Source organism: Hylobates moloch, unplaced genomic scaffold (assembly GCF_009828535.3).
Source record: "Hylobates moloch isolate HMO894 unplaced genomic scaffold, HMol_V3 SCAFFOLD_16, whole genome shotgun sequence".
NCBI classification, from domain to species: Eukaryota; Metazoa; Chordata; class Mammalia; order Primates; family Hylobatidae; genus Hylobates; species Hylobates moloch.
The window spans coordinates 75,943,117-76,087,295 of NW_026652291.1; the positions used below are offsets into that span (position 1 = coordinate 75,943,117).

A 144,179-nucleotide genomic window follows, 5' to 3' on the forward strand; every position below is an offset into this window, starting at 1 on the left:
CAGAAATAAGGGACAATATACGCTAATGTATAAGTCATCTAACACATGGAAAAACATTTCATTGATTATTTGAAATGAAATTACAATTTTCTTTCCAGGGAGTGTTTTGGGAAGATAATTGATTAAATTCCGTGTGCTTCTCTCCCCGCAGGTACCTGAGTGGTAGGTTAGTTCTAACTTTGTACAATCATGAGCAAGCGCTATTTTTAGTACAAGTTACTGCTCCATAAGTCATATTTATCCCTAGTCTATCAGCAGGTATGTAACCTACATACTATTGCATATAACATTATTGAATGGTAATATCCCTGAGGTATTTTTCTAGCCACAACTGCCAAAAAATACTTACTGATGTTACGCAAGATGTTATAAAGTTGTGCAAAGGAGTGTCCATGTTTGGCTCAGACTCCAGGCAAGTAGGGCATTTCTTCACTAGAACACCCTTCCTGTGGCTACAGGCCACAAAAAATCCCCAAACTGCAGAGTGGACACAGCAGGCAGAAAGAACACGAACACACAACACTGCAGAGAGCTGTAGCAGTGTCTCATTATTTTTATTCACAAGAATAGTAGACAGATGGCCTCATCTAGCATTTTGGAGACAAGCATGACCTTTCATTAGAATCCGTTGATAAGGATTCAGCTCTTAAGATCTCTCTCTCTCTCTCTCTCTCTCTCTCTGTCTCTCACTCTTTCTCTCTCTCTCTTTCTTCACGGGCTCTCACTCTGCTACCCAGGCTGGAGTGCAGTGGCATGATCATAGCTCCCTTCGGTTTTAAACACATGGGTTAAATCGATCTCCCACCTCAGCCTCCCAAGTAGCTGAGACAACAGGCATGCACCACCATTCCTGGCTCAGCTCCTAAGGTTTATTTGGGGGCAGATTGTAAGTAAATCCTGTGAGTAAGAATAAAGGTCTGGGTAAGAACCGTATATCCCAGAGCCAACACTGTGGGGCAAGCATTGAGTGGGTGGGGCCTAGGAGAAACTCCTCACGTGCTGGGGGAAGAATACATCAGAGAACAGAACCATTCCCAAGACATGCTGATTAGCAAGTATCCCTGAGAGAAGAACCAGAGAATGACAATGGAATTCTCCACGTGTGTATCATTTATATTTTTTTGTGGATAAATGTATAACAAGTGGCTTGGACTAAGATGCCAAGATAACAGATAGCAAATTCCAAGTGAGCTATAAGATAGATTACCATGGAGAAAAGCAGATGAGGTGGTGCATATTTCCACCTAGCACCGGACCTGGCCATCGTTAAACGGGGTTATGTCTACGGCTTACAGTGACCTTTAAGTCTATTAGATAAAAGTGACCCAAAATCAGTCTGCTAGAGTCTTAAGCAAGTAGTTGGGGAGACTGGAGACTATATACATTGAGCAAGTTTAAAGGAACAGTTGGAGAAAAAAATACAATAGTTTTCATAATTTTAGCCCGTGATCCCTGCTCCTTCAATGCACTATTTAAAAGAGTGTGGAGTGAGTTACAGGTAACTCCATTACTTATTGATATTAAGGCCTTATGGCCTCAGAAACCTATACATTAGTAATCTGGCTGGATATTGTTAGAAAGACACCTAAATCGGGTGAACTTTATCCATCCTGAGTGGACGGATAAGGTAACATAGTGCATCTTCTGGAATCTGTCCCAATGGGGCACCCATCTCACTTATTATTTGTTTTCTCAATATTTAATCCCTATTCTTTGCAACACAGATCAAAAAGCAAATCCTCATGGTCACTGTGATCTTTGTTTCATTAGTTAAGTTTCAGTCATCTCAAATAATGGAAACTTATTATACCAAATGAACACGTTTGGGAGTAAGGGTGAAAGAATTCCAAAAATGGCCATGTTTCAAGATGCAGGGCAGTCTAGAAACTATCACCCAGCAGAGTTAATGAACCTTCATCCTAATGTTCCACCATCAGTACACCTCTTCCGCCCCTTGTTTGTTCTTAGTCAATTTTTCTTTCATTACAGAATGGCTGCTGCTATCTGAGTCTTTCAACTTTTCAAGGAAGAGAGTATAGTAAGTCTAGTTAATTATCATTATTCTTACTAAGGAAACTTTTTCCTTTCAAGTCATTTCATAGGTTCAGCAACCAGTCTATGGATTAGGTGCCTTTGGGAAACTTGATTCCACCCCTTTGCTTAAGGAAGAGACAGAAGCTGGCTGCTTAGTCCAGCAGAGAGATGCAAGCAGGAGGATGTGGACTTGCTGATTGACATGACTAGTATACTAATGTTAAGAATTAGGGTTTTCTACTCTGTACAGATAACTTTGGACTTTATTAATTAACAGATCTTATCTGCTATGGGAACAGATCCAAATTTAACGTATAGCATAGCTACATTATTATTAAACATATTTTGTGATCACATCCTTCTTAATAAATAAAAGTAAGCTCTGGACATGTTTAAACATGTTTCTATTTGACAATCACAGCTTCGATAATCTATTTAATAATAAGAAATCTCCGAATCACTCCACAGAGCTATTGCTTTGTGGAAGGTCTTGCAGAAAGGTGAGGATTTTTAACCCAGTTAGTTTCCTTCAACAGATACAGGCAGATTCTTCAGTGTTACAGATAGCTAATGATACCGACTTAAAACCAAAAGGTGCAGATGGGGAAGCAGATGTAGCTGTCACTGTATATATAGGCTGAGTACGCACAGCAGGTGCACTGAATGTTCTTTCCAAAGAACCTGCAGTAATAAAACATTAGCTCCCTGAAACCGTGCTGGACTTTAGACTCCAAATGGAAAATAATCATTAGAGTCATTTACAACAAGCCATGTCAGAAGTGTGTATGGCACTCAATAAGTAAATATAATTCAAAAGGCCCAATGTAAATATCAAGAAGATAAGAAGAGTCACCACATAACAAACACAAAAATAGAAGTCTGTTGGTCCAAAGTCTGCTCAGAGACTGTCACATTTACTTCTCTAACTCCAGGCAGAGCGATGTCTATCTACACTGTAATAGTCATCTAATCAATTAACAAACATACCTAATTAAGAACATTGCATAACATGCCTTGGCAATGTCTTCTATGGTCCTAAAAAGTGGGAGATATCTTCCTTAAAATAATTAAAGACTTTTTTTATTTTTGAGATGGAGTCTTACTCTGTCGCCCAGGCTAGAGTGCAGTGGTGCGATCTCAGCTCAGTGCAACCTCCGCCTCCCAGGTTCAAGCAATTCTCCTGCCTCAGCCTCCTGAGGAGCTGGGGTTACAGGCATGCGCCACCACGCCCAGCTAATTTTTGTATTTTTGGTAGAGACAAGGTTTCACCACGTTCGCCAGGCTGGTCTCGAACTCCTGACCTCAAACAATCCACACGCCTCGGCCTCCCAAAGTGCTAGGATTACACTTTGGGAGTAAACTGAGCCACCGTGCCTGGCCGAAAGATAATTATTAATCAATCCATTTCACAATTTATTACTCAGAATCTTATTTTCTCAACATCCCTATTAAATTAAGAACCTAACTCTGGGTTTTCATCAAAACCCTGAATTTAAAGATAACATTCTCTTCAGTTACATGATATTGTACTACCATTAATATTTCAGCAAGCTAATGGCCTTTTTAATAGAAATACTTCCTTGCTGAAAACGATATACTTGATAAATCAATAGGCTTAACGTTCTCATTAGAAATCGAATTTTAGAATTAAACATTGCAGGAGACCATACAGGATGGCATAATCTGTGCTGACTCTGTGCTCCCTAACTACCTTATTAGTATTTAGTAAATAACTGAAGAAGAGCAATTTCATCTATTCTCATAACTTCAGCTATTATTCTATGCTTATGGCTTCCAAAACTGAGTCTCCTGAGTCCAAAATGCACATTTCCAAGTGACCGCTGGACTTCTTCCTGTGGGAGTCCCAAAACAAGACAGTGCTGCTCTTAGCTGACATTGCCATTTAAATTGTGGTCTGCCACAGCAGCAGCACTGGTAACACCTGAGAGCTTGTTAGAATGCAAAACCTCAGACCTACTCGATGGAAATCTGCATTTTATCATTATTCCTTGAGGATTCATGTTTAAGTTTGAGAAGCACTGCTCTGTGATTCTTTCATCTCTTCTTTACAAATGTTTTCAAACATGCAGAATACTTAACCTATTAGCATCTCACAAGGATTTGATAAAGATTAATTTTAAAACCTCTGCAGATTTGCTTTTAAATTGCCTTGAAGAAAAGGCTCTAAGACACTAAATAAAGTGAAATGTGATCCTTCTTTATTGGAGGCTCTTTATTCGGTATACTTATCACTTCAAAGTGACACCTTTACTTCTACTCATAAGTAATCCTCAGATTTGTTTTTCTTAGAAAAAGTTCTAATCTCTAAAAAAATTGTCGATTTTGTCGATTTTCCTATTTTGCCAAAACAAACAGTGCAGTCCCCAGAACAGGTTAAATGTACACACAGGATCATTCTGTGGATGCCTCACCCTGTACCCCGTTAAGGCAGTTGAGCAAAATCTTGACCAGAAGAGAAAACAGCAGCTTCCCCAGCATAGCAGGCCACACTTTCCATAGGAAACAGACTCATAACACCAAGCTCTACAATGTGCTTTTCTCCACTTCAATACACAGTTATTGCAGTTGGAAAATACACAGTTCTGTGGAGAGTGTGTCCACGATGTCCTACTTGGGAGCATTCTTCTAATCGGCAAACACCTGCTACATAACTGTCTACCCACTTTCTTTTAATGACAGTATCAAAGACTGCCAGATGGCCTTTTAGGTGAAAGCTAATAGCCCCTCAGGTTGTGTTATTGTGTAAAATGGAGTTAAGTATTTCCCCATAAAATTCTGGTCAAAGTTTACTTTGGTATGTCATATACAAATCCTTCCTAACTCAGCAACATTCTTTTCTCTAAAGGTAAAAGTCACTCACAGCAGTCAGCAACTTACAGCTGTGTTGTTTGACTTATCACTGAAAGTATTTTACAGAGGTCAGGTGACCAACAGTGATACTGTGGAGGGATTCTTGAATGAATTGGGTAAAGAGATAGGACCTAACAACTTCAATGGACCCTTTTAACTCCCAAAGTCCAGTTTCCCAACCTGTATTAATGAGTGGTGAATGTATGATTGTTACATCAAGTCTCACTTGAAATTCATTAGAGGAAAAGTAGATGGATCTTGATCATTAAATAACAAAGCAATTATGCATCTTAATTGGCCTGGGCAAAAAACTTTGAATAATTTTTAAGATTAACGTAAAAAAAAAACACATGTATTTTACGCTTATCAGAAGAATTGATATTCAATTTTCTTCTTAGCTTTAGAAATGGATTAATACTTTCAAACTATCACTTTTTTGCTTTTATGAACGTCTCCATTGATTCGTTTTGTTCATCTCATTAAAATTCCGATTTTAAGCCAGGCACGGTGGCTTGCACCTGTAATCCTGGCTATTCAGAAGGCTAAGACAGAAGGATCACTTCAGGCCAGGAGATTGAGACCAGCCTGAGCAATACAGCGAGACCCTGTCTCTAAAAAAAAAAAAAAAAAAAAAAAACACAGAAAAAGAAAAATTCTGACTTTATCATTATCTCCTTTCCCTTTCTTTCTTTACATTTATTTCTTCTCCTTTGCTGTTTTCTTGGGTTGAATGCAAGATTTACTTCTTTTCAATTCTTACTCCAGTTGCATTTAAAACAACTTATTTCTGTGTAATAATCGCTTTTCCTTACAAATTTTGGCATATTTTTACTGTTCAGTTCTAAACGTATTATCATTTTCATTGAAATTTCTCAACTCACGAGTAAATCAAACCTGATTGATTGGTTTCCTAACGGTTTAACAAGGATAGAGCAGTAGGTTTGAATTGTATTATCACCCCATGCCAGCAATTATAAACAAATGCAGTAATACTCCAACCTGAAAAAACTTTTATTGGTCTACGATCTATACAATTGCTGTAGTTACTCCCTGAGTTTTAATAATGTGTGTGTAACCGTCTGATTGGTATATTTTTATAAGTTATCTTTCAATAAATATTGTGTTCTACATGGAACTTAATTCAGAGAACCCCCAGTTATATAATGTGGCCTGAACATACATGGATACCCTTACATTTAGAAGGTAAGTTAGTAACAATTTTTGAATAATTTCCTCTCAGAGTTGCAGTTTGTGTCTTGAATATCTATGGCACTACATTTTTTTTGAACTGTTGTTTAAAACTAAAGGACTAACCAAAAAAACATATCATTCCACCAGTGGTGCAATTTAAGTTTTTCCCACTGTGAAGTTTTAGATAAGATTAATCGGAGACCAAAATATTTGCAAACAGTAAAAATCAGGCTTGAACAATGTAAAATACTGAGCTTTAAAATTGCTCCTTGAAAATTAGTACACAGAAAATGTAGAAAAAGGTAGACAATAACAAAATGTAAGAAAATACACACATAGAAAAAAAAAAACGAAGTCTCAAAGAAAAGCAACAGAAGATGCTGGTCAATATGATCCATAGGTAGGGAAGAAAAAAAATCAAAAATATTTGGTAATGTAACTTCACTGTTGCATATCTTAATATTATTCTGTTCACTAGATAATAATACATTAAACCTAGAACAGCAGTTGTTTCAATAGATAAACAAAGGAGGAAGAATGAACAGAAGAAAGGAGACTTAATTTCATTCATAAACAATTAAAAAGCAAACAAGAAAAATAGAAACATCTGTAGAATAACTTGATAAAATCCTCAAGATGAATGCAAGTCAAGCATTTGAAGAGCACAAAAAGTACATATGCATGTATACTGGATGCATGGGAAATGACAATAAAAAGGTAAAATGGATGTCAGAAAGGAAATAATATGGCTGGGCGAGGTGTCTCATGCCCTGTAATCCCAGCACTTTGGAAGGCCGAGGCAGGAGGATTTCTTGAGGCCAAGAGTTCAAAACCAACCTAACATAGGGACACCTCATCTCTATTTTTATTAATTTAATAAAAGGTAAAGAAAAGAAATAATCCTAATTCATCAGCAGTTTAAAAATAACTGAAAAATACCATGTTCATTTAAAATAAAAGGAAGTGCAATAAGCCATGGAATTTAATTTGTAACAGCCAGTAAAGAATGCATTTGCTTTTGACACTATATAGATACCAAATACCACACTTAAATTTAATGCTTGGGTACAACTAGAACCCCTCTCCAATACACCTTTTCAACAGTGTCTTTTATACCATTTTTCTAGGAGAGAACTGTGGTATGATCTGATATATGCTATACAATGTTACCAGGCCAAAGTGTCTGGACTTTATCGGGAGGGCAAAAGGAAATGACTGAATCAGACCTGTATTCAGAAATAGCATTCTTGTTGCAGTCTGGAAAGTGAATTGAAAAGAGGAATAGAGAAAAGGAGACTGGAGAAAGTAGGCTAGTTAGGAGGCTGTTTCACCCAACCACGTGAAATATAATGAAGGGAGAATAGCAGTAGGATAGAGAACTGGAAACAGATTACAGAAATACTAGAGAGGTGGAATTTGTACGACATGGTTACCAAAGATACTGAGGAGAGTAAGAATTGAAAATGATTCTTTGGTTTCTGGCCTGAGCTGGACAACTAAGTACACTCACTAGATGCAGTCTCCGAGTCTGGCGATATGAGAGGGAAGTCTATCGATTGGGGAACTAAATAGAGAAATGTCAGCTCAGTTTTCGAATCTGCCAATAAAAGAATAAATTTATCCTGTTACACCAAAATATCTGTGTACATAGATGATGTCTAAGATCATTTTTAGAGATTGTGCCAATAGAGCTAGTAGGTTTAAAAATGAATTCCAAAATAGTTCTGGATAATATACCAAAGCCTCTCAGTGCTGCTAATAATTTAGCAAATATTCTTTATCTGTCCTGCTGTATTAGTCTGTTTTCACACTGCTATAAAGAACTACCTGAAACTGGATAATTTATGGAGAACAGAGGTTTAATCGACTCACAGTTCCACAGGTTTAACAGGAAGCATGACTGGGAGGCCTCAGGAAACTTACAGTCACGGCAGAAGATGAAGGGGAAGCAAGCACGTCTTACCACGGCAGAGCAGGAGAGCGAGTGAGCAAAGGGGGAAGTGCCACACACTTTTAAACAACCAGATCTCACGAGAACTCAATATTATGAGAACAGCAAGGGGGAAATCTGCCCCGATGATCCAGTCACCTCCCACCAGGACCCTCCTCCATTTGACATGAGATTTGGGCAGGGACACAAATCCAAACCATATCATCTACATTCTTTAAAAGGGTGCTGTGGTCTAAATGTTTGATTCCCTCAAAGTTCCTATGTTGAAACCTAATCTCCAGTATACATTTAAGAGGTGGTGAAAAGGGAAAAGCTCCCTTATCCCCCTGGCAGGGTGTACGATGGGGGTGTGGCTGGCTTCTTCAGTTTCCCAATGCTCAAACCTCAAGGAGGAGCATGCAGACAGGCAGGCTGTGAGGCTCCGACCTCACAGCAGTGTTTAGGGGTGAATGTTCACAGCTGAGGCCCAGCGTGTGTTACAGTACGGTCTTTCACTTTAGGCACCTGTAGGCAGCTTGTGTCAGCTCAATTAGACCCCCTGCCTTATCTCAAGGACAGAGGGCTTTCTGTATCCCAGGGTTTCTTACCTTGGTGTAGGGGAAGAATTGGATCCCAAGTGGGCTTGGAGAATGGGTGCAAGGTTTTATTGAGTGGAAGTTCTCAGCAGATGGATGGGGAGCCAGAAGGGAGATGGAGTGGGAAGGTGGTTTTCCCCTGGAGTCAGGCAGCTCAGCAGCCCGGGCCCTCCTCTGGCCGCCCCAACCAAACTCCGTGTCGTTCCACTGGTTGGCCTGCCAGGGTCTACTGGAGTCTCCCGGTGTGCTCTTCTGCCGGCATGCCCCTCTTGACGTCCTGTTGCTTTTGTGTTTTTCCGCCAGTGCATTCCTCTTGATGTCCAGCTGCATGTGTGTGCCTGCTAGGGTCTTGGGGTTTTTATAAGCACAGGATGGGGGTATGGTGGGCCAGGGTGGTCTTGGGAAGTGCAACATTTGGGCAGGAATACCAGTCTTCACCTAGGTCTGTGGGCACAGGCCTGAGGGTGAAGCCCTAGCCAAAGACCATGCCCTTCCCTTCCTAGCACTTCTCTGCCTCCCTCCCGGATCAGTGGGGCCTTTAAGAAGTGATTACAGCATGAGGGGTACACCCTCATGAATGGGATTAGTGCTTTTACAAAAGGTGCCTGTGGAAGCTTGTTCACCTCCCTCTTTCCAGCACGTGAAGACGCATAGAAGGTGCCACCTACAAAGCACAGAGCCATCACCACACACCAACTCTATGGTGCACCTTGATTGTGTACTTCCCAGCCTTCAGAACTGTGAGAAATAAATTTCCATTGTTTATAAATTACCCAGTCTCTTGTATTTTGTTCTAGTAGCACAAAAGAACTAAGACAGGGCTAAGCATTCAACAGTCTATGTAAGTAGATAATAATTTAGAAATAGACGCATTAGACACAAAAATGATCCCAGGTGATTGCTATTAAATGGTAAACTAAAAGGGTATATTTGTTCATCCTTATCCCTAAATTCAGCTGTAATTGATTTAGAAGTAGAGGACAGTTTAGGGCTAAGTACCAAGACAAGAAACAATGGCACAACACTTAAGAACATAACTTAAGAGGCCAAGCAAATTAAACAGGTGTCATCATTACAATGTCTTTCCTCAATTCAAAATCCGTGAACTTCGCTGGGCGCAGTGGCTCACACCTGTAATCCTAGCACTTTGAGAGGCTGAGGCAGGTGGATCGCTTGAGGTCAGGAGTTCAAGACCAGCCTGGCCAATACGGTGAAACCCTATCTCTACTAAAAATACAAAACTTAGCTGGGTGTGGTGGCAGGCGCCTATAATCCCAGCTACTCGGGAGGCTGAGGTAGAATAGCTTGAATCCAGAAGGTGGAGGCTGCAGTGAGCCGAGATGGTGCCACTGCACTCCAGCCTGGGCAACAGAACAAGACTCTGTCTTGAACAACAACAAAAAACTACATGAACTTCTATCTCTCTTTTTAAAAACACACTAGCCTTACAACAAAAATGAGTAACTATTGGGACTGATAAAAATAGTCTAAAATTGACTGTGGTGATGTGGTTACATAACTTCACAAAAATACTCAAAACTATTGAATTATGCATTTTAAGTGGGTGAAGTGTATGATGTGTGAATTGTATCTTAAAGTTGTTATTTTTTAAATGAGTAGTTTTTAAATCTAATGATTTTAAATACTCTAATATTACATTAGGCTTCTCAGGTTTTACTAGATTTCAAAATAGTCAGAAAAACAGTGAAAAGTATATTTTATTGGCATTTAGGCCTAGCGTAGTTCAATTCAAATAAAATATAACAAAGCAACTTATTTAAGCTAATTGAACATAACATATAAACAATCGTTTCTTAAGTTCATATGATTGTGTTCATGCAAGTACAATCATTAAAACTGTCCTCCTAAGCATATATCATAGCACCACCTTTTATTTGCAGTACTTGATATGTAAATTTCATTGTCAAAACATATCTGGCTTTATCAATGTAAACATATTTGCTACAAGTAAACTTTAAAGGTAAAAGCGAATACTAATGAATAAATCAAAATAGAACTGAGCATCACATGATATAATTAAGCAAACATTATATAATACTGTTTCAATAAGAACCACAACTTAATACATTTCACAAAAAGGAAGGAAAAACAAAAAGTAATGTGTAAACTGCCAAAATAGTGTTAAAATACTGAAGGATACAATGTAAAATTTACCTCAGAAAAACAAAGGGAAAAGAACAAAACCATGCTGTGAAAACTAAATTTGGTTTAGTAGTTACAACAGTCATTTTACTGCAAAGACTTACTAAAATGCACTCCAACAAAACGATTTATTTTCTATCTTCCCTTTTAAAAAAACTATTGGGTTTAGTCACATAAGTTGGGTAGTTTGTGGAAATTTCACATTTATTGTCCGCTGCGGGACTGTTACCCAAAAAAACCTTTCATCTCTAAACTATCTTTCCAAATAACCAAAAACATTATCATCATGAAAATTACCATTATAAAATCAAATAATTCCTAAACAAATCATAAAAATAAATCTGTCTTAACCTAGTAAGCACAGGAAAAGTATACATATAAGTGCTGAAAATTACAGAAAAATATTCAATGAATAAGCAAAAATGTTCACATTTATCATTACTATTGTTTTTTCGCTTTCTGGCTAAAATTAAGGAACAAGTTTTTAAAAGGTGAGCAAGGAAATTCAGTGCCACTTTGGGTCTGTCTGCAATATACAAATGAGTTACATCTGTAGTACAAGGCAGACTCTATTTTTATTAAACATAATTAAGTTATAAAGACTTCAAATTTCTAGAACCAGTTATAACACTGTGGTAAGCAAAATAAATTTGTTCTTATTGCTCTCATTATAATTCCAGCTTAATCTACAAATGTGAACATTTTCCATATGTTGTCTCAAACCATATTGATACAAAAAATATAGAGCAATATCTGTTGGTTTCCACAGATAAATGGAAAAAGGAAAAAATGAAATTTGAATATTATTTCATCTTCTTAAGTGTCTTTAACATGTTTAGCACTTCAAGCAGCACTGGACACAGCAAGTTTCTTCAAGTGATCCATAAATACTTGTAAACTAACATCATCTGTAAGAATAGGTGCTCCAGACTCCTAGAGGAAAAAAAGATTATTTGTTATGATTAAAATATAGGGTGATATCATGGAATTTATACACAAATGTTTAAAATAGACAAGGAAATCATTTGAAATAGAACAATGTCTATGGTCCTATTAAACAAAAAGAATCTAACTGGCCTCCATCCCTGGTTCCTGGGAGGGAGACTCTACATCCTTAGAATTCCCTGATAATAAGAGTGTTTTTATTCATAGGCTGATGGGATCACACAGGAGTTTATGCTATGAGATGAGATGAATCAGGATGGCCGCTAGTCACCACAAAGAGTAACAGTGTAATTAGAGGCTTGGGGCTTTAAAAGAAAGCCTGACCTCCAGACCCTTTCTCCCTAGCATTTTAAGAGAAATCCCAGCTGGAAAGAAGCAAACTCATAATATCATTTTTTACACAAACTATGCTTCTCAAGTTTTCAGGTCATTTTAATTGATTTCTATAGGTTCCAAGTCATTAACAAGAGTTAGGGAAAATTCCTATTTTCCATTTTAATAAAAACTGTGTTGACAGAATGATCTTGGTAACACAGTCCATTAACAATGAAATTTTACTTCAGCAAGAGAAGGTATTTCTAGAAGATTTTTAATCTGAATTTTAAATTTTTCTGCTTATACTCAAGTTCTTATTAATTATAAATATTCAAAGTCCAAAACAGGGAAATTAAGTAATTTCAGCAAATTAATGGCAAATGTGAGATGAGAACTTACAGCTCCTGTGATTCTAGTCTGGCATAGCCACAAATATGCCATAACCTCTCCTGAATAAAGGGAAATAAATTTTATCATATGTTTATTCAAAAGAACTTGAAAGATCTGATAATGAAGGGAGGCAATCCCTTACTGGGATTAAGGGCATAGAGTCTGGAGCCAGAATGCCTAGGCTCAAATTCTGGCTCTGCCACTTCCTACCCATATGACTCAAGAAGTTACTTAAACTATGTCTTAGTTTCCCCATGTGTAAAACAAGGACAATAACAGGACCTATCTTACACAAGTTGTTGTAATGATTAAATGAGTTAAATTCTATAAAGGAACAGAACAGTACCTAGTACACACAGTAACATACAACATGTTTTAGCTATTTTTATTGTTCCTCCTGTTCAAAAATCTGTAACAATGAAATACTTTATTGTATATGCATAGCTAACACAGAGAAGCACAAGTCTCAAAACTGTAACCTAAACCAGTAACAACCTCATGGCTCTTACTTTTTTCTTCCTGTAACTATGCCTGATTTTATTTTTATTTTACAATGTTTTCCATCTCAAGTCACCCAATCTCAGAGCCATTTCTCCTAGTCAAGACAAAATATATGGACTTCCTAATTTATATACCACAGAGCTCCTGCTTGAAATGATAAATACCAATGCTCAACTCGATTTTATAAAAAATTAGCAGTTAGCTGATCTCAGCTTCTCAAATGGACCCTTTTTCTATTTAAAAATATATCCAGGATTAGGCAGAAAGGTACAAGCTTTACATTACTTAGTATATGAGGCACTACCGCAACACAGGCCTCCAGCACCGTCACAGAAGTGTTGCAGTGGTGCCCTCTTACGGCCGTTCATGGATAATACTTATCATAGGGTCCTTGATTTCTGACCCCCAAAAAAATCCTGTAAGCTATTAGAGTCCATTAATTTTTAGTAAAATTCTTGGTTACTGTTATTTCCCTTAAATGCAATCATCAAATTAACTTGATTAAAAATTCAGAGTCTGGAGTTAGACAGACCTTGGTTAAAATCTAGACCCTGCCACAGTTTAGCTACATGATCTTGCATAAAATACTTAATCTATATAAGCCTCAATTTTCTCTCATGAAATATAGGATTACTAGTATCCACCTTAAAAAAGTTAATTAAATGAGAGTACACTAAAAGCATAGTGACTAAAACATAGTAGATTCAATTTATTAGATATTATGATTATTGAAATATTAACATCATTACTCATAAAAATCTTAAGAAAGACCTGAGCACTCTTATTTATGCCTGTAATGCCCCTACTTCCAGGCAGTAACAATTACACTTCAGAGTTTAAAGTAGGTTTCCTTTCCCATGTTAAATATAAGAAGTGACTTTTTTCCACTGATAATAGTGAAAACTAATAGCTAACATTTACTGAGGATTACTGTCCATTTCAAGCACATTTTATTAAACTCTATAGACAAGGAAGTGAAAACAAAGAGAAGTCAAGTAACTTGCAGAGTCTGCATTTTCCATTACCAGCCTTCCACCCTTCCAAGATTACTTTTTATAACCTCCCCACCTTTTAGAACTTTTGGACCTGGGATCCAATTTATTTATCTATATTACAAAAATGCTTAACTCCTAGCCACCTCCACAGATTTCCAATATTCTAATCTCTGCTCTCTCCTGTCCAGATCTATTGTATTCAATATATGCTATGTTTAAGGTCCTATGGAAAGTCAAAAATGAAAATGACAGTTATTGCCTCAAGTAATTAATAATCTAACAGGAGCAATGCCATAAAAAATGGAGGTGGAAAAAGGGACGACAGGACAGGGATATTACATAAATTCAATCATGCAATTGCAGGACGGTGCTATTGGTTTGAATATCTGTCCCTTCCAAAACTCATTTTGAAAATCCCCAATGTGGCAGTATAAAGGTGGGGCCTTTAAGAGGTGACTGGGTCATAAGGGTTCCGCCCTCATGAAACAATTAAAATCTATTCATGGATATTCCCAGGCACAGTGGCTCACACCAGTAATCCCAGCACTTTGGGAGGCCGAGGTGGGCAGATCATGAGATCAGAAGATCAAGACCATCCTGGCCAACATGGTGAAACTCCGTCTCTACTACAAATACAAAAAAAATTAGCTGAGTATGGTGGTGTGCGCCTGTAGTCCCAGATAATCGGGAGGCTGAGGCAGGAGAATCGCTTGAATCCAGGAGGCGGAGGGTGCAGCAAGTCGAGATCGCGTCACTACACTCCAGCCTGGCAACAGAGCAAGACTCTGTCTCAAAAAAAAATTATGGAAGCATGCTCTAGATATTTTTAGTAAATAAAATAGGCCCTCACCACTGCTGCAAAAGTCTTTTAATCTTCAGTTGATTTTCGTATTCTTTAGAAGTGTTTTTAATCTTTTCTAGTTTTTTTGGCCCTTAACTCCAGCATTTTTCACTCCTAAAGAATCTCATATTATTGAAAAGAAACAGGCAATTATCCAATGTGAGTTTTCACTCCACCTAAAAAACTTGTCTTCACCCTTCTTACCTTTTACTTTTGCAGAAATTAAGTGTCCTGCCTCCTTACCAATGCTTAACCTCCATATCCTGCTTATGATCATATTGTCTCCTGAGGATCTTAAGTATCTGTTCTTTTGTGTCTTTCCTATGCTTGGTCTCCATGTAAGTTCTATGCCCTTACCGTAATAACAATCATCTGCCTATCCTACTGCTCATCCTCAGGTTAAATTTGCAAAAGAATCATTTATACTTTCGACCTCCGCTTCTTTGCCACCCACTAATTCCTTATAAATTTATCTTCTTACTCAACCACCATACTAAAGCCGCTTACAGAAGGCCACGAATAACCTCCAAGCACCTTTTCTCACTCTGTATCCCCCTTCAACTGTCTGCGGCATGTCAGTTTGTTACCTCCTTCTTCTTCCTTCTATAAAGTCACCTTTTATGACACACTATTCTTTTCATTCTGCCTCTCTGATAATTCACTAAACACTCCTACCACTTGCACTCCCTTGAAGTTTTTGTCTCATCTCTCCTTTACCTCTTTACTCTCTCTTCAGACAAGCATTTACTGTGACGACTTTAAGTATCACCTTTCTCATTCTTGCCCTGACCATCAAACCCAAATTGCCAACAGCCCACTCAACATGGCCATAATCAATATGGTCATCTTATTGTGGCTCAATAAGGCCTTCTAGATAGTACCTCAAACTCAGTGTCTAAACCAAACAATTTCTCTCCACTCTCCCATTTATTGACACATGTTTTCCTAGTCACTCAGGCTCAAAACCCCAAAATACCCTGTTTCCCCTCATCTGTTTTTTAAAAATTCAAGACTACATTAAAGTTGAGAGAGAAGTACAATAAACACCCATATAGCATACCTACATTGACTGACTGTTAACATTTTGCCACGTATGCTTTATGTTTCTACATTATTTTTCCTTTTTTCTTCTTTTTGTCAAATAACTTCTGGAAGTTGAAGCCATCATGACATTTTATCCCTAAATACTTCAGGATGTATCTCCTAAGATCAAGAAGAATCTCCTATATAACCACACCATTATCACCCTCAAGAAATTTAATAATTCTGTACTAGTTATCTGATATATGATCTATATTCAAATCTCACAAATTATCCCAATTATGTTCTTTATAGCTATTCTCTCCCTCTAATCCAGGATCCAATCAGAATTCAGATTTTGTGCATAGTTGCCATGCCCTGGAATAATTACTTTCCTGCAAATTCTAATCAAGTCCTATTGAGTCTACTTTTGAAATATCTCCCAAATCTATTCCTTTCACCATCTTGCCTTTACTCCCTCTCACTTGGATTATTTTCATAAATATACTTTCAACCTACAAACTGCTTCCATTTAATCTTAAGATTCAACTATACTAAGACTCAAATCTGCCCCTCTGTCCACCTTCAATGACTCTCCATTACTTACCAAATAAATACTCAACTTCTCACTCCTCAACCTGACATTCAAGATCCTCCACAATTTAGTTGTACAACACATTTCCGTTTTATGTTCTTCTAGTCAGCTCTACATGTAGTCTTTTATCTTAGCCCATACTATTCTCTACCTAGAGTTCCCTTCCTCATGCAATTTCCAATTACTGAAATAACCATTTTTTAAATGAAATGTTTCTTTTTTCTGAGCTCTCTTCTGATTACACACCCTCTTCCTGCTACCACCATGTGACCTCTTTCCGTCTTCCTCTTCTAACCTTTGTAATACTTTATAGCTTTTTAAGACCAAATATCCCATTCTGCCTTGTAATTTACTTAGGTATGTATCTTATCTCTAATATTAGACTACAAGCTCTTCAAAGGCATGGGTAATAACTGCACCCTAAAGAGCCAATACAAAGTCCTAAACACACTGGACACTCAATAAATGTTGATATGTTATACCAAGAGGTTAATACTTTTTTTTTTTAAGAGATGGAGTCTTGCTATGTTGCCCAGGCTGGTCTCAAACTCCTGGCCTCAAGTGATCCTCCTGCCTCAGCATCTTGAGCAGCTGGGATTACAGGCATGAGCCACCACACCTAGCAGGACTTTTACCAAATTAAACTATATCAATAATGATTTGCAGGGTTCCTGCCCCTCCTGCTCTACTACGATCCCTGGCCTCTCTTGGCTCATTGTGGCCTTTTGTGGTTCACAACCTAGCATTAAACTTGAGTCACCACTTCCTATCTTATACACTTTATTGCTTTTTGTCTCAAGGGTATAGTGCTAAACTTGGAATCTATTTGATAGGATCACTTTTTTCCTATGGTGTCACCAAATATTAATTCTGTTTTCTACTCTCATTTTTATATTACTTTTCCAATAGAAATCATTACTAAATACACAGGAAAAAAATGTAGCTTTCACTAAAATAACAAATAACAAATACACAAAGAAATAATTTCCAAGACCCGCTATTTAAACTTACCTGCCCCCAGGCATACATATTATTATGAGTCTGTGAAGGGTTGACTTTTGAAAGGAGGAAACGGGCCTTGAAAGCAAGGAAGAAATAACATTATCCATCAAAAATGGTTTCAGTCAATATCAGCTGAATAATTATAGCATGCAAAATCAATTTTATTTAGTATATGTTGGTAAAATTAATTTTATTAATTTTTAAAAGATTAAACTTTGAAATGTATAGGTCACTATGTGTTACAAATAAATAATAAATGCACCTCTTCTCTCCAAATCATACATCCAAAATAACAAATACATTGTTGAGTCCAAAACTCAGCATATAAAAATTATGTGTGCAACAATTATGACAAGGTTAGTGTGAAATTACTAAACAGTCGGTCAGAAGCTCAAAATCCCAAATAACGATAAAAACGAAAGCCATGAAAATCTGTATGTTCTTTTGCTTAAAATAATGACCCTTAAGCTTTCTTAAACCACAGGTGATTCTATGAGACAAGTGATCCAACATTTCATCCTTCTACCCACTATGGCTTATCATCATGAAAATAATAACCAGAATAAAAGAGGAAAATGGTAATACACATAGTGAGACATCAATGAAAGAACCAGTTAGATTTTTAATTCATAATGGAAGCACATAGACAGTAACATCTTTCAAAATTTAGTATCATACAAAATCTTTTTCTACTCTCTAAGGAATCAGTTTAACCTAACAGTGAAGAGCACTGGCCCTGGAGTACCAGGACTCAAATCCCACTCCTGTATTTACTGTGTTCCCTTGGCCATAAGTAACCTAGATCTCAGTTTTATTATCTGTTAAATGAAAATAACACTAGAATTCTTATGGGGATCAAATGAGATAAGGCATGCAGAAGTACTTTGCAAATTCTCAATATGAAATAACTTATATAAATACAGTAAAACTAATAGTAATTACCATTTCTGAGTAACAGTTACTGATATTTGCTACCTATTTTATAATACTGTACTAGGCACTAGGGAATACAAAGCATAGTCCATGCCTTCAAAGAGCATGTAAAACAAATTAATAACAACTTATAATTAATTATAACTCTTATAAGAATTACAAAAGAGAAGTAAGAAGTATTTTATGAGAGTATGTTAAGGAACCTAACTTAGCCTTCTGAAGGTCTCAAAGCAACTGTGTATGTATGTATATGTATCTAATGTATATGTATCCTCAAAAATCCTAAAAACCACAAAACCTTTTCATAATACCACAGTGTTTTCCTATTACATAAAATTTTATTTTCTAGAAAATTGGAATGATAGAATGAAGACAATGAAAAAATGTAAGTTACCACAAATGTCATATTCATAGACTTTTAACAATAAATAAACGGCTTTAAGAATATTACTTTCCAAGCTGCTCACATTTTCTTGTTCAACCAAAGCTAGTATACCACCACAATGCCATCCTGGCCCTGTTCAGGAAGCTAGGCTAGAGACAGAAGATGATGGAAAGTGCCAGGTTTAGGCAACTAGTCAATAATCTTACTGCTTTGCTCTCAAAAGCTAATGCAAAAAGTAAGCACCGATACCTTCCCCTCCTATCTCCTTACCTTTCTGTCTGCTTTATGAAGCAATCTATTAAAATCAGAAGGCAAGTAGGTACACCTCACTGCAAACCTAACAACAAACAAACACACAAACAAATTAACACTACTTACCTGGCTGCCTCCATGTTCAGTGTCAATGTATCTTGGCATTGGAAATCTGGAGTGAAGAATTTCCTGTGCATCATCCACTGGGGCTTGCAGAAGGTGGCGGAAATTTTCATATTCAGGCATGTCCTGGTATCCTGACTTCCGCCACTGTGCTATGGTCTGATTTTAAAACAATTAAAGAAATTACTTTAAATTTCTTGCCCATCCAAAAATCTTGAGATTTTTCCAAAGAAAATAATCTTTAGAAACTAAAAAAATTATAGACCATTATTCCATTTATCTCAATTTTTTAAAAGTTATAATTTCAGTGAGAAAATATTCTTCATAAATGTAAAATTAGAATATTTCTTCTCCTTTAAAAGTAAAATGAAAGAATACTTACATAAGTCAGAAAATTTTTAAAACACTATGCTTATCAAATGAATGTTAGCTAAAAGCTATCTACCTAAGCTTATGATATGTGAAAGCATTTGAATCAATCCATAGGTAAGTGGCTCTAAAAACCATGTAATTAAATCATCTAAAAACTTATGCCTGGTTTATTTTCTAAGTTAGCTGAATCAGTCAACACATTCTTTTATAGCTTTATACCTCTGTATAAAACAATCATGTGCATTTCTGATTTCTCCTTTAACAAGCTACTTGAAAAAGTAAAAATCACCATAAAACAAACAAAAAGCAAAAAAAAAAGCCCTGTCAGTATTAAAGTTTTGTTTTTTTTTTTAACAAAGGCAAGAAGTTAAAACAGGTATTGTTCTTAACAAGTAAAGGCCATCAGAAACTGGTATCAATTAAAAATAATTTACAATAATAATAATTAAATCTTTTAAAAGTCCTGGGTAGGTCGGGCGCGATGGCTCACGCCTATAATCCCAGCACTTCGGGAGGCCGAGGCGGGCGGATCACCTGAGGTCAGGAGTTTGAGACCAGCCTGGCCAACATGGTGAAAACGTGTCTCTACTAAAATGCAGAAATTAACTGGGCATGGTGGCGTGCGCCTGTAATCCCAGCTACCCAGGAGGCTGAGGCAGGAGAATCGCTGGAACCCGGGAGGCAGAGGCTGCAGTGAGCCAAGATAGCGCCACTGCACTCCAGCCTGGGCGAAAGAGAAAGACTGAGTCTTAAAAAAAAAAAAAAAAGTCCTGGGTAGTACTACTTCAAAAAATATTTTGAGTAATGTCTTTACTATTACAGTACAAATCTTTTTTAAAAATTTTTTTGTAGAGACGGGTCTCACTATGATGCCCAGGTTAGTCCTGAACTCTTGGGCTCAAGTAATCCTCCTGCCTTGGCTTCCCAAAGTGCTGGAATTAGAGACGTGAGCCACCACACCCAGCCACAGTGTAAATCTAAAATCATTTACAATCAAAGCAACTGAAAAAATAAATCTGCAGAAGTTACTAAAACATTAGACTGTAAGTTTGAGAGCAGATCTGTGAAAAAAGAACACATCTATACCTTCCAAAGAATCCAGAGGAAGCACTTAACAATTGGCTGAATGAGTAACTGCAGGAATGAATCAAGGTCTGCTAAATACCTGGATTAAAGTTTAATAGCTACTAAAATCTTCTGCTCTCTGTAATCATTTACCATTCCAATTAAGCGAAGTTACAAATTTTAATTCATGTATGCTTTAAATGAGTTTTCAAGATCATGTAGAACACTTAATAATAACTTATAATGATTGCACAACATAAAACGAAAGCCTGCCCACTGACAAAGGCTGACTTTTCCCCTCTTAATGTTTTCAGGTAAAACCCAGAAGTGCCATTTGTCTATACAGTCAGTGTTCTTACTTTCACAGCACTATGCTTTGTGCAAAATCCAATTGTGTGTGGACAAATGAATAAAATAACCACATGTGGGTCAACTGCAGTTGAAGCCTAAAACCTTATAGTAGGCAGCATCACATTTTACTATTTTATAAAAATGGAAATCAAAGTTTATCATAGATGAAACACTACCCATACAATAAGACGTAAGAAAACCTTTCTAAGTAAAAAGACTTTACATGCAAAGCTTTAAATACTATTGAAATCTTACCTCACCATGATAAATCAAAATCTGGAAGAATGTGTCCATGAGAAGAATACGATCTGCAAGAATGCTACTGCTATCAAGAAGAACCGGCTAACATAAAGAAAACAATGAGAAATGAGGAAAAAGGAAAAACAAACTACTTAATAATATAAAATAGATGTTTCCAGGTTATTTTCCAAGTTTCTTTTATTTATTTATTTATTTTTTTGGAGAAGGGTCTTGCTCTGTCACCTAGGCTGGTGTGCAGTGGCACGATCTCAGCTCACTGCAGCCTCAAACTCCCAGGCTCCAGCAATCCTCCCAACTCAGACCCCCGAGTAGCTGGGACTACAGGTGTGTAACACCATGTCCAGCTAATTTTTTCATTTTTCTTTTGTAGAGATGGGGTCTCACTAAGCTTCCTAGGCTGGTCTCAAATTCCTGGGCTGAAGTGATCCTCCTGCCTCAGCCTCCCAAAGGCTGAGATTACAGGCTCAGCACGAAATTTGAAATTTAGGCCATCACACATGGCCTAAATTTGAAATTTATATTTTATTACTTAAAATCCCTTGCTATTATGAATTCTTATAGTATATTTTAATTTTTTAAGGAATCCCTTTAAGCTGAGGTAACAAACAATTTAAAACTAGAGTCAAGTCAAGAAGAATTCAAGGATAACTCCTAAGCCTAAATAGGGAAAGGCCTGGGATAGAGCGAATTCGGGGCACATGGGAAAATAGTTCCGCAGATGAAATGAATGGGGAAAGGCCTGGGATAGGGCGAATTCGGAGCATGTGGGGAAACAGTTCCGCAGATGAAATGAAAGGGGAAAGGACCGGGATGGAGCGAATTCGGAGCACGCGGGAAAATAGTTCCGCAGATGAAATGAAAGGGGAAAGGCCTGGGATAGAAAGAATTCGGAGCACGCGGGAAAACAGTTCCGCATATGAAATGAAAGGGAGTGGCCTGAACTGATGACACAAACTTAGGTGTCACATGCACAAAGATGGTAATTAAAGCAATGGGATTAGACTATATCACTGAGAGGGAAGACAGGGAAAGCCAGAAGATTGATCCCTTAAGCATGTCAACACTTAAGAGGTCTGAAAGAGAAAAGCTAGCAAAAGACTGAGAAAGAATGGTGAGCGAGTAAGGAAAACCAGGAAGGTATAGCAGGTGTCACAGAAGCCCAGGGCAAAAGGTTTTCAGGGGCTGAGTACTAGTGAGGACTAGGTAAATACTGTTGAGAGCTCTGGTGAGATGTAGGATATTGGTGGTCTTTATAAGAGCCATTTCAATATAATGTTAGGGACAAAAGTCTTACTTATATAGGTTGAGAAGACAATGTGAGGCGAAAAAGTATAAACAACAAATAACTTTTTTGAGTTCAATTCTCACCAGGAGCAGAGAAATGGGGTGGCAGTTAGAGAAAGCATGCGTCATGGTGGGGGTGTTTTGTCCGTTTGTTATAAACATGAGTGTTGTTATGGTTTCTATGTTAATTAATAAGAATGATTCAGATGGACAGAAAGTAATTATATAGAACAGAAGGAAGATAACTCCAAAAGCAAAACCCTAAGAAAGTGAAGCTGATAAGATTCATGGATTAAATGAAAAGGTTGAAATTTAATAGGAGCAGGCACTAGGGATAGTGGGATTCCAATTTTCTTCTAAACACCATTCTACATTTTTCAGATGTCTACAATGTGCGTTATTACTCAGAAGAAAAAAAAGTTACTTCTAAAATATTCCTGATTCAAAGAATACAAGGCCAAAATATATATAGCCAAACCAACATGTTAAAAATATATTTTTCCTAGAAAAATAGAAACTATTTGACCAATTACAAAAAATATTGTAACGAAATAAAATATTTTACCCATTATTTTACAAAACTGAATAATAGCATCATGAGGGATCATTAATCAATAGATATTGTAAATATTCTCTTTATATTGACCTTACTAAAGTATTTTCAAATACAGTAACTACACACTTTTAAGTAGTAAAACAGACCATTTTAACTACAGAATGGAAAAATGGTTCATTTGATAACAGGTTAAAATAAGTGGGACAGTCTGCTAAGAAGGTTAAATGGATAACTTTATCAATCTTCTAAGCATATGTCTTTATAATCAACTATTTTTTTATGTTCTCAAAAAAACAAAGGAAAATGAGATTAAAACAAGAGACTTTGTTTAGACAGAATGTCATAACTGTCACAGACACTAAACTCTGGAATAAGCTACAGCCTACAAACCATAATCACTTCTGGACATTGTTAAAGACATAAAGAATAATCATATGCTTTGGAGGATTTGATTAACCAAATGGCTGGACAAAAGGATCTGAAAGTCTCTTCCATCTCCTTTAAAAAAGAAATTTAACAACCTTCTAATATAGCCTACATGGTATCTAGCATATAGTAAACATTCATAAATATTTTAAGTGAATACATAAATAGGTTGAGATGTCCATTCTTTTAGTTAAATTCTTATATTTAGTAACTATATGTATTGTTTTAGTTATTTTCACTTTTTTCATGCCACACATTGCAGTAACAATACCAATTTATTTTTTTCTTTCCCTCTTACCTCTGGTGGTCCACTAAAAGAATATGCATACAGGATAGGCTGAATCATAATTAGAGACTGAGTCAGATCTTGACGCATAAAATGGTGACGATAATATGAACTCTCATCAGGACTATTGTTAAAAACTTGCAGGAAAGAAGATCTTCTTAAATGAAACATAAACTGTAAGATAAACATGTGAGATAGTTGTTACTGATTTTAATATTACAACAGGTGTTTACTATTAGCAAAAACATTTGATTACAAACTATTAACAACATAACAAAACATGTTATTATAAGAATGTTCTAATTTATATCCCTCAGAAAGGAATCCTATTCACAAAATTTATCAGCTGCCTAAAAATAAAATTCTACAAGAAAAAAAATTTTTTAAGTTGAAGTAAGAAAAGGATGGCCGGGCATGGTGGCTCACACCTGTAATCCCAACACTCTGGGATGGCTTGAGGCCCAGGAGTTGGAGACCAGTCTAGGCAGCATAACAAGACTTTGTATTTAAAAGGAAAAAAAACAAAAAGACAAAAACCCCTTGTGCAAATCTAAGTTATTCAGAGGCTGATGCCAGGTAGTAAACTATGACCATTCTTTGTTTTTAATCCTCACCCCTCTGACCATATTTTTGGGCTTTTTTATTACTACTCATTACCAACACCAAAGATTCTAAGAAGATATAAAAATAAATTACAGAGTTTCTACTTTTTATATGGCTGATATGATTTGGCTATGTCCCCACCCAAATCTCACCTTGAATTGTCAATTCAAGTTTACTTGTTAAGGCAGGGCCAGGTGGAGAGAACTGAATCATGTCAGGGGGCAGTTTCCCCCATACTGTTCTCGTGGTAGTAAGTCTCAGGAGATCTGATGGTTTTATAAATAGGAGTTCCCCTGCACATGCTCTCCTGCCTGCTGCCACGTAAGATGTGTCTTGCTTCCCCTTCGCTTTCCGCCATGATTCTGAGTCCTCCCCAGCCACGTGGAACTGTGAGTCAATTAAGCCTCTTGGCTGGGCATGGTGGCTCATGCTTGTAATCCTAGCACTCTGGGAGGCCGAAGTAGGTAGATCACCCGAGGTTGGGAGTTCAAGACCAGCCTGGCCAACATGGTGAAACCCCGTCTCTACTAAAAATACAAAAAATGATTAGCCAGGTGTGGTGGCATGCGCTTGTAATCTCAGCTACTCGGGAGGCTGAGGCACAAGAATTGCTTGAACCAAGGAGGCAGAGGCTGCAGTGAGCTGAGATCGTGTCACTGCACTCCAGCCTGGGTGACAGAGTGAGGCTCTGTCTCAAAAATAAATAAATAAATAAACAAACCTCTTTCCTTTATAAATTACCCAGTCCTGGGTATGTCTGTTAGCAACATGAGAACTAATACCATGACTTAAAAATTGTACTGGGAAGGGTCTACACTGGTTTAAAAAAAGAAACCACATATATACCCATATAATTTCTTAATATTTAATGTTTTCCCTATACCTAAGAAACATTCTCCAGATTTTGTTTCACTGCTTCTTTCTCCTTTCACTTTCTTCCCCTCCACCTACTCCTCACATGAAAAAAATCAAAAAGAGGGAGAGTTAGGCCTGAATAATGGACAGTTACACTGGGTCTTCGCTAAACTGATTAGCATCAGCCAGAAAGTATTCCCACTTGTCTTTAGTCACTTCTCTTAAATTCCTCCAACCCTCAGGTCTTAAGCACCTATATGTTGCTCCTGCCTGGGACTCACTCAACAGCTTTCTCCCAACATGTCATTCACTGAAATTCTGATTCCTATTCTGTTTTCAGGATCCATAATTCATTGAGAGGCTCTTGCATCCCTTACTACTTCAGTCATTCTTGTTTACTCACAGAAATGACCAACTGGTAAATGTTAGGTAATATTTTGGGGATGACGACTTCCCTTAAATTTGGTCTATGCCATCTTTTAGAAGATTATCGGACTTTGAAAACCCAAGACAAAAGGTATTCCAGGGTCCTCTGCTTCCTATTTCCAGGAAAGGGAGAAAGATGAAAATGTCCAGATCTCTCTAAAGATCTAAAAGCCCAAGAAGAAGGCTTGAGGCAGGGAGAGAAGAGAAAGAAAGTGTGCAGAATTTAGTCAAATACTTAGGCTGATGTCCTCAATCACTTTCCTATTAGTTTCTGCTACAAAAATGACAAAACAAAGAATTTTACATGCCTTAAGACAAGCAGACCTTGCCTTTTCCTGGTTCTCCAAGATCTCACCAGAGGTTTTAGGGAAGTCTCTCCTCTGTAAGCATGGAGTTTCTGGGTTATAGATCAATCAAAAATAAAGGATCCTCAAAACAAAAAAACAAAAAACAGCAGCTCTGAAAAAGAAAGCTGATGCTTTATACAAAGTTCTCATGGGCAAAAATATGAATTTCCACATCTCAATATTAATCATCCTTCCAAGTTAAGCTAAAAGGCCACCTCCTCCTTCAAAAGATATATAAAATCATCCATTTGGAAGGACTCCTTTAAGTTTCCTTTAAATTCTGTATATTTCTCACTTTCTGTTCTATGTTGTTTATGTGTATTTCACATCTCACCCTTTAGACTAAAAGCTCCTTGTAAGAGGGATCCATGTCAGTCACCTGTATCCTCCTAAAGTTCCTTGCACATAGCACTCTAAACACACAGACTTAAAAATATCTATCAAATCAACAGGAGGATGGAGGGATAGATTCTACTGCTCGAGGTGGAAAATATTCTGTAAGGTAAATCAAATAGGTTTATTTTCTATCTATCTGGTGTGGCCCCATAAAATTGTTCTCAGGTGATGATACTATACTGCAAGACTAGCTAACTGGTAAAATGACCTCAGATGAAGTCCTTCTGGTACCACTATAATTAGGTCCCCCTACGTCAAATGGAAAACCAACCAGCCTTACATCTAATTCTACCCACTGCAGGGTTCCAGTGTAAGTCTCTATTCACCACAAATAAATGACTATCTGCAAGGCCAATATAAAAATACTATATACTTTTTATCAACTACTCATAGCACAGTATTAATTTCTTAGCTATCCCAAAACTTACCTAACAAAACGAATAACCCAATAAAATAGGTACTATAAAAAGAGCAATAAAAAAAGAAAAATAAGGCTCAATGCTACTGGCCACACAAGAAAAGAATATGGGTCTGGCTGGATGTGGCAATCTTAGCACTTTGGGAGGCCAAGGCAGAAGGACTGCTTGAGGCTAAGAGTTCAAGACCAGCCTGGGCAACATAGCAGGAAACCATCCCTACCAAAAAAAAAAAAAAAAAAATTAGCTGGGCATGGTGATACACACCTGTAGTCCTAGCTACTCAGGAGGCTGACTAAGCCCCGGAGTTCCAGGTTACAGTGAGCTATGATGGAGCCACTACACTTTAGCATGGGTGACACAGTGACAGCCTGTCTCTAAAAAAGAAAAAAAAAAAAAAAAAGAAAAGAATATGGACCTTTTACCTACTTACCTGTGGATAAAGGGAGAAAGTTTCTGAAAATCTGAAGGAACTTGGGTCATCTTTATGATATTCTCCAAATTTCTGACACTAAATAAAATAAAATGTGTTAGTAATTTAATTCCTGGAATAAGAGCTAACACTGTTGCCTATAAATATTCTATTTACAAGAAGTTACCAATCATCAGGAAGCAGATACTTGAGAAAGAATAAAATTATAATATTACTTATAGACTTACCAAGATACAAAATCAAAGAAAAAACATCTAAATTTCCGAAACAAACACCACATTGCCCCAATGTAATTAATAACTCACCTTAAAATATTTGGATATTTTTTAACTAAGTGTCTCTCACAACAAATAAAGAGCTCTTAGATAACAACAAAAAAGCTCAACATGTGCCCTGAAACACCAAAAAGGCTGGCACAGTGACTGACGCCTGTAATTCCAGCACTTTGGGAGGCCAAGGTGGGAAGATTGTGCCTAGGAGTTTGAGACCACCCTGAACAATATAGCAAGACAACCATCTCTATTAAAAAAAAAAAAAAAAAAAAAAATTTTGGCCGGGCGCAGTGGCTCACACCCGTAATCCCAGCACTTTGGGAGGCCGAGGTGGGCGGATCACAAGGTCAGGAGTTCGAGACCAGCCTGGCCAACATGGTGAAACCCCATCTCTACTAAAAATACAAAAATAAGCCAGGCATGGTGGTGTGCGCCTGTAATCCCAGCTACTTGGGAGGCTGAGGCAAAAGAATTGCTTGAATCCGGGAGGCAGAGGTTGCAGTGAGCTGAGATCGCACCACTGGACTCCAGCCTGGGTGGCAGAGCAAAACTCTGTCTCCAAATTGGGAGCCAAACAGGAGGATCCCATGATCCAGGATTTGAGCCCTTGGGCAAAAAGAGCATACTATAAAATTTTAAAATATATAGTCCCAGCTACTCAAGAGGCTGTGGTAGGAGGATTGCTTGAGCCTAGGAGGTTGAGGCTACTCTGTAAGCCATGATCGTGCCACTGCAAGCCAGCCTGGGAGACACAGCAAGATCCTGTCTCGAAAAAGAAAAAAACTGTATAAATATATACATATTTTTTTGTGACAGAGTCTCGCTCTGTCACCCAGGCTGGAGTGCAGTGGCACGATCTCGGCTCACTGCAAGCTCCACCTCCCGGGTTCACGCCATTCTCCTGCCTCAGGCACCCGCCACCACACCCGGCTAATTTTTTGTATTTTTAGTAGAGACGGGGTTTCACCGTGTTAGCCAGGATGGTCTCGATCTCCTGACCTCGTGATCCACCCGCCTCGGCCTCCCAAAGTGCTGGAATTACAGGCGTGAGCGACCATGCCCGGCCAAAAACAATTTTTTGAACACCTGTAAAATCCTCTAGTATCAACTACTTGAGTCACGAGGAGCAGTCCTTATTTACAACCCAACCAAAACACTAATACCAATGGAAAATAGACTGAAGCATAAAGAAGGTATATCCAAGACCCATTATTTGAGTTATTCAGAAGTAATAAAACTGGGCAGATAAAGCAACAGTAATGATTTTCTTGAGGAAAATAACATCCCTTACAAAAAGGCTAATTCCTTCTTTAATTCAGTAATTATTAATGCATAAAGGCAGCCACATAAAAGGACCCTAGGGGTCAATGCCTAACCTTTATAAGAAAATGGTAATGACAAAAGCGGTATCTGTAAAAACAGTAAAGCTAAAGTGTTTCATCCCATTGGTGCAGGAAGAGAAAACCTGGTTTGAAGGGGAAGTCCCAGTAATCTTAAGAGAAGATTTCCTGAGCCAAGTCTGATTAGATGAAGTGTTTACCCAGGATGGCTAGCAATGCAGCTGAAGGGAGAACACAATTAGTGGTTGATGGGCAAACCAAAGGTCAAAGATGAATCAGCCATCAATTTTAAGTCGTGAAACAGAAAAGGCCAGGAGTCAAAAAGGAAGCTGAGAGCAGTGGCACAGGCCTGTAGTTCCTGTTCCTTGGGAGGCTGAGGTGGGAGGACCACTTGAGCCCAGGAGTTCAAGACCAGCCTGGGTAAGTAATATAGCAAGATCCCATCTCAAAAGAAGGAAAGAAAGGAAAAAAGAAAGAAAGAAAGAGATGAACAGATCCCTGAAGTTGGATGCACAATGGATCCGAACAAGGGACTGACAATAGAGGCAGTAAATCATGTGTGGATACCAGTATCTTATGTGATAAATGACTTAGGTGATAATGCACTTTAGTTTCAGTAGCTATTCTATGATAGCCTCATTTTCTTGTACTGATAACTTCACTGCTGAATTTTTAGCTATTACAACAACAGCAACACAAATAGAGAAAAAGTTAATACTGTTTAGGTATTAAAACTTTTGTAAGTTTTTTCCTAATCAAAAATCTAGGAAATTATACTAATAAATTTCTTTCCCTCAATTTAGCATAGTAATATAAGTGTTTTCTTTTCCTTGATGACTTACTAGAGTAACTTTAATTAAAAAGAAACATCATTTTTTGTGTACTGTTTTGGAGACAGTGTGCATTACAGAGCCAAATTGGTGCTGCACCATATCTGTTTTGGACACCTTTAAAATGACAGGTAAGCCCTTGCCTCCTTCAGTCATTATCATAAAATGGGGTCACAAGACTAATCTGGTCTCTAGCCCCAACTGCCCTGCTGCTGTTGTAAATGCTGCAGAATGTAGAATGTGTAGATTAGAAGTAAAGTACATTGTGAGGTTTACGTAATTTTGTACTTTTTGCAGTTGTCTCGTTTAATTAATTACTCAGCCCTTCTGTTTTACATTAGTGCTTATGTTTTACAAACATGTCAAACAACGTGGCAATTTTTGAAATTGAGGTGTGAGACAAAGTCATGGAATCAACCTAAATGCCCATCAATAATAGACTGGATAAAGAAAATGTGGTACATATACAGCATGAAATACTATGCAGCCATAAGAAGGAACAAGATTAGCCGGGCGTGATGGTTCATACCTGTAATCCCAGCACTCGGGAGGCCAAGGCAGGCAGATCACTTAAGGCCAGGAGTTCGAGACCAGCCTGACCAACATGGTGAAACCCTGTCTCTACTAAAAATACAAAAAAAATCACCTGGGTGTGGTGGCACACACCTGTTATCCCAGCTACTTGGGAGGCTGAGACAGGAGGATTGCTTGAACCTGCAGGAGGAGGTTGCAGTGAGCCGAGATCATGCCACTGCACTCCAGCCTGGGCGACAAGGTGAGACTCCGTCTCGAAAAAAAAAAAAAAATAGAACCAGATCATGTCCTTTGCAGGGACACAGACGAAGTTAGAAGCCATTATCTTCAGCAAACTAAGACAGGAATAGAAAAGCAAACACCGCATGCTCTGACTTACAAGTGGGAGCTGACTGATGAGAACACATGGACACATGGGGGGCAACAACACACTAGGCACCTGTGGGGAGTGAGGGGAGGGAGAGCATTGGGAAGAATAGCTAATAGATGCTGGCCTATAATACCTGGGTGATGGGATATCTGTGCAGTAAACCACCATGGCACACGTTTACCTATACAAAAACCCTGCACATCCTGCATTGTATGCCTGAACTTAAAAGTTGAAAAAAAAAAATTAAAAAACAATCTCAAAATTGAGATGAGATAAAAGATATAAAAGAGAACAATTCTAGACATAAGTCTCCAGAGAATCCTGACAATTCTGAAGAATTACAATCATCTGAGTCATTTCAGTGTATTCATGCAACAAGGGACATACAAAAAAAATCCACCTTTACAAGGAAAATCAGTAGGTTTTACATGGGACAGTAATCCAAGTTGTACTATTCAATTTTGTGTCATATGTGACAACCTACAAATTCAGCAATACCTCTGGCAAAATGGAAAAAGCCCTTTACTACGAATCACAGCCGTTTGACAAGCAAAAGGTGCCGATTACATCAAGCAGCTTTTAGAATCTCTAAACAATGAAGGATTTGTTGAGACAAAGTCACAATTAGTGAAAAAAACTAAGGAAGCAAGCTACTTCAGAGTACAGCTTATTACCTAGAAAAGTCACACAGTTGTTGAGAAAAGAATATTGCCAATATGTAAAATCACAGTAAGTGAAAATGCTAGGACAAGACGCTGTCTGAGGCCAGGTGCAGTAGCTCACGCCTGTAATCCCAGCACTTTGGGAGGCCGAGGCACATGGACCACCTGAGGTCAGGAGTTCAAGACCAGCCTGGCCAACATGGTGAAACCCATCTCTACTAAAAATACAAAAAATTAGCCAGCATGGTGGTGTGCACCTGTAATCCCAGCAGCTCCAGAGGCTGAGGCAGGAGAATCAAGTGAACCCAGGAGGCGGAGGTGGCAGTGAGCCAAGGTTGCGCCACTGCACTCTAGCCTGGGCAACAAGAGCCAAATTCTGTCTCAAAAAAAAAAAAAAAGATGAAGTCTGAGAAATTGAAAAGGTCCCATTTAAAAACAGTACAGTAAGTCAAAGCACTGATGACATGCCACGTGATGCTGGAGACATCTGTGTATAATAAGCTGAAAAATAACAGATTCTCTACAGATTGATGAGTTAACAGGTTTCACTGATGTCATGTCAGATTTCTAAATAACAGTGAAATTCAAGGAAAATTTCTGCTACAAAGAGAAACTTTTCTGCTGTCCTAAATAAGCCAGGGTCAAAATATATTTAATGTTACATCTATCTGGAAACAAAAGATCCACCTTGAAGGAACTGTGTTGGCATTTGTGTCCCATCAATAGTGTCCCATCAATAGTGGACCCTATGAGAGGATTAATCTTTCTTGTTGTTTTTTTTTTTTTAAAAAGGTAATATTGTCATAATGCTCCTTTTTTCAAAGAGGTACTAGTATAAAAAACTCTTGGAGGTGAAATCAAAAAAGTTCTGAATGATGCTACAAAAATGGCTAACTTTTTTTTTTTTTTTTTTTGAGACGAAGTCTTGCTCTGTCGCCCAGGCTGGAGTGCAGTGGCGCGATCTCGGCTCACTGCAAGCTCCAAAAAATGGCTAACTTTTAAAAACAAGTCTAGTTCACTCAAGAATTTTTAAAATTACACGAAAGCCTACACCAACAACACAAAAGCCACTGACACAGAAATTTGTCAGCTTAGCAAATAGAGTTCTCAACAGGGTGCTTAAGCTAAAGAGTGCATAAAGAAGTACCTTCAAAGAATTAATAAGCCAGAGGTTGCTAAGTAAAAATGGAGCATTAAGAACTGAGCTTAGCCAGGTATGGTGGCTCATGCTTGTAAAATCCCAACACTCTGGGAGACCAACATGGGAGGGGTGCTTGAGCACAGCAGTTTGAGACTACCTTGAGCAAAATAGTGAGACCCAGTCTCAACAAAATTTTTTTTTAATTAGCCAGGTATGGTGATGGTGGCTCATGCCTGTAATCCCAACACTTTGGGAGAATGAGGGAGAGTCACTTAAACCCAGGAGTTCCAGACCACCTTGGGCAACATAAGGAGACTCTATCTCTACAAAAAAATTTTAAATGTGCCAGGTGCGGTGGTGTGTGCCTGTAGTCCCAGCTACTCAGGAGGCTGAAGTGGGAGGATCACTTGAGCAGGGGAAGTCAAGGCTATGATGAGCCATGATCATCTCACTGAACTCCAGCCTGGGTGACAGAGTGAGACCCTGTCTCAAAAAAAAAAAAAAAAAAAAAAAAAAAAAAGGAACTAAGCTTAATCAAGTGCTCTATGTCACAATGCAAGTACAGTAATGGTGTTCTGGCATGTTAAAAACCTAAGTAAATCAACACTACTAATAACTTTATTAGCACACGACTTGGTAATCTAGAACCAGATAATACAGACTTGTCTATATTTTGCATGTTAATATGCCTAACTTTTCTACCCCGGTTCATTTCTTTTTTGACACAGGGTCTCACCCTGTTACCCAGGCTGGAATGCAGCAGCACAATCACAGCTCACTGCAGCCTCAAACCTCCTGGGCTCAAGTGATCCTCTCGCCTCAGCCTCTGGAGTAGGTGGGACTACAGGCACACAGCACCATGCCTGGCTGATTTTTTTTGTAGAGACAGGGGTTTCGCCATGTTGCCCAGGCTGATCTTGAACTCCTGGTCCAAAATGCTGGGATTACTACCATTAGCCACAATTTCTGGCCTAATTTCTTTTAAAAGATGCATATATAATAGTTCCATTAAAATGAAAGTAAAAAACTAAAGCCACAGCAATGAAGAAATATGTAAAAAGCCAATAAAAATGGTTACAATAATATAGAATTAAATTTGGAACTAACCTCATTCCAGCCAATAAGAATAGAAAAATAATAGGTTACATAATTGTCACTCTTACATTTTAAGGAAAAAAGGCAATCTAGTTTACAGGAAGAGTTAATGAGTTCTACTATTCATTACTGTGCTACTGTCTCAGTAATCTGAATAGGAGTTTCTCATACAGTATTTCAGATACACTGTTAAGTACTTTGAAAGAGATTATCTGCAACAAACATCTACTATAAATGAAAGCATACAGATTTAGAAAAGCACAGTGTTTATTTCTTACCAGTCGAATGAGCTGTCTGTCCAGCCACCTAAGCACATCTGGACCTTCTTCTGTTTCTGCTCTATATATTGCTAGCCGGGCCATAAGAATGGCAGCTGCCTCCTGGTCAAAAGATGCAGCAATGTTTTGGATTTGAGTTTGAGCATCTGCCCAGCTAAAAACAATAAGAAAGCATAGAAATGCTGCTGAATTATTACACCCACAATATTATAGTTGGCTACCACACAAATTTAAATTTAAAAGATAAAAGATACAGAAACTACTTCGATATTTCTTCTTAAGACAGAGTCTCGCTCTGTCACCTAGGCTGTGGTGCAATGGCGTGATCTTGGCTCACTGCAACCTCTGCCTATTGGGTTCAAGCAATTCTCCTGCCTCAACCTCCCAAGTAGCTGGGACTACAGGCGCCTGCCACCAGGCCCAGCTAATTTTTTGTATTTTTAGTGAGGCAGGAAATTAAACAAATAAAGAAAAACAAAATTAAAAAGAGAAGGAAATAACCTTTAGGTATTAGGCTAACTCATCCCAAAGGCAGTAACAGGCAAAGCCCAGACCCAGGCAAAGTATCGATAACATTATCCAAGAAGCCAGGGCTCAAAGGAATGTGCTCTGGAGACCCTCCCAGCAATCCCTCAAACACAGGGAAAAGAGAAACAAATTTTCCTTTCTCTTATGATATGAGTAAACCTATGAGTTTACAGATTCCTGTTTTCTATAACTAGCAACTTCAAGTGGTCTGTTTTATCTGAGCAGCACAGCGAAGGTCATGAGACATGCCTGAGCGGGCCTGGATTGCAACCATCTAGGCACCATAGCGAAGGTTATGAGATAAGCCCGTGAAAGGCTCTCTTGAGCAAAGCTAAATAACAGCCATCTGGGCCACATAGCAAGAGTCACACATAAGCCTGAGTTATGAACCTGTCACAGTTCAATTAACTGCCTTCGTTCTGCCTCTGTACGTGAGCTTTCATGCCACTACGCTTCACGCCACTGTAAGCTTGTTTCAAACTAGTTAACCCCCTTTCAAAAGTGTGTATATAAGCCAAGCCCTGTCTTTGTTCGGGGCCCAGTCTTCAGATGTTAATCCACTGGATCTGAGTGCACTCAATAAAACCCTCCTGTTCTACCTACTAGTCTCTCCAGTCTCCTGATTCCTACAACATTAGTAGAGAGGGGGTTTCGCCATGTTCACTAGGCTAGTCTTGAACTCCTGACCTCATGTGATCCACCTGCCTCAGCCTCCCAAAGTGCTGGAATAACAGGCGTGAGCCATCGCGCCCAGCCTACTTCAATATTTCAAAATTCCAATATTACTTAGACAAATTAGCTTTTTTTTTTTGGAGACAGAGTCTTGCTCTGTCACTCAGGCTGGAGTGCAGTGGAAGGATCTCAGCTCACTGCAACCTCTGTCTCCTGGGTTCAAGCAATTCTTGTGCCTCAGCCTCCTGAGTAGCTGGGATTACAGGCTCCGGCTAACTTTTTTGTATTTTAGTAGAGATGGGGTTTCACCATGTTGCCCAGGCTGGTCTTGAACTCCTGAGCTCAGGCAATCCACCCACCTGAACCTCCCAAAGTGCTGGGATTACAGGCGTGAGCCACCGCACCAGGCTCAAATTAGCATTTTTTTAAAATCACTAATAGCAGTTTTAGTATAGCATCCATTGTTTTTCAGACAAATATAACCAAACCTAAAGAAATCTTCCAAAGCAAGTGTAAAGGCAGCTCTCCAGCCACATTCCTTAAACATTAAGATTTTCACTAGTCCAGTCAGCATGGTGGCACACATCTATAGTCCCAGTTATTCAGGAGGCTAAGGTGGGAGAATCACTTAAGCCCAGAAGTTTGAGTTCAGCCTGGGAAACAGCAAGACCCTATCTCTAGGCTGGTTGCGGTGGCTCACACGTGTAATCCCAACACTTTGGGAGGCTGAGGCGGGCAGACTGCTTGAGTTCAGGAGTTCAAGATCAGCCTCAGCAACATGGTGAAACTCTTGTCTCTACTAAAAATACAAAAATTAGCCAGGCATGGTGGCGCATGCCTATAATCCCAGCTACTCTGGAGATGAGAACTGCCTTAACCTGGGAAGCAGAGGCTGCAATAAGCCGAGATGGCACCACTGCACTCCAGCATGGGCGACAGAGCAAGACTCTGTCTCAAAAAAAAACAAAAAAACAAACAAACAAAAAAACTTGAAAGTCATAAAATAAGGAAGTTTTTAAAAAACAGAGATTTTTTTTTAAGAGACAAGGTCTCACTCTATCACCTAAGCTGGAATGCAGTGGCATGATCATGGTTCAAGTGGCACAATCATGATTCACCTCAAACTCCTGGGCTCCAGCAATCCTCCCACCTCCGCCTTCTGAGCAGCAGGACTACAGGTACGGACCACCATGCCCAGCTAATTTAAAATAATTGTTTTAGAGATGAGGGTCTCACTATGTTGCCCAGGCTAGTCTCCAACTCCTGGACTCAAGTGATCTTCCTGCCTCAGCCTTCCCAAAACACTCGGATTACAGGCATAAGCCACCGCACTTGGCCAACAAAAGATTTTTACAAGTAAAAATAATAGCATATACGTGTGCCCACACACATAGATAGGCAAGTCCCTATATCCAACTTCAAAATTTCATTTCTTTAATTTTGATAAAGCAGAAATATAAAAATACAAAAATAAAGTTTTTCTCTCAACCTAAGTAATTCTTGTTTATTCCACTGGAAAATGAATAAAGTGTCAGAAGTTTCTCATTGGTCTTTCAATCATTAGTGATAAAAATCAAACAATTAAAATTACTTTGTATTCTTTTATTTCCATGTTAATACACTGACTAAAACTAATTAAAAGTTAATAAGTAAAAATTTCACTCTAAGGGATTAATTTGATACTATACATAAAATAGCAGCAATTTATTAAATCCAAATGCTGTATAAATCCAACTTATCCTGGGTAGACTCAGATCAAACTGATCCTGGGTAGACTCAGCAATACATTTCATCTGTTTGTTTGTTTGTTTGTTTGTTTAATATTTCAGATATAGTGACTGGCCAGACATACTTACAGACTTCTTGAAAATAAGTGCTGAACCACTTTTACATGTAAGAGTGATCCTAAGGGAATTCAGGCAGCAGCATGTTTAAAATTCTTCTCCCTTCTTTCTGTATTTTTAATTTTCTTTCATTAAGCAAATAATTATTAAATGTTTCCCAGATGGTTGAAACGTGTGAATTATCTCAATGTAGTAAACAGTAAGAAGCAAAAAAGAATGAGAATGTGTAAAAGAAGACATTGGTAATTTTGAAAGTTATGTTTTAATGCAATTTAAAGACTTCATGATTATACTAATAGTTTGGTTTAGTGTTTTATTAATTATTTTAGTTTTAATTTTAAAAATCAAACAATTAAAAACAACACTGTTTGAATCAGTACTTTCTAAACTTGAATGACCATATTTATTTGCTTTAAACTGAACTACAAAGGTGACTTTTTTAATTCTGAAAATATAATGGTGCAGTAGAGGAAATACATTCCAAGTGAACACATGCAAATTTACTAATTATGATTTGTTTAAACATAAATTAAAAGGTGGGCTCTTAAAGTCAAGTTTAAAGGGCTTTTTGACACTGTAAAAATCTGTCTTCTACATTTCCCATATCCCTTCACTGTGATTCTTACAACTAGTTTAAACCAAAATTCCTAGATCAAAGTCATTTTCTATATGAAAAATAGAGTAACTGTCTGCTCAGGAGCCTTTATTTTCATATGGCTTATTCACTTAACAAAAACACTTGTCTAGGCCCCTAAAGTCATAGTCCTAGTTTAAAAAAAACAAAAACAAAAAACAAAACAAAACAAAACAACGTGCTCTGATCATTGGAAATGGTTGGGATAAGTTAACTTGAAAAGATGGATGTTTTTGGTAAGACACAATGCTATAAATGGCACCATAACACACATATGTCTCTACAAATAGCCTCATAAATTCTGTGCAAACTGAAAATATATAAGCCCATGATATTTCTCATAAGACAGCACCCTGTCTCTTGAAAGAGTAATCTAACCTTTTAAAATTTTCATTTTAAAAATATTTCAAACATAAAGACAGTAGGAAGAGTGGAATAAACTCCTATATATCCATCACCTAGATTCACCAATTGTTAGCATTTTAACACATCTGCATTATCATTCTCTCTCTCCATTTATATACACATTTTTTGCTGAACTTTTCTAGATTAAGTTGGAGATACTATGACCTTCTGCCCAAAATACTTCAGTGTATATCTCCTAAGAACAAAAAAATTTCTTATATAGCTCCAATTACTAAACTCATGAAATTTAACACTGATATAATGCCATTATCATATAGAAAGAGACCATATTCATATTTCCCCAATTGTCTAATAATGGCTTCTAAAGCAAAATTTTTCTCTGACATTCGCATTTTGTCCATGATCACACATTGGCATTAGTGGTAATGTTTCTTTAGTATCCTTTAATTTGGATCAGTTGCTCAGACTTTCTTTGTCTTCCAAGACATTTTTGAATAGTATAAACCAGTGATTTTGTAAGTTGTAAAAAGTCCCTCATTTGGTATGTCGTTGTTTCCTTAAGCAAATGTACTGAATGTCAAATTTAATGTGTGCACACACATGTTGAGAGGCATAAATAAACTGAGAAGTTTGCCAAGAATCAGTACTTCCAAGTTCCTTATCTGAAATCTGAACAAATCTAAGGGAAGGTTCAGCTGACATTTTTTCTTCAAATGAATAATGTATCCCCTTGACATTGTTCCAGGATGTTAAGTCAAAGCAAGGTAACAGAACAGAACACTAAATCTATGTACAACCCTGCGCAAAGTAATAGATCATCCAATACAGCTAATACTCAGTTCAAATGTTGTGTTCATGTCCATCACTCACCATAAGTCTTAAAATTTTCAGGAATGAAGCTGGAGTTTTAAGTACAGTTCATGAAAATGAGAGCTACAAATGCCTTCCTTGTCCATTGTCGAGACCATGGCTAAACTGGGTAACTTTACAGATCAACACTTTCCCTATCCAGACAACCAAGTTCAAGACAAATAGAAATAAGGACCAAAGCCTGTTCATTTCGAGATTCACCTCATCTAAAAACCTCTTCCTAACTAAACTCATTCCACAATTATTTTCCTTTTGTTTTATACTTCCCAAATACATAGAGACACCAAAGTAGCAGAGAAATAATTTATTCCTAATTCTTAATAAAAAGAAGGGTACTAAATTTAGTTAAATTTGTTGTCTCTGCAAATGCTGGACAAAGAGCACATGAACAAATACATGTCTTATTTGGAAAATCTATCACAAAGATAGGAATAAGAAAAGGTATCTGTTGGGCTTTATTATTCCCTTTCAGGGACCCTGCCTATATCAACAAATTAGAACATGACTATGTTACACAAAATACTACCCTATAATTGAATCTGTTAGATAGAGACTTTACCTTTTGTGGTCTCAACAAGTGCTAGTCAAAGTATGGTATGTGAACCAGTGCCATGAAGTCAAAAGAGGAACTGAGAATAAATATTTAGAAACTGAGCAATTTCACAAAATAATCTTATATCTTATTAATCTAATAATATAAAACAGGGAGTTTGTTTTAAATCACTTTTTAAAATTTCATTTTTCTAGTAATTCATTTTTATTGTATTTAATAAAAGCATCTGTACCCAAAGGATTAGGAAAAAAAAGCACAACTGGCCCTTTACCACAGACAATGTGAGGATGACTCTATACCACACCGTCATACAGCAGGAGGCTAAGTATGTTCATGGCTTCCGCATTCATACTCTCCTACAACACAACGTACTCCACAAAGCAGAAGCTGAGTAATGGCATAATAAATGAATTAAATGACTAATAAAACTTGAAAAAAAAAAAGCTAAGAATTTTTATCACTAATTGAAAAGTAATGTGATTAATTACTGTGCTATATCATTTATATATATAATGGATTATATATATTATTATTGCCTATTATAGGTAAATATTTGATTTTTCTCGTCTCACAGAATGAGGTAAATAAAATAATATTTTGAAGGGTGTGTCTTAGAAGTACTTTTTAAAATTGCTCTTACGGTTCTTAGTAATGAATATTGTAGCAAATAAGCTGGGTTAGAAAGAAATAAATAAAATACTATCAGTCACAAATATTCACTTGCTAGTCATGGATGTCACCCAAAATAGGAATCCAGTTTGGAAACACAACCCAGATAGCTGTGATATGAAAATCAAATCTCTAACAAATACAACTTACTTCCTAGCAATGGTGGTCACTCGGATGCGTCGCTGCCCACTTGAGTGCTGATACTGAGTCACAAACTGGATGGCACCACGCCCTCCTTGAGGAATTGGAGCATTATGCTGTATAAATATAACGGAGTAAAACCTAAGCAAAATTTACCATGTTGTTGTCATATAATCACAGGCTACATGTCCTAGCACTAAAAATAATTCATTCTAAAATTGATTAGAAGCATACTTATTTCCAATGCATCCAAAACAGTTATAATTTGTCACACAGAAGTGGAGAAATTAATTTGGAGAAGAGGAAAATAATCAAGAATCAGAGAAGTCAGTCCTGCTAGGAAATCAATTTTCAAGTACTATATAAGCCAGAGGGACATGAAAGAACAAAGAAAAGGGAGAGCACAAAGAAATTAAAAGACAATTCCTAAGTGAGGCCATTTAAGCCAAATTGCACAGATTGAATATCCCTTATCCAAAATGCTTGGGACCCGAAATGTTTTGAATTTTGTATATTTTCAAACGTGGGAATATTTGCCTTGTACCAATTGAACATCCCCAAATCCAAAAATCCAAAATCCAAAATGCTCTCCAATGAGCATTTTCTTTGAGTGTCATGTCAGTGTTCAGAAAGTTCCAGATTTTGAAACAGTTCAGATTTCAGATCTGAGTTGTTCAACTTGTAACTGGATAAAGAGAAATCGAGCTAAGTCCTCCTCCCCTAGGTATAGAAGATGAAAGCAGAACTTTTAGGAACATTATCATATGATGAACAACCAACCAATGAAAGATTAATAATGAGAAGAAACTAATAGCAATATATAATAACTATCATCAGAAAGAAATACAAGTAGTCAATAGGAGAACTTTATTCATGCATTCTGACAACAGATATAACAGATATTCTTGCTTTGTTTTTGTGTGTTGTTTTGCTTTTGTCAGTAAGAGTCAACATATTTCTTATAAATTTTAATGTTTAAAAAAAAACTATAGCACCTGCCTTAGGAAAGCTGACTTAATATTTTGTGGTTCATTTAATGCCTAAAAACTATTAATAAATAAGTCAGTAATTTGTATTATTCTTCAATGTGATTAATTATCTCTTGTGGCAGAAAAAAAATCTTTCCAAATATGATTACTTTCTAAACTTTTTCTATGGATTTTGACATATTAGACCTTCTTGTAGGAAGACTCATATATCATATATACTTTGTGACAACTAGGAAAAACTAGACATCTAATTGCAAAAATGTGTAGCTAGAAGGGAATTTTAAATAACTGCATTTTCCTTCATTTTTATATTCAAAAAAAGAAAGAAAACAGACTAAAAGTTGGGCTACCCAAGGTTTGGAGTTTGTAGGTTTCCCTGCATTTCTATTACAATACGTCCTGTCACCAAGGAGTTTAGCCTTGAAAAATAAAAAAAAGACAAATATAAATTCCAATACAGAAAATAAATTTTGGGTTATATCTACTATAGGAAAAAAAAATATGAACTATTCATGGCCTAAAGTAAGTACTTATTCAAATGTATGTTTTGATATTCAGATGTAGAAAGTCATACCTGATTGACAACCTCAAAATATATGGCTAAGGTTGTAGTGGGACTAAGTCCACATATCTTCCACTGACATGTGCCACCTGTTCCTATCTCCTGTAAAAATAAAATATAGCATGTTTGAAAGCTTTAGACACAATTTATTAATTTTATATTAAGGTGAAAAAGGAAAAAGACCACAGGAAAAAAAAAAATCATGTTTCAAACTAATTCAACAATGTTAAGAGCTTAAAATATTTTAAGACCAAAAAAAAAAAAAGCATTTTTACATAATAAAAATAAAATAATTTTTATATACTAAAAGTAAAATTCAAATTCTTGCTAAGTAAATTATAAAAGTGTTAATATAAGTTCTTCATACTGTTTCATTTAAAAGCGTATGCTATTTGGCCAGGTGCGGTGACTCACACCTGTAATCCCAGTACTTTGGGAGGCCGAGGCGGGCAGATCATGAGGTCAGGAGATGGAGACCATCCTGACTAACACGGTGAAACCCCATCTCTACTAAACACACAAAAATTCAGCCGGGCGTGGTGACGGGCGCCTGTAGTCCTAGCTACTTGGAAGGCTGAGGCAGGAGAATGGCGTGAACCCAGGAGGCGGAGCTTGCAGTGAGCAGAGAGGGCGCCACTGCACTCCAACCTGGGCGGCAGAGTGAGACTCTGTTTCAAAAAAATAAATAAATAAATAATAAAAGTATATGCTATTTAAGGAAGTAACTGCAACTAACATTATCCTTCTATCCAACTACTTGATCTGTATAAAAAGAAACTGATTTAACATATAATATATGCATTTACGAACATATGTTCTCTGGATGAGAATTGTTAAGCACTCTGATTCCCAAGAAAACGTCATAGATATAGATAGACCTTTACCAGCAAACTGCTTATACACTGTAATTTTTTAGCTTTGTCATTTTTAAAGTTGATTACCCACTTTGTATTATTTGTCCCACCATCCTCTCTACAGCTACATGATTCTACCATTTTAGAGTACATTATACTTCCATTAAATTGGATAAAAAGAACAAAGAACTGAAATTCCAAATCTGGCTAATTTGGTTACTTTTTTGAAAATTCTGGTAACAAAAATCAATTTAGAGCTAATTTTGACTTTCAGAAGTCTCCAAATTTCCAAATCATGAGTTTTTGTTTTGTTTTGTTTTGTTTGTTTGTTTGTTTTTTAGGCACACTGGGGCAAGACATAATTTGGGCATAAAAAAATAGAAGACTGGCGACAGTATTAAAAGTTTTCATTAGGGGTGGATGGGAAAAGGCTATGCAGAAAGAGCAACCACGAATAGAGGCATACCAATGGGAGCTGAACTACATAAAACAATCAACATAAGAATTTTGAAAGGAATGCTATAGGCTGCCACCCCAAGTTTTTGTTGGTGCTGTCCTGTGCATTCACTGTATCTTCTTTTTTTTCTTTTTTGAGGGGGGATAACAGGAGGGGAACAGGGTCTCTCTATGTTGCCTGGGCTGGTCTCTAACTCCCGGGCTTAAGCAATCCTCCTGCCTCAGTCTCCCAAGTAGCTGGGATTACAGGTGCAAGCCACAGTTCCTAGCCCTTTATTTTCTTTTTAGAATAAACACAACTTACATTTTCAGACACACAGGGTCCTTTAGAATTGAGTGACACACAGGGTCCAATAGCTCCTGAAATCTTTATTTCCCTTGAGGTCTGCAAAATAAGAAAATAGCATGTTCGGTTTCCTCAAAGATATGTTCAAATGTTCAACTACAGGTGTATAAGAATATAAGATATTCATCTATATTTAAAACTCAAAGCCAATGAAAATACACTAACATGAAAAATAATCAATGAGCACTTCTATGCTCACTGACAAATTTAAAATCGGCACCAACCTACTTTTAACCTTCTATTTCCATTAGCACATAGGAGGTCTCCATTTGGGAACCCCATTCTGACTTCAGACTTCTACCTATCCACCCAAAATTCACATATCCTAATCCAAAACCTTAGACACCCTATTCTATTTTTCCTCCCATAGAAAATCTGTCACCAAGATTGGTCTCTCCCCAGTCTCTCTTGCCACCAAAATTTAAGCTATCACAATACCTTCTATCTAAAAAAAAAAAAATTGGAAAGCCTACTTTTGTTTTCTTACTTGAGATTCTTTTTCCTGACATATGCAGAATACCACTGTCAGATGAATCTTACCCAAAATACCTAATATGACTTCTGCCTACACTTGTGTCTCCACACTACAACCAGCTCCCACAAATTTAAGCTATTTCCCCTCATTCCAATACAAAGCATCTACTCTCACTGGGCAGTTTTCTCAAACACACAATGCTGATTCTCACCTCTATGCCTCTCCTCACACTGGGTTCCTGAATAAAATGCATTATCCTCTAACACCTTTAAAAAAACAACTGTGGCCGGGCACAGTAGCTCACGCCTGTAATCCCAACACTTTGAGAGGCTGAGGCCGGTGGATCACCTGAGGTCGGGAGTTCAAGACCAGCCTGACCAACATGGAGAAACCCTGTCTCTACTAAAAATACAAAATTAGCTGGGCATAGTGGCACATGCCTGTAATCCCAGCTACTCGGGAGGGTGAGGCAGGAGAATCGCTTGAACCCAGGAGGCAGAGGTTATAGTGAGCTGAGATCATGACATTGCACTCCAGCCGGGCAACAAGAGCAAAACTCCATCTCAAAAACAAAACAAAACAAAAAAAACTATAAGTCACACTCCTTAGAATAAATTGTGTCCTATATATGTTCATTTTTCTTCTCTAAACCTTTATAGCGTTTTTATAACTTACTATTATGTCATTCTATTACATACACTGTTTACTTTTCCTGCCTCTCTAATCACGAGAATGCTAAGTTTCTCGACAGCAAGACGTGTACCTTAGATATCCCTAGACATCTCTGTAATTTCCCATGCAATGTTGGGCATATAGCAGGCATTCAATGAAACAAGATTAATAAGTATTTAATGAAAATGCAAAACTAATGTGCTTAGAATTAATTTAATAAGAATCAATTAGGATTAGAAGCACTTAACCTTTGGGTATTTTAAATCCAAATTTGAAATAAATGATAGAATTACGTAATAACAACTAATCATAAAACAATTACTGATTATCCAAAAGGTAAACAGTTTCCTCTTAAGTTAGATAACAATTCCTATCATTAACCTAGCACTAACATAAATAGATTTGGCTCTACAAAAGATAAAACAGGCCGGACGTGGTGGCTCATGTCTGTAATCTCAGCACTTTGGAAAGCTGAGACAGGCAGATCACCTGAGGTCAGGAGTTCGAGACCAGCCTGGCCAACATGGTGACACCGCATCTCTACTAAAAATACAAAAATTAGACAGACACAGTCGTATACACCTGTAGTCCCAGCTACTCAGGAGGCTGAGGCTGGACAGTCACTTGAATCCAGGAGGCAGAGGCTGCAGTGAGACAACATCATGCCACTGCACTCTAGCCTGGACGACAGGGGAAGACTCTGTCTCAAAAAAAAAAGATAAAACATACTTTAAGGAGCTAAGCCCTACACAAAGAAAAAAACGAAAAGTTAAAGAATATTTTACCAATATTGTTCTACTTTTCTACCAATTGTTCAGAAATGCTCAAGTAAAGTCTCATACATTGAATGATGACACTCTTCTGGTGAAGAAAATCTCTAACTCAGGTTTCAATATAAAATAACCACAATTTTGAAAGCAAGTATTAAATTTGATTAATGGCATTTTAGAATTACACTCAAGCCTATAAGCTCTCTTTTGATAACATATCGCACATGTCAAGTTTTGGTTCTTACCTTTATTTCTAGTGTACCACCAAAGCCCATTTTAAACTGTCCATGCATGTCTTTGGTAAAGACTCTTTGAAAAGTTTGTTTGAATAAGGACGTATTGAAAGAATCACCCATTACCATGTATCCTCTGCATGGAAAGAACAAAAAAACAACATACTTGACACAGTTACTGAGTCCACGTGTTAAAATCGTAGAAGAAAATTACCTCTCAAAACTACCAATAAATTTTAAAGATATTTCCCAAAATGTGCTGTATTACTAATTTTTAATATTAAAATATATATGAGAATATCCTCACCCCACAAATAATCTCAATCCAAAAGGTAACAGAGTGACCCTAACAGCTGCATTTGTCCTTGGTAATTTAAAAAAAATTCTTCTTTAAATAGGCAATATATCTCCACCATATTACAAAACACAAAAGGTACAGAAGAGTATATAGTAACAAATGTTCTCCATATTGGTAAAGGTACCTGACAGTTTCCAGCATGCATTCTCTTTTTTTTTTTCCAGACAGGGTCTCACTCTGTCGCCTAGGCTGGAGTGCAGTGGCACAATCACGGCTCACTGCAGCCACAACCTCCTGGGCTCAAGCCATCCTCCTACCTCAGCCTGCCAAGTAGCTAGACTACAGGCTGCACCAACATGCCCAGCTAATTTTTTTGTTTTTTGCAGCGATAGGGTTTTGCCATGTTGCCCAGGTTGGTCTTGAACTTCTGGACTCAAACAATATGCTCATCTCGGGCTGCCAAGGTGCTGGGATTATAAGGATGAGCCACCCACCCATCCCATTCTCACTCTTAAAAACGAGTATGTGTGTGTATGTATATGCATGTATTGTCTATGTCACATGAAATATACACGTTATACCGAGCAAATGAGAATGGAAGAAAATTAAGAGAGTATTTTCACTTTATGCACTTATTTTAAATTTTTTTCAATAAGCATATACCTACTTTTTAATTAAAACAAATTTTAATATTAACTTGAAAGTTAAAAACTATTTTGATACCATTCCTTCTCTAATAGATTGGCAAAAATCAGTTTGACAGCAACATATTATGTTGGTGAGGCTATGGAAAAACAGGCACTCTCATATACATCTGCTGGGACTGCAAAATGGTACAACCCCAGTACAGAGCAACTTGATAATATCTAACAAAATCACATATGGATTTCCTCCTTAATCCAGCTACCCCACTAATAGTAATCTATTCCAAAGATACTCTAACAAAACAAAAACAGAAAAACAAAATATATTCACAAGATTATTTGCCGAAGCACTATTTGTAACAACAAAAGTTTTTTTTTCCTTTTTTCCTTATGTTTGAAATACTGTATTTCAAACACAAACTCAGAATAACAGAAAACTGAAAACAATCCAAATAATCATGTAATTAAAGACTAGATGAAAAAATATTACATCCACACAATGCAGTAATACACTGCTACAGACTGATTTCTAGGATATAAGTGAAAAACACAAAGAGGGCAAAGACGTATAAAATATTGTTTATATAAAAAGGGGGATACACATATGCATAAAATATTTAGATACACTTGCTCACATTTTTAAAATATTTTAAGTATTAAACATCAATAAAAGATACAATCAAAAATTAAAATACGCAAAAGAATAAAACTGATGTGTTATAACTAATTGACCATAATTTTACTTTTGATATTATTAAAAAGTTTTTATGTTATCTCTGATGCTTATTAGAAATTGTATCCTTTTAAATTTTTTAATGTTACTGGTACATAAATTTATAATTAAACTTTGTACACCGACCTTGATCCAGAAGGCTTGCCAACTTCACATATTAATACCAATAGTTTATAGATTCTGTCAGATTTTCTACAAACATATTATCTATGATGATCTAAGTCATCATTATACCTGATAATACATCCTAGATTAATGACAATTTATACCACCCCATTTCTCTGCTCCCTTTTACAGTAAACCTCTATGGAGGAATTGTCCACACCCTTACATCTATCTTCCAAATATATCCAAAATCCAACCACTTCCCACCATCTGTGCTACCATCACTTGGTATTCTTACATCCCTATACTCTACTAACGACAAATGAAGTCAGCGATCCTTTTAAACTATTAAGTCAGATCATAAAACCCCTCTGTTGAAAACTCTCCAATGCCTTCCCATCTCACTCAAGGTAAAGTCCAAAGCCCTTTAAACAGGTAAATGGACTTTGTAACCTATCCTCCTCACTCACTCCATTCCAGCTACTTTGTTCTCCTTGCTATTTCTCAAAATCACAGGTACATTCTCTTTTTTTTTTATTATTTTTTGAGCCCAGGTCTCACTCTGTCACGCAGGCTGCAGTGCAGTGATGCAATCATGGCTCACCACAGCCTCGACTTCCCAAGCTCCAGCAATCCTCCCACCTCAGCCTCCCAAGTAGCTGGGACCACAAGCGCACACCACCATGCCCAGCTAATTTTTGTATTTTTGGTAGAGACAGGGTTTCACCATGTTGCCCAGACTGGTCTCAAACTCCTGAGCTCAAGCAATCCACCCACCTCAGCCTCCCAAAGTGCTAGGATTACACAGGTGTGAGCCACAGCGCCTGTCCCCAGGTACATTCTCAACTTGGTACTTGCTATTCCTCACTTGGAACACTCTTACTTCATATATGCACATGGCTCACTCTTACTTCCTTACATCTTTGCTAAAATATCACCTTCAATAAGGCTCTGCCTATTCATCCTATTTAGAACCACAAACCCCAATTCTTCTTTCCTGACCTTTTTTTCTTCCAAATGCTATCACCATCTGACATTCTATCTACCATACTTACCCTACCTCCTCTCATTAGACCTGTACTAACATGTGGCTAGTTAAATTTAAATGTAAAGCAATTAAAATTAAAATTTTAGTTCCTCAGTCATACTTGCCACATTTCCATGGGACAGCACAAAGAAAACATCCATTGCGAAATAATACGGAAGAGCCCTGCACTAGAAGATAAGCTCCATCAGGGCAAAGAGTTTTACGTTTAGTTCACTGCTTTACTTGCAGTGCCATGAGCAGTTTGCTACATAACAGGTGCTCATTCATATTTATTAGATGAATGATTTAAATAAATAAACTTGAGAAAGGGTTGACACATCTAATCGATTTTTAAGTCTAATTAAATTATTTTAAAAATAATAACTGATCATGGAAGAGGAAAGAACACATCCCAGGTCATTCTGTGAAGACAGTTACCCTGATGCCAACACCAAACAAAAGAAAACTACAGGACAGTATCTCCTGTGAAGACAGATGCAAAAATCCTCAACAAAATGCCAGCAAATTGAATTTAGCAATAATAAAAAGGATTATACACCGTGACCAAGTGAGATTCATCCCAGAAAGGCAAGGTAGGTTTAAAATCCAAAAATCAGTGCAAAATACCATATTAATAAGGACAAAAGTCACATGATCATATCAATAGGTATAGAAACAGCATTTAACAAAATCCCAAAAACACATTTTCATGAGAGTTTTTGGAAGGGAACTTACTCAATCTGATGAAATCCACAGCTAATATCTTCTAATGGTAGAAGACTAAACAGGGATGGGCGCAGTAGCTCATGCCTGTAATCCCAGCACTTTGGGAGGCCGCGGCAGGTGGATCACCTGAGGTCAGGAGTCCGAGACTAGCCTGACCAACATTGTGAAACTCCATCTCTACTAAAAATACAAGAATTAGCTGGGCGTAGTGGCGCATGCCTGTAGTCCCAGCTACTGAGGGGGCTGAGGCAGCAGAATCACTTGAACCCAGGAGGCGGAGGTTGCAGTGAGCCGAGATCGTGCCACTGCACTCCAGCTTGGGCAACAAGAGGGAAACTCCATCTCAAAAAAAAGACTAAACGACTTCCCCCAAAGATCAAGAACAACACAAGGATATTCACTCTCACCATTTTTAATCCCGTACTGGACATTCCAGCCAGGGCAATTAGGCAAGGAAAAGAAAATGCATGCAGATGGGAAGGAAGAAGTAAAACAATACCAATTTGCAGATGGTATGATGTTATATAGGGAAAATCCTAAGAAGTCCACAGAAAAACTACTAAAACTAATAAACAAGTTCCGCAAGGTTGCAGGGTATAAAATCGACATATAAAAATCAATTGTTGGCCGGGCACAGTGGCTCATGCCTGTAATCCCAGCTCTCTTTGGTAGGCCAAGGCGAGCAGATAACTTGAAATAAACATGAAAATTAGCCAGGCATGGTGCTACATGCCTGTAATCCAGATACTTGGAAGGCTGAGGCACAAGAATCTGCTGAACCTGGGAGGCAGAGGTTGCAGTGAGCTGAGATCGCACCACTGCACTCCAGCCTGGGCAACACAGCGAGACAATGTCTCAAAACTAAAAAATTAAAAAATTTTTTAAAATCAAGGCTGGGCACGGTGGCTCAGGTCTGTAATCCTAGCACTTTGGGAGGCCGACGACAGCAGATCACAAGGACAGGAGTTCAAGACTAGCCTGGCCAACATGGTGAAACCCAGTCTCCACTAAAAATACAAAAAAAAATTAGCCGGGTGTGCTGGTGGGCGCCTGTAGTCCCAGCCACTTGGGAGGCTGAGGCAGGAGAATCACTTGAACCCGGGAAGTGGAAGTTGCAGTGAACCGAGATCACGCCACTGCACTCCAGCCTGGGTGACAGAGCGAGACTCCGTCTCAAAAAAAAAAAAAAAAAAAAAAAGAAAGAAAAAGCATGAACTAGGTTTCATCAAAATTTGAAACTTTTGTGCTGCAAACAATACCATCAAGAAAGTGAGGGAGGCCGGGAGGGGTGGCTCACACTTGTAATCCCAGCACTTTAGGAGGCCGAGGTGGGTGGATCTCTTGAGGTCAGGAATTCAAGACCAGCCTGGCCAACATAATGAAACCCTGTCTCTACTAAAAATACAAAATAGTCGTGTGTGGTGGTGCACACCTATAATTCTAGCTACTGGGGAAGCTAAGATAGGAGAATCACTTGAACCCACGATGCAGAAGTTCCAGTGAGCCTAGATCACACCACTGCACTCTAGCCTGGGCGACACAGTGAGACTCTGTCTCAAAAAAAAAAAAAAAAAAAAAGTGAGGGAAAAAACCCATAAGAGAAAATATCTGTAAGTCATATATCTGATAAAGGGATTTATATCAAAATAACAAACTATTTTAAATCAATAAAAAGAAAATCAATAGCCCAAATTAAAAATGGGTAAAGAATCTGAACTGACATTTCTCCAAAGATATACACATGGCCAGTAAGTACATAAAAAGATGCTCAACATCATTAGTCTTCAGGGAAATGCAAATCAAAACCACAATGAGATATTACTTCGTACCCACTAGGACAGATATCATCAAAAAAACAGACAATAGGCTGGGCAGGGTGGCTCACACCTGTAATCCCAGCACTTTGAGAGGCAGAGGCAGGTGGATCGAGCCCAGGAGTTCAAAACCAGCCTGAGCAACAAAGTGAGACCTCGTCTCCACAAAAAAAAAAGTATTCATAATTAGCTAGGTGTGGTAGCATGTGCCTGGAGTCCCAGCCACTCAGGAGGCTGAGGTGCGAGGATGGCTTGAGCCCTGGAAATTGTGGCTGCAGTGAGCTATGACTGCACCCTGCACTCCAGCCTCAGTAACAGAGAAAGACCCCATCTCAAAAAAATTAATTAAAATACAGACAATAACAAGTGCTGACAAAGATGTGGAGGAACTGGAATCCTCACACTTTGGTAATGGGAATTTAAATTGGTACCGTCACTTGGGAAAACCGTTTGACAGTTCCTCAAAATGTTAAGGACAGATTACTACATGATGCAACAATTCTGCTCCTAGATATATACCTAAGAGAAACAAAAACATAATCTCCACACCAAAACTTGAACACGATGTTCAAAGGACCATTACTCACAGTAACCAAAAAGTGGAAATGAAATATTCATTAACTGATGGATTCCTAAACAAAATGTGGTGTATCCATCAAATGGAATACTATTAAATGCACTTTGACCCCTTGTTCCCTTTTTACTCAGCAATAAAAATAAAATAAAATATTATTATATTCTACAGTTTGGATGAACCTTGAAAACATTATGCTGAGTAAAAGAAACCAATCACAAGAGACCATTTGATTCCCTTCTTTTTGAAACAGAGTCTCACTCTGTCGCCCAGGCTGGAGTGCAGTGGCACAATCTTCTTGGCTCACTGAAACCTCCACCTCCAGGTTCCAGTGATTCTCCTGCCTCAGCCTCCTGAGTAGCTGGGATTACAGGCACATGCCATCAAGCAAGGCTAACTTTTGTGATTTTTATTAGAGATGGGGTTTCACCATGTTGGCCAGGCTGGTCTTGAACTCCTGACCTCAGATAATCCTCCCATTGCGGCTTCTAAAAGTGCTAGGATTACAGTTGGGAGCCACAGCGCCCGGCTCTGATTCCACTTTTTTTTTTTTTTTTTTTTTTTAAGACGGAGTCTAACTCTGTCGCCCAGGCTGGAGTGCAGTGGCATGATCTCAGCTCACTGCAACCTCTGCCACCTGGGTTCAAGCAATTCTCCTGCCTCACCCTCCCGAGTGGCTGGGATTACAGGCGCCTGCCACCACGCCTGCCTACTTTTTGTATTTTTAGTAGAGATGGGGTTTCACCATCTTGGCCAGGCTGGTCTTGAACTCCTGACCTCATGATCTACCTGCCTTAGCCTCCCAAAGTGCTGGGATTACAAGCGTAAGCCACCGCACCCAGCCTCTGATTCCATTTTATAAAATGTCCAGAATAGGCAATTATCAGCTGTCTAAGGATGAGACGGTGGTGAGAAGAAAAAGGAGGGAGTAATGGGAAGTAACTGCTAATGGGAACATAGTTTCTAGGGTAATGCAAATGTTCTAAACAAATTATGGTGATGGCTGTGCATCCTGTAAATATACTAAAAGCATCAAACTGTATATTTTAAATGTAAGTTTATGGTATGTGAATTTTATCTCAAAAATGCTGTTAAAGTAATGAATCAAAATAATGACTTCAAGATATCAAAGTAAGCTTTAGAAACAGGGTTTTAAACTCCATATTTTTAAACAAATTTAAAAGTGTTAAATTTAAAAGTGTTAAACAAATTTAAAAGTTATAAACAGGTTTATAACTCCATATTTTTAAACAAATTTAAAAGTGTGCTTTACTGAAAAGAGTATCAAAAACTACTAACAGATGTGTTGCCCTGAAGTAGTGGGAAGATGACACTTTTCCCTAAACGGTCATTATTGGTTTATATCAGTAAATGTTATCATTTGCTTATAATTACAAAAACTGTAAAAATTTAAATACATACCCAGTAAGGTTGGGACAGCACTTCATCTCCAGGAGACCTGTCTGATCTAATGCACATGCATAGATATCAATAACATGGCCAGTTGTAGCAGCTCGATTAGCCAATGCTTCAAAATGCTACAAAAGATTTTTTAATTAAAATAATATACAAAATTGTCCTATAAATCTTTTTTCCATTAACAGATCAAAATGATCAAAGAAGGACTAAAAGAATAACTCACAATTTAAATTATGATTTATTTAACTTTCTGTAATCTCAATAAAATTATACAACAACTTCTGTGAGTCTGACATTTTCACATTTTTTTTCCTTAAAAGCCACTCTTTCTAGATAAACCCCAGATAAAGCCAAATTTAAAGGAAGGCATGTTGCATATCTTGTTCTTCATACATAAACATAGTAGAAAAACAACAGGCTGGCCACGGTGGCTCACACCTGTAATCCCAGCACTTTGTGGGGCCGAGGCAGGCAGATCACGAGGTTAGGAGATCGAGACCATCCTGGCTAACACGGTGAAACCCCATCTCTACTAAAAATACAAAAAATTAGCCGGGCATGGTGGCAGGCGCCTGTATTCCCAGCTACTCAGGAGGCTGAGGCAGGAGAATGGCATGAACCTAGGAGGCAGAGCTTGCAGTGAGTGGAGATAGCGCCACTGTACTCCAGTCTGGGCGACAGAGTGAGACTTTGCCTCAAAAAAAAAAAAAAAAAAAAAAAAAAAAAGAAAAAGAAAAACAACAGAGAACTCTTTCCTGGCTAAATCCATACCCAAGTAACAAAAACATCCAAAAATAGAGAAAATACAAAAAGCAGTAAGATAAATGAATCTAAAACCTTTTTTGAAGCTGTAACCAAGAAAAATTCCAAGCTCAAAAAGCAAATTAGTTGGCAAGAAAGAACTAATCTCCTTTGCCACTAACAGTGGCAAAAATTATGTCATAAATTACTTTTAAAAATATAATACTATCGCTTCTCGGCCTTTTGGCTAAGATCAAGTGTAGTGTAAAAATATAATACTGATGATGACTATCAAAAAATACATGATACAGCACAAACCAAACTAAAACTGAACTCTAGAGAATTCAAAAATTAAGATATATTAACAAATAGAACGAATATAAGAGAGTCACAAATCAACATTAGTGAAATGTACTTACACAAACCCAAAAAATGGGAAGTCAGATGAACATAAAACAACTTACAAGAAAATGATGGACTATTTAAGCTATGAACAATACTCATATCTAAAGGAAAAATTAAGGACTGCCTCTTGGAAATGAAAAACTGAAAAATGTAAAAACGACTTTTCCTAAACAGAAAGACATTCTTTAACGTGAATATTTAAAAAGGCATAGAATGTTTCTCTCAGTAATAATTTTTAAGGACATACCTACTGACACCTACTATGAAGTGTTTAAATATTTCAAACCAGAAAAATTACAACAAATTATCAAGAAAAAAATGAATATTTCTCCAATTCTGAATACCAGTTATAGTATCAAACTGTATAATACCAATTTCTATCAAAAACTATTTGTATCCTTATTCTGCCAGCAAATGAATACCTGTTTTCCAATCAGGTAAAAATATTTAAAAGTCGAAATCACCTTAGTTCCCTTTTTAACATATTTGGCATTGTCTTTGTCAATGTCATGCCACGATCTTATAGGTGTCTTCAACTCATCTCCGACCACCATTCCAGGCCCCTGAGTAGCAGGACCGCCAATGAACATCATGATACGAGCACCAGTGTTGGGAAAAGTACACTATTGAAAAAAAAGTCAAGAGTTTAAAAGAAAGCATATGAATACACATTTCTGATAATAATTTTTTATATATTCCTTCTAAGGAAGAGAAAAGCATATATTTTCTCAGAAATAAAATAATCAAATGTTTACAATGAAATTTAAAAACAAAGGTATCTGAACAACTTTCTTTTAAAATCCTATGGTATATAGTAGTACATTCCTAATTCTAAACTGATCTATGAGCTTAATCCCTATAAACATGGATATTTCTCCTGCTTAACTCATCTTAGACCAGGAAGAGTAGAGAGAAAAGTGGAAGAGTGAACATCTTCTTTTGTTTTTGTTTTGGGTTTTTAATCTTTTTTTTTTTTTTTTTAAGAGACAAGGTCTCAACATGTTGCCAACGCTGGACTTTAACTCCTGGGCTCAAGTGATCCTCCCAACTTGAGCTTTCCAAGCAGCTGGAATGAGAAGCACATGCCACTGCACCTGGCTCTTCTATTTTTTTGTTGGTGTTTTACTTTTGCTTTTGATGTTTAGAACACAAGTATAATAGAAGAACAAAAAAAGGCCTGGGCATGGTGGCTCACACTTGTAATCTCAGCACTTTGGGAGGCCGAGGCAGGTGGGTCACCTGAGGTCAGGAGTTCAAGACCAGCCTGGTCAACATGGTGAAATCCCATCTCTACTAAAAATACAAAAAATTAGCCAGGCATAGTGGCAGATGCCTATAGTCCCACCTACTCAGGAGGCTAAGGCAGGAGAATCGCTTGAACCCAGGAGGTGGAGGTCGCAGTGAGCCAAGATCACGCCACTGCACTCCAGCCTGGGCAACAAGGCGAGACTCCGTCTCAAAAAAAAAAAAAAAAAAAAAGAGGCTGGACACAGTGGCTCACACCTGTAATCCCAGCACTTTGGGAGGGTGAGGTGGGTGGATCACCTGAGGCCAAGAGTTCGAAACCAGTCTGGCCAACAGGGTGAAACCCTGTCTCTACCAAAAATACAAAAAGTAGCTGGGCATGGTAGCACATGCCTGTAGTCCCAGGTACTCAGGAAGCTGAGGCAGGAGAATCGCTTGAACCCAGGAGGTGGAGGTTGCAGTGAGCCAAGATTGTACCACTGCACTCTAGCCTGGACAATGGAGCAAGACTCCATCTCAAACAAACAAACAAAAAAAAAGAGAAAGAGGCCCGGTGCAGTGACTCACACCTGTAATCCCAGCACTTCCGGAGGCCAAAGCAGGTGGATCACAAGGTGAGGAGTTCAAGACCAGCCTGGCCAATATGGTGAAACCCCATCTCTACTAAAAATACAAAAAATTAGCCGGGCACGGTGGTGGGTGCCTGTAATCCCAGCTACTTGGGAGGCAGAGGTAGAGAATTGCTTGAACCCGGGAGGTGGAGGTTGCAGTGAGCCGAGATTGTGCCACTGCACTCCAGCCTGGGCAACAGAGTGAGACTCTGTTAAAAAAAAGAAAGAAAGAGAAAGAGAGAGAGAAAGAGAAAAAAAAAAATATGCATGACTTACACTTCCAGTCCAAGTTAATGGATTGAATACCCCAATCTACTTCCCCTTCCTCACAAGATGTCAATGAAATAAGAGAAAAGTTGTTTTAGGTGGATCACTTGAGGCCAGGAGTTTGAGACCAGCCTGGCCAACATGGCAAAACCCTGTCTCTACCAAAAAAAATACAAAACTTAGCCGGGTGTGGTAGCACACACCTGTAATCCCAGCTTCTCGGGAGGCTGAGGCAAGAGAATTGCTTGAACCCAGGAGGTGGAGGTTGCAGTGAGCCAAGATCACACCACTGTACTCCAGGCAGGATGAGAGAGTGAGACTCTGTCTAAAATAAAATAAAGTAAAATTAAAAATAAATAAATAGGCCAGACACCATGGCTCATGCCTCTAATCTCAACTTTTTGGGGGTCCAAGGTGGGAGAATCACTTTAGCCCAGGAGTTCAAGATCAGCCTGGGCAACAAAGGGAGACCTTGTCTCAAAAAAAAAAAAAAAAAAAAAGAAAGAAATTAACAAAATTAGTTGCGCATGATGGGACACGCCTATAGTCCCAGCTTCTCAGGAGGCTGACGTGGTAGGATTGGTTGAACCCAGGAGTTCGATGCTGCAGTCAACCATGATCATGCCACTGCACTCCAGCCTAGGCAACAGAACTACTCTGTCTCAAAAAAAAACCAAAAAGTACATAAAATTTAAAGATAGGAAATAATGCAAGCAGTAGATCAGAAATTTTGAGGAATTCAAACAATAGATTGTACTGGATTATCAAAAGAATCAACAAAACATATCACAGATATCAAAAGTAAGCCCCAGATCTTCCCAAAGGAGGATGCCCAAAAAGCTCCATATTTGGAATCAAAAAATACAAAAAGCAGCAATGAACCAAAGAAGAAACAGTGTGTATCTATACCTCCAGATACAGCAGCTGACAACAGATTTTGCCATCAGCAATTCCTAAGAACTGCTCTCTGTTAGAAAGTAGGTCATCTGCCTGGAGAAGGGTCTTTGCATGAAAATTAGAGGCTGAGAGATACAGAACCAAGCACATGTTACAATGGATATCACAACAAACATGACAACTCTCAAAAGTTTCTGGAATTAAAAGCATTAAGAAAAATTTTAAAACCTCAATAGATGGGCCGAAAAGCATGTCTGAAGACTGAGCTAGAAGTATGGAAAACAAAGCTGAGGAAATCTCATATAAATAAGAGCAAAGAAAGATAATGAGGAAAAAAATAAATATATAAAGAGATATAGAGGTCCAGCATCAATGTAACAAATATAGAATAGAAAAAAAGAAATAAATTAAGCTGAAGAATGACAATATTCTTCAGAATTAAAGGGTCTACCAAAACCAAACATAATTAAAGAAAGAAAAAATCAAACCTAAATACAGCCTAACAAAATTTCAGAACTCCAAAATTAAAGAGAATATTCTAAAAATGTCTAGTGAAAAAATAAGTTTCCTAAAAAAAGAACAAGCATGAGACTACATCCAATTATCATCAATAAACTGTATGTCTATGTCAGAACACTAGAGAGGAATGACTTGAATTTCCAAGTGAAGATTATTTTGAAACTAGAATTCTATAGCCACCCAAACTACCAATGCAATGAGAGGGTCATTTTTTTTTTAATGTTTGAATATAGAAGAACTCAGAATATTTATAAGAAACAAAAGAGCAACTGGGTATGATCCAAACGAAGTGATAGGACCTAGAAAAAATGTAAAAGATATCCTATGACTTTTATATATGAAAGTACCCTTCTCTGCGTATAATCGCTCTACTTTATTCCACAATTAATATTTGTATTGTCACATTAGAAATGCTATTTTATCTCTAATTTCTATAAGTAGTTATTGGACAAAATAGAGTACATTTTTCAACCTACACTACAGCTTCAGAATAGAATGTAAATGATATAAACTTCATGATAATTTTTAAAGTCATATGATTAGCCCGGTGCAGTGGCTCACACCTGTAATCCCAGCACTTTGGGAGGCTGAGGTGGACAGATCACCTGAGGTCAGGAGTTCGAGACCAGCCTGACTAACACGGTGAAACCCTGTCTCTACTAAAAATACAAAAAATTAGCCAGGCATGGTGGCGGGTGCCTATAATCCCAGCTACTTGGGAGGCTGAGGCAGGAGAATCGCTTAAACCCAGGAGGTGGAGGTTGCAGTGAGCTGAGATTGCACCACTGCACTCCAGCCTGGGCAATAAGAGCAAAACTCCATCTAAAAATAAATAAATAAATAAAATAAAATAAAATAAAATCATGTGGTTAACATCTAGAGAACAAGGAAAGTTGTCTTCTACTTATTTGTATACACCATTGCATATTGTTTGAATGTTTTCACAAGGTATGATTATTACTTCTACAACTTTCTTAACTAATAACAAAAATACCCTCTTCATTCTGGGTATTTGAGATAATAGCAGTCATGTAAAGCTGAAAAAATGAAGAAAAGAGCAAATAAAACTATATACAGATACTTTCATAAAACTATGACACAAAGAACATCCAAACTTCAAATTTCCTATAACTGGGGGAAAAAAACCCACTAAATCCCTGTGAACTATATCTCTCATGCTCTCATTGCAAGTCTCCAAAAAGATCAAGGGCAGTTGGGGAAGAAGTACGTGGAAGAGAGAAGAGGGAAACAAACAGCAGGCCTAGAAGAATGACTACAGATTCAAATGATAACTTGGTAAGAGGCACTAAAGAAAAGAAAAAAACCAAGAGAATGAAAATGAAATAAAGAAATAAAAAGATGGCTGAAATAAAAAGCAAGCAAAGAATAGTCAATTTATATATAATGGCAGTTGTTTTTTTTCTTTTGAGGCAGAGTCTTGCCCTGTTGGCCAGGCTGGAGTGCAGTGACAGGATCTCAGCTCACTGCAACCTCTGTCCACGGGTTCAAGCAATTCTCCTGCCTCAGCCTCCCAAGTAGCTGGGATTACAGGCGTGTGCCACCACCCCAGGCTAATTTTTGTATTTTTAGTAGAGACGAGGTTTCACCACGTTGGCCAGGCTGGTCTCGAACTCCTGACTTCAGGTAATCCGCCTGCCTCGGCCTCCCAAAGTGCTGGGATTACAGGCATGAGCCACTGCGCCTGGCCAGGAGTTCTTAAATAAAACAAAACAATGGAACAAAACTACTATTTAAAGCTATAAGACAACTTCATAGGAAAAAATACATATAAAGACGGCCTACCACATACTAGAGACAATTAACCTGCAACAAAAACTCTACAAGATAAAAAAAAAATTCCTCAAGACCTTCAAGCAAAATGATCAAATAATTTAAAAGCGCAAGAAAATAAGGCTGGTATCAGCCTTCTAAAAAACATCAGCCAAGGTGGGAGGATCACTTGAGACCAGGAGTTTGAGACCAGTCTGGGCAACATGGCAAGACTGTGTCTCTACAAATTTAAAAATTAGCTGGGCATAGTGGCATGGGCCTGTAGTCCCAGCTACTTGGGAGGAGTCTGAGGCTGGAGGACTACTTGAGACCAGGAGTTTGAGGTTGCAGTGCTGCAGTAAGCTATGATCACGTACTGCACTCCAGCCTGAGCAACAGAGGCTCTGTTTAAAAAAAAAAAAAGAAAAGAAAAAAGAAAAAGAAAAAAAAACACACATCAAGGTAAGAAAATAATGAAAAAGCATTTTCCAAAAACTCCAGGAAAAAAAAATTAGAACCAAGGCTTTTTATATCTAACCAAGCTGTTCTTCAACTATCAGCACCATAGGAAAAAAGTTTAAACATTCAACAGCCCAGGGAATTCTGTACTCTTAAGTCTTCTTAAGAAATTTACTAGAAGATACAAATAAAACTTACAGCAAAGAATAACATAATCACACTAAGGGCAGTGGAGGGGAATAACCCACTTAACTTTTGAACATTATATTTTGTACTATATATTCTCAGAACATTAAACAAATAGTGAGCTCTAACTCCTAAGCTTCTTTCTAACAGATGTATGAGCTAGAAACTCTGAAACTATTCTATATATTCTAGGACTGAGCAAATAAGTAAATATATTTGATAACGGGAGCAGGTTTCTCATAGAGAATGAGTTACAAATATGGAAAAGCGGGAAGGATAAAAAAAACTCTGTGGTATTGAATTGAACATACCTGAAAGAATCACTGGTTTTTAATATAAAATTTTTTTATTTTAATAGAGATATAGATGTATATTGGAGTATGTAGATATATATGCACACACATATACTTATGATTTTATATACATATATAGATACATACATATACACATACATCTTTTTCTTAGCTCCAGCCACTGGGACCTAGAATTAATGACACCCAGGGTAAGGGTGCACATGAAGCATTATCTTCTTGGTAGAACCAAGGCTGAAAGGAAACAGGGCTCCCAAATGGTTCATTTCAGGTCCAGAGCAGGAAAAGGATAAAATGAGCCCTGAACAACTTACTATACCAGAAAGGAAGTATTTAAGCAAACATGCGGCATTTAATAAGGACCCAGAAGCAGCTTGAAGAGGCTCCCACTAGCCAAATAGGGGAAAACTTAAGCATCAAAGTAAATAATGATAGGAAAGGAATATATCTTGTTGTATAAAATAAGAATGTAAGAATCCACCCAGTGTGTATTCTGTATGTATTTACATATATATGTGTGTGTGTGTGTGTGTGTGTGTGTGTAAGTTTATATATATATATAAATACGTAAATGGAAGAAGACAGAAAGCTCTTCCTCAAGTAGAAAGCCAATTAATAAGTGTAGAAATGATGGAATTAGAAAGCCACTATTTGGCATGCATCATAATAATAATTGATCAGAAAAGAATCATCAATGGATGCTAAACTAGCAGGTAAAAGTTTGCTGAGTACGCTGGTTATTCACATATTTTCAAGGTATCTCCTAATAAGATATTTATAATTACAATAGGAAAACCTGTAACTTTACAGTGGCAAAAACAATCTTAACCAAGTAAGGGAAGTTAACATCAGCAGTAATTAAACAAATCAACACGGGGGTTCCTAATATTTTGCAATGTTTATTAATTACAAAGGGGTAAAAAAAGAGTAATTTTAAAGTGGAGAGCTCTGGCAGATACAACCTTAATGAATGACCAAAGTGAATATCACCAGTAATGGAACAAATGAAAACCATGTGCCACCTGTAAAATGCAACAATAAGAACACAGCATTACTTCTGCGACATTCCTCCCAAAGATGCAAGACCTGAATCAAATTATAAGGATACTTCAAGACAAACTCAAATTGAAGAACGTTTTACCAAATAACTGGTCTGGATCTTCCAAAGTGTCAAGATCAGGAAAGATTGAGGAACTGTTCCAGGCAGAAGGAGAGTAAATAGATATAGCCATAAATGCAGGACTGAACTAAATCCTTTCAGTAAAGGAAATTATTGGGACAACTGATAAAACTTGAATGGGGTCTGAGAATTAGCTGGTAGTAATGTATCAGTGTGATTTTAATAGTTTTATATTGTGGTTATGTAGGAGATTATCCTGGTTCATAGGAAATATAAACTTTCAAGGGGTTGGGACTATCATATTAGCAACTTAATCTCGTGAAAGGAAAATAAGTCTTCGGACCCCAAAATCATCAAACTAAAGGGAAAAGTCAAGCTGGAAACTGCTTAGGGCAAACCTGCCTCCCATTCTATTCAAAGTCATCCCTCTGCTCAGTAAGATAAATGCATCAGAAACTCAAAAGCATGCAGCGACCTGTGTCTCTCACCTACCTGTGACCTAGAAGCCCCTCCCTGCTTGAGTTGTCCCACCTATCTGGATGGAAACAACTACATCTTACATGTTGATTGATGTCTCATGTCTCCCTAAAAGTTATAAAACCAACGTGCTCTGACCACCTTGGATGCATGTTATCAGGACCTCCAGAGGCACGCGTCCTCAGCCTTGGCAAAATAAACTTTTTTGTTTTTTCTTGTTTTTGAGATGGAGTCTCGCTCTGTCACCCAGACTGGAGTGCAGTGGCGCAATCCCAGCTCACTGCAACCTCTGCCTCCCAGGTTCAAGTGATTCTCCTGCTTCAGCCTCCCAAGTAGCTGGGACTACAGGCGCCTGCCACCACACCCAGCTAATTTTTTTGTATTTTTAGTAGAAACAGGGTTTCACCATGTTGCTCAGGCTGGTCTCGAACTCCTGACCTCAAGAGATCCACCCACCTTGGCCTCCCACAGTGCTGGGATTACAGGCGTGAGCCAACACGCCAAGCCCAAAATTAACTTTCTAAATTAACTGAGACTGTCTCAGATATTTGGGGTTCACAATCTCAAATAGTTTGGAGAAAAAAGTTATACACTTCTTGCATCTTTTCTGTAAATTTGATAGCATTTCAAATTTTTTAAAAAACATTTTAAAAAACTATTTTGTTTTGTTTTGTTTTTGAGAGGGAGTCTCTCTCTGTTGCCCAGGCTGGAGTGCAGTGGCATGATCTCAGCTCACTGCAACCTCCGCCTTCTGGGTTCAAGTGATTCTCCTGCCTCAGCCTCTCAAGTAGCTGGGATTACAGGCATGCGCCACCACGCCTGGCTAATTTTTTTTTTTTTGTATTTTTAGTAGAGATGGAGTTTCACCATGTTAGCTAGGATGGTCTCAATCTCCTCACCTCGTGATCCACCCACCTCGGCCTCCCAAAGTGCTGGGATTACAGGCATGAACCACCGCGCCCAGCCACTATTTTGTAATTCTAAAGCTAAGATATGCATAGTATAAAATTTTCAAATTCTACTAAAACTCCACTTATTGTATCACTGTTAACATCTGGGTGAACTTCTTTCCAGAATCGTGTCTGTACAGGATATATACAAAACAATATACCAGACAATACGCTGGAGGAAAACACTTCACATAGATAAAATCATACACTCACTGTCCTATAACCTGATTTTTTTTCACTCAATATTATCTTGTACATACCATTTCCTGTAATACTGTGAAATATATTTTTTTCCTCTCCTTTCCTGACACACAGCTCCTAAAAGCCTTGGAATCTGTAGAATGATAAGAGTACCTTTTGTTTTTGTTTTTGTTTTTTGAGACGGAGTCTCACTCTGTCACTCAGGCTGGAGTGCAGTGACGCTATCTCAGCTCCCTGCAACCTCCGCCTCTTGGGTTCAAGCAATTCTCCCTGCTTCAGCCTCCCAAGTAGCTGGGATTACAGGTGCCCGCCACCACACCTGGTTAATTTTTGTATTTTTGGTAGAGATGGGGTTTTGCCATATTGGCCATGCTGGTCTCGAACTCCGGACCTCAGGTGATCTGCCCACCTCAGCCTCCCAAAGTGCTGGGATTACAGGCATGAGGTGCCCAGCCAAGAGTGCCTTTTGTATGCTAATAAAATGACTCCTAGATAGCTTCAAGATGGGGGCTGGTCACTGAAAAGACTAAAGCATGATTAGAAGGTTGAGACTTTCAGTTCCACAGCCCCAACCTCCAGAAGGAGTGAGGGGATAATGGCCAGTGATGTAATCAGTCATGTCTATGTAGTGAGCCTTCATGAAAAGCCAAAAGAACACAGTTTGGAGAGCTTCCAGACAAATGAATATGTGGAGGTTCCTGGAGGGTGGTGCCCCAGAGAAGGCACAGAAATTTGGAACCCCTTCTCCCGCACCTCACTCTATGCATCTAGTCCATCTGACTGTTCATCTATATTCTTCATAATATCTTTATCATAAACCGAGAAACATAAAGTGTTTCCTAGAGTTCTGTGAGCCATTCCAGCAAATTAATCAAACCCAAGGAGAGTGTCAAATTTACAGCCAGTCTGTCAGCAGTATAGGTGACAACCTACTACTTGTGACTGGCACTTAAGTGGGGGGCAGTATTGTGGGACTGAGCCCTCTATCTGTGAGATGTGATGTTATCTCCAGTTAGATAGTATCAGAATTGAACTGAATTACAGGACACCCAGCTGGTATCAAAGGCAGAACTGCTTGGTTGGTATGTGGGGGAAAACCACAGAAGTATTCTTTGTTGATGCTGAGTGAGAGAATAGGGAGGAAAAAAAGCACTTTGGTTCTTCTTATCCTTACAATTACACACACACACACACATACACACACATACACACACACACACACTTTACATTCCAAAACAAAACCATCTTCCCTACCTCCAGCAGTCCTACAGCTATGGAAAGTGCCACTCCGGAGGAACGCAAAGGTCTCTTTCCCTGTGGTACAGGCCAAGGGTCTCGCTGGAGTTCTCCCAGAAGATCTGTGAGATTCATGTCTATTTTCTGTACTGGTTGTAAGAATCTGAGAAACAAAATTAAATAAAAAGCCATTTGTAAATGTTTATGGGTGAGAGTTCGAGAAACAAATTTCACTTTCCTAAAAATAGAAAACAATACTCTGAACACACAGCAGACCAATGGTTCTCAAACTTTCGTGTATATGGGAACCAGCTAGAGGGCTTGTTTTAACACATATTGCTAGGTCCCAGTTCTAGAGTTTGTTTTGGTAGGTCTGGATTGGAGCCCAAGAATTTGCATTTCAAACGCATTCCTAGGTGACACTTGATGATATCAGCCCCAGAAACCACATTTTGAATACAACTACAATAAACAAAACACTCAAACCAAGTACTACTTCAGGATTTCATCTCTCACTTACTAGTCTACTAAATTTTAGGTTACTGAAATAATTATGAGAAAATACATCAACTAAATTTTAGTAATACTACCTCTGATTAGAAAGCTTAGGGGAAAAAGCTAGCAGAGCGCAGTGGCTCATGCCTGAAATCCCAACACTTTGGCAGGCCGAGGAGGGAGGATCATAAGGTTAGGACATTGACATGGTGAAACCCCGTCTCTACAAAAAATACAAAAATTAGCCAGGCATGGTGGTACATGGCTGTAATCCCAGCTACTTGGGAGGCTGAGGCAGGAGAATTGCTTGAACCTGGGAGGCGGAAGTTGTAGTGAGCCAAGATCATGCCACTGCACTCCAGAAACCTTAGTGGGAAAAGCTACCTCTAAAACTAGGAAGAAAAAATAAAAACTTTGGCTGCCCTGAAACCACACAAAAACAAGTTTTTTCCAAAGTTCAAAATAAAAAATAAGGAAAATAACAAAACTAAAGTAACTCCTTACATTGTTAAGACAAAAAAACAAACCATTTTAATGACACGATTTTGACCCAATTCTTTAAAAAGTATGTTAATACAACTTACTTATATTCCTAAAAATGTTTAACAATATAGTATCACTGAATGCCTATGTTCAAGGGTATGGAATGTTTAAAACAGCTATGGAAACTGTCAAATTCTCTTCATCATATTTATTACCTGTTGGAAGGAGGTGGCTGCTGTACCTGAGGACCACGTGTTGCTTGAGTAACTGGTACTTTAGAGAGCCCCAGCATTTCCTGTAAAGAGATTACTTGTGCAATATTCATTTAATTACTTTTACAAAGATTTATCAACTATTTATCACATATAAAATGCTGTGCTAGACATTAGAAACACAAAAATAAAAAATACCAGGTCTCCTTCCTCAGAAAACAGAGTCCAGTGGGAGAGATTATCAAGAAAACAATAACACAAAATACTCATCATGAGCTAGCAAAGCACAAGGTGTTATATAACCAAAGAGGAAGCATATTAGCTCAAAAACACTTTATTTCTAATTAACAGTCAAAATAAATTGTTGTGTAACTTAAATATCCATACTTCTTAATTTATATTCATTCATCCGTTTCAGCAAACTATATCATAAACACCTGCTATGTGGCAGGAATATAATGGTAAAAATTAACTAGCCCCTTCCCTCATGGAAATTAAAATCCAGAAACATAAATTAATCAAATCAACAGATAAATAAATGTAAAATTGCAACAGTAGTGTTAGGACATGGAGAGTTACAAGGCTCACATACTTCGTATGTATATACATCCTCATTTTCTAATGTAATTCATAACCAAACTGCCACCTTTGTTTTGAATTTCAGATATGTGTACGATTTCTCTCTAGACAAATGAAAATAATGTTATACTAAATTTTTCTTGAATCTAGAAATGCTTAGTCATGAAGTACTGGATTATAAAACTGTGTAACAGAAAATTGAAGTCTAAAGATGTACAAAGATAAAATTAGTGAACTAATCCGGCCATATTTCCTATACTGTTAGCAGAAACAGCAACTCTTTACTAAGAACTTAACATGTTCCATATTCTATGCTAAAATCTTTATATATACTATTTCCTCACAAAACAATAATGAAATAGATTTCTTCTTAATTTCTACTTTATAAATGAAAATTGACAATCAGAAAGACTAAGTAATTTGTCTGAGGTTACACAACCAGTAAGTAACAATGCAAGATTTTAAATCCAGGTTTTTCTATAAAGCTCTATAAGGGTTTACACCATATTGAGAATTCCATATTTAGTACTAATAACCTCGCAAAATAGGTACTGTTTATTCCTTTCTATGAAGGATGAGATAATTAGCAAAGACATAAACCCAAGATCATACAACTAGAAGAGTTTAAGATTTGAATCTAGGACTATCTGGGGAGCAAAGGCCAGGCTCTTTTCAACTAATAATACGGAAAGAATAGGGAAATTTAATCTAAATAGGAAAAGAAAATAAAAATGTTTCAATGGAGAAAAAAAATTTAGTCTGCAGGCATTCACTTGCCTATTGAAAAAAGGAAGATGTGGCCAGGCACGGTGAATCACACCTGTAATCCCAGTATTTTGGGAGGCTGAGGCAGGTGGATCACCTGAGGTCAGGAGTTCGAGACCAGCCTGGCCAACATGGGGAAACCCCATTTCTACTAAAAATACAAAAATTAGGGCCAGGCGCAGTGGATCACGCCTGTAATCCCAGCACTTTGGGAGGTCAAGGTGGGCGAATCACGAGGTCAGAAGTTCAAGACTAGCCTTGGCTAACATGGTGAGGCACCATCTCTACTAAAAATACAAAAATTAGTCAGGCATGGTGGTGTGCTCCTGTAATCTCAGCTACTTGGGAGGCTGAGGCAGGAGAAGCGCTTGAACACGGGAGGCAGAGGTTGCAGTGAGCTGAGATCGTGCCACTGCGCTCCAGCCCAGGCGACAGAGCGAGACTCCGTCTCAGACAAACAAAAAAAAAACTAGGCCAGCCTCGGTGGCTCACGCCTGTAATCCCAGCACTTTGGGAGGCTGAGGCAGGGGAATCACCTGAGCTCAGGAGTTCAAGAACAGCCTGGCCAACATGGTGAAACCTTGTCTCTGCTAAAAAATATAAAAATCGGCCAGGCGCGGTGGCTCACGCCTGTAATCCCAGCACTTTGGGAGGCCAAAGCGGGCAGATCATGAGGTCAGGAGATCAAGACCATCCTGGCCAACATGGTGAAACCCGGTCTCTACTAAAAACACATAAAAAAAAAAATTAGCTGGGTGTGGTGGCACGCGCCTTAGTCCCAGCTACTCGGAAGGCTGAGGCAGGAGAATAGCTTGAACTAAGGAGGCGGAGATTGCAAGATCATGCCACTGCACTCCAGCCTGGGTGACAGAGCAAGACTCCATGTCAAAAAAAAAAGAAAGAAAAAAGGAAGATGGTTTATGTGCTTCATATGTATTACATAAGTAAAAGGTACTCTACAATCAGAACAGTAAACCATTCTAAATTCATAATTTAATAATAACATTAATAGTAGCAAACACTTAAATGTACAATTCATTTAATTCTCACGACTACACTATAAGGTACATACTATTACTATCTCTATTTTACAAATGGAAAAAACTAAAGCACAGAGATTTAAACGGTTCACTTTCTCTCCTGTCTCATGGAAACATGATTCTCCTCTCTAAGGTGCTCCGCTTCCTCTGCTCCTGAAGGAATCCCTACTATGTCTTCCTAAACCTCGCTTTCCTCATCTCACTCTTGCTTTAACTCGCCCTCTTCAGTCTCTTTCCTTTCTCCTTCCTCCTAAAGTACGTCTCTTTAACTCAGTTCTCTCTCAAATTCCCATGCTATCTCCTCCTTCATTACCTTCAACAAACCTCTTAAAAGAACAAACTTCAGGCCGAGCGCGGTGGCTCATGCCTGTAGTCCCAGCACTCTGGGAGGCTGAGGAAGGCAGATATCCTGAGGTCAGAAGTTCAAGACCAGCCTGACCAACGCAGTGAAACCACATCTCTACAAAAATACCAAATTTAGCCAGGCATGATGGCGGGTGCCAGTAGTCCCAGCTACTCGAGAGGCTGAGGCAGGAGAATAGCTTGAACCTGGGAGGCGGAGGTTGCAGTGAGCCAAGATCGTGCCAATGCACTCCAGCCTGGGTGACAGAGCAAGACTCTGTCTCAGAAGGAAAAGAACAAATTTCAACTTTCTCTACCTTCTCAAATCTTATTCACTATTCATTGACTAATGCATTCATTACTCATTATCCTCCCCATTTAAATGTGCAAACTCCCCTAGTATGTTCTCTTAGTTAACTGTAGCACCACTACCTCAGTCTGCCAAGCTTCAAATTAGACTCGCCCTCAAAAATCTCTTCCTTTCTTCTTCATTTTGGTCTACCTGGAAGCCTCTAAAGTCTAATTTTACATCTGTCAACTTTATGCCAGGCTTATTTATCATCTTCTAGGGTAACTGTTCTCAACTAGGAGTTGCACCAGAATTACTTAGAAAGTTTTTTCAAAGTACCTACATGAACAATCTTATATTATATATATAAGGTATATATACCAACCATCTCCCAATACAGACATTCACTTATTACTCTCTTATGGACTATCAAAATCTCTGGGCAGAAAAAAAGATGTTCATCTGAGCAGATGATCCTAGTATGCTACACATAACTCCTTTGCCTTGGAAGAGAAAGCTTCAATTTGTCCCAGTGATAAAAACCACTAAAAAACATATGTAACCATAGTTTCTACAAAATAACTCCCTTTGAAGGGGGAGGGGAAGGGAGGAGGGGATGGGGGGTGGGGGGGAGGGTAGGGAGGATGGGGAGGGAGGAAGGGGGATGGATGGGGGAGGCAGGGATAGGGGGGGGGGGGGGGGGGGGAGGGGATGGGGGATGGGGGGGGAGGGATGGGGAGGACAGGACGGGGGGAAGGGAGGGGAGCTGCGAGTCCATTTTGCAGCTGTGCTTGGCGCCTACTGTGCGGTGCCTGTAGCTGGAGGACGGGCGGTCACACGGCCTCTCCCATTCGCCGGAGTAGCCTCTAGTTCGTTAGTGAAAACATGAAAAAAAAGACCTGCTTTGCCCTGGGAAATAGTAACCCTGCCAAATACATTAGCTTGTAGGAGACAGAGGATGTGATGGAGCTGCTTGAAGAAGCTCTCATGTGCCCTGTTTGCTGTAGTCTGTTTGATGATCCACAGGTTTTGCCTTGCTCCCACAACTTCTGCAAAAAATGCTTAGAAGGTATCTTAGAAGGGAGTGTGCGGAATTCCTTGTGGAGACCAGCTCCATTCAAGTGTCCTACATGCTGTAAGGAAACTTCAGCTACTGGAATTAGCAGCCTGCAGGTTAATTACTCCCTGAAGGGTATTGTGGAAAAGTATAACAAGATCAAGATCTCTCCCAAAATGCCAGTATGCAAAGGACACTTGGGGCAGCCTGTCAACATTTTCTGCCTGACTGATATGCAGCTGATCTGTGGGATCTGTGCTACTCGTGGGGAGCACACCAAACATGTCTTCTGTCCTATGGAAGGTGCCTATGCTCAGGAAAGGGATGCCTCTGAGTCCCTCTTCCAGAGCTTTGAGACCTGGCGTCGGGGAGATGCTCTTTCTTGCTTGGATACCTTGGAAACTAGTAAGAGGAAATCCCTACAGTTACTGACTAAAGATTCAGATAAAGTGAAGGAATTTTTTGAGAAGTTACAATACACACTGGATCAAAAGAAGAATGAAATTCTGTCTGACTTTGACACCATGAAACTTGCTGTTATGCAAGCATATGACCCAGAGATCAACAAACTCAACACCATCTTGCAGGAGCAACGGATGGCCTTTAACATTGCTGAGGCCTTCAAAGATGTGTCGGAACCCACTGTATTTCTGCAACAGATGCAGGAGTTTAGGGAGAAAATCAAAGTAATCAAGGAAACGCCTTTACCTCCCTCTAATTTGCCTGCAAGCCCTTTAATGAAGAACTTTGATACCAGTCAGTGAGAAGACATAAATCTAGACGATGTGGATAAACTTTCTTTGCCTCAAGACACTGGCACATTCACTAGCAAGATTCCCTGGAGCTTTTATAAGTTATTTTTGCTAATCCTTCTGCTTGGCCTTGTCATTGTCTTTGGTCCTACCATGTTCCTAGAATGGTCATTATTTGATGACCTGGCAACTTGGAAAGACTGTCTTTCAAACATCAGTTCCTATCTGACTAAATCAGCCGATTTTATAGAACAATCAGTTTTTTACTGGGAACAGGTGACAGATGGGTTTTTCATTTTCAATGAAAGATTCAAGAATTTTACTTTGGTAGTACTGAACAATGTGACAGAATTTGTGTGCAAATATAAACTATTATAAAATCTGAAAAAAAAAAAAAAAAAAAAAACTCCCCTCGCCAAACATACTAAAAGTATTTAGTTCCTAAGTGAAATGTTAAGAAACAAAAGCTCTCTCCTCAGCTGCCACCAAGGTGCTCGGTTCTTATGAGGAAGCCAAGACCACACTGGGGTGAGGTCCTCACTTCATCAGGTGACTAGCACCATGTCAGGCAGCACCAGCCCTGCACTCGCCCACACCATGGCCTCCATCTCAAGTTCTTCTGCATCTACTTGGACCTCATTCTGCATGACAATGAGGTGACCATCACAGTGGATTAGATCAATGCCCTTGTCAAAGCAGCTGACACAAATGTTGAAACTTTCTGGCCCGGCTTGTTTGCAAAGGACTGGCCAATGTCAACATCAGGAGCTTCATCTGCAATGTAGGGGCTGGTGGACCTGCTCCAACAGTTGGTGCTGCACCTGCAGGAGGTCCTGCCCCCACCACCACTGCTGCCCCAGCTGAGGAAAAGAAAGTGGAAACAAAGAAAGAAGAACCTGAGGAGTATGATGATGACATGGACTTTGTTCTTTTTGACTAAACCTCTTTTATAACACGTTCAACAAAAAAACTGAACTCTTAAGAAAAAAAAAAGAAACAAGCTAATATTCTGCAGTTGCTCTCTCTTAGCCTTCAGCATGACTCTTCATAAGCCCTTCAAATCTCTAGTAAAATACCGTTGGTTTGACTTCAAATTTTAAAGATATAGTTAAAAGTGAAGGGTCTTTAATCTGTATAACAATTTAAGGCACATGAAAAGAAAACTGAAACCAGCACTGAATTTAAAGCCTTTGTTATAATACAATTATATCAGTCATTCATAATAAAAATTTGTCCTAGAAACATACAGGAGGCATTTACAAACATATATAGAGTAACTTCCAGATAGGTGAAAACTACCATTCTTGTTGTTTACCTGCAGTTGTTTGGCAGACAAATCTTTTGTTCCTCTGAAGACATAGCTTTTTGAAATGCCTTCACATCCAAGTTCATGAACCTGAACCATTCTCCCAAAAGTAATAAGTCCAACCAAAGCTGTAGGTGGTAAAAGACTTAATGACATCTGCATGGATTCTTTCAGGGCTTGTAAATCTTCATCTTCCATGCAAGTATCAACCACATAGAGGAATATCAAAGGCATCTGAGGACCACGCTTTTAAAAAATTCATCAAAAAGAAAAAATACGTAGTTTAAAGCACAACATACAAGACAGTCAACAGGGAACTAATTAAATAACGGATACAAAAGAATCCTAGTAAAGCCATTTCAGAAATGAAACAGGTTATTTCTACTGTCATGGAGAGAGATCTAAGACATATCATCAGGTGAAAAATTAAGTTTAAGAACATTAGGTATCGTTACACAGAGAGGACTTTCACTTTCCATTTTATTTAACTACATGCATAAGGTTTCATTTGACTCATAAAATAATTAGTAAACCTCACTTGGATTTTCAGAGAACTAGAAACTAGCCAGGCTGGACAAATTACTGAATAGTCCAAGTGAACCATAATTGTTTTCTCTAAAACATTCATAAAAGATATTACTTCCACACTTAAACATGTAAACAACTATGTTAAGTATTCAGAAAGAGAATAAACATGATTTTCCTAAGAAGGACCAATGCAAGATTATTTTCATTAATTAGTCCTGGGGGATACATTAGCCAACTCCAGCATCATATTGACTAAATATTTGTTAACTGACCTTCCAACTACAAAGCAAGATTTATACTTTATTGTTTACTGATCTACTCAGTATAGCAAATCACACCACCATACCCAGTATCTTGGCCACCCATCAAATAACTACAACATAGGAATTACCCTGCTCAAACTGACCTCAACAGTTCTTACCTTTGAAATGTTCCATCAAATCAATGTGAGAATTAAGCATGATTCCTTCTAAATCACCAAAATTTAACAATTATTTCAGTATAAATTTTAAAACTTTCTTAAATATTTGTTCTTATGTTCTTACCAGAACTACATATTCAATGCTAGAAAACTGAGGTAAAAGTTCAGCAGGCTGATTCAGTTCAGATATACCAGCATAACTAGGTGGAAACTACAAATAGGAAAAAAAAAAAAAATTTTAACAAATTATAGGCTAGAAAGACTAATAAAATTTTAAACTGAAAGTATTTCCTGATCATTTAATTATTTTTAAAAAAGCATTTTCATTAAATGAGAAATAATTATTTGTATCTTTTTTTAAATATGCATTTTTCCACATGACCAGTATTTTGGCATTAACATCTGCAATGGGTGTTTTATGGTTTTCTTTTTGTTTGTTTGTTTGTTTGTTTGTTTTCTGAGATGGAGTCTCGCTCTGTCACCCAGGCTGGAGTAGAGTGGCGCAATCTCGGCTCACTGCAAGCTCCGCCTCCCGGGTTCACGCCATTCTCCTGCCTCAGCCTCCCGAGTAGCTGGGACTACAGGTGCCCGCCACCACACCCAGTTTTTTTTGTATTTTTAGTAGAGACGGGGTTTCACTGTGTTAGCCAGGATGGTCTCGATCTCCTGACATCGTGATCCACCCACCTCAGCCTCCCAAAGTGCTGGGATTATAGCAGTGGCATGAGCCACCACGCCCGGCATGCAATGGATGTTTTCTTACCTGATTCCTTTGGTAACAAAAGTTGCAAGCCCAAAGTTTTGCTCGATAATCCACTTGACTGTTTTAAAAAAAAGACATATCAGTTCATATTTCAGTTCAATTTTAGAAAAATCCTAATTTCAATAAAATTAATTTCTTCCTAAAGCATGAACATATTCAAATTGATGGTCAAAGTAACTTTTAAAAGCCATGTAGTTTTAGACACTGCCAATATCTAATTCACACTTTTAACATATACAAGTTTACCTAAATGGTGAATATAACTTATACAGTAAAGATTGGCTGGGTGCAATAGCTCACGCCTATAATCTCAGCATTTTGGGAGGCTTGAGGTGGCAAATGGCTTGAGTCCCGGAGTTCAAGACCAGCTTGGGCAATATGGTGAAACCTAGTCTTTACAAAAAATACAATCATCCAGGAGTGGTGGCACGTGTCTGTACTCCCAGCTACTCAGGGGGCTTAGGTGGGAGGATCATCGGAGCCCAGGTGGTCAAAGATAGAGTGAGCCAGAATCACAACACTGTCCGCCAATCTAAGTGACAGAGTGAAACCATCTCAAAAATATATATACACACACATATACAGCAAATATCAATAAAATTAAAATAATCCTATTTTTTTCTTCAAGTGACCTCAGTAACATCTACACTCAGACCTAGAAAACATTTATTCAGTTCAAAAATATATTTACTGAATGCCTAATAAGTACCAACCATTATTTTAGGTGCTGGTGATACAAGAAAAAGAGAACTGCTCTCATGGAGTTTACATTCTAGAAAAGACAGACAGACAAAAGACAAACAGTTGCACAAACACGAAAATACTTTTGGTTTTTTTTTTTGAGACAGGGTCTCGTTCTATTGCCCAGGCTGCAGTGCAATGGTAGAATCATAGCTCCCTGCAGCACCGAACTCCTGGCTCAAGTGTTTCTCCCATCTTCAGCCACCCAAGTAGCTAGGACTACAGGCACATACCACCACACCCAGCATATACATATGTATATGTATTTATATATACACATATATATGCATATCTACATATAGATATGCATATATATGTATATATATGCATGTATATATGCATATCTACACATATATATTCATATCTACATATACATATATATGCATATCTACATATACATATATATCTACATATACATATATATGCATATCTACATATACATATATATGCATACCTACATATACATATATATGCATATATACACATATACATTTTTTTTTTTCCTTTTTCCTCCTGTAGAAATGGAGTCTTGCTTTGCTGCCCAGGCAATCCTCCCACCTTGGCCTCCCAAAGCACTGGGATTACAGGCGTGAGCTACTGGGCCCAGCTGAAAATACTTTTACATAGTAATAACAGAGATGAAAGAAAACAAAGCAGAATGTGAGAATGTGTTTAAGAGGGCTGCTTTAAAAAACAGCCTTCTTAAATAGACAACTAAAGTATGACCAGAACGAAAAGGAACCAATTACAAGAAAATCTGGAGACAGAAGAATCCAGGCAGAATGCACAGCTACTACACCATTGTCAAGGTAGGAGTAAGTTTGGTATGTTCAAGAACCAGAAAGAGGGTAACAGGGTTAACGTATTATGTAGATGAGAATAAGGAAAATGGATAATACAAGATGAAGGCAGAAATACATACAGAGGCTAGATCATGCAAGGCTTTATAGATCTTGATAAGGGGTTTGGATTTCTCATTCCAAGAATAAGAAGCTACTACTGGAAGATGTTAAACATCTGATTTTCATTCATAAAACTCTAGCTTCTGGGTAGAGAACAGACTGCTGAAAGACAAGAATAGAAACAGGGAGAGCAGGTAGGAGGATACTGAAACTGCCCAGGAAAAAGATAGTGGTACCTTGAAGCAGGGTATACTACCAGAGATGGAATAAGAGGCTGTAAGAGACAGAATCTGTAATGTTCTAGAGGGAGATCACCCAGATTTGCTAGTGGATTGGCTGTGGGGAGAGGGAATGGAAGAGAAGTAAGAGATGATTCCTGAGATTTTGGCTTAAGCAACAGAAATCACAACATTTTTGGAACAACATGTCACTCAATCATGACTTTTTTCTTTTTTTTTTTGAGGCGGAGTCTCGCTCTGTCGCCCAGAGCTGGAGTGCAGAGGCGCGATCTCAGCTCACTGCAACCTCCACCTCTCAGGTTCAAGCAATTCTCCTGTCTCAGCCTCCCGAGTAGCTGGGACTACAGGCACATGCCACCACACCCGGCTAACTTTTATACTTTTAGTAGAGACGCGGTTCCACCATATTGGTCAGGCTGGTCTCAAACTCCTGACTTCAGGTGATCCACCACCTTGGCCTCCCAAAGTGCTGGGATTACAGGCATGAGCCACCACGCCCAGCCAGTTATGACTTATCTAATGACACAAGATGGGTTGATACACATCCAGCACCACTATTCAGAAGACACTGATGGGATCTAACAGTTTTTATAGTGACACTTTTACATTTGGTCTCTTTATATTATCAACTCACTACAACTAAAATGATCCTAAAATTTTACAGCTCTCTGGATTTTTTTTGACTGTCCTAATTTGAAAAAATTACTATGAACAAAAACAAAGGGATTTTTATAAAAATTTGCAAAAAAAACCCCTACATTTTAAAATCACATTGCCACATTAGTTTTTCTATATATTTTACTTACCATAAAGGATTCAAAACTGCACGGCAAGTGGTCCTACTACACAGAACAGGTTCATATTGAATAGGTGGTAAGTCAGGTCTCTCTTTCAGTGGTGTAAACAGGGCTGCCACAGGAACAACCATTCTTGTAGCTTCCAGTCGACTTGATGGCCAAACATTCCAACTAAATCGGACTCCATCTCGTTCTTCATTTTGTTGAATGAATTCCAAATAGGTTGTCATTGTGGAGTTTGATTCTTATTTCTGTATCGAAATTTTAAAATATTTTAAAATCCAGGATCCTCTTAAGAAGGTTCAAAATAAGTATGTCTTCCCCTCATTCAGCAATATTAATACATTAGAAATTAGGACCGGCTGGGCGCGGTGGCTCACGCCTGTAATCTCAGCACTTTGGGAGGCTGAGACGGGCGGATCACCTGAGGTCGGGAGTTCAAGACCAGCCTGACCAACACAAAGAAACCCCGTCTCTACTAAAAATACAAAATTAGCCAAGCATGGTGGCATATGCCTGTAATCCCAGATACTGGGGAGGCTGAGGCAGGAGAATCTCTTGAACCCTGGAGGCAGAGTTTGTGGTGAGCCGAGATCATGCCATTGCACTCCAGCCTGGGCAACAAGAGCAAAACTCCATCTCAAAAAAAAAAAAAATCCAGACCAAATGAAAATATTTATCTCAGAAAAAAATCAGCAAGCAACTCATAACAAAATAATTAATGGCTCTACCCAATGTCCATGAGGCCCAATAAGAGGTATTTAACACTTTTTTATTCACTCTAAAAGATGATGGCAAAAAAATAGTGTCTTATCTCTTTAAGGATATATAGGAAAAGAAATGCAAAAATAGGGGGAAAACCTAGATCCTATGTTTTCCATATCAGTTTTGAAAGTTACAAGAATTCATATAAACAGATTTCAAAATTACAAAGTTCTAAAACTCACATGGTTTCTATCCGAAAAATAACAAGTTTCCACTAAACTTTATAGAAGAGAATGTTTAATGATATGTAACGAAAAGATTTTCCTAAAACTGGACACTTCTGCTTTGGACAGGTAATTTTCTTATTGTGCAAGTACAGGCTATTTGTGGCACGATAAATAAAATGCTTGATAAGTGCTATTCCCCCAATTTATATATTATTTAGACTCTTTTGCAGAAACTTACTTCAGAATATTTTGAACATTCCAAATTATGAGAGCATTTTAAACTCCAACTTGAGATATAAAATTTCAGTATAATAATTTAAGTTTACTAACCAAGGGAAGAGGATGCACTCTGGGGAGAGACCAGTATCAAAAGACAGCTCCATTTTTACTGTCTAAATGCCTAGTTAGGATGCCGGCTTTTCTACGTAGGCAACAGCTCTATCTCATGCTCTCAAACTGCAACAGTAGTTAGTCATGGAAGGAAGCTGAAGAATTTAAAGGTGTGGGAGAACAAAGACATTCAAGTCTTGTGTAGCAGACATGAAGGACGTCAAGTTGAAAGAAGTGAACTGTGAACCTAGGGTGGAAAACCCAACATGGATGTTTAAAGTTGCTAAGAACAATAGTGGAACGAGAAACTGACTCTAAAATTTAAGTGAAGAAAGAAGAGATATTATTTGGGGGGAAAAAGTTAGATATAACAATTTTAATTTTAGAAAATCTTTCAAATAAATTTTTATAAAACAAATGACAGAAAGTGAAGCTTAACAAATCTAAGCATTCCAAGCAGTTAAGAACTTTCTCTTCTTTAAATAAGAAAATAAAAATTAAAGAAAACACTGTATTTCCTCCAATCGTGCCAGAATCTTGGAGACAGCTAGAAAATCTTACGCTAATCAAAAAAGATTGTGGTTTTTCATAGGTGCATAAAGGGTAAAGAGAAATCCCAAGACTAAACTTGTTTAGAAAAGACTATTTGGGGCCAGGTGCGGTGGCTCAAGCCTGTAATCCCAGCACTTTGGGAGGCTGAGGCAGGTAGATCACCTGAGATCAGGAGTTCAAGACCAGCCTGGTCAACACGGCGAAACCCTGTCTCTACTAAAAATACAAAAAAAATTAGCTGGGCACGGTGGCATGCACCTGTAATCCCAGCTACTCAGGAGGCTGAGGCAGGAGAATCGCTTGAACTGGGGAGGCAGAGGTTGCAGTGAGCTGAGATCGTACCACTGCACTCCAGCTTGGACAACAGAGCAAGACTCCATCTCAAAAAAAAAAAAAAACTATTTTGAAGGTAAATATAGAAGACAGCTTTGAGAAGGGTGGTATGAGCTTTCAAGGAAAAGTGTTGAAAGATAATGATAAAACAAAGGTGTGGGATATTCAGAGGAGAGTTAGAAGACGTCAAACTCCACCATAACATAGGTGATAATAAAGAAAAAACAACCAGGACGTGGGGGTGAGGGGGGGGATTAGAAATGCAGCTTTTAGCAACAGCGTCCATGTTACTGATGTGAATATAAATTCTAAGACTATGCAAACCTCTTCCACATTTATTATACAGAACATAAGGCAAATAAAATTGTGTTTACTACTTAATTGCTCCTATAATTTAAGAAGCATGTACGCACCTACTATGTACCCACAAAAATTAAAAATAAAAAAAATTTTAAGGCCAGGCACAGTGGCTCACACCTGTAATCCTAGCACTTTGGGAGGCTGAGGCCGGCGGATCGCTTGAGGTAGGAGTTCAAGACCAGCCTGGCCAACATGGGGAAACCCCATCTCTACTAAAAATACAAAAATTAGCTGAGCTGGTGGTGGGTGCCTCTAATCCCAGCTACTTAGGAGGCTTAGGCAGGAGAATCACTTGAACCCGGGAGGTGGGGGTTGCAGTGGGCCGAGATCATGCCACTGCACTCTAGCCTGGGCGACAGAGTGAGACTCCTTCTCAAAAAAAAAAAAAAATTTAATAAAATAAAATGAAATCAGAACAGGGATGACTACATTTGACAAAAAATAAGTCCTAAGAAATCCAATGTTATTAAGAAAAAATAAAAATTCTAATGTGCCACAACAAAAAATAAAATAAAATACATCTAAAACACATCTGCAAAAGGCATTAAAATAGCTGAAACACAAAACAAAAAATGTTTTGAATGACTGTTTTCTCAATTCTCCCAAGGATAGTACATAACTAGTACTTAGGTACTACACAGATATTTTCTCAAAAATATATGAAGTAAACCTATCACTTCATATAAAACAACTTATAGTATTTTTTGCCAATGATAAAAATTTGAGCTTTCAAGCAAATACTAAATTGTTTTGGGGTTTTTTTTTTTTTTTTTTTGAAACGGAGTCTCACTCTGTCGCCAGGCTGGAGTGCAGTGGGGCAATCTCAGCTCACTACAACCTCTGCCTCCTGGGTTCAAGCAAGTCCCCTGCCTCAGCCTCCCGAGTAGCTGGGACTACAGGTGTGTGCCACCATACCCAGCTAATTTTTTGTATTTTTAGTAGAGACGGGGTTTCACCATGTCGGCCAGGATGATCTCACTTGTCTGACCTCGTGATCCGCCGGCCTCGGCCTCCCAAAGCGTTGGGATTACACGCATGAGGCACCGCTCCCTGCCATTAAATTGTTTTAAAACTTGTGCCTGCTACCATAAGCTTGACAAGTTCCTAATATGTAAAGATTTTTCTGATGAGATCAGTGTTGGTATTAATGTAATTTGTTTGATAGTATATAACAAAATGTATTAACATTTAGAAGATATACATTACTCAGTGAAGCAGTATCTTCCAAACGGTCAACTTGTGATGTTAAAATATCACGCATGGGTAGATGATCCATTCAAAGTGTAGAATAGGCCAATGGGTTTTAAGGTAACAAAGTACAAAAAGTTCACTCCTAAGCTTTCAGATTCCACACTGCAATTAACCTTTTAATTTATTAATTAATCCTTCACACAATTCAGCCAAAACAATGTATCACAATAAACTGCAGAAGCAGATATGAAAACCCACCTGTCTTCTATTTAGCCATTTTTTTTCTCTTTGGATACTCAATAATGTTTAAGTTAGGGGTTCTGAAAACCATTGCCTTAGGACCATTAGGAAACCTCACTAAGAAAGGTTCCAGAGTCTTAGCAGGAAGACATTCACACACAGACAACAGCCAGGTTTAACTTTCTACAACTGGTTAAAAGGCTGGATTGCATCTCCACATTCTTACTTATTAAGACATACTAAATATCACCTGAGTGATATTTGGGCACAACTCTCTTCTGCACATTTTTTCCTCTCAATCTCCCTGCTCTAAGATCAATTTGCTTGCTAAATCATATCTGTTATACTTCTTACATTCCCACATTCCAGCAGTAGTTTGAAGAAAATCCCACCTGTTTCTTAATTGGTCCAATTACACGGCTATGCACAACACTTCCCTGACTTCCCTCACCTTTCCATAGTAGGAGTCATGCAATCTTAACATCACGAATTCAAGTACAAAATTTGCCAGGCTTCGTCCCATGTCCGACAATGGCATATTTGAAATAAAGTCCTTTTACAAGCCAACTTTACTTTTTTTTTTTTTTTTGAGACGGAGTTTCGCTCTTGTTGCCCAGGCTGGAGTGCAATGGCGTGACCTCGGCTCACCGCAAACTCCACCTCCCGGATTCAAGCAATTCTCCCGCCTCAGCCTCCTGAGTAGCTGGGATTACAGGCATGAGCCACCACACCTGGCTAATTTTTGTATTTTTAGTAGAGATGGGGTTTCTCCATGTTGGTCAGGCTGGTCTCGAACTCCCAACCTCAGGTGATTCATCCACCTGGGCCTCCCAAAGCCCTGGGATTACAGGTGTGAGCCGCCACGCCCAGCCACAAGCTAGCTTTTCATAAAATGATATTATTTGATTAGCACTCTCTCTCCTAATACTAACATGTTTGCATAAAAGTATTAAACCAAAGAAATATTATTCCACACACTATATTAGAATGCAGACTTAGCATATTAGTCTCTTTTTTTTTTTTTTTTGAGATGGAGTCTCACTCTATCACCCAAGTTGGAGTGCAGTGGTACAATCTCGGCTCACTGCAACCTCCACCTCCCAGGTTCAGGTGATTCTCCCACCTCAGCCTCCCGAGCAGCTGGGATTACAGGCGCGAGCTACTACGCCTGGCTACTTTTTGTATTTTTAGTAGAGATGGGGGTTTCACCATGTTGGCCAGGCTGGTCTCGAACTCCTGACCTCAGGTGATCGGCCTGCCTCGGCCTCCCAAAGTGCTGGGATTACAGGCATAAGCCGCCGCACCCGGCCACTAGTCTTTATTTTTTTTAAAAAGTGATACAAAACACAAAAGACTATTCCAAAGAAATGTCCAATTTCAGTACAATATACTTTAGTTAAATAATTTATCATAATAGAGCTAAAAGCTAAGAAGCAAACCATTATGTCCCTTTAACCTAGTATATCAAATATGTGCCTAAGTCTTTCAAAAGTAAGACTTCCCTGGCTGGGCACTGTGGCTCACGCCTGTAATCCCAGCACTTTCGGAGGCCAAGGAGGGTGGATCATGAGGTCAGGAGATCGAGACCAGCCTGGAATATGGTTAAACCTGTCTCTACTGAAAATACAAAAATTAGCCAGGCGTGGTGGCGGTCGCCTGTAGTTCCAGCTACTCGGGAGGCTGAGACAGGAGAATAGCTTAGCTTGTACCTGGGAGGCGGAGGTTGCAGTAAGCCAAAATTGTTCCACTGCACTCCAGCCTGGGTGACAGAGCAAGACTCCGTCTCAAGGAAAAAAAAAAAAGACTTTCCCTATAATAGTTTTTCAATATTCTAATTTAAGCCCTTTTATTCATATCTAATTGAAAATGTACTTGCCAAGTAAATTTGAGTTCCTTCCAATTAGATGTATTTGTTAGTTGCCAGTTAAATTTGTCTCCTACTTTTCACTTCTAAAATCCTCAATGAATTGTCTTCTTACGATCTTGGACAATTTAACCTCTCTGAATCCTCCGTTTTTCTCATCAGCAAAATAAAAACTTGGACTAGAAAATCACAAGGTCCCATCTAACTCTAAAATTCTGTTAAGTCAATTAAAAATAGCTGGACTCTGGCCGGGCGCGGTGGCTCTTGCCTGTAATCTCAGCACTTTGGGAGGCCGAGGCGGGTGGATCACCTGAGGTCGGGAGTTCGAGACCAGCCTGGCCAACATGGTGAAACCCCATCTCTACTAAAAATACAAAAATTAGCCAGGCATAGTAGCTCACGCCTGTAATCCCAGCTAGTCGGGAGGCTGAGGCAGGAGAATCGCTTGAACCAGGGAGGCGGAGGTTGCAGTGAGCCGAGATCGCGCCACTGCACTCTAGCCTGGGCGACAGAGCAAGACTCCGTTTCAAAAAAAAAAAAAAATAGCTGGACTTCTGAAATTATGTTCATTCACTACCAGAGGAGAAAGAGAAGGAAAACTTAACATGCATTTACATTTATATCTAAAACCTTTTTAAACCAAGTTAATTTGGCTAGTTATCCATGGCTTTGGAGGGTAGAGGTTGAGGGAGTTCAAGTGAAAACGAGAATTCCACATCCCCACTTCAGTGACTGATGTAGATTTACTATGACTTTCCTCAGGTAGTACCGTTACCACCAAATCGGGAAACACTACCTACCTTAGAAAGAAAGCCCAGTGAGATAGGCCTGGTCCTGTTGGAAAACGGAACTCTTACTAATCAAAACCCAAGGCATTATCTTTACCTAGCTCTTTTCCCCTTTAACCCCTTTAACTTCCAAGGCTGAATTACGGGTGACGTAGTCAATTGGGTTCAAAGTCTAGGACACTCCATATCTGGCAAGGAATGAAACAGTAAGTCCAAGGGCCCAGAGGCGATGATGGACTTGGGTGGAGGTGGGTGGCCCAGGAGGTGGGGGTGGGTGCTGGGCGAGATGCTCGAACCACCGTTTTCCACACGACTCCCATTTTTCCACCTAATCCAGGGGAGCTGGAGGAGGCCGGGGCCGGGGGCGAAGTGGGTGAGAGGGTAGCAAGCTCAGCGCTCAACGCTCCCCGCGCCGGACCGGGCCTCAGCCTCCAGCACACCTCGCTGGCCGCGGGGCACCCAGAGGGCAGAGCCGGGACCACCCCAGGATCCCAGCCCCCAGCCCGCCGCCGCCGCCAGCCCGCCCCCGCTCCTCGCTGCGCACCTGCGGTCCCCCAGGAGCGGAGACGAGGCGGCCCTTACCTTACTGTCCCCCTGCAGGACCCGTCGCAGGCTCCGCCTTGCAAAATCTGTCCTGTCCGCCCAGCAGGAGCAGTCCGTGGCACCGCAATCAGGGGTGGCGCCACCCCGCCCCGGGCCTCAGCGAAGACCTCCGCCCGGCCAACATGGCTGGCGCCGCCTCTGCCACGTCAAGGGGAGGGGACGGGGCCTGAGGGCAGGAAGGGGGCAGGAAGGGGCGGGCGCAGAGTTACCGGGGCGGGCCACCGGACCCCAGAGCTTAATAACCGGAGGATTTGAGAAAGGCGCGCGGCGGGCGAAGGTACCGAGAGGGGAGAAGGGAGGAGACGTAGCGGGGACCGAGCCAGAGGGGCGGAAGAACCCGGACGACCCAGGCAGCCGGGCGGCCGAGGGGCCTGGGACCGGGCAGAGCGGGACCCGGAGAGGGGCCGTGCCGGGGGAGCGCCGTTCCCCGCTCCCCAAAGCCACAGCGTATCCCACTCCCTGCAGGTCGCAGAAAGAGTGGAGAACTGGTGCCACTCGGACACCTTAGCTCACCGAGAGAAATGGAGACGGCCTCCAGGACATCTTAGGACCCTGGTTGATTCCGAGAATCACAAATTACGTCTCTGAAAAAAGTGAAAAGTTCATTCTTTCATTTAGGGCAACAAATGTTTACTGAACACTTACTATGTGCCAGACACAACTGAGATGCTGGTGATATGATGCAGGCAAGGGAGGCCCAGATCCCAGGCCCGAAAGAATTCACGTACTTTTTATGTATTTTAGCCTGTCTTTTCCTCCTACGTTGCCTCTGCCACCTCAACTCTTGTCTCCCCCAAAACACACACACACAGTATAATATTTGGCTGATTCATCTTGATATGTTCAATGATTTTCTTTCCAAGAAAAAAGTTGAACAAAATGAGAAAGCAACAGATGGGTAAGACATTAGAGCTTGGTGGTCTCAGACAACCCCATCCTTCAGTGAGGGGAATGAAATGAAGTGCCCATGGAATTAATTGCATGTATGACAAAACCTAAAAGCCTGCAAAGTTTAGCCATATCAGCATTTTATGGAATGGAAAAAAAGATGAAGTCCCTCTTCTTGAAAGCTCATATTCATGAGAAACAAGACAGCAGCACCAGGCTGGGCGCGGTGGCTCACGCCTGTAATCCCAACACTTTGGGAGGCGGAGGCAGGCGGATCACAAGGTAAGGAGTTCGAGACCAGCCCGGCCAACATAGTGAAACCCCGTCTCTACTAAAAATACAAAAATTAGCCGGGTGTGGTGGCACGCTCCTCTAGTCCCAGCTACTCGGGAGGCTGAGGCAGAAGAATTGCTTGAACCCGGGAGGTGGAGGTTGCAGTGAGCCGAGACCACGCCATTGCACTCCAGCCTGGGTGACAGTGAGACTGTCTCAAAAAAAAAAAAAAATGACAGCAGCACCAAATATGTATTTCCCTTTCTATAATGAGTATGCTAAAGTTGTTTTGGAAGGTGGAAGAGGATATTTGTTTGTCAAATTGTAATACAATCCTGAAGAGGGCAATGGGAATCGAAAGCCAAAAATTAGTGTAGGCTTCCAAATAAAGTAGGTTCAAGGTGCTACCTTAATGAAGATTCTTGACAGCACACAGCAGAGGTGATGTTATAAAGGTGGAATAAGCACACCCACCAAAAGCGACAAGATCTAAGAATGAGTAGGGTAAAAAGATCTTAGTCCATTTAGGCTGCTAAAACAAATGCCCTCAACTGGGTAGCTCATAAACAACAGAAATTTATTTCTCACTGTCCTGGAGGCTAAGAAGTCCAGGATCAAGATGCCAGCCGATTTGGTGTCCGGTGAGGACCTGCTTTCTGATTCATAGATGGTGCCTTCTAACTGTGTTCTCACATGGCAGAAGGGGCTGGCTAGCTCCCTGGGGTTTCTTTTACAAGGGTACTAATCCCATTCATGAGAGGCCAGCCCTCATGACCTATTCACCTCCCAAAGGCCCTACCTCCCTATACTATCACCTTAGCAGTTAGGATTTCAACCTATGAGTTTGGGGGGACACAAATATTCAGACCATAGCAACATTGATGAGAAGATCCACAGAAATCCTGGAATTCAGTGAGGAATAAATCAAAGTATAGTACCTTTGGGAGATTCATTCATTTCATGGTTCCCAGAAAGGCATCTTTACCACCCAGCTCAATGAGGTCTTTTTAAAAACTCATCATTCCTGGCCAGGCACAGTGGCTCACACCGGTAATCCCAGCACTTTGGGAGGCCAAGGTGGGCAGATCACGAGGTCCAGATATCAAGACCATCCTGGCTAACACGGTGAAACCCTGTCTCTACTAAAAATACAAAAAATTAGCCAGACATAGTGGCTGGCGCCTGTAGAGCCAGCTACTCGGGAGGCTGAGGCAGGAGAATGGCATGAACCCGGGAGGTGGAGCTTGCAGTGAGCTGAGATCGCCCCACTGCACTCCAGCCTGGGCGACAGAGCGAGATTCCATCTCAAAAAAAAAAAAAAAACAAACAAACAAAAAAAAGCCACAAAAACTCATCATTCCTTTGTTTTCAGTTGATCAAAGGTTTTAATTCCCTATTACAATGAAATAGATGTTAGGATGCGTAACAAACTCAGTTGCATCTGTCTTCATGTGCTTTAAGATGAATGACTTTTAAGTCCAGGCACAGTAGTTCACACCTGTAATGCCAGCACTTTGGGAGGCTGAGGCAGGTGGATCACAAGGTCAGGAGTTCAAGACCAGCCTGGCCAAGATGGTGACACCCCATTTCTACTAAAAATACAAAAATTAGCCAGGCGCAGTGGCAGGCGCCTGTAATCCCAGCTACTCAGGAGGCTGAGGCAGAAGAATCACTTGAATCCGGGAGGCAAAGGTTGCAGTGAGCCGAGATCATGCCACTGCATCCAACCTGGGCAACAGAGCGAGACTCCGTATGAAAAAAAAAAAAAAAAGATGAATGGCTTTAATCCTTGGATATACTATCAGGATCAGGATTTACTGGACCCAACTTTAGCTTTCAGGGTTGTTTTTTTGTTTTTGAGCTCTATTCTTAAGGATTGATATTTCATGATTTTTATTCCTTCATAGACATCTTCCAAACAACAAAGAGAAAATTTATTTTCTAAAAAAAATAGATGTGGTGACTCACACCTGTAATCTTAGCAGGTTGGGAAGCTGAAGGGAGAGGATCCCTTGAGCCCAGGAGTTCAAGACCAGCCTGGGAAATATGGTGAAACCCCATCTCTACCAAAAAAAAAGGAGAAATTAGCAGAGTGTGGTATTGTGTGCCTTTAATCCCAGCTACTCAGGAGGCTGAGGTGGGAGAGTAACCTCAACCCAGGAAGGTCAAGGCTGCAGTGAGCCGTGATGGTGCCATTGCATGACCGTGCCACTGCCTGGGCGATAGAGTGAGATTCTGTCTCAAAAATAAAATATATAAAATTAAAAAGTAGAATAAAACTCATTCTATTTACAATTCCTATATAGATCCATTGGACTCTTATACATCTAGGACACATCGTGGGATTTACTAATTTTTTTTTTGTATGTTGAAACGTTCTGCTACTTCATCATCCATAGAATTATTTCATCCTTACTGATCAATTATTCCAAGCTATGCTTTAAAAAAGACGAAAGTCAGGCTGGCGCAGTGGCTCACGCCTATAATTCCAGGGATATCACCATGTTGGCCAGGCTAGTCTTGAATTCCGGGCCTCAAGTGATCTGACCACCTCAGCCTCCCAAAGTGCTGGGATTACAAGCATGAGCCACTGCACCTGGCCTCTTTTTTTCTTTTTTCTTTTTTTTTTTTTTTAGACAGAGTCTCGCTCTGTCCCCCAGGCTGGAATGCAGTGGCACGATCTCGGCTCACTGCAAGCTCCACCTTCCGGGTTCATGCCATTCTCCTGCCTCAGCCTCATGAGTAGCTCGGACTACAGACGCCCGCCACCACGCCCAGCTAATTTTTTTGTATTTTTAGTACAGGCTGGGTTTCACCGAGTTAGCCAGGGTGGTCTCCATCTCCTGACCTCGTGATCCACCCTCCTCAGCCTCCCAAAGTGCTGGGATTACAGGCGTGAGCCTTTTTTGCCTTTTTTAATAGGGATGGGGTCTTGCTATGTTGCCTAGGTTGGAATTGAACTCCTGGCCTCAAGGGATCCTCCCACCTCGGCCTTTCAAAGTGTTGGGATTATAGGTATGAACTATCACACCTATAATTTTTCCCAGTATACTGGTTACGAGGTTTCAACGTGAGGAAGGGTAGAAAGGGAATGGAATTTTTTTTAACTCGTGTGAAAGGAAGGTCAGAACATCTAAGAGATTGTAAAAAATATAAAATCTCATATAAGCTCCCTTGAAAAGAAAGTCTTTTAAAAGCAAATACTCCTAAATTCACTATTTCCTCAAACTGGCATTTCTTAAAATGCCAGAGACTAAAAAGAGAGGGAAAGAGTCTGGTCGAATAAAGACATGTATAGCCAAGAACATTTCTTAAAGATATTTGACCTTGCAACTTTTTTCCCAGGGATTATCTTGAGTCAAGTATTCTAAACACTCTATGAAAGACTTTGCCTTCCACCATTAAATATTAGTTAATACATAACAGCCAGTAATCTTCCTACTTCAGAACCCACAGATATTTCTAAACTGAGGTTCCAGTGCTACAGTCAGTGAAGTATAATGTCAATTTCTTGGAATTGTAGATGTTAACCACCAGATGGAGCTTTCACCTCTACTTTTCCTTTTTAGGTTTACTCTGTTTTCTACTATTGATGAAGCACTTGTAGTTTTTTTCTAACATGGATTCTCTTCCATTTGTCCAGATAGTGACAGGTTAAGGCACTGGCCAACTATTTTTGGAGTAATCACTTGAAAAAGCAATATTCAGTTTCTTATAATTTTGAATTTTCAGCACCAATAATGTGTTAAAGTTATATTCATGGAATAACATCTGTCTGATCCTCTATTCTACACTCATAATGACTACAATTGTATTAAATATAATAAGGCTAATTAATAAGTCACATGGAAATTACACAATTGTAAACTCAAATAAGCCTTTGTGATCATTTAGTCTAATCCCCATACATGACAAATGAATGTGAGGACAAGAAAAGTGGCATACTTGGCTGGGCGCAGTGGCTCACGCTTGTAATCCCAGCACTTTGGGAGGCCGAGGCGGGCGGATCACGAGGCCAGGAGATTAAAAACCACGGTGAAACCCCGTCTCTACTAAAAATACAAAAAAATTAGCCAGGCATGGTGGCGGGCGCCTGTAGTCCCAGCTACTCGGAGAGGCTGGGGCAGGAGAATGGCGTGAACCCGGGAGGCGGAGCTTGCAGTGAGCCAAGATTGCACCACTGCACTCCAGCCTGGGCGACAGAGCGAGACTCCGTTTCAAAAAAAAAAAAAAAAAGAGAAGTGGCGCACTTAACAACACCCTAGGCCAGGGTGCTGATGCTCATTTAAAACCTACAACACTGGCTTTGCAGACACCACTGCCGGGAGCCCTGTACTATCATATCAACCGTGGTGAACCCCACCGTGTTCTTCTACATCGTGGTTGACGGCAAGCACTTGGGCCGTGTCTCCTTCAAGCAGTTTGCAGAAAAGCTTCCAAAGACAGCAGAAAACTCATGCTCTGACCACTGGAAAGAAAGGATTGGATTATAAGTGTTCCTTCTTTCACAGAATTATTCCAGGGTTTATGTGTCAGGGTGGTGACTTCACACGCCATAATGGCACTGGTGGCAAGTCCATCTACGGGGAGAAATTTAATAACGAGAACTTCATCCTAAAGCATACAGGTCCTGGCATCTTGTCCATGGCAAATGCTGGACCCATCACAAACAGTTCCCAGTTTTTCATCTGCACTGCCAAGACTGAGTGGTTGGATGGCAGGCATGTGGTCTTTGGCAAGGTGAAAGAAGGCATGAATATTGTGGAGGCCACGGAGCGCTTTGGGTCCAGTGGCAAGACCAAGATCACCATTGCTGACTGTGGATAACTAATAAGTTTGACCTGTGTTTTATCTTAACCACCAGACCATTCTGTCTGTAGCTCAGTAGAGCACCCCTTCACCCCATTTGCTCGCAGTATCCTATAATGTTTGTGCTCTCACTGCAGTTTCCTTTGGGTTCCATGTTTTCCTTGTTTCCGTCCATGCCTAGCTGGATTGCAGAGTTAAGTTTATGATTATGAAATAAAAACTAAATAACAAAAAAAACCTACAACACTGAGTTTTCATTTCATGCCTGTCTTTTCCTCTTTAAATGCTGATAAGACTAGATTTTCTAACTCTTGTTCAAATAGCAATTGTTTATCTTTTATATGTATTTTTGAGACAGGGTCTCACTGTGTCACCTAGCCTGGAGTACAGTGGCAGGATCACAGCTTATTGCAGCCTCGACCTCCTGGGCTCAGGTGATCTTTCCACCTAAGCCCCCTGGGCAGCTGGGACTTACAGGTGCGTGCCAGGATGCCCAGCTAATTTTTGTATTTTTTGTATAGATGGGGTTTAACCAGGCTAGTCTTAAACTCCTGGGCTCAAGTGATCCTCCTACCTCAATCTCCCAAAGTGCTGGGATTATAGGCATGACCCTCCACGCTCAGCCCAAATAGCAATCTTCTCTATTCCACGGAGTGCCCCAACAGTGATATACTCCAATATCTCTTCATTCTGCCACTCTGACCAATCCCAGAATTTAAAAGTTAATTTTATAAAACTAAACAAATGAGGGGCCTGGCGCAGTGGCTCACACCTGTAATCCCAGCACTTTGGGAGGCCGAGGCAGGCGGATCATGAGGCCAGGAGATCGAGATCATCCTGGCTAACACAGTGAAACCCCGTGTCTACTAAAAATACAAAAATTAGCCCGGCATGGTGACATGCGCCTGTAATCCCAGCTACTCGGGAAGTTGAGGCAGGAGAATGGCGTGAACCCAGAAGCGGAGCTTGCAGTGAGCTGAGATTGCGCCACTGCACTCCAGCCTGGGCAACAGAGCAAGACTCGTCTCAAAAAAAAAAAAAAAAAACTAAACAAATGAAATTTGTTGATTGACCCTTAAACCATTTACAGTGGCCCAAAGAAAACATGAATATCTACTGGCAGGTTTGTTTTTCTTTTTATCGTCTATTTATTTGATTTGTAAAGAACATAAGAGTAATTAAAAAGCCATATAACAGAGGGAAATCCCACTCTAAAAGGGAACAGATTTGCATTTTTACTTTAAAAGAGGAGTAAAGTTTTTGTTTCATGTTCCATAATTAAACTAGACCTTGTCTTGATTTTCTGACATCAAGTCAGCATTCTCTCTTAGTGGCTCTGGACCTCAGAGCCAGAGGATAGCATTCTCAGACAACGGAGATAAGGAGACTACTCATGCCTAGATGACAAAGTACTGAGACTAGGAAGCAAACTGGATCTCTCCGCATTTAATCTTCATTGCCTCTCTCTTATTTATGGCCAGTGGGTCATAAAGACTCACAGGAACCTTCCCTGGGACTTGTCTTTTTTTGTTGTTTTTTTTTTGTTCTTACTAATCTTTACTCAGCTGTATCTTGTGCAGCATAGAGATTTAGAGCAATGGCTTGGCGCCCAGGATAGAATCTCAATTCCATTGCTTCCTTGATGTATGATCTGGGCATGTTGCACAGTTTCTTCACCTGCAAATGAAGATAACAATAGTAACTACCATTTAAATGGCCATGTATCGTGAAGATTAAACGAGATAATCCATGTAAAAGATTTAGCTCTGAGAAAGAGAAAAACAGCGCCGGAGAGCTGGAATGTGGCAAAACCCTGTGTCGCCTAAAAATACAAAAATTAGCCAGGCGTGGTGGCCTCAGAAGGCTGAGGCACGAGACTTGCTCAAACACAGGAGAGGCGGGGGTTGCAGTGAGCAAAGATCGCAACTGCATTCAGCCTGGGCAACAGGGCGACAGAGCAAGATTCTGTCTCAAAAAGAAAAAAAAAATCCCACCTAGAATGCCTCTTAAGATGTCAGTTTCCTAGCCCCACACCCCATCAACAGAAACAGAAGCTCTGGAAGAAAGAGCTGTAAAATACAGGACTCTATGTTTTAAATAATTTCTTCCAGATTTTTTTTTTTTTTTTTTTTTTTTTTTTGAGACTGGGTCTCGCTCCGTCACCCAGGCTGGAGTACAGTGGCGCTATCTTGGCTCACTGCAACCTCTGCCTCCTGGGTTCAAGCAATTCTCCCACCTCAGCCTCCCAAGTAGCTGGGATTACAGGCGCACACCACCATGCCCAGCTAATTTTTTGTATTTTTAGTAGAGACAGGGGTCTCACCATGTTGGCCACACTGATCTCAAACTCCTGATTTCAAGTGATCCGCCTGCCTTGGCCTCCCAAAGTGCTGGGATTACAGGTGTGAGCCACCATGTCCAGCCAGATGATTCTTATACACACTAACATTTGAGAATAACTGAGCCACTTAAAGGGATAGAAAACACAGACATGGCAGGCTGAAGCAGCTAGATCGTCTGAGGACAGGAGTTCAAGACCAGCCTGGCCAACATGGCAAAACCCATCTCTACTAAAATGCAAAAATTAGCCAGGCGTGGTGGCGGGTGCCTGTAATCCCAGCTCCTCAGGAGGCTGAGGCAGGAGAATTGCTTGAACCCGGGAGGCAGAGGTGGCAGTGAGCAGTACCACTGCACTCCAGCCTGGGTGACAGAGCGAGACTCTGTCTCAAGAAAAAAAAAAAGAAAGAAAATAATAAAAGAAAAGAAAACACAGAGACAAAGATAAACTGCAGTTGGCTGTGTAAGGTTGACTTAACAGATGCCTCCATCATCAATAAACAGCCACATCATCAATAAAGACACAACAGAATGTTCTGTTTTCACAATCCTCATGTAACTCCTACAGCTAACCAATCGTGTGAGAAACACTGAAACAAGAATTTTTCCATCCTAAACTAAAAACAGGCGATAAATCTCTAAAAACAGGGCGCTAGAAGTAGTTCAGTACCTTAGGAATATTTCTTCCTGGGAATAGATGAAATGTTATTGTAGTTTCAGAAGTTCACCTTTCCAAACAGTAAGCGTTTTTTCAGAATAACTTCATCAACCAAATATAGCTTATCTCATGTGTTCTATATTTCACTGCAGCATTAAAAAATACTTAGCGCAATTTCTGAAAACTCTGCTGGAAAATCATTACTAATTCTTTTAAATAAAATTAGATTTGAAGTAGCACGAAGCTATATTATTACCTCTTCTTTTGGAAAATAATTTATTATTATTTCCCAGGACAACCTTTGTTCCATTCTCCTATTGTCTCCTTTCTTCCTTAATCCATGCATAGTTCTGACACATACTTATGCACAAACTCCAATGTTAGCCATTGTTCCATTGGTAGTTGATTGGCAACGTAACCTTTTCTCCAGAAAAAATTGAGAGAAAATGCTAATAATTTACAGTAAAAAATAAAAATTAAAAAAAAATGTATTTGTGGCCTGGCCTAGTGGCTCACACCTGTAATCCCAGCACTTTGGTAGGCCAAGGTGAGTGGATCACTCGAGCCCGGGAGGTCAAGGCTGGGTAATATTTTGTTTTATTTTGTTTTTTTGAGATGGAGTTTTGCTCTTGTTGCCCAGGCTGGAGTGCAATGGCACAATCTCGGCTCACTGCCACCTCCCCCTCCTGGATATAAGCGATTCTCCTGCCTCAGCCTCCTGAGTAGCTGGGATTACAGGCACCCGCCACCATGCCCAGCTAATATTTTGTATTTTTACCAAAGATGGGGTTTCACCATGTTGGCCAGGCTGGTTTCGAACTCCTGACCCAGGTGATGTGCCCAGCTTGGCCTCCCAAACTGGTGGGATTACAGGCATGAACCACTGCGCCTGGCCAAGATTCTTTACAGATGCAAATTTTCCCCCACAAAGAAGAGCTTTGCAGGGCCATTTCAAAATATGGCAAAGAAACATGTTTTGGCGTAAAATATTTTTATTTTCTTCTTTGTCTCATAATGTCATGCTGAAGTAAGGTTGAAAAGTAAATCATGATATATAGGGTTAAATAAAACCCGTCTGATGAGAATTTATGATTTGTAGGGCATGACTCCCCAGACCCCTTAGATACAATTTGGGCAAAATAAAAAAATAAGGCCGGGCACGGTGGCTCACGCCTGTAATCCCAGCACTTTGGGAGGCCAAGGCGGGTGGATAACAAGGTCAGGAGATCGAGATCAACCTGGCTAACACGGTGAAACCCCGTCTCTTCTAAAAATACAAAAAATTAGCCGGACGTGCTGGCAGGTGCCTGTAGTCCCAGCCACTCGGGAGGCTGAGGCAGGAGAATGGCGTGAACTCGGGAGGCGGAGCTTGCAGTGAGCCGAGATTGCGCCACTGCACTCCAGCCCGGGGACAGAGCGAGACTCCGTCCCCCCCAAAAAAAAAAAAAAAAAAAATCAGTTTAGTCCTCATGTCACTACTTACTTTTTCAAATTTGTCCTTGATTATCACCAAATTGTTGGAGGACAGGAGTATTTCTCCCTATTCTCTTTTAAATCTGTTTTTCCCAAAACCAGTGAAAATTTGTTAACCAAATAACTGTAGTTTGCCCCCAGGCGATATCTTTTCAAGTGTCCCAATTGTTTAGTTACAGTTCCTAAGCATTAAGTACTTAAATAAGCTAAGGACTATCCTCACTTTATCTTCAATTTAGACTTACATCCTGGTTTGAAATCAATTCCTTGCAAACTAAAGGCAGTGCTGTAAATTAAAAAAAAATTTTAAACCTTTTAAAATAAACATCGGTGTTAGAAAATAAAAGTCAATTGTATTCACTGAATTGTATTTGTTTAGAAATAATCAGATGTTATACTTGTTTCTTGAACATTCTTGCCTTGTTTCCTCATCTATGAAATGGAGATAATAATACTATCTACCTAACAAGATGGACCTAACATTTTTGTGAATTTTTGGGTGTTAGCATTAGTTTCATTTTTTTCACTATTTGTATTTAAACGAAGAGATTTTTCTTTAAAACAAAAATTTAAAAGTGCTGGCTATTCTAGGAGTAATATTCATTCCAAATAAACATACAGTGATCTTTGAAGTGGCCAAGCACTAGAAATTTCTGTAGAAAATTAATTTTTCATTCATTTGGCATCCCATAAATCTAGGTTGGAATTGGTTCTTCCCCTTAGGAAAGTCAGTCCTTGCTCTAAGAAAGCGGAATATTACCACCCACTTCACAAGATTGTTCTAAGTATCAAAGGAGAAAATGTGTTTATGAACGGTTTAAGAATTTAGAGCTCCATGAACGATAATTACAGTAATATTGTTCATTAATTCAAAAAGCATTTTTAAGTATCCCTCACTACTAGGGATGCATAAAAGTTGCTAACCCTCGGCCTTCACCCAGAGTTAGAAGACAAAACAGAGGGTAAAAGACCCAGAAACGCGTTCGAACCAATTCAGCTAGGAATTAAATTCTCAGATCTTTTATTACACCACCGGAGCATTAACCTTGAGGCAAGCAGCAATTTGTTCATGCGCAGTTAACGCTCCCTAAACTGCCACTTGGCTCAGCTCTGCACCTAAGGTGTCTATTTGTGCGCCTGCGCTGTGACCTGGAATGGGCGCATGCGCTGAGCGGAACTGGCTGGTTTGAAAACCATGGCGTGGGTACCAGCGGAGTCCGCAGTGGAAGAGTTGATGCCTCGGCTATTGCCGGTAGAGCCCTGCGACTTGACGGAAGGTTTCGATCCCTCGGTACCCCCGAGGACGCCTCAAGAATACCTGAGGCGGGTCCAGTGAGTGATTTGGCCCTGGGCGGGTGGGCTGGCCTTCTGCCCTGCCCCTGGGTACAGCCCCCGGTGCTCTATTCCCGTTCCGGTCTCTTGCGAGTTCGGGTCTATTCACGATTCTGGATTACATCCTAACGTGGGCGAGTTTCTGTTGAACGTGATTGCACGTATCAAGATGTGTGCTCTTGGATTTGTTTTCAATCCAGATAATTTCAGAAATATATTGTTTAGTACCTCAATTGGAAGTCTGAATATTTTTTTTTCTGATTTCACAATGAACTGTGGAAGTGGATCGCTCGTTTTACTACACCTGAGCAAAGCACAATAGAAATTTAATTTATCCCGTTTATTACTTATTTGTAGGATCGAAGCAGCTCAATGTCCAGATGTTGTGGTAGCTCAAATTGACCCAAAGAAGTTGAAAAGGAAGCAAAGTGTGAATATTTCTGTGAGTTTTATTAACCGTCTGGAGATTACCCCCAACCCCCCAATTAAAAGACTAACGCTCTTCCTATAGTATCTGACAGTATCAATTATGACGTAAGATTTGACTACTCCCTGCAAAGTTAGACATTCGCTTGTACTTTTTCCTTCAGAAAGACAATTGGCTTTTACTGCCTCTAAAGAGGCTTTCTGTAACTCTAGCCTTTGTGGAGGCTTGCCCATCTTACTTCAGGGACATTACCAGTCCTTTCAAAGGAGTCTTTAAATGGGTTACTTATGCTATCTTTTATTTTTTGCTTGTTTGTTTGTTTATAGAGAGGGAGTCTCTGTTGCCAGCTGGTCTGGAACTCCTAGCCTCAAGCGATCCTCCCTCCTCTGCCACCCAAAGCGTTGGGATCACAGGCGTGAGCCACCTCACCTGGCCCCTTTATTTTTTAAGGAAACTTTTTCCAGTTATTGGATTGGTGTTTAATCTTAGTGTGCTTTGCATGTTCTGAATTTGACCAAGTCTCCCTTTTTTTAAGAACAGAAACCCAGATGTCTTACGCTTTTTTTTTTGAGACAGAGTTTCACCTTGTTGCCCAGGCTGCAGTGCAATGGTGCGATCTCGGCTCACTGCAACCTCTGCCTTCCGGTTTCAAGCGATTACCGTGCCTCAGCCTCCGGAGTAGCTGGGATTACAGGCGCCCGCCACCACACCCAGCTAATTTTTGTATTTTTAGTAAAGATGGGGTTTCACCATGTTGTCCAGTCTGGTCTTGAACTCCTGACCTCGTGATCCGCCCACCTCTGCCTCCCAAACTGCTGGGATTACAGGTGTGAGCCACCATACCCGGCCTTACACTTTTATAACTACTTGCACACTGTGGACATTTTCATTTATTTATCCAGCACATCTTTAATTAAACAACTAGGTTGTGCCGGGCACTGGGAATTCAACAGAGGATAAGACAAAAAAGGTTCCTACCCTTGCAGAGTTTACATACTCTCCTGAGGAAGACAGAAAGTAAACAAGCAAACAAATAATTACATATTGTGATTATTGCTATGAAGAAAATAAGCATATATAATGATCAATAAATGACAGAACTACTGTAGATAGAGGAATCATAGAAGGGCTCTCTTTTTCCCTTTTTTTTTTTTTTTTTTGAGTCTCAATTTTTCGCCCAGGCTGGAGTGCAGTGGCACAATCTCGGCTCATCACAACCTCTGCCTCCCAGGTTCAAGAGCTTCTTCTGCCTCAGCCCCCTGAGTAGCTGGGATTACAGGCATGTGCCACCACACCCGGCTAATTTTTGTATTTTTAGTAGAGACGTGGCTTTACCATGTTGGCCAGGCTGGTCTCAAACTCCTGACCTGAAGTGATCTGCCTGCCTCCGCCTCCTAAAGTGCTGGGATTACAGGTGTGAGCCACCACGTCTGGCCAGCAAAGGTCTCTCTAAGGAGATGCTATTTAACCTAAGCTGAAAGGAGGGTGGCATTTTTTTTTTCTTTTTTTTTTTTTTGAGACAGAGTCTTGGAGTCTCGCTCTGTCGCCCAGGCTGGAGTGCAGTGACGCGATCTCGGCTCACTGCAACCTCTGCCTCCCAGATTCCCACCATTCTCCTGCCTCAGCCTCCCGAGTAGCTGGGAGTACAGGTGCCTGAGAGAGTGGCATTTTAAATAGTTGATAGTAATTTCCTTTTCATGTTCAAAGTAGTTTCTCTAATTGATATTTGTAATCAGGAAATTTTAATTCAGACACTATAATTTTTCCTGTAATTCTTCTTCAGGATTTTTTAGTTGATGGACATTTAATGGGACAGAATGTCCTAATATACCTAATTTGATAGATTGATTGATTGATTGAGACAGGGTCTCGCTTTGTTGCACAGGCCGGAGTACAGTGCCACGATCATAGCTCACTGCAGCCTCGAGTTCCTGGGCTCAAGCTATCCTCCCACCTCTGTCTCCCCAGTAGCTGAGACGACAAGCATGTGCCACCGTGCCCAGCTAATTGTATTTTTTGTAGCGACAGGGTCTTGATATGTTGCTCAGGCTATATGTGCTGTTTTAGAAAACAGAAGTATGGCTGGGCGCAGTGGCTCACGCCTGTAATCCCAGCACTTTGGGAGGCTGAGTCAGGCGGATCACCTGAGGTGGGGAGTTCAAGACCAGCCTGACGAACATGGAGAAACCCCATCTCTATTAAAAATACAAAATTAGCCGGGTGTGGTGGCACATGCCTGTAATCCCAGCTACTCAGGAGGCTGAGGCAGGAGAATTGCTTGAACCCAGGAGACGGAGATTGTGGTGAGCCGAGATGGCCGTTGCACTCCAGCCTGAGCAACAAGAGCGAAACTCCGTCTCAAAAAAAAAGAAAACAGAAGTAGACAATTTAAAGTTAAGCATCTTTAAGTACATTTTGCCCATACCAAAGTTCTTATTTTTAATTTTATTGATACATAATCATAATTTCATGCTTTATCATGCAGGCGCAATAATAATTGTACATATTTATGGAGTACATGTGATATTTTGATACATGCATACAATGTATAATAATCAGTAATTAGGATTTCCATCACCTCATTTATCGTTTCTTTGTTTTGGGAACATTCAAATCTTCTAGCTGTTTTGAAATATACAATAAATTATTGTTAACTGTAGTCACTCTACTGTGCTATTGAACGCTAGAACTCATTCCTCTATCTATTTCATACCAGAATTCTTTATTTGTGGTATATCTTTCTTTTTGTTTCTGTTTTGCTATTCTAGAAAGGCAGGTAGGACTAGATCATATCCTCCAGGCTCATATCATTTAGATTTCATAGAAACTCCAACTATAAACCTTTCCAGATTTCTCTGATTAAGGTGACTAAGGCTCTTTCCCTAATGTTTTTAACCAAGATATAAATAGTAAAGTGAAATGCCTACTTTTTTACATTTGCAAAAATATTTTATTTTCTTGTATAATCTTTATTTTATTATACACTTTATCTTGGTTTTACTTTTGCTTTGCAGAGGCATGAGATTCTAGTTTTGACACTAATGTTGATCCTAATATTTGTGAACTTGATCTCTAGCTTTCAGGATGCCAACCCGCCCCTGAAGGTTATTCTCCAACACTTCAATGGCAACAGCAACAAGTGGCACAGTTTTCAACTGTTCGACAGGTAAGTGTCATATTTAATCTAATTAAGCCCCTATTGGATTTATTTCTGTTCTTAGACTGTAGCTGGAAAAATAAAATTTATGATCCTAAAGTAAACAGAATATTCATGAGTTAATTACCAAATTATTTTTATAATCATTAGACGTAATACAGTTTGAAATATTTTCTAAGTTTTGTTTATTTTTATTTATTTATTTCAATAGTTTTGGGGAACAGCTGGTTTTTGGTTACATGGATAAGTTCTTTAGTGGTGATTTCTGAGATTTTGGTGCACTTGTCACCCAAGGAGTGTACTCTGCACCCAATACGTGGTCTTTTACATCTCACCCCCTCCCACCTTTCCCATTTTCCAGGTTTTAGATGGTTACAATTTTGTGCAGAAACTGATTTCAAATATCCATTTTTTGAAGAGTACCGTCTAATGTCTAAGTTTTCTTCCTTTAGAATGTGAACAAACATAGAAGTCACTGGAAATCACAACAGTTGGATAGTAATGTGACAATGGTATGTAAGTTTCTCAGTTTTAAGATGTACAATGTATACCTGATTGAAAGAGTCTATATTTACTTCCAGTCTTTAAAGATTCACTTGCCTAGCCAGTGTTATTTTCATTCTGTTCAATATACCATTAATAGTAACAATTCCATTACATTAGTAGCCTGGAAAGTATAGATTTTCATGACAATTTTTTTTTTTTTTTTGAGACAGGGTCTTGCTCTGTCTCCCAGGCTGGAGTGCAGTCATGGCTCACTGCAGCCTCTACCTCCTGGGCTCAAGTGATCCTCCCACCTCCGCCTTCCAAGTAGCTCAAACTTAAGGCATGTACCACCATGCCCAGCTAATTGTTAAAATTTTTTGTAGAGACAAGGTCTCCCTGTGTTACCCAGGCTGGTCTCTTACTCCTGGGCTCAAGTGATCCTCCTGCCCTAGCCTCCCTGAGTGCTGGATTACAGGCATGAGCTACTGTACCCAGCCTTTCATGTCAATTTTAATTCACAGTATCTTAGGGGACTTTGGATAAGTGACTGTTAAACTTTCACAAGTTTTTAAGGATTCTTCTAGACATTTACTTTCTAGGAAATAAATACATTTTCAATATTTACAAAAAAAACTGAATAAAGGCTTAATGGATTTTCCTGATGAGGTGATGGTGCCATGCAGTAAACTCACATGTTTACAGAACTTGTGAATGGATTCTGCTTCTGCTTAATGTGATGAGTCTGTGTTGCAATTCCAGTGACATATAAGTGAAACCTGTCATGTATATTGTCATGCATATGTCCTATATTTTATCAGTTTAGATATAATTTTAAGCCCTTTAGTGGATATATCAGGACTACCAAATGAAAAAAGGAGTTGGAAAGATGATACATTGTCTCAGGACAGTAGTTTTTAACCTTTTAGGGGACTTCATATTCTTTCGTAGAATCTAATGAAAGCTGTTTATCTTCAGAGGGAAAAAAAATGCACCTATGCACAAGATTTTAGTTTCAGGTAGTTCATAGATTTTAGATTTTAGAAGCTTCCTTTAGGCAGTGCTTCCTGATATCTTTTACATGGTGACACATTAGAATAAATGACTGCTTGCATATTCTTCCTGAAACCAGCCGAAAGCTGATTCAGTATATGGCATCTCTGTATGCTTCTGCATACCATTTGGAAGCTCTGCTCCAGGAAAAGCGTGAAGGGAAGTAACTTATCACTTGCCAATGGTCATTTAACTTGTAAAAGGTATAGCTAGTCCTTCTGTCAAAGAAGCATGCGCACATAAACACACAAAAGGTGTGCTTAGGGTTCAAACCCAAGTTGGTCTGTCTCTAAAGCCTGTGTGCCTTTGATTATGCAATGGTGCCTTCCTAGTACTAAGGATGTATGTATGTAGTAGGGACGGGGCTAGGTAGGTAAATATATTTTTTTCTTAATTAGTGGAAGGCCTTTTGGGTGCATGCCCACTAACTAAAAAAGAAGCCACATCAGTAACATTATGACTTGATAAAATTTTGTCAAAAATGGAAATGACCTAACATAATTGATTCAATAAACTATGGTCAGTCAGAACAGTGGAATATTATGTAGCAATTTTAAATGTTTATCATGGCAAATGCATACATCATACAAGTAATAAAATGAAAATGTTTTAAAGTACACTCTGAGCCAGGCACAGTGGCTCATGCCTGTAATCCCAGCACTTTGGGAGGCTGAGGCGGGCAGATCACCTAAGCTCAAGAGTTCAAGACCAGCCTGGGCAACATGGAAAAACCCTGTCTCTATTTAAATTATTTAAAAAATAAAGTACACTGTGATGGCAACTGTGTGAAAACATAAACATTTGTTTATTAATTGATCCAATAATTTATCAAGCATGTGCTATATTTAATAATCAGGATATTCAGTACTAACTGAACCAGAAACAGCTTCTGACCTAATGGAGTGTTAGGAAAAGGTAGATACCTTATTCCAAGACAATAGGGTTTAACTTTGTAGTGGTCTCATGTTCATCTTGAGGTTTTATTTTATTTTATTTTATTTATTTTTTTGAGATGGAGTTTTGCTCCTGTTGCCCAGTCTGGAGTGCAGTGGCACAATCTTGGTTCACTGCAACCTCTGCCTCTCAGATTCAAGCAATTCTTCTGCCTCAGCCTCCCAAGTAGCTGGGATTACAGGTGCCTGCCACCACACCCTGCTCATTTTTGTATTTTTAGTAGAGACCAGGGTTTCGCCATATTGCCAGGCTAGTCTCGAACTCCTGACCTCAGGTGATTCATCCTAAGGATTTAATGAAAGCTACTTATCCCCAGGGGGGAGAAATGCACCTATGCATAGTAATGTGCAAGGTGATATGTACAAACAAAAGTTGTTTTGTTGAGGAGATTATATTGAGCTGAATGCTTCTCCCAAATAGTCCTGCTTTTTCTGTCTGGCAGCATGAGTAGATCTGTTTCTTCTTTGATTGGACAGCCCTTCAAATATGTGAAATATGTAATCACGTCTCTTTACATGGGATAAATATCCTTCATTCTATTAAGCATTCTTGGTGCATTTTTTCCCCCATACTTATTTCTGTCTTTATCATCCTCTTTTGGACACACCATTGTCTGTCAGTGTCCACTAAAGTCTTGTCCAAACTAAACACATCTTGGCTGGGCACAGTGGCTGACACTTGTAATCCCAGCACTTTGGGAAGCCAAAGCAGAAGAATTGCTTGAGGCCAGGAGTTTGAGACCAGCTTGGGCAACATAGTGAGACAACTATCTCTACAAAAAAAATTTAAATATTATCAGGCATGGTGGCACGTGCCTGTAGTCCCAGCTACTCAAGAGGCTGAGGTGGTAGAATTATTTGAGCCCAGGAGATTCAGGCTGCAATGAACTGTAATCACACCTCTGCACTCCAACTTGGGTGACAGAGCAAGACCCTGTCTCAAAAAATGTAATAATAAGGAAAAACAACATGTCCCACGTGTTGTATAGCCACTTAGGCACTATGTTTGTCAGGGCTGCCATAACAGACTAGGTGGCTTAAACAACACAAACGTATTTATTTTCTCACAGTCTTCAAGGCTGAAAGTCCAAGAACAAGGTGGCAGCAAGGTTGGTCTCTTTTTTTTGTTTTTTTGAGGCAGAGTTTCGCTCTTGTTGCCCAGACTAGAGTACAATGACATGATCTCTGCTCACTGCAGCCTCTGTCTCCCGGGCTCGAGCGATTCTCCTGCCTCAGCCTCTGGGTAGCTGGGATTATAGGCGTGCGCCACCACATCTGGCTAATTTTTTTATTTTTTTGTATTTTTAGTAGAGGCGGGGTTTCGCCATGTTGGCCAGGCTGGTCTTAAACTCCTGACTTCATGTGATCGCCTGCCTCGGCCTCCCAAAGTGCTGGGATTACAGGCGTGAACCACTGCACCCGGCCTAAGATTGGTCTCTTCTGAGACTTTTCTCCTTGGCTTGTATAGGGCCACCTTCTTCCTGTTTTCTCACGTGGTCTTTCCTCTGTGTGTGGGAGTCCCTGGTGTCTCTTTGTGAATCCAAATTTCCTCTTGCAAGGACACTAGTAAGATTGGATTAGGGCTCACCCTAATGGCCTCAATTTAAATTAATCACTTCTTTAAAGGCCCTGTTTCCAATTACAGTCACATTCTGAGGTACTGGAGTTTAGGGTTTTAACATACAAATTTGGGGACAGAGATTCTCCCCATAACTGGCACCCTATCTTTGGGTTGAGGTAATCGGAATATGGAAGGCCTTAACGTCTTTTTTTTTACTTTTCAGTGTAACAATTAATACACAGGAATAAATCAGTTTTTTTTTTTTTCTTTTAGCCAAAATCTGAAGATGAAGAAGGCTGGAAGAAATTTTGTCTGGGTGAAAAGTTATGTGCCGACGGGGCTGTTGGACCAGCCACAAATGAAAGTCCTGGAATAGATTATGTACAAGTAAGGGCTTTGTGGATAAACAGAACAAAAAGCATTTTAATTTTGGTGTACCACTTAATATAAGGGGTCAGCAAACTCTACCCTGGGCCAACTCCAGTTCATGGCCTTTTTTATATCCATGAGCTAACGATTGTTTTTAGGTTTTGAAAGAGTAAAAAAGAAACAAATAATATGTGGCTGAGACTTTATGTGGCCTGCAAAGCCTAAAATATTTGCTGTATGACTCTTGATAGAAAATGTTTGCCAACGCAGACTTAGTTTATCAGCTCTTCAACCTAACAAAACAGCTTAGTTTCTGAAATAATTTGCTGTGACTTTTTTAGTTTGGCTTCATATCCCTTATGTTTGGCTTGGTAATCATTTTATGAGTTGGATAAGATTCAGGGTTTTTTTTAAATGATGAGGCATCAGGCAAACAGTGTTATGAGCAGCCAGGGAAAAAATGGAAATCGACACAATTAGGTGCTTTAAAATGCGTAATCACATCTATCACTTCATGGGCCTGTAAAAAATAAAGTAAATCACCTATTCTGAAGATGAAATGTTGAGGATATCTTTAAAACTCATGTGGCTGTAATCATAAGTTATGTAGCCAACTCCTTGTCCTTCCGGATTTACCTGCCCCCAAGTTTGCAGGTGTTCCTTTAGAATCTAGTGCGTGCCTCTGCATTAGCGCTTACTCCCTATAGCATGTCGTTCTCTTCGGTTCAACAGGTATTTATTATTTGCTATATGGTGCCACATTGTGTTTTTCACATTTAAAACTATTTTTTCCCAAAAATGTAAAGAGCCCCAAAAATCAATAAAAAGACCAAGAATCACCCCTCCCCTGCCCAAGAAAAAATAGCCAAAGGGTATACATACCTCACAGAAAGGAAATAAAATTATTCTTATATGACAAGATGCCAAAAATCACTTGTAATGGAAGTATAACATAACTATGGCAAGGTGCTATTTTTCAGGTAACATATTGGCCAAGAAAGTTTGATACACCATATTGACGAGAGCTGGGAAAACAAGCACTCTTAGATGTGGTACAGGAGTATAAATTGACTCAAATCTTAGGGAAGTTATATATTTCTATATAACCATTGATCTCTTGGATGATATCCTTAACATATGCTACCTTTCAAAAATAGTTTTCTTTCTTTTTTTTTTTTTTTTTTTTTTTTTTTTTTTGAGACAGGGTCTTCTGTCATCCAGGCTGGAGTGCAGTACTGCAGTCATAGCTCATTACAGCTTCAACCTCCTGGGCTCAAGCAATCCTCCCACGTCAGCCTTCAACATAGCAGGGGCAGCAGGCACCCACCACCACACCCAGCTAATTTTTAAATTTTTTGTAGCGATAAGTTTTTTAATTTTTTAAAACAATTTTTTTGTAGAGAGAAGTTTTCGCCATGTTGCCAGGTTGGCCTGAAACTCCTGGGCTCAGGCAATCCTCCTGCTGGGATTATAGGCATAAGCCACCATGGCTGGCCAAAAATGTTTTTTAATTTACAAAGTATTAAAACTTACTTATTTAGCTTATTTTCAGAGAATACATACAAGTAAAATACACCATGTTAAAAAAAACCCTTAAGGAAGTAAACATTTAATGTATATCCTCTTAAGTTTCTCACAAATCAGTGGTATTTTCATAATTAGGAATCACAGCCTCAGACTCCAAAGCAGACTTTTAAAAATTGAATCAAATTTGGTTTGAAAAATGTCATTCTAATTCAAGTGTCCTTAATTCTTGAAAATATTAGCTTTAGCTGAAGATTTTGAAATGGTGTGTACAACACATTAATGTCATCAATGTTACGTTTTACTGGATATACTTAGTAAGTTAGTTTTTTCAAGTCCTATCGTTTAAAAAATTTTTAGTCTTTAACATTTTAGTTACTAAAATCATACTTTATTTAAAAATTTACAAATTCAGGCCAGGTGAGGTGGCTCATGCCTGTAATCACAGCACTTTGGGAGGCCCTGGCAGGTAGATCACTTGAGCTCAGGAGTTCCAGACCAACCTGGGCAACATGGCAAAACCTCATCTCTACCAAAAATACAAAAAAATTAGCTGGGCGTGTTGACATGCACCTGTGGTCCTAGCTACTCATGAGGCTGAGGTGGGAGCATCACCCGAGCCCAGGAAGCGGAGGTTGCAGTGAGCCAAGATCGCGCCACTACACTCCAGCCTGGGTGACAGAGTGAGACCCCATCTAAAAAAAAAATTACATATTTAAATTTTAAGATGTTATTTTCTTCCACATTACAAACATAGTAGTTTCCGGAATGTCTTATTGTTATGGACAATGAAAGAATTTTCTTTTATTTGTTCTTTGTTTCTAAACAACAGTGTGGCAAGAAATTCACCAGTTTGAAAAAAAAAAAAATGAAGCTTTTCCTTATAATACCATTTAGTAAATTTCACTCTCATTTTTTCTTTCAGATTGGTTTTCCTCCCTTGCTTAGTATTGTTAGCAGAATGAATCAGGTAAAATTAATAATAGAGATATACGCATTCTTCTGTTTGCATTGTGTGTGAAAGTATTTGAATTGTTAATACATATACTGAATTCTTACAGTATGCAAGACTTTGTCCTAAGCTCTTTAATGGTTCTTATATAATCCTTACTACAACCCTCTATGGAGAGTTATTATTGATATCTACTTTTTATAGATGAGGAAACAGCATTTGAGGTTAAGTAACTTGCAGGTGGTTTTTCAGCAAGTAAATGGCAGTACTGGGATTCAGGGCCAAGTAGATCTAACTCCAGAGCTCATGCTCTGTCTTAATCATGGTGCTAGAGTATTCATTTCTGTAGAGTTCAGTTATAAGTCTTAGATTCTGGGGTCTGAATTAAATACAAGTTCCCTGACTTACAATGGTTCAGTTTAGGATTTTTTTTTTTCCCACCACTCCTGGCTAATTTTTGTATTTTTATTAGAGAGAGGGTTTTGTCATGTTGGCCACGTTGGTCTCGAACTCCTGGCCTCAAGTGATCCACCCACCTTGGCCTCCCAAATTGCTGGGATTACAGGCATGAGCCACCATGCCCAGCCAATTTAGGAATTTTCAACTTTACAATGTTTTTATCAGCACATAACCCCATTGCAAGTTCAGGGACATCTGTACTAAGATTAGATTGCTATTTCTAGTTCTAGATGTCCTATACATTCTATTAAGATTGAAATATGGGCTGGGCGCGGTGGCTCATGCCATAATCCCAGCACTTTGGGAGGCCAAGGCGGGTGGATCACAAGGTCAGGAGTTCGAGACCAGCCTGGCCAACATGGTAAAACCCCGTCTCTACTAAAAATACAAAAATTAGCTGGACGTGGAGGCGTGTACCTGTAATCCCAGCTACTCGGGAGGCTGAGGCAGGAGAATCGCTTGAACCTGGGAGGCAGAGGTTGCAGTAAGCCGAGATAGTGCCATTGCACTCCAGCCTGGGAGACAGGGCAAGACTCTGTCCCAAAAAAAAAAAAAAAAAGAAAGATTGAAATATATGATTTCTTGGATCAAAAGGGGAGAATTAGGGAGTTTGGTTCTTCGGTTTTTTAGGAATGAGGACTCTTATTCATTTAAAAAGCAAACAAAAATTTAATTTTATCTTCACATAGCATTGGGTACCTTTGGAAGCCTTTTTTTTTTTTTTGGCAGGGTCTTATTCTGTTGCCCATGCTGGAGTACAGTGATGTGATCTTGGCTCACTGCAGTCTTGTACTCTGGGGCTCAGGCAATCCTCCCACCTCAGCTTCCTGGTATCTGGGACCACAGGCATGTGCTACCATGCCTGGCTAATTTTGTTTGTTTATTTTTGGTAGAGACAAGGTCTCACTGTGTTGCCCAGGCTGGTCGGGAACTCCTGAGCTCAGGCGATCCTCCCACCTCAGCCTCCCAAAGTGCTGGGAATACAGGGGTGAACCACTGGGCCCAGCCAACAATTTTTTGTGTGGGTGATATTCTATTGGAAATAATACACAAGCTGACAGTGTTACTTAATCATTTGCATTAAGATATTGTAGCAGTCATACTAAATTCCATCAGTGTCATTTTTGTTGTAACCATCAACTGTATTTGAATAAACCAGAGAATATTTTCAAGAGTTTGATAAATCCATCTGTATAGTTTAAAAACAGATTTTTCTCCACCTAATTTTTTCTTCAGATTTGTACTTTGATTTTAATTTGAATTTGGAAATAAACTGATGGTTTTTTTTTTTTTTTTGAGAGGGAGTCTCACTCTGTCGCCAGGCTGGAGTGCAGTGGCACGATCTTGGCTCACTGCAACCTCCACTTCCCAGGTTCAAGCAATTCCTCTGCTTCAGCCTCCCTAGTAGCTAGGACTACAGGTGCACATCATCATGCCCAGCTAATTTTTTGTATTTTAGCAGAGACGGGGTTTTACCATGTTGGTCAGGATGGTCTCAATCTCTTGACCTCGTGATCCACCCTCCTCAGCCTCCCAAAGTGCTGGGATTATAGGCGTGAGCCACCGCACCTGGCCAACTGATGGTATTTTTACAAATACATATTTTTTTTTTTTTGAGACAGAGTTTCGCTCGTTTGCCCAGGCTGTAGTGAAGTGGCAGGATCTCAGCTCACTGCAACCTCTGCCTCCTGGGTTCAAGCAGTTCTCCTGTCTCAGCCTCCCGAGTAGCTAGGATTACAGACCCCGCCACCATGCCTGGCTAATTTTTGTATTTTTAGTAGAGACGAGGTTTTGCCATGTTGGCCAGGCTGGTCTCAAACTCCTGACCTCAGGTGTGCCATTTTTTTTTTTTTTTTGAGACAGAGTCTCACTGTGTTGCCCAGGCTGGAGTGCGGTGGCACAATCTCGGCTCACTGCAACCTCCGCCTCCCAGGTTCAAGGGATTCCCTGGCCTTAGCCTCCCGAATAGCTGGGACTACATTCACTCACCACCACGCCCGGCTAATTTTTGTATTTTTAGTAGAGATGGGGTTTCACCATATTGAGCTGGCTGGTCTCAAACTGACCTCAAGTGATCCACCTGCCTTGGCCTCCCAAAGTGCTGAGATTACTGGCAAGAGCCACTGAGCCTGGCCACAGATACATTTTTTTTAACCTTGTGAAGTCTTTCAAGTAGTTACAAACTAAATTATTAATAGTTACAAACTAAATCCTAGGATTTAAACCAAGGTGTTAGTTGATATTTGAAAGTGTGAAAATATTTGTTTTAAAAGCCTCACTGGGGCTAGGCGCGATGGCTCACACCTGTGATGGCAGCCTCACTGGGGCTGGGCGCGATGGCTCACACCTGTGATCGCAGCACTTTGGGAGGCCGAGGAGGGTGGATCACCTGAGGTCGAGAGTTCAACCAGCCTGACCAACAGGGAGAAACCCTGTCTCTACTAAAAATACAAAAATTAGCCAGATATGGTGGTGCACACATGTAATCCCAGCTACTCAGGAGGCTGAGGCAGGAGAATTGCTTGAACCCGGGAGGCAGAGGTTGCCGTGAGCCAAGATCGCACCACTGCACTCCAGCCTGGGCAACAGAGCAAGACTCCATCTCAAAAAAAAAAAAAAAGCCTCATTGGATAAGCTGTCTAATCAAACTAATTAGAGTCAAACTAATTAGCTTTCTTTGAAAGTTTAAAGAATGAGGCCATTTTTAACATCAGAGTTGCTTTCTAAATAAACTTAATGAAACATGTTGAATTCATGTTTTATTATTAATACAACTCCACCCCCTCTTTTTTTTTTTAGGCAACAGTAACTAGTGTCTTGGAATATCTGAGTAATTGGTTTGGAGAAAGAGACTTTACTCCGGAATTGGTAGTATTGCATGTTTTTCTTTTCATAATGTAGGCAAAAATTAGACATTTTGGGTCAACTATGGGCCATATATACAATGGTGCTCTTATAGGATTATAATACTGTATTTTTACTGCACATTTTCTTTTTTTTTTTGAGACAAGATCTCGCTCTGTTACGCAGGCTGGAGTGCAGTATTACGATCATAGCTCACTGCAACCTTGATCTCCTCAGCTCAAGCAATCCTCCTGCCTCAATCTCCTGAGTAGCTGGGACTACAGGCGCACGTAGCGACACCCAGTTTTTTTTTTTTTTTTTTTTTTTTTTACTAGAGACAAGGTCTTACTGTGTTGTCCAGGCTGGTCTTGAACTGAGTCCAAATGATCCTCCCTCCTCGGCCTCCCAAAATGCTGGGAATTACAGGCATGAGCCACCATGTGTGCGGGCTTTTGTGTTTTTTAAATAGAGACGAGGTCTCACTATGTTCCCCCAGGCTGATCTCAGACTCCTAGGCTCAAGTGTTCCTCCCACCTTGGCCTCCCAAACTGTTTGGATTACAAGCATGAGCCACTGAGCCCGGCTCCTTTCCAGTGTTTAAATATGTTTAGATGTGGCCAGGCACAGTGGCTCATGCCTGTAATCCCAACTACTAGGGAGGCTGAGGCAGGAGGATCACCTAAGGCCAGGGAGGTTGAGGCTGCAGTGAGCCATGATTGTGCCCCTGCATTCTAGCCTGAGTGACAGAGTGAGACCCTATCTTAAAAAATAAATATATGGTTTTTTTGGATGCACAAATGTTTACCATTATGTTATAGTTGCCTACAGTATTCAGTATAGTGATGTGCTATATAGGTTTGTAGCCTAGGAGCAATTGGCTATGCAATATAGTCTAGGTGTGTAGTAGACTATACCATCTAGGTTTGTGTAAGTATACTCTATGATGTTCATCCAGGGACAAAAATCACCTAACAACGCTTTTCTCAGAATATATACCCCTTCATTAAGTGACGCATGACTGTACTTGATGTGATGCTACAGTATTTATTTATTTAATTAATTTGTTTGTTTTGAGATGGAATCTCCCTCTGTTGCCCAGGCTGGAGTGCAGTAGTGTGATCTCGGCTCACTGCAGCCTCCACCTCCTGGTTTCAGGTGATTCTCCTGCCTCAGCCTCCCACGTAGCTGGGATTACAGGCGCCTGCCACCACACCCGGCTAATTTTTGTATTTTTGTAGAGACAGGCTTTCTCCATGTTGGCCAGACTGGTCTTGAACTCATGACCTCAGGTGATCTGCCCTCCTCCACCTCTCAAAGTGCTGGGATTACAGGCGTGAGCCACTGCGCCCAGCCAGTATTTATATTTATATATGTGTATGCGTGTGTGTATATATATATGTGCGTATATATATGTATAATCTGAACTATACTTGTTTGTAGTCAAATAAGAAACACTAGAATGTAAAATCAACATACTGCTTCCTTCATTGAGAAAGTCTTGGAGAAAAAAAGTCAATGAAAGAGTTGATGTATATCCTGGTACAAAGTACAAACTCCTTATCTCATTGCAGACAAGTTTTTTTTTTTTTGAGATGGAGTCTCGTTCTGTCACCCAGCTGGAGTGCAGTGGTGCCATCTCGGCTCACTGCAACCTCTGCCTCCCAGGTTCAAGCAATCCTCCTGCCTCAGCCTCCTGAGTAGCTGGGACAAGTGTAGAGAATATTTAATTTAAATGCTAGCTTTACATAATAAATGTATCCCTTAAAATTTGAGTCAAGTTGAAACGTACAATTTTTTTTATAGAAAAAGAATTCCACAATTTGTAAAAGAAACCTGGATTTGAATCTTTTTCTGTAAGAAAAAGTCTTAACTATTGATTTGAGTTTGCCTGAGGAACCCATTTAGTGTGTTGTATAAATTGCTATTTAAATTTTGTCCTAATACTTTTTAGGTTTCCCCGAAGTGATATGTTGCTCAGAATAAACAAAGTTGTATATACTACTGGTGGAAATACAAATTTGGCATAACCTTTCCAGGATACAATCTGGTGATCATATCTGAAAAACCTTGATGAATATACATACCCTTTGTCACCATTTTACTTGCAATACTTAATAAACTTTCCCCATGTTGTTAAATGAGATTAAACAAGCGAATGTTATTAAATACTCTCAACAAGACACTTAACATTCCCTTGTTAATCCCATTTAACTAGAAGGGATGGCTGAGTGGGGTGGCTTACTCCTGTAATCCCAGCACTTAGGGAGGCCGAGGTGGGCGGATTACTTGAGGTCAGGAGTTCGACACCAGCCTGGCCAACATGGTGAAACCCCCCCATCTCTACTAAAAATACAAAAATTAGCTGGGCATGGTGGTGGGCACCTGTTGTCCCAGCTACTCAGGAGGCTGAGGCAGGAGGATTGCTTGAACCTGGGAGGCCGAGGTTGCAGTGAGCCGAGATGGCACCACTGCACTCCAGCTGGGTGACAGAACGAGACTCCATCTCAAAAAAAAAAAAAAGGACAAAACAACATGGTAAACATTTTATTATGTATTATAAATAAAAAAGATGGCTACAAGATGATATTACAACTGATGAAATTGTATTGAAAAAAAGTTGTACAGCCAGGCACGGTGGCTCACGCCTGTAATCTCACCACTTTGGGAAGCTAAGGCAGGCAGATCACTTGAGGTCAGGAGTTCGAGACCAGCCTGAACGACACGGTGAAACCCGGTCTCTATTAAAAATACAAAATTAGCCGGGTGTGGTGGTGCATGCCTGTAATTCCAGGTACTCAGGATGCTGAGACAGGAGAATTGCTTGAACCCGGGAGGCGGAGGTTGCAGTGAGCCGAGATCGTGCCATTGCATTCCAGCCTGGACAACAAGAGTGAAACTCTGTCTCAAAAAAAAAAAAACAAAGTTGTACATACGAATAGGAAAAACAAGAACATTTTTAAAGTGAATCAAAGTTTGATCTGGAATGTTGGGACTACAGCTTTGTTTTTTCTTGTGCTTGTGGTATTCTTCACAGTTTTTCTGCATCAAGTATGTATTCATTTTGTAACTGAAAACCCCATTTTAAAAGGGAGTGGGGATACATTCAGCCTGTCATAGTATTTATAGAAGTGTCAAAAGATTATTTCATCTGTAGTATAGTTTCTTTGTATGTCCCCAGAGGACAAAATTATACAATTATAAAATGATTTCTATATCTGTCCATACAGAACAAAGAAAAAAAAGTATCTTGATTTTTTGCAGTATTTATATTCATCTTAATGTAGTGTTCTGCTTACAAATTAGAACTTCCTATCATAAGAATATCTGAAACAAACTCTTTGGAGATCAGGGAATATTTTGAGGTATCCAATGTCCTGTGTCTGTAATTATAGGATACAAGAGATAACACCTGGCTCTCCAAATGAGGCTTTGTTGTCTATACCCAAACATAATATAGTTAAATGTTCTATGAATTTATTCATAGCAGATCATCAGGCATAACACTGGACATTTAAAAAACAAACTTCTGGTTCAGTATTTGTCTAAATATTACTTTTTTGAATTTTTTTTTAGGGAAGATGGCTTTATGCTTTATTGGCTTGTCTTGAAAAGCCTTTATTACCTGAGGCTCATTCACTGATTCGGCAGCTTGCAAGAAGGTGCTCTGAAGTGAGGCTCTTAGTGGTAAGTTGCAACTTGCTGTTTAAAATTAAAAGCACCCACCAATTTATGTGGTGGTAAAGAAGGAGTTCAGTGAAATAGGAAAACACATGGAATATTTTATTCGTGGCAATTAGATTTGTAAAGCCCAAAATAATAGTAGCTTAAATAATATGGAAATGTTTTCTGAGATAAAGAAGTCTGGGCCGGGCTATAATCCCAGCACTTTGGGAGGCTGAGGCGGGTGGATCACCTGAGGTCAGGAGTTTGAGACCAACCTGGCCAACATGGTAAAACCCCATCTCTACTAAAAATACAAAATTTAGCTTGGTATGGTGGTGGGCGCTTGTCATCCCAGCTACTCAGGAGGCTGAGGCAGGAGAATCGTTTGAACCCAGGAGGCTGAGGTTGCAGTGAGCTGAGATTGCAGCACTGCACTCCTGCCTGGGCAACAGAGCAAGGCTCTGTCTCAAAAAAAAGTAGGTAAAAAAATTAGATTTTTACTAAGATGGCAGTAACCCAGACCTTTGAGTTTTGTCATATGTGGCTTTCATCCTCATGCTCATCTCATGATCCAAGATGGCTGCTGTAGCTTCGGCCATTTTTTTTTTTTTGAGATGGAGTCTCGCTCTGTCACCCAGGCTGGAGTGCAATGGTGCGGTCTTGGCTCACTGCAACCTCCGCTTCCCAGGTTCAAGCGATTCTCCTGCCTCAGCCTCCGGAGTAGGTGAGATTACAGACGCCCGCCACCATGCCTGGCTAATTTTTGTATTTTTAGTAAAGACAGGGTTTCACCATGTTGGCCAGACTGGTCTCGAACTGCTGACTTCAAGTGATCCACCTGCCTCAGCCTCCCAAAGTGCTGGGATTACAGGCATGAGCTACTGCACCTGGCATATATATATATATATATATATATATATATATAAAAATATAAAACTGAATATATATATATTCAGTGATGAATATATATATAAGAATAAGAATCCTGTGTCTTGACTGTACAGTGATGAATATACATTATATATACTCATATATATTCTATATATATATCACATATATTGTATGCATTATAGAGAGGAACAATAAGAATCCTGTGTCTTGACTACAGTGATAAATATATTCATATATGTATTATATTAATATATATTTATTATATATGTATTATATTAATATATATTTATTATATATGTATTATATTAATATATATTTATTATATATGAATATATATTCACTAAAGTTAAGACACATATAATACATATATGAATATATATATATATATATTCATCACTGTACAGTTAAGACATAGGATTCTTATTGTTCCTTTAGTAGGAACCAGGGAAAAATTTCCCCCAAGTTATTCCCCTTAGATCCCTCAACTCCTTTTTTTCCCTATTCAGAATCTTTATTTAAAAGATAGTCTTAGATGTTTCTCAAGGAATCATTAACTCTACAGTTTTCTGCTTTTTCTTTGAGGACTCCTATTTCCACATGATGATTACTGTCATATAATAAAGTTTTCATGTTTCATGTTTCATGTTTTACATCTTTATAGGAAATTTATTTCAAAAGTAATAGGAACAGACAATATTTACATTTTTCTTTTTTTTTTAGGATAGCAAAGATGATGAGAGGGTTCCTGCTTTGAATTTATTAATCTGCTTGGTCAGCAGGTATAGTTAATCCTTGGCTTCTTTATTATTTGTATATCAGTGAGGTCAGTGAGGGTAGATCATATTTATTACATTTGGTTTTTGTTTCATTGGTTTTTTTTTGAGGCTCACTCTGTTGCTATAGTTAGGGTGCAGTGGCACAATCGCAGCTTACTAGAGCTTTAACTTTCTGGGCTCCAGCAATCCTCCCACGTCAGCCTCCTGAGTAGCTAGGACCACAACCAAGCACCACCACACCTAGCTAATTTAAAAAAATTGTTCACAGAGACAGGGTCTCACTATGTTGCCCAGGCTGGTCTCAAAATTTCCTGGGCTGAAGCGACCCTCCCACCTAAGCCTCCCAAAGTGCTGGGATTACAGGCGTAAAGCCACTGCACTCAGCCTGCATTTTTTTTTAATTGCCTGTGGCCTGTGTTCATTTTCAGTTGTGGCATATTTTAATTTAGTATCTGTTTTATTTCATTTCTTACATAGAAATTCTTCTTGGAATTTATTTGAAAACTTTTTTTGTTGTTTTGTTTTGAGACAGAGTCTCACTCTGTTGCCCAGGCTGGAGTGCAATGGCGCCATCTCAGCTCACTACAACCTTCACCTCCCGGGTTCAAGCAATTCTACCCCCTCAGCCTCCCAAGTAGCTGGGATTACAGGCACCGGCCATCATGCCCGGCTAATTTTCGTATTTTTGTGGAGACGGAGTTTCACCATTATTGGCCAGGCAGTAAAACATACACATATTTATTTTAGGTCTCCTCCTGGACATATTTTTGTTCCATAGATCAGTGTTTTTATTTCAATGCCAGTACCTTTTTAAAGCTTTATAATATACTTAAATATTGGGAAGGCAAGTAATCTTGTTTCCATATTTTCACATATTCAATATCTAGTTTCTTGATCTACAATAATTATGCTGCTGATGATAATTAACATTTACTGGGCAATTTGTGCCAAGCAGTTTTCTTAGTGAGGAACCCATTTAATCCTTCTAAGGTGGGTACTGTTAAAGTTTACAGATGAGGAAACCATGGCAGAGAGGTTAAATAATATTACTACCATCACAGAGCTAGTAAGTGTTAGAGTAATGATCCAAACCCAGGCAACTTTGACTCCAGAGCTAAGCTTTTAAAACTATGCTGATCACAAATGAAGCTAATACCTACCTCATCTGTTGGTAGTAGAAGTTAAATGAGATGATATAGCATTGCCCTACTTACTTTATGTATAGTATCTCTACTCTTTACAATAGATCAGAGTTGTGGTTTTTTGTTTTTGTTTTAATAAATTTTTTCCTTTCAGCTCTGTTGGACTTGATTTTTTTCCTTTTACAGATAATGACACAGATTCAGAAAGGTTAAGTAATTGGTGGCTCAGCAAACCAGTAATTAATGAAACCTGAGACAAGTATAGTTTCCGACTGCCTCAGTTGAGATTTTACAGTATTATGCAATTATGAAAGCAAAAAAATTCAAGTGTATTTTTTGCCCTCAAAAAGTTAGATAAAAATGGAAAAAGTTCTAGACTACAAAAGGTTCTGAAGCTAACAGCTTTACAAAAGAAGACATAAAGATTTGAAAGTTTAGGAAAAGAAGGACCGGGCATGGTGGCTCATGCCTGTAATCCCACCACTTTGGGAGGCCGAGGCAGGTAATCACCTGAGGTCAGGAGTTCGAGACTAGCCTGGCCAACGTGGTGAAACCCCGCCTCTACTAAAAATACAAATTAGCCGGGCACGGTAGTACATGCCTGTAATCCCAGCTACTCGGGATGCTGAGGCAGGAGAATCGCTTGAACCTGGGAGGCGGAGGTTGCAGTGAGCTGAGATCGTGCCATTGCACTCCAGCCTGGGCAACAAGAATGAAACTCCATCTCAAAAAAAAAAAGAAAACAGAAAAAAAGAAAGCCGGGCACAGTGACTCACACCTGTAAGCCCAGTGCTTTGGGAGGTCAAGGTGGGAGGATTGCTTGAGTCCAGGGATTCAAGAATGCAGTGAGCCATGACAGAATTTGATTAGTGATTTTCCTTTTTATTTAATCTTATAATTACATAAAATAGTTACCTTGCCAAAGTTAAAATTATAATTCAAGGTACATTTGGAGTATTTTAGCATCCATCTTTATCCTCATTATCCTCTTTTCTCCTTTCTCCTCTAGTTAACCATTTTATTACTAATTTTTGTTTTATCTTTTCATTCATTGTTTCTTTTTAAAAGTGTAAGTAGGCCACATGTGGTGGCTCATGCCTGTAATCCCAGCACTTTGAGAGACTGAGGCTGGAGAATTGTTTGAACCCAGGAGTTCAAGACCAGTCTGGGCAATGAGCCATGATCATGCCACTGCACTCCAGCCTGGGTGACAGAGTGAGACCTTGTCTCAAAAAAAAAAAAAGGAAAAGAAAAATATAAACAAACACGTATATTTGCAGTCCTACACATACTCACATAAGGTAGCATACAGAACAATCTGTTCTGTACTTTGCTTTTTTTCACTTAATAAATCCTGGAAATCATACTTTAGCAGTATAAATATTTCCCTCATTTCTCTTTTTATGGCTTCATAATTTTCCACTATGTAGACATACTATACGTTATTTAACCAGTCCTTATTGATGGACATTTGGGTTGCTTATGGTCTTTGGCTATTAAAAATAGTGCTACAGTTAATATCTTTATACATAAATAGTTTTTTTTTTTTTCCTAGGTATTTTGACCAACGTGATTTAGCTGATGAGCCATCTTGATGTAGCTGATCTCTCAGGGATAGAAGATATTTCTCATGAAGGCAGCCTAACTCTGAGGAAAGCAATGCCAATTCAAGTACAGATTGCAACACATCTTCAACACTATGTGAAGGGTTCACATCTTAACCTGTGCAACTCAGATTGATACTCAGAATATGGGTTGTATTGATTTGAATATCTGAAATATCAATGGAAAATCCCACTCAGTTTTTGATGAACAGTTTTCTGTAATCAAGCAGCTTGCATAGAAATTGTATGATGAAATTTTACATAGGTTCTTGGTGCTGTTTTGTTCTTTTTTTGTTTTTTGTTGTTTTGTTATTTACTTATATACATATAAAATTTTATTGAAAATATGTTTTGGTTACTAAAATTTTGTTTGACTCCTAACAAAAGACAATGGATGGCCTTAGCATCAGAATTAAAATAATCTGGATTAAATGGCAAATGTGTTCATAGTCAGCAATAAAATTAATCAAACATTTTTCCCTTTAAGCTCAGCACTTTTTTTTTTTTTTATTTCTTTGAGACGGAGTCTCGCTCTGTCACCCAGGCTGGAGTTCAGTGGCAGGATATCAGCTCACTGCAACCTCTGCCTCCCGGGTTCAAGTGATTCTCCTGCCCCAGGCTCCTGAGTAGCTGGGTCTACAGGCGCCCACCACCAAGCCTGGCTACTTTTTGTATTTTTAGTAGAAACAGGGTTTCACCATGTTGGCCAGGCTGCTCTTGAACTCCTGACCTCAGGTGATCTGCCCGCCTCGGCCTCCCAAAGTGCTGGGATTACAGGCATGAGCCACCATGCCTGGCCTCAATACTTTTATTTTTAAATGCTTTATTGCACAAGTAGAACTTTAACAAACCACTTTCAAAAATAACAGGTCAACTGTTTTAATTTGTTTATGTCACTTATAACTTATCTATTTCTATATCAGGTAGGAATGTTTTCTGCTTTAAGTAACACAAAAGATCCAAGTGGCAATGGTTCTTCAAATAGGGTTTTTTCTCAGATAACAAGAAGTCTAAAGGAGCTGGCCACTGGCATTGGTTTAGTGACTCAGTGATATCAGGGTCTCAGATTCCTTTAGCCTTGCCGTCATGGAAACAAGATGGCCATTGCAGTTCAAGCCACTGTGTCTGTATTCAAGACAAAAAGAAGGAGAAGCAGGGCCTTCCACATCTGATCCTTTTCTCATAAACAAAAAACCTTTTCTAGAAATTTAGATCAGACTTGTGTTCATCTACTAGCCATAAATGTACAACATGATCACCCCTTGTTCCCAGGAAAGTGGGAAAATGAAGTTGTAAGCCTTTCCAGTCTCACTAATGGAAGGTGGGAAAGGAAAATGGGGATTGGGAATTACCATGGATCAGACAACCAACAGTTTTGCCATTAGTTATAGTTAGAGCAGAGGTCATTTTATATTTGAATCTTTTCTGTAATGTCTTCATAAAGCTCACTTTATTATTATTTTTGTTTGTTTTCGAGACGAGTCTCGCTCGGTTGCCCAGGCTGGAGTGCAGTGACGCAGTCTCGGCTCACGCAACCTCCACCTCCCAGGTTCAAGTGATTCTCCCACCTCAGGCTCCTGAGTAGCTGGGACTACAGACATGCACCACCACACCCAGCTAATTTTTTTGTTTTTAGTAAAGACAGGGTTTCACCATGTTGGTCAGGCTGGTCTCAAACTCCTGACCTCAAATGATCCGCCCACCTTTGCCTCCCAAAGTGTTGGGATTACAAGCATGAGCCACTGTGCCCGGCACATAAAGCTCACTATAAAACTGCAGTCCTAAGTACTTAGAAATTTCCTCATTGTTGGATATCTAGTTTTATTTTCAGTGCTAACCTAATATAAAAAAATGCTGCACAGATATCTTCATGTATGCAACGTTTTTTCCAAACTGTTTTCCTTTGATCAAAAGTTTCCAAAAGTAGGCAAGCCATAAGAGTCTATCAGTTAATACTGCATTTGAAAACTTGGCTAAACTGAGGTTTCTAAAATTGTTTTTGTTTCTCATATAATTCTGGTGTGAGAAGTTCAGGATGGTGCAGCAGCTTTACAATGTCTTAAATATTCTGGGCTCCATCCAGATTTCTCTTTCATCATTTGAGTATGCAGTTTTCATCTTTTTGTTTATGAAGTATGGTTTCTTTATCTCTTGCCTCACATCTACACTCCAGGGAGGGAAATGGCACCACCCCTTCTTGTTGTTTATATCTAGGAGCAGAGCATTTTAAGAAACCTTCAACTTGATATCTCATTGGCCAGAATTATGACATATGACCAGCCCTAATTGTAAAGAATGCTGGAAGATGTACCTGGACACATTGCTACTCCTAACAAAAGTGGGGTTCTATTTTAAAAGGGGAGAGTGGATATTGGGTAGGCAGCCAGCAGTCTACTATAAAGGGTTTAGATTACCAACCTGTACCACAGCTAGCTGTGTTATAGCCTCACATTTTTTGCTGATATGATGCTTGGGGTGGGGGTTTGGGGAGTGGGGTGGGGATTGCTTTAATAGAAGTTAAGTGTCAATTGTTTTACATTTCTCTCATAACGTGGCTGGGCATACACTTAGGCATTCTACTCATAGAGAATAAAATTACTGAGAACTAGGTAACATTAAGAAGAAGGTGGCTGGGTGTGGTGGCTCACACCTGTAATCCCAGCACTTTGGGAGGCCAAAGTGGGTGGATCACGATGTCAGGAGTTCAAGACCAGCCTGGCCAACATGGTGAAACCCTGTCTCTACTACAAATACAAAAATTAGCTGGGCGTGGTGGTGCGTGCCTGTAATCCCAGTTATTCAAGAGGCTGAGGCAAGAGAATTGCTTGAACCTGGGAGGTGGAGGTTGCAGTGAGCCAAGATTGTGCCACTGCACTCCAGCCTGGGTGACAGAGCAAGACTCCATCTCAGAAAACAAAACAAAACAAAAGGCAATTTTGCATGTGCAATAGACAAGAGATGTAAAAAATTTCGGCCAAAGTGGTGGCTCATGCCTGTAATCCCAGCACTTTGGAAGGCCAGGGCAGATAGATCACCTGAGGTCACAAGTTCGAGACTAGCTTGGACATTTCACAACATGGTGAAACCCCATCTCTACTAAAAATACAAAAAAATTAGCCAGACATGATGGCAGACACATGTAATCCCAGCTACCCAGAAGACTGAGGCAGAATCACTTGAACCCGGGAGGCAGAGGTGGCGGTGAACCAAGATCATGCCACTGCACTCTAGCCTGGGCAACAGAGCAAGACTCCCATCTCCAAAAAAAAAAAAAAAAAAATTAATGCAGTTACACCTCTACTAGCAAGCTGGAGGATCTCTAATACTTAACCAAGAAACCATTTTTATAATGACTTACCTTGGCATAAAGCCATTTTTCAGGAGGGTAGAGACAAATAGAAATAAACATTTCATTGTATTTATTTACTTATTTTTGATATAGAGTCTTGCTCTGTTGTCCAGGCTGGAGTGCAATGGTGTGATCTCAGCTCACTGCAACCTCCGCCTCCCGAGTGGCTGGGATTACAGGTGCCCATCACCATGCCGGGGTAAGTTTCGTATTTTTAGTAGAGACGGGCTTTCGCCATGTTGTTCAGTCTGGTCTTGAACTTCTGACCTCAGGTGATCCACCCACCTCAGCCTCCTAAAGTGCTGGAATTATAAGTGTGAGCCACTGTGCCTGGCCAGAAATAAACATTTTAAACCAGAGAAGCAGATATTTTAAACCAAAAGGTCTTTACCAGCTGCACCTGTTGACTTCCTGTAGCTTCAGGGCTATCCCCCTACCCCCACCCAGCTCCCAGCCTGGGGCACTGTATTAGTCCGTTTTCATACTGCTGATAAAGAAATACCTGAGACTGGGCAATTTACAAAAGAAAGAGGTTTAACTGGACTTACAGTTCCACGTGACTGGGGAAGGTCTTAACAATCATGACGGAGGGCAAAAGGCACTTCCTACATGGCAGCAGCAAGAGAGAATGAGGAAGGGCTGGGCAGGGTAGCTCATGCCTGTAATCCCAGGTGTGAGCCTGGGATTTGGGAGGCCAAGGCTGGTGGATCACCTGAGGTCAGGAGTTCGAGACCAGCATGACCAACATAGTGAAGCCTCTACAAAATGTACAAAAAAATTAGCCAGGCATAGTGGTGCATGCCTGTAATTCCAGCTACTCGGGAGGCTGAGGCAGGAGAATTGCTTGAACCTGGGAGGCAGAGGTTGCGGTGAGCCAAGATCGGGCCATTACACTCCAGCCTGGGTGACGAGCAAAAATCTGTCTCAAAAAAAAAAAAAAAAAAGAATGAGGAAGAAGCAAAAGCAGAAACCCCTGATAAACCCATCAGATCTCATGAGACTTACTCACTATCATGAGAATAGCACAGGAAAGACCAGCCTCCATGGTTCAATTACCTCCCCCTGGGTCCCTCCCACAACACGTGGTAATAATGGGAAATACAGTTCAGGTTAAGATTTGGGTGAGAACACAGCTAAACCATATCATTCCATTCCCCTGGCCCCTCCAAATGTCATGTCATCACATTTCAAAACCAATCATGCCTTCCCAACAGTCCCCCAAAGTCTTAACTCATTTCAGCATTAACCCAAAAGTCCACACTCCAAAGTCTCATCTGAGACAAGGCAAGTCCTTTCCCCCATGAGCCTGTAAAATCAAAAGCAAATTAGTTACTTCTTAGATACAATGCGGGTACAGGCATTGGGTAAATACAGCCATTCCAAATGGGAGAAATTGTCCAAAACAAAGGGGCTGTGGGCCCCATGCAAGTCCAAAATCCAGTGGGGCAGTCAAATCTTAAAATGATCCCCTTTCACTCCATGTCTCGCATCCAGGTCACGCTGATGCAAGAGGTGGGTTTCCATGGTCTTGGGCAGCTCTACCCCTGTGGCTTTGCAGGGTACAGTACAGCCTCCCTCCTGGCTGCTTTCACAGGCTGGTGTTGAGTGTCTGTGGCTTTTCCAGGTGCATGGTGCAATGGTAGGTGAATCTACCATTCTGGGGTCTGGAGGATGGTCATCCTCTTCTTACAGCTCCACTAGATGATACCCCAGTAGGGACTCTGTGAGGGCTCCAACCCCACATTTCCCTTCCATACTACCCTAGCAGAGGTTCTCCATGAGGGCCCTACACCTGCAGCAAACTTGCCTGGGTATCTAGACGTTTCCATACATCTTCTGAAATCTAGGTGGAGGTTCCCAAACCTCAATTCTTGACTTCTGTGCACCTACAGGCTCAACACCACATGGAAGGTGCCAAGGCTTGGGGCTTCCACCTCTAAAGCCACAGCCTGACCTGTACATTGGCCCCTTTCAACCATGGCTGGAGCAGCTTGCACAAAAGGACCAAGCCCCTAGGCTGCACATAGCATGCGGACCCTGGGCCTGGCCCACAAAACCACTTTTTCTTCCTGGGCCTCCGGGCCTGTGATGGGAGGGGCTGCTATAAAGGTCTCAGACATGGCCTGGAGACATTTTCCCCATGGTCTTGAGGATTATCATCAGGCTCCTTGCTACTTATGCAAATTTCTGCAGCTGGCTTGAACTTCTCCCCAGAAAATGGGTTTTTCTTTTCTATCATAGTCAGGCTGCAAATTTTCTGAACGTCAATGCTCTGTTCCCCTTTTAAAACTGAATGACTTTAGCAGTACCCAAGTCACCTTTTGAATGCTTTGCTGCTTAGAAATTTCTTCAGCTGGCTGGGCATGGTCGCTCACGCCTGTAATCCCAGCATTTTGGGAGGCCGAGGCAGGCAGATCAAGAGGTCAGGAGATCAAGAGCTTCCTGGCTAACACAGTGAAACCCCGTCTCTACTAAAAAAATACAAAAAAGTTAGCTGGACATGGTGGTGCGTGCCTGTAGTCCCAGCTACTCGGTAGGCTGAGGCAGGAGAATGGCATGAACCCGGGAGGCAGAGCTTGCAGTGAGCCGAGATCACGCCAGTGCACTCCAGCCTGGGCAACAGGGCGTAGAGCGAGACTCCATCTCAAAAAAAAAAAAAAAAAAAAAAAAGAAAAAGAAAAAAAGAAATTTCTTCAGCCAGGCCGGGTGCAGTTACTCACGCCTGTAATCCCAGCACTTTGGGAGGCCAAGGTGAGTGGATCACTTGAGGTCAGGAGTTCAAGACCAGCCTGGCCCACATGGTGAAACCCCGTCTCTACTAAAAAAAATACAAAAATTAACCAGGCATGGTGGCGTGTGCCTGTAATCCCAGCTACTCGGGAGGCTGAGTCAGGAGAATTGCTTGAACCTGGGAGGTGGAGGCTGCAGTGAGCCGAGATCGTGCCACTGCACTCCAGCCTGGGCGACAGAGCAAGACTGTCGAAAAAAAAAAAAAAGAAGTTTCTTCAGCCAGATACCCTAAATCCTCTCTCACAAGTTCAAAGTTCCACAAATCTCTAACGCAGGGGCAAAATGCCACCAGTTTCTTTGCTAAAACACAAAAGTCACCTTTGCTCCAGTTCCCAAGGGGTTCCTTATCTCCATGTGAGACCACCTCAACCTGGATTTTATTGTCCATATCGCTATCAGCATTTTGCGCAAAGCCATTCAACAAGTCTCTAGGAAGTTCCAAACTTTCCCACATTTTCCTGTCTTCTTCTGAGCCCTTCAAACTGTTCCAATCTCTGCTTGTTACCCAGTTCCAAAGTCGATTCCACATTTTCAGGTATCTTTTCAGCAACACCCCACTCTACTGGTACCAATTTACTGCATTAGTCCGTTTTCACACTGCTAGTAAAGACAAACCCAAGACTGGGCAATTTACGAAAGAAAGAGGTTTAATTTGACTTACAGCTCCACATGGCTGGGGAACGTCTCACAGTCATGGCAGAGGGCAAAAGGCACTTCTTACATGACAACAGGAAGAGAGAATGAGGAAGAAGCAAAAGTGGAAATCCCTCATAAACCCATCAGATCTCGTGAGACTTATTCACTATCACAAGAATAGCATGGGAAAGACCAGCCTCCATGATTCAATTACCTCCCCCTGTCCCTCCCACAACATGTGGGAATTCTGGGAGATATAATTCAAGTTGAGATTTGGGTGGGGACACAGCCAAACCATATCAGGCACCCTGTGGAATCCCAGGACTCCAAAAAAGTTTAAAAATCACTGGTTGTTTTATCACGTTTTCCCACTCCAGATAAAAAAATCTGTATTGGGGGAATGATTATTTTAAAATCCCAAATAGGCCAGGCACAGTGGCTCACGCCTGTAATCCCAGCACTTTGGAGGGCAAGATGGGTGGATCACCCGAAGTCAGGAGTTCAAGACCGGCCTGGCCAACATGGTGAAACCCCATCTCTACTAAAAGTACAAAAAATTAGCCAGGCGTGGTGGCAGGCACCTGTAATCCCAGCTACTCGGAAGGCTGAGGCCGGAGAATCACTTGAACCCGGGAGGCAGAGGTTGCAGTGAGCCAAGGTCGTGCTATTGCACTCCAGCCTGGGCAATAAGAGTGAAACTCTCTCTCAAAAAAATAAAACTAAAATAAAAATCCCAAATAATATAGAAACTTAATGTCAAAAATTCCAGAGAATTGGCCAGGCATGGTGGTTCACGCCTGTAATCCCTACACTTTGGGATGCCGAGGCGGGCGGATCACCTGAGGTTGGGAGTTCGAGACCAGCCTGACCAACATGAAGAAACCCCGTCTCTACTAAAAATATAAAATTAGCAGGGCGTGATGGTGCATGCCTGTAATCCCAGCTACTCAGGAGACTGAGACAGGATAATTGCTTGAACCCGGGAGGCGGAGTTTGTGGTGAGCCAAGATCGCGCCATTGCACTCCAGCCTGGGCAACAAGAGTGAAACTCCGTATCAAAAAGAAAAAAAAAATTTCAAGAGAACTACTGTATAATTTACTTTTAACTTTCAGTCTTTTTGATACTATGTATATATTCATTATATATACTTGAATATTACATGTGCAGTATCCTGTAGCAAAACTTTTTCTCTTAATGTACCAGTTAACATCTTTCCATGTAAATCTATTTCATCCTTTTTAACAGCTGCACAGAATTTCCTTGTATGTTAGCATCATAATTTTTTTTTTTTTTTTTTTTTTTGAGACGGAGTTTCGCTCTTGTTGCCCAGGCTGCAGCGCAATGGCGCAATCTCGGCTCATCACAACCTCCCCCTCCCAGGTTCAAGCGATTCTCCTGCTTCAGCCCTCTGAGTAGCTGGGATTACAGGCATGTGCCACCACGCCCGGCTAATTAATTTTGCATTTTTAGTAGAGACGGGGTTTCTCCATGTTGGTCACGGTGGTCTTGAACTCCCGTCCTAGGTGATCCACCCACCTCGGCCTCCCAAAGTGCTGGGATTACAGGCATGAACCACCGTGCCTGGCCGTTAGCATCATAATTTTTTTTTTTGAGATGGAGTATCCCTCTGTCACCCAGGCTGGAGTGCAGTGGCATGATCTCGGCTCACTGCAACCTCCGCCTCCCGGGTTCAAGCAACTTTCCTGCCTCGGCCTCCCGAGTAGCTGGGACTACAGGTGTGTGCCACCACCCCTGGCTAATTTTTGTATTTTTAGCAGAGACGGGGTTTCACCATATTGGCCAGGCTGGTCTCGAATTCCTGACCTCATGATCCACCCACCTCGGCCTCCCAAAGTGCTAGGATTACAGGTGTGAGCCACTGCGCCTGGCTGTTAGCATCATAATCTAATGAAGTACCATCAATGAACACTTAACCAACTAGTGAAAATCCTTATATATACAAGTTCTCATACTCATTTTACTTACGTTAACTTTGTAGAAGCGGAATTGCTGAGTTAAATTATATGTTTTAAAGTTATACGTGCATTTTTAAAATGCAAATATTTGGCTGGGAGCGGTGGCTCACACCTGTATCCCAGCTCTTTGGGAGGCTGAGGCAGGTGGATCACTTGAGCCCAGGAGTTCGAGACTGGCCTGGGCAACATAGAGAGATCCATCTCTATTATTACAAAAAACATTGCAAATATTCGTTTATGTGGTATGCACTGTAAATAATTTTCCTTATTTTTTAAAATTGTGCTTTCTGCAATGCAAACTTTTTGTTATGTCATTTATGTTATTGTGGTTAAAAAACATGAAATGTGGCCCTGAGCCAAATTTCTTAAGCCCTCATATAAACTCTATACCCTGACCCCGTCATTGTGTACATTCACAGGTTGAACATACCCAGGGAGAAAGAAAATCCCTTATCTTGCCAGTCCCAGGCTGTAGTGCAAGGGCACTATCACAGTTCACTGGAGCTTCAACCTCCCATGCTCATGAAATCCTTCAGGTTCAAAAAACCATCTTGCCTCAGCCTCCCAAGAAGCTGGGAGTATACACTTGGCTAACTTTTTTTTATTTTAAGAGATGAGCTCTTGCCACATTTCCCAGACTGGTCTCCTGAGCTCAACCAATCCCATCTTGGCCTCCTAAAGTGCTTGGCTAACAAGTGTGAATCAATGCACCCAGCCTGCTTGGCCTGCTCTGCCCTCTTGTATACTTGATTGATTGATTGGGACAGTCTCACTCTTGTCGCCCAGGCTGGAGTGCAGTGGTGAGATCTTGGCTCACTGCAACCCCCACCTCCCGGGTCCAACTGATTCTCCTGCCTTAGCCTCCCAAGTAGCTAGGATTACAGGCACCAGCCACCACACCTGGCTAATTTTTGTATTTTTAGTAGAGACAGGGTTTCATCATATTGGCCAGGCTGGTCTCAAACTCCCGACCGCAGGTGATCTGCCCACCTCAGCCTCCCAAAGTGCTGGGATTACGGGTGCGAGCCACCACACCACCATATACTTTAAATCATCTCTAGGCTGGGTGCGGTGGCTCACGCCTGTAATCCCAGCGCTTTGGGAGGCTGAGGCAGGTGGATCATCTGAGGTCGGCAGTTTGAGACCACCCTGACCAACATGGAGAAACCATGTCTCTACTAAAAATACAAAAAAATTAGCCGGGTGTGGTGACGCATGCCTGTAATCCCAGCTACTTGGGAGTCTGAGGCAGGAGAATCACTTGAACCCAGGAGGCGGAGGTTGTGGTGAGCTGAGATTGCACCATTGCACTCCAGCCTGGCCAACAAGAGCAAAACTCTGCCTTAAAAAAAAAAAAAAAACCTCTAGATTACTTATACCCACCACGTGATCAATACAGAGAAGAAAAAAATTACTTATACCAAGCACACTGTAAATGCTACGTAAATCATTGTTATACTGTAGTTTTAAAATGTGTTTTATATTGTCTTTGGTTTTCTTTTTGTTTTTTGGACATGGAGTCTTACTCTGTCACCCAGGCTGGAGTGCAGTGACACGATCTTGGCTCACTGCAACCTCCACCTCCACAGTTCAAGAGATTCTCCTGCCTCAGCCTCCTGGGTACCTGGGACTACAGGCATGTGCCACCACACCCAACTAATTTTTGTATTTTTAGTAGAGACAGGGTTTTGCCATGTTGGCCAGGCTCATCTTGAACTCCCGACCTCAGGTGATCTGCCCACTTTGGCCTCCCAAAGTGTTGGGATTCCAGGCGTGAGCCCGGCCTTGTCTTTGTTTTTTGTTTGTTTGTTTTTTTCAAATATTTCAAACCAAGGTTGGTTGAATTCTTGGTTGAACCGTCAAGATAGAAAGGGCCGAGTGTATACGGCTTGCAAAATTTTCTTCCATCCCTAAGTTGAACTTTTCACTGTCCTTTCTGTGCATCTTTTTAGTTTGATGTAGTCCCACTTGTCTATTTCTGCTTTTGTTGCCTGCTTTTGGTGTCTTATCCAAGCATTGCCAAAACCAACATTACGAAGCTTTTCCTCTGTGTTTTCTGCTAGGATTGTATAGTTTCAGATTTTACTTTTAAATCTTCAATCCATTTTAAGTTGATTTCTTTTTTTTTTTTGGAGACAGAGTCTCACTGTGTCACCCAGGCTGGAATGCAGTGGCTCCATCTTAACTCACTGCAAACTCTGACTCCCAGGTTCAAGTGATTCTCCTGCCTCAGCCTCCCAAGTAGCTGGGACTACAGGCGCCCGCCACCACACCCGGCTAATTTTTGTATTTTTTTTTTAGTAGAGACAGGGTTTCACTATTTGGCTGGGCTGGTCTTGCACTCCTGACCTCATGATCTGCCCCACCTCAGCCTCCCAAAGTGCTGGGATTAGAGGCTTGAGCCACCACACCCGGCCTTAAGCTGATTTCTATGTACGGCATTAAGGCAACAATCCAATTTCATTCTTTTGTATGTGGATGTCCAGTTTTCCCAACAGTATTTGTTGAAGTGATTTTACTACATTTCTTTGTTTTGTTTTACAATTTTCCTTTATGATTTCCTACACTTGTGTGTTGGAAAGGCCTTTTCCACCACAAAATCACAGAAGTATTATCATATTTTCTATAGTACTTTATTGTTTTACAAGTGAACCTTTAAGTTTCTCCCCACCTACTCCCGCAGAAAAAGGTGTTCAATTGTCCCATACTACTTTTTGAATAACCTAACTCTCCCTTTGTTTCTACTAAGAGAGGTTTCTTTTTGGCTACAAGTAACAATATACATATACCCAAAATGAATGGAACAATATAAAGAATATCTCACATAACAAAAAGTCCAAAGGTAAAGCAGTTCCCGGATTGGTTAATTCAGAAGCACAATTCAGGTGCTTTCTATCTACATCCCGCTATCCTCAGAGTGATAACTTTCATCTCCATACTTGTCCTTTCATGGCCATCAGAAGGCTGTTGCAGATTAGCTTCAAACATCCATATCACATATCTTCACTGAGAAGGAGAAGAGGGATGCCAGCAAATCCCTATCTTGTATCAATTGTTAAGAGCAACAGAAAATTTCTTATTCAAAACCTTCAGGCTTCCTTTTTCTCATTAGCCGAGATTCCATCAAATGATCAAGTAAACCAATTACCATGATTGGCACAGAATCTAATCAACACTCACCCTCTCTAGGTTACGGAAGCACCCTATTCTACACCACAAGGTAGCCATACAGAGTTTTAGACCAAAAAAAAAAGAAAAAAAAAAATGGGGCTTTGTCAGCAAGGAAGGGAGAACGAAATGGCTGATGGGTAGGCATATGAATGTCTAACAAACCAACTTATTTGAACCCACCTTTTTCACACACATAATTCCCACACCTGTTTTATTTTGAAGTTCTCTATTGTGTTCTATTTTGATCTACCTCTGTGTCATTAGCTATTCCTGGGTCATTATGACTTTTAATAAACTTTATATATGTATATTTGGTAGGAACTTTCCTAAATTTTTTCAAAATTAAAATTTTTTCCCCAAAACATGTGAGAATTAGGATTGCAGTCATGCATTGCTTAGCAAAGGGGATACATTCTGAGAAATGCATCATCATTAGGAGATTTTAAATTGTACAATCACGGAGTGTACTTACATACTTACACAAACCTAGATGGTATGATCTACTATACACCTAAGCTATGGCCTATTGCTCCTAGGCTACAAACCTGTACAGCATATTATTGTAGTGAATACTGTAGGACACTGTAACACAATGGTAAGTACTTGCATATCTAAACATAAAGAAGGTACAGTAAAAATACAGTATTGTAATCTTATGGAACCACAGCCATATATGAGGTCTGTCACTGACTGAAACATCATTATAGGGCACATAACTAGAATTTAATAAATCAAGTTAAACAAATTATCTTTGTAATACTGTACCCTTCCATGAAAGGAAAATGGTATGCTTCTAACTTGAGTTTTCTTTAATGTCCTAAAGTACATTTTTATAGTTTTTATTTTGTGTTTTTAATATAATGTTTGGTTTAGTCAATCTTCTTAATCTGCCATTTCTATGGCAGAGTACCCAGTGAAACATCTCATTTGGTGTGTCACTCACTCCCTGCTGCAGAGTTCCCTGTCACACAAATACATGCAAAAGGGTAATAAATAAATGGGAAACAAAGTATAGTTTTAGTAATCAACATGCAAGGTTCTAACAAAAGCTGGAGATAACTGCTTATGCCAGATAATTTAAGTAAAAGAAAGTAAGTAGAAGAGGTGATAAGAAAGATATATCAGATGAGCACTGACCCCAAACCACTAAGATGACACGGTCCAAAGAATGTCAGAATGACTAATTCAATTATCCAACTCTGCTCAGCTGGAAGAGGAAAAAGGGAATAAAGATGTTAGACCCTTTACCAGGACTTCCATGCATGGGGAGAGAAGTTGAAAGTCAAAACTGTAACAGGAATAAATACAAAAATTCTTTCCAAACATACCTAATATTCTTTGGCCCTAGAGTCACTGAATTTACATTTAAACTAATCTATATTTCATTTTGATTACATTAATGGAGCGCTGAAGGAATGAAACCTATTAAAGCGAAATTAAATTTATAAACAACTTAGGCAGTCATATATGTATTTATATATATACACATACAATGTATATATGAAACCCTTATACAGGTGTAAACATTCTTAATAAATTATAAGCAATAAAATAAAAAAATTAGAATGTTTGCTTTTTAAAATAAAACAAAGTCATACTTCAACAAAATTTGTTCATTCTTATCACAAATAATTCTGTTGGTACATAATTTTCTCTCCTGCTAATTCAACAAACCCTGAGCTTTGTTTCTCCATCTATGACTAAATACATATCACTCTAACCAAATAAAAAGGTTGAAAATAAGGGCCCTACATCTTGGTGTCTGGTTATTTGAAATCAGGTTTTCATTTTGAATAGTTTTGGTTAAGTGTATGTCATGGCAGAATGTCCCTTTATCTCCTTTGATCTGTGTTAAATTGATAAAAATACATGCTTACTCCTGTACAAACATCGAACAATGTAATTAAATCATCACTACTTGAAATACTTTTACATGAATAATTTATCTCTTTACAATGTTGAAGCCTTGCATTTCAGTATGTTCTACAGCTTCTGTATCATCACCTGAAATTTGCCTAAAAAAAAAAAAATACAAATAATTTTTTGATTTTAGATACAAAGAAAACAAGTCTAAACATCAATTTTCTGTTCTACATAGGAAATAGTTTCAGTCAAGGAATCTGCTATGTCAAAAACTTTTTCTCATTCTTCATAATATTCAATAAAGTCAATTCTATTTTTTCTTTTTTTTTGAGATGGAGTCTTGCTCTGTCGCCCAGGCTGGAGTGCAGTGGCACGATCTTGGCTCACTACAACCTCTACCTCCTGGGTTCAAGTGATTCTCCTGCCTCAGCCTCCTGAGTAGCTGGGACTACAGGCGTCCGTCACCACGCCCAGCTAATTTTTGTATTTTTAGTAGAGACAGAGTTTCACCATATTGGCCAGGCTGGTCTCAAACTCCTGACCTCATGATACGCCCACCTTGGCCTCCCAAAGTGCTGAGCTTAGAGGTGTGAGAAACCACTCCTGGCCAGTCAATTCTATTTTTATGGGATGATTATATGGTTTGTGAGTAAGCACTTTTGTTTTTCTTTATGAATCCTACATTTGGGTACAGTATTTCATGGCTAATGATCATTGTAAATTGAAAGGAAATACAATAAAGCTCAAGTCCATTTTCTTCTTGGTTGGTAGCTCTGGTGAAAAGATCTTTAGGGAGACATTTAGTGATAAAAGAGTATTTGGTTTTACTTAGCTTGATATAATAGATATATCCCAAACAATTGTTTAAAAATAGCATTTTCAGGCTGGGCGCGGTGGCTCACGCCTGTAATCCCAACACTTTGGCAGGCTGAGGCAGACAGATCAGAAGGTCAGCAGATCGAGATCATCCTGGCTAACACGGTGAAACCCCGTCTCTACTAAAAATACAAAAAATTAGCTGGGCATGGCGGCAGGCAACTGTAGTCCCAGCTACTTGGGAGGCTGAGGCAGGAGAATGGCGTGAACCCGGGAGGCGGAGCTTGCAGTGAGCCGAGATCGCGCCACTGCACTCCAGCCTGGGCAACAGAGCAAGACTCCATTTCAAAAAAAAAAAAAAAAAAAAAATAGCATTTTCAATGTTCTAGGGAAATTAAACACTGCAGGAGATATTCAGAAGAATATCTTTAAAAAAGTTAAAGTTTGAATAACTTTAGAAAAGTTAAAAATCATCCCTTGTCTTATAAATTTGGATTTTAGTCCATTATTCAAAAATTACTGAATATGAATATAGTATGCTACATATTACTACACTAAATGTTACACTGATAAAACTAAAATGCAAGTTTCAGCATTTTAAATTTCCTCTCAGTTAAATTAAAAAAAAAAAAAACCAGACCTGAAAACAAATTACTAAAACATTTGTAAGAAAAGTGAATTCAACTTACAAGCAGGCATTGAAGACACTTCAGCTGTTACAATACTTTTTATTCCCAAGTTTGATAAGCCACCTCTGATTAAGCCACATGTAAATGCTAAATACTAAAAGGAAAAAAAATCATTAAAAATAGTAAGGATTTACTAAAATAGTAAAGCTATTGATAAATACAACATTACATGATTTATCATCAGTAAGTCATTCCTGTTTAAAAAAAGCTTTTGGAAGAACTGTTCAAATTACTGAAAAATATTGATAGATTTCCCAGCTCCCTGGAAACTAAAGCATGGACGTAGGACTAAAGACTTAAGCTCAGCCAATTAAGTACTCCAGTCCAGGACTGTGAATCTAGAGTCAGTGACAAAAACAAGCCAGAAACAGATCAGAATTAGTTCTGGAGGCAGTAAAGGTAGTTTGCGTCTACAGTCCATGCTGCCTGCAGGATTCTAAGTATACTTTCTGTGGAGTGACTTGGCTATCTTACTGGCTGCCTTAACCTACCCTGGTTATTGCCTATTTTTTGAGCTTATCAATTGTGTTAGCTTACAAGCAGAATTTCTTTCCTCTATTTACAACCAAGAATCTTGACTTGTTCAAGACTTACAGCTTGCCACAACAAAGAATTATCTGGTTGAAAGTATCAACAGTTTGGATGTTGAGACACCCTGTCATATAGAAACAAAGAAAGGGAATAGGGCTGAGCTACAAAACCAAAAGTCATGACAAGAACTGGATTGAAAAATTAGCAATTCAGGGAATTTTTGATTACCCACATCTATACTGCATGACGTTCAACACACTACATTATCTACGAATAATATAAAATATTATCTTATAAATAATATACATAAATGGGTACTAATAAGTACCTAGACCTGAGTCATGAAATTTTAAGCTGGAAGAGATCTTAGAGATTGTTTATCCCAAGAGTTCTTAATCTGGGAATTTGTGACCCCTATGAAAATAAAAAACCATGTATATGTGCGTATTTATGGGGAAAGGTGTTCCAATTCTCAAAGATGTCCATAACTCAAAATAGTTAGAAATCACTGAATTGGTCCAACTTACTCTTTTCACAGCTGAAGAAACCAAGATCCCAAAAAGTTAAGTGAGAACAAGAAATATTAAACTGAGAAGTTAGTAAAAAAGAGAAAATATGCCAGGTGCTGCCTATAATCCCAGCACTTTGGGAGGCTGTAATCCCAGCATTTTGGGAGGCTTTTGTAATCACATCTGTAATCACAGCACTTTGGGAGGCTGAGGTGGGCAGATCATGAGGTCAGGAGTTTGAGACTAGCCTCGCCAACATGGTGAAACCCCGTCTCTACTAAAGATACAAAAAATTAGCCAGGCATGGTGGCGGCGCACACCTGTAATCCCAGCTACTCAGGAGGCTGAGGCAGGAGAATCACTTGAACCCAGGAGGTGGAGGTTGCAATGAGCCGAGATGGCACCATTACAGTCCAGCCTGGGCAGCAGGGCGAGACTCCGTCCAAAAAAAAAAAAAAAGAGAGAGAAAATATACACATTAACCATAAAAATGTAATTACAGCCTGGATACCCCAAAAATATAGAAAACACGCAATCAGGCCGGATGCAGTGGCTCACACCTGTAATCCCAACACATTGGGAGGCCGAGGTGAGGTGATCACTTGAGCCCAGGAGTTCAAGACAAGCCTGGGCAACATCGTGGGATCCCATCTCTAAAAAAATTTTTAAAAAATTAGCCAGGCATGGTGGTCCATACCTGCAGTCCTACCTCCTTGGGTGACTGAAGTGGGAGAATCACTTGAGCCTGGGGGGTCAAGGTCAAGATAGGCCATGATTGCACCACTACACTCCAGCCTGGATGACAGAGCAAGACTTTGTCTTAAAAAAAAAAAAGTGATCTACCACACATCTACATTTCACTGTTATTTATACTGTTTTTTTTTTCTTTTTTTTTTTTTTGAGATGGAGTTTCGCTCTTGTACCCCAGGCTGGAATGCAAAGATGGCACGATCTTGGCTCACTGCAACTTCTGCCTCCCAGGTTCAAGTGATTCTCCTGCCTCATCCTCCCGAATAGCTGGGACTGCAGGCGCTCGCCACAATGCTCAGCTAATTTTCATATTTTTAGTAGAGACAGGGTTTCACCATGTTGGCCAAGCTGGTCTTGAACTCTTGACCTCAGGTAATCCACCTGCCTTTGCCTCCCAAAGTGCTGGGATTACAGGCGTGAGCCATAGCGCCCGGCCTGTGTTTCTTTAATTGGTCACTCTATGACTATTTACCTACAGTTTAGTGTTATTGTAACATGTCTCTCATTTCATAGAAAACTCTTTAAACAAAAAAGAACACCTTAAAACATATTTTTAATTCAATAGTTTGCTATGATTAGCATTGTACTTTTCCCTGTAGTCCTACTATTAACAGAAACCCCAACCTTCTATTCCATTAAATACCTTAGATGCATGTTCTAAATACTGTTTTCCTGCAGACATCTGAGTAAGCAGGCGAAATTTGTTGTCCTGAAGTACATAGATGCCCTGTTCCAAAAACAGAAAAAACATCCAGTCAGTGTAGCTAGCAGTCCTTCAAATTATTTTATTCTTATGAAACAATTTAAGTGTTTTTTAAAGTTACTAAAAGTCTCCTTCCCATTGGCCAAGTTTTCTTTTTCTGTTCTTTGGAGACAGGGTCTCCTCTGTCGCCCAGGGTAGAATGCAGTGGCACAATTACGCCTCACTGCAGCCTCCAACTCCCAAACTCAATCAATCCTCCCACCGCAGGCTCCCAAGTAGCTGGGACTACAGGCGTGCATCACCATGCCCTGCTAATTTTTATATTTCTTGTACAGATGGGGTTTTGCCATGTTGCCCAGGCTGGTCTCAAACTCCTAGGCTCAAGCAATCTGCCCACCTTGACCTCCCAAAGTGCTGGGATTATAGGCACGAGCTCACGTGCCCAGCCTGGTCAAATTTTGTTTAAATGAAGGAGTTTTGCAATGTTCAAGCTGAAGAGTTACGAGTACAGTATCTTCAAAACACTAATATCTACTGAACGGTTTTATAGACTGAAGATAAAAAGACTATATGAGACATAGTCCCTATCCTTAAAAACTCATAGTCTAGTACGATGGAATCATTAATATATGTCCACATGAAATAAGCTGTTTGTTTGTTTGTATAGTTATTTATTTAGACATGAGCTCTCACTCTGTTGCCTAGGCTGGAGCGTGGTGGTGCAATCACAGCTCACTGCACCCTCACATGCCTGGGTGTTTAGCAATTCTCTTGCCTCAGCCTCCCGAGTAGCTGGGACCACAGGCACACGCCACCACACTGGCTAGTTTTATTAATTTTTTGTAGAAAGGGGGTCTCCCTATGTTGCCTAGGCTGGTCTTGAACTCCAGGGCTCAAGTAATCCTCCCGCCTCAGCCTCCCAAAGTGCTGAAATTACATGTATGAGTCACCACACCCGACCTAATTTTTATTTTTATTTATTTATTTTTTTGAGACAGAGTTTCCACTCCTGTTGCCCAGGCTGGAGTGCAATGGCTTGATCTCAGCTCACCGCAACCTCCGCCTCCCGGGTTCAAGCGATTCTCCTGCCTCAGCCTCCCAAGTAGCTGGGATTACAGGCATGTGCCACTACGCCCAGCTAATTTTGTATTTTTAGTAGAGACGGGGTTTCTCCATGTTGGCAGGGCTGGTCTTGAACTCCCAACCTCAGGTGATCCACCCGCCTCGAAGTCCTGAAGTGCTGGGATTACAGGCGTGAGCCACCGCACCCGGATTTATTTGTTTATTTGAGACAGAGTCTTGCTCTGTCACCCAGGCTGGAGTGCAGTGGTGTGATCTAGGCTCACTGCAACCTCTGCCTCCCGGGTTCAAGCAATTCTCCTTCCTCAGCCTCCTGAGTGGCTGGGACTATAAGCGTGCGCCATTATGCCTGGCTAATTTTTGTATTTTTAGTACAGACAGGGTTTCACCACCTTGGCCAGGCTGGTCTCAAACTCCTGACCTCAGGTGATCTGCCCACCTCAGCCTCCCAAAGTGCTCGGATTACAGGGGTGAGCCACCGTGCCCAGCTTTATTTCTTTAAGAGACAGAATTTCGCTGTTATCCAGGCAAAGGTGTAGTAGGTCACTGTATCCTTGGAACTCCTCCCATGTAGCTGAAACCTCAGGCACATACCAATGTGCCTGGTGAAATTTTTTTTTAAGTTTTTTATAGAAATAGGTTCTTACTATGTTGCTCAGGCTGGTCTCCAACTCCTGAGCTCAAGCAATGCTTCTGCCTCAGCCTCCCAAAATGCTGCGATTCTAAGCATGAGCCACCATGTCCAGCCAGCTGATATATATAAGTAAATCATGTCTAAAGAGTAAAAAAATCATAGTCATTTCTTCCTATTAGCATTTCCAGTAATTCCAAGCTAAAGTTGGTACAAAATGAATTCTAGGCCAGGCACAGTGGCTCACACCTGTAATCCCGGCACTCTGGGAGGCCAGGGAGGGAGGATCCATTGAACCCAAGAGTTTGAGACCAGTCTGGACAACATAGTGAGACACTGTCTCTAATTAAAAATAAATAAATAAATGAATTATCCTATTGAGAGTACCAGATACATTTCTTTAATTTTTTACTTAATCAAAATTCCAAATCTACTCTAAGTATTTCCTTGAAGTTCATAAAATAAAATCTAATGAAGCTGGGAGTGGTGGTGCATACCTATAATCCCAGCTATGCAAGAGGCTGAGGCCAAAGAATTACTTGAGTCCAGGAGCTCGAGACTAGTCTGGGCAACAAAGCGAGACTCTGTCTCCCTTTTAAAATTTTAATAAATACATAGTTTTCTATGTAATCTATTAATTTTGTAGTAAGAAAATCTTTTAAGAGTAAGAAATATGACGGCAGTAATAATCCAGGAGTTATTTAAGAGTAAAATGCTCTATAAATTAGAACTTAGAAATGACTACAAAGAATCTCTTCCTGCCACCCAAGATGCCAAAAGGAAAGGCCAAGGGGAAGGAGGTGGCTCTGGCCCTTGCTGTCATGAAGAAACAGGAGGCCAAGAAAGTGGTGAATCCTGGTTGGGCGTGGTGGCTCACGTCTGTACTCCCAGCATGTTGAGAGGCCAAGACAAGAGGATCACTTGAGGTCAGGAGTTCGAGACCAGCCTGGCCAGCATGGTGAAACCCCACCTCTATTAAAAATACAAAAATTAGCCAGAGTGGTGGCACATGCCTGTAGTCCCAGCTACCTGGGAGCCTGAGGCAGAATGGCTTGAACCCAGGAGGCGGCGGTTGCGGTGAGCCAAGATCGCACCATTGCACTCTAGCCTGGGCAATAGAGCAACGCTCCATCTCAAAAAAAAAAAAAAAAAAAAAAGAAAGTGGTGAATCCTCTGTTTGAGAAATGGCCTAAGAATTCTGGCATTGGACAGGACATCCATCCAAAACGGACCTCACTCACTTTGTGAAATGGCCCTGCTATATCAGGTTGCAGTGGCACAAAGCCATCCTCTGTAAGCAGCTGAAAGTGCCTCCTACAATTAACCAGTTCACCCAGGTCCTGCACCGCCAAATAGCTACTTAGCTGCTTAAACTGGCCCACAAGTACAGACCAAAGACAAAGCAAGAAAATAAGCAGAGGCTATTGGCCCAGGCTGAAAAGAAAGCTGCAGGCAAAGGGGATGTCCCCACAAAGAGACCACTTGTCCTCCCAGCAGGAGTTAACACCATCTCCACCTTGGAGGAGAATAAGAAGGCTCAGCTGGTGGTGACTGCACACTATGTGGATCCCATCAAGGTGGCTGTCTTCCTGCCTGCCTTGTGTCATAAAATGGGGGTCCCTTACCGCATTATCAAGGGGAAGGCAAGACTGGGATGTCTAGTCCACAAGAAGACCTGCACCACTGTCGCCTTTACACAGATTAACTCGGAGGAAAATGGAGCTTAGGTTCAGCTGGTGGAAGCTATCAGAACCAATTACGACAGACACAATGAAATCCGCTGTCACTGGGGAGGCAATCTCCTGGGTCTCAAGTCTGTAGCTTGAACTGCCAAGCAGGAAAAGGCAAAGGCTAAAGAACTTGGCACCAAACTGGGTTAAATGTACACTGTTGAGTTTTCTGTATATAAAAATAATTAAAATAATCCAAATTCTTCTTCTTCAAAAAGAGAAATGACTCTAAAGACAGAAAGGTGATATATTTGTGGTTCTGCATATTATTACCACTAATTAACAGTAACTAAGGAACCAATTACTAAAAGCTATTCTCACCCTGACTTTTGCTACTTTAAAAAACTTAACATAGCATGTAATTGGGTAAAAGGAACAGCTATCATTACTGATAACTGTCCCTTTGTCTTTATTCAGCTCACACTATTAGAAGAAAAAAACTAATAACTTATTGATAACATAAAAATATTCCAAAGTTAACCATAAATTAGGTTTTAAATAAGTCACTAAAATACGATATTTATATTAAGTTAAAGGACTTTAAAATATAGGCCTTAATTATTTAATTACCTGATGATTTGTCCTTAGATTGTCGATTTGCTTCTTGAATACCGTAGTCCAAAAATCTTTACAAATGAACTTCATGATATCTAACTCATCCTTGAACCTTGCAGTATCTTTTGTAAACCTAAAAAGATCAACTAGAAGTAATACAGTATTTATCCTCCAAAAAAAGCAAGAGGGACTAATTATTAACTAATTTCCAAATGCCAGAACAGCACTGAACATTTATTGGGTTTTTTAATTTTAATTTTAATTTTTTTCTGAGACAGGGTCTGGCTGGCTGTTGCCCAGGTTAGAGGTGCAATAGCATGATCTCGGCTCATTGCAACGTCTACCTCCCTCCCAAGCTCAAGCTATCCTCCCACCTCAGCCTCCCTAGCAGCTGAGACCACAGGCACATGTCACCATGCCCAGCTAATCTGTATATTTTTGTAGAGACAGGGTCCCACTTTGTTACCCTGGCTGGTCTCAAACTCCTGAGCTCAAGAGATTCTCCCACCTTGGCCTCCCAAAGTGCTGGGATTACAGGCATGAGCCACCACACCTGGCTGAACATTTATTAACACTAATAAAGTCATGAGCACCAAGCAACATGATCCCATCTCAACAGATTCACATTGTTACATAAATGATGAGGCCTCAAATTAGTCTAACATTATAGCCAAAATTTCAGGTGCGATGCATTCTAGCACATCAAAAAAACCACAAAAGAACAAAGAGCTGAGCATTATCATGACATTGTTATATAAAATATATTCAGAGTTTAACTATTCAGGTAGTGAGAAAGAAATACTAAAAAGAACTGATTTATAAGTTCAACGATAATTACATGCATAAACATAGACTATAGTTATTTCAATCCTATGTACTTAAAAATTCTATGCAGGTTAAAGAACCTAGTAGATCTTAAGTTGAAAATGCAGTAAGATTTTAGATAGTTGCTCAGTAGCTTCAGGAAGAAAGTCTAAAATAACTTCAGGAAGAAAGTCTAAAATATATAAAATATATATTTTCTTTAAACATTAAAATAAAATTTGAATAAACGAGTTAAATGGCATTGGATCTAAAAAGAAATTTTAATTTTTGAAGTAAAGAGAAGAAATAACATTCAGGAATTAAAATTAAAATATCTCAAGTTTTATGCAATCTTTTGAAATAGATCATCTTTGTCTATAACCTACCTGCAAGAAAATTTTCAAATCCAACCTGCTCACCTTTCTATCAATCCTTGTCCCACTCGAAACCCCATGTTTTCCAGCTTAGTAATACATCGTCCATTTTCCTATTTTAAAAAACAATAGTTTTAAATACGTTTAGAATGCTAGGATGTTTTGCTAGAAATTGTTTTACAAGATTGGCTAAAAATATTAATGTAAACATTTATACTTTTTTTCCCTGAAACAGTTTAAGAAAAAGTGAATTATAAGGTTGATTTTATTTAATTTACTTTACTTTTACTTACTTTACTTACTTTTTACTTATTTTTTTGATAAACAACTTAATTCATAATTTAGTCAACATATACATAATTAACCTAAAAACTTCAATAGAAGGATACATTTTTTAAATGTATTTTGAGATGGAGTCTCGCTCTGTCATCCAGGCTGCAGTATAGTGGGGCCATCTCGGCTCACTGCAACCTCCACCTACAGGGTTCAAGTGATTCTCCCGCCTCAGGTTCCCAAGTAGCTGGAATTATAAGCACCCACCACTATGCCTGGCTAATTCTTGTATTTTTAGGAGAGAAAATACAAAAATACAAAATGTTGGCCATGCTGGTCTCAAACTCCTGACCTCAAGCAATCCACCTGCCTTGGCCTCCCAAAGTGCGGGGATTACAGGCATGAGCCACCGCACTCAGACAGACAGATACATTTTAAAACCACTTGGAAGGCCATCTCTATAGAAGTGATTCTCCCAGGATAGTAACCAGATGTAACCTGACCCAACACCATCTTAATTGGCAGAGGTTCAATGGGTTGAAGCTTTGTGCTCCTCCCCGACACCAAGTTTTTTAATACAAACAAACCCCTCAAGGCGCAGTGGTTCATGCCTGTAATCCCAGCACTTTAGGAGGCCAAGGCAGGAGGATCACGAGCTCAATGGCTCAAGGCCAGCCTGGGCAACATAGCAAGACCACATCTCTACTAAAAGTAAAAATAAAATAGCTGGGCATGGTAGCATGTGCCATTTTGGAGGCTGATGCGGGTGGATTGCTTGAGTCCAGGAAGTTGAGGCTGCACTGAGCCATGATCATGTCAGCTGAGGCTGCAGTGAGCCATGATCATGTCATTGCACTCCAGCCTGGGCAACAGGTTGAGCAAGGGACCCTGTGAAAGAAAGAGAAGAGAAGAGAAGAGAAGAGAAAAGAGGAGGGGAGGGGAGGGAAGGGAAGGGAGAAAGAGAGAAAGAGACAGAAAGAGAGAAAAGAGAAAGAAAATAATTTCACTATTGTTTTGTCTTAGAAGAGGAGAAAAATCCAACCTACTTATGAGACCAACCACAACACAATGAAAAGTTGCACTACTTCAGAATATTAGTAACAGCTGATGTTGGTACGAATAACTGGTATTTATTCTAGAGTTCTTATAAATAAAATCCCACAGTTAGCATTTGCATTATCAGTTAGAGGGTTAGTTAACACGTAGTAGAATGAGGACTTATGCAAGGTGTAATACACATAACATTTTACTACTATGAAAACGAATGCAGTCCAGTTAGGAGAAAACCAAGTGGATTCTAAGTTACACACACCTTAATGACAAGACTCCCCACCATTTGTGAATGTAAAACAATTTATTTTTAAATGTTGACACTACAATATTTAAAATAGCTATTATAAATGCACATAATGTATTCCATGCTAGGTTTTTGTTTTTTTGTTTAAGGAAACTATAAGTTATACTGTGGTTAAGGCTTGTATCTTCACCCCTGAAAAGGCCCACATTCTATCACAGTAATGTATGGTCAGACTTAGCCCCAAATGTTAAACACTTGGATCAAGTCATAACCAGTTATATTGCAAAAGAAACCTATACACATTTATTTATCAACTCTAATTCCTTAATAGCTACCTAACAAGTCATTAATATACAGAAACATGCGTCATGAAAACCAAGAAATGTCACCCATCCCTTCTGCATATTAGCAACTTGTCACTCCTGAGCAACAGTGCTTACATCACTGAGGTCTATGAACAGTCACTTTTCACATTCATCCCAAAAGACGGAATGACTTAAGCACAAATGCAACATATTATAAATAATTTCTCACCAAAAGGTCACAAATTAAACCAAAGTATTTTACAGAATTTATATAAAATGCCTTAAAATCTACCTTCACTTAAGCTCGCTCTCTCCATGTCTGGCGAGCCAACTGGATGTCTTTGGGCATGAGAGCCAACTCTCTTACCATAGATGGCACACAAATTAGCATCTTTAAACCAACCCACCAGGTACACTTCACTAGCCTCCTGCAGCACCCCAATGACTGTGCCCTGAAACTTCAAGTTGGTTTTGAAATCCTGGGTGATCTCTCTCACCAACCTCTGGAAAGGCAGCTTCCAGATGAGAAGCTAGGTCAATTTCTGGTAATGAGAATCTCTAGAAGTGCCACAGTCCCCAGGCCCGTAGCAATGAGGTTTCTTCACCAGACTGGTAGAGGGGACACTTTTTTTCTGGCAGCATTAATACCCTGCTGTTAGGAGCAGGGGTTCCCACTAGTGGATTTACAAGCAGTTGTCTTGGCTTGGGCCATTTGCTTCTACCTAACCTCAAAGTTTTAGGTCACTTCTTCAATCGCCACACTGCTTCTGCTGCCCAAGGAAAAACCGCAGTGTCCAAGCAAAGAATAGACGTTCCTCCAACAAAGGACCAAACTGCTATTTACTTATTTATTTGACAGGTCTTGCTCTGTCGCCCAGGCTGCAGTGCACTGGCGACATCATGGTTCATTGAAGCTTTAAATTCCTGGGCTCAAGCAATCCTCCCACCTCAGTCTCCCAAGTAGCTAGGACTACAGGCACATCACCATGCCTGGCTTTTTTCTTTTTTTTTTTTTAAGAGATGGGGTCTCACTCTGTTACCCACGCTGGTCTCAAAGTCCTGACTTCAAGATATCCTCCTGGCTTGGCCTCCCAAAGCAGTGGGACTACAGGTGTGAGCCACTGCACCTGGCAAGTACTAATCATTTTCACAAGGCAATAGGATAAACAGGGAACTACTGCTCATAATTGATTTTCAGAAATCAAATCCTCTTCCTAATTACTCTTCGTCTCCCTTTTATCCCCATTTCAATCATTCTTCTCTCCTAGGTTATAAAACCTGGTATCACCTTTGATGTTTCCCCCTGAGTCATTTGCTTTCTGTTCTAAGTTCTATTGTTCCTTGCTTCAAAATGTCTCAGAATCATCCAGGCTTCCCAGTTCTCAGTGTCTTAGCTGATTATCGTACTTTGCCTTAAATCATGAGATTGCTTTGCTCTTCCTTTGACAATCTCATTCAATCTTAAGGCTTGAAATACTACCTCTATGCTGAACACATCCAAATCCTATGGAAGACTGATGGACTGTCCTCTACAATCCAGACCCCATACCTCTCTGGCTTCAACCTTCTGCAGACTCACTCTGCCTCGTCCCTTAAACATGCCAGGCACATTCCAGGGGCTTTTGCATCAACTCTTCCTCCAGATATTCACACAACCAACTCCCTTACTTCCTTTGAGTCTACTCTCATGTCACCATCTTAGGCCCATTTTAACCATCTTACTTAAAAGTGCAACATCATACCCCTTTGGCAACTCTCTATCCTAGTGATTTTAAAAATGTATTGGCTGGGTGTGGTGGCTCACACCTGTAATCCCAGCATTTGGAAGGCTGAGGCGGGCAGATCACGAAGTCAGGAGATCGAGACCATCCTGGCTAACACAGTGAAACCTCATCTCTACTAAAAATACAAAAAATTAGCCGGGCATGGTGGCACATACCTGTAGTCCCAGTTACTCAGGAGGCTGAGGCAGGAGAATCGCTTGAACCCAGGAGGCAGTGACTGCAGTGAACCGAGATCATGCCACTGCACTCCAGTCTGGGTGACAGGGCAAGACTCCGCCGTCACCAAAAAAAAAAAAAAAAGACCAGCAACATCAGCATCACATGGGAACTTGCAAATTCTCTAGTCCCACTCCCAACTTACTTAATCAGAAACTCTGGGTATGGGGCCACTAATCAGCTTTAACAAGCCTTCTAAAAATTGATTTTGATGCTCAGTCCCACTTCCTTGCTTAATCTGTCTCCACAGAATTTCTTTCACCATTTAATATACTATACATTTTACTATTTTACACTGCCCATGTGCCCCTTGCTCCCCTCTCTGCTAAAGTAAAGCTCCAAAAAGGCAGGGATTTTTGTATATTCTGAAGGCTGTTCGTCTCCCAGTAAGGAAACCATAGGCCTTATTATTTGCTAAACTTTCGTCTAAGGAACCACGCACTCTGCTTATGGTGCTGTGACTACTAAATCTGCGTTTCTAGTACAGACTTTATTGGGCATAGACATCTAGTGGTCCCACAGGAACTTCGAAGCATGCATATTCAACATGATATTCATTTTATTAATGTCTTCAGCCTGCTCTGCCTCCAAAATTTCCTAACTTCATTAATGGCACCACCATTCACCTAGTTACTCCAACCAGAAAACTTCCCTTTTCTTCACCCCTGGGCTCCCAACCCCCCATGCACTGTAGTCCGTTGGAGCCTATCTTTTACAAGCTTTTCAAAATTCATCTTCTCTCTCTACCCTTACTTCTTAAGTAA

General features: G+C 39.8%; 5 protein-coding genes and 2 pseudogenes across 10 annotated transcripts in view; 5 read left to right on the forward strand and 2 right to left on the reverse strand.

Moving 5' to 3' along the window:
- Window positions 1–10,321: 10,321 nt before the first annotated feature.
- Window positions 10,322–83,284, reverse strand: SEC23A (SEC23 homolog A, COPII coat complex component). Of its 2 annotated transcripts, XM_058429545.1 has the most exons (21): window positions 82,934–83,284; window positions 82,364–82,397; window positions 75,771–76,012; window positions 73,083–73,140; window positions 72,444–72,530; window positions 71,380–71,616; window positions 65,244–65,323; window positions 64,069–64,213; window positions 54,266–54,424; window positions 52,659–52,774; window positions 45,328–45,451; window positions 43,124–43,204; window positions 41,522–41,611; window positions 39,968–40,074; window positions 33,682–33,835; window positions 27,160–27,237; window positions 23,696–23,857; window positions 21,126–21,212; window positions 19,086–19,241; window positions 17,399–17,464; window positions 10,322–11,718 (listed from the first exon to the last, which is right to left on the reverse strand). In XM_058429545.1, the coding sequence occupies exons 3-21, from the start codon at window positions 75,989–75,991 to the stop codon at window positions 11,629–11,631; spliced, it is 2,298 nt and encodes a 765-aa protein (XP_058285528.1). In that variant the 5' UTR covers window positions 75,992–76,012; window positions 82,364–82,397; window positions 82,934–83,284; the 3' UTR covers window positions 10,322–11,628. The 2 variants fall into 2 exon arrangements, with proteins under 2 accessions (XP_058285528.1, XP_031991041.1); XM_032135150.2 differs by lacking the exon at window positions 82,364–82,397.
- LOC116456366 (E3 ubiquitin-protein ligase TRIM13-like) lies at window positions 69,114–71,058 on the forward strand. Its single transcript, XM_032135153.2, is given in 1 exon segment — window positions 69,114–71,058. A coding segment is annotated over 1 exon segment (1,224 nt). The 5' UTR covers window positions 69,114–69,218; the 3' UTR covers window positions 70,443–71,058.
- Window positions 70,515–71,004, forward strand: LOC131381573 (large ribosomal subunit protein P1-like; annotated as a pseudogene).
- Window positions 83,285–88,472: 5,188 nt separating the features above from the next.
- On the forward strand, window positions 88,473–89,129 carry LOC116484718 (peptidyl-prolyl cis-trans isomerase A-like). The gene has a single exon (XM_058429806.1). It carries the CDS (start codon window positions 88,643–88,645, stop codon window positions 88,940–88,942), a length of 300 nt encoding a protein of 99 aa, XP_058285789.1. The 5' UTR covers window positions 88,473–88,642; the 3' UTR covers window positions 88,943–89,129.
- Window positions 89,130–94,554: 5,425 nt separating this feature from the next.
- GEMIN2 (gem nuclear organelle associated protein 2) lies at window positions 94,555–117,021 on the forward strand. Of its 3 annotated transcripts, XM_032135154.2 has the most exons (10): window positions 94,555–94,724; window positions 95,082–95,166; window positions 98,228–98,317; window positions 98,761–98,820; window positions 102,632–102,745; window positions 105,177–105,221; window positions 108,462–108,530; window positions 112,080–112,190; window positions 113,781–113,839; window positions 116,534–117,021. In XM_032135154.2, exons 1-10 carry the CDS (start codon window positions 94,588–94,590, stop codon window positions 116,571–116,573), a joined length of 810 nt encoding a protein of 269 aa, XP_031991045.1. In that variant the 5' UTR covers window positions 94,555–94,587; the 3' UTR covers window positions 116,574–117,021. The 3 variants fall into 3 exon arrangements, with proteins under 3 accessions (XP_031991045.1, XP_058285306.1, XP_058285305.1); XM_058429323.1 differs by lacking the exon at window positions 113,781–113,839; XM_058429322.1 differs by lacking the exon at window positions 108,462–108,530.
- Window positions 117,022–126,452: 9,431 nt separating this feature from the next.
- Window positions 126,453–144,179, reverse strand: part of TRAPPC6B (trafficking protein particle complex subunit 6B) — a 24,331-nt gene continuing 6,604 nt past the window's right edge. The window contains exons 2-6 of one of the 3 annotated variants that reach the window (XM_032135126.2): window positions 139,586–139,653; window positions 138,378–138,495; window positions 134,307–134,390; window positions 131,874–131,967; window positions 126,453–129,712 (exon numbers count right to left, since the gene is read on the reverse strand). In XM_032135126.2, the coding sequence (XP_031991017.1) occupies window positions 129,627–129,712; window positions 131,874–131,967; window positions 134,307–134,390; window positions 138,378–138,495; window positions 139,586–139,653 (450 nt within the window). In that variant the 3' untranslated portion in view covers window positions 126,453–129,626. Of the gene's footprint in view, window positions 129,713–129,962; window positions 130,521–131,873; window positions 131,968–134,306; window positions 134,391–138,377; window positions 138,496–139,585; window positions 139,654–144,179 lie in introns of those variants that run through there. The other 2 variants (XM_032135129.2, XM_032135134.2) reach the window with 2 other exon arrangements.
- Window positions 136,848–138,057, forward strand: LOC116456357 (large ribosomal subunit protein eL8-like; annotated as a pseudogene).

Coding starts and splice junctions, on each gene's coding strand:
- GEMIN2 (XM_032135154.2), top strand. CDS start 94,588: ATGGCGTGGGTACCAGCGGAGTCCGCAGTGGAAGAGTTGATGCCTCGG. Junction 98,318..98,760: donor AGTTTTCAACTGTTCGACAG/GTAAGTGTCATA, acceptor TTCTTCCTTTAG/AATGTGAACAAACATAGAAG. Junction 113,840..116,533: donor TTAATCTGCTTGGTCAGCAG/GTATAGTTAATC, acceptor TTTTTTTCCTAG/GTATTTTGACCAACGTGATT.
- SEC23A (XM_032135150.2), bottom strand. CDS start 75,991: ATGACAACCTATTTGGAATTCATTCAACAAAATGAAGAACGAGATGGA. Junction 73,141..75,770: donor GCAGTTTTGAATCCTTTATG/GTAAGTAAAATA, acceptor TTTTTAAAACAG/TCAAGTGGATTATCGAGCAA. Junction 64,214..65,243: donor CAGCCACCTCCTTCCAACAG/GTAATAAATATG, acceptor TTTGTTTCTCAG/ATTCTTACAACCAGTACAGA.
- LOC116484718 (XM_058429806.1), top strand. CDS start 88,643: ATGTGTCAGGGTGGTGACTTCACACGCCATAATGGCACTGGTGGCAAG.